Raw genomic sequence first — 144,179 nt, 5'->3', positions numbered from 1 at the left:
TATTCTTCATTCATATTGCCAACAGAAGTAATTTAATTTCTTACTGATGGATAATATTAATTGGTTAATGGATTAATCTAACTAATAATCTTTCATTAAATATTCTGGTTACTTAGCTTTTCCATTTTCAAAGCAATCAGACCACAATACTAACGCATTCCTTTTTGGTAAATTCATTTTAACATTATTCTGAGTCTCCTTAAATCTAGAGGTGTGTGCAATGGAAAACACAAAAAATTCCATTTTGATATTAATTAAGTTTTAAAAAACATATTTCTAAACTGTTTTAAGAATTGATTTCAAATGTGCAGTCTAAAATTGAAATGAATTTCCTTCTAAGGTAAATTTTATTAACCAGATGAAAGGATTGTTATATATTTCTAATTTATCATAGGTTCATAGGTTCATAGGTTGGTACTAGGCTATCGGCCCTAGGGCCAAAACAAGCCTAGCCATAACAATTCCCTGGATATTTCTTCCCACAATATTTACTTCCCTGGACCCCTGTCTAGCAGGGTGACTGACGTGATCCCTGGGGTGAATTTCCTATCTCCCATCCAATTGTCAAGTTTCCTTTTGAAGTAGGCCAAGGAGGCGCTCTGCTTGACATGTATGGGCAGTCTATTCTAGAGTATGCGGAGTCTCTGGGTCAGGAACCTATCCCTCCAGCATTTTCGCTCATTGTGATGACAAGATTTAGATCCCTGGAGCGTTTGGCTCTGAGAGATTGGGATTTCTTTAAGTGGAGCATGTCCAACAGCTCAGGGTTTGACATGGCCTTGTATGTTAAGCAGAGATTGCCTCTGAGTAGACAATATGCCACAGACTATAGCTGGAGTTTGTTTAGATGGTCAGCATAGGACATCTGCATTAGGCCTGTGATTCATTTAGTGAGGTATTTCTGTGGCCTTTCCAGCTGTTGCAGCTGTCTTGTGAGGTACATACCAAATGGGGCGCTGTGCTCTATAATGGGTCTAATGAGGGATGAGTGCAGTGGGACAATGACCTCCTTTTTTCTGGATGAAAAGCCCTTAGTGATGAGGTGTGCCACACAGAAGGATTTCCTGACTGTTGTGGAGATGTACTTATCAAAGGTGAGACCACTGTCTACCTGTGTCCCTAAGTCTCTCATTACACTTTTGGTGTTTAGTGTACTGCCACCTATGTGCTAATTCATGGGTACATGTTTTTTTCCCAAAGGGGATAACTATACATTTCTTGGCATTAAGCTTGAGCCCATGGCTCTGGCACCAAGCATCTGTTACTAAAAGGACCTTTTGTAGAATATTCACATCATTTGAGGATGCAATAATCGCTCCCAGTTTGCAGTTATCTGCAAACTTTGTTAGCCAGAGTTCCTTAGTGTTGGCCTGTACTTCAGAGAAGTAGATGCCAAACAAGAGCGGTCCCAGGACTGAACCCTGAGGTACTCCACTTGTCACTTGGCTGGAGTTAGATTTGGAGTCGGCTACTTTTACAGTCTGGGTTCTGTCAGTAAGCAAGTTCACAACCCATCAAGTGATGTAGGGATTTATGCCCAGCTTAATAAGTTTATCTATGATTCCAGAGTGGGGGATGGTGTCAAAGGCCTTGGTGAGGTCCAGATAGGCTGTGTGGACTGCCTTACCCTTGTCCACAGCTCTGGAAACTGATTTAAAAAAGTCAATCAGGTTCAGGAGACAAGATCGGCCCTTCATGAACCCAAACTGGGTGCAGTCCAGTGTTTGAAGGTTGCCAATGTCTTTGTTTATAAGTTCCGTGATAATGCGTTCCATGGTCTTGCAGATCAGGCTCGTCAGACTGATGGGATGGTAGTTCCCAGGATCCAAGGTGGATTGTGGAGTGGGATAACTGCAGCTGTGCACCACTCAGTGGGCATGAAGCCTGAGGTGAGGCTCTGATTAAACGGTTACCTATCAAAAGATCGAGCATGTGAAATATCGAACACCATATGGTCGAGACCATATGGTCGATATTTCACATGATCGATCTATGTAATGTAATAAAAAAAAAGAAACAACAAACATGCTACATCAACAATACAGCACGGAATGGGAATTATTCCTATTCCCTGCTGTAGCGCAATCTCTGAGTTGGTATATTTAAGTGGGGGGATGGGGGGTGCAGGGGGGCTTGCCCCCCTGCAATAACGTCTTTGTGTTTGCTGTTTCTTTTTTCTTTTTTATTAGTTTACATTGATCGATCATGTGAAATATCGACCATATGGTGTTCGATATTTCACATGCTCGACCTTTTGATAGGTAACTGATTAAACATGACACTTAGGTGAGGTGCCAGTTCATTTTGTAGTTCATGTAGTACACAGCCCAGGATGTCATCTGGTCCCATGGATGCTGTATACTTAGCTTTGGACAATGCAGTTTCTACCTGTGTGGCCATGATTACTGGAATTTGACAATCTTTTGGTATTGAGATGGGCCTTTTGGGGGTGAGAGGGGGGTGAAGTTGGCACTAAATCGATCTGCCAGGATATTGGCAATATCCTTGGGATCAGTATATTTAATGCATTCTGTTGTAGCTCAGAGCATATTTGAGCATTGCCATTTAGATTCTTGACATAACTATAGAATGCCTTGTGGTTGTCTTTGGAATCTTTAGCAATTTTATTTTTGTAACTAGCTTTGGAGGATTTTATGAGGGATCTCAGCTTCTTACTGAGGCTGGTAAGGGAGTTTTTTGCATCCTGGGATTTTCCTCTTTTCTGCAACAGTTTCTTTCTTCTGTTGTACAGTTTGTTTATGGCAGGGGAGCACCAGACTAGCTTCCTTTTTTGGAGGAGAGCATCTTGGTTCTATTTAGGATGGCACGATTCATGCACGAGTGGATGTGCTCGTATAGTGCCTTAGTGTAGGATTCAGCAGTTGAACTTTCAATTCCGTCTGCATAGGTATCATGAAGTTTGTCACTTCTGACTTGAGTAGCATGAAGTTGGCTTTGAAGAAGTTTTTTATGAAGGTGTCCTTACTGGGGGTGGGGGTGGGATGTGGATGTCAAGGGTGATTTGCTTATGGTCAGACCTGGCCAATGTGGGGGTGACCACTGGTGTAGAGCATCTATCTCCCATGTTGGTAATGACCAGGTGTGGGATATTGGAGCCCCTGGTGAGACAATGGATTAGTTGATCAAGGGCATTGGAATTTATGAATTCCAAGAACCAATGGGAAAAGGTGTTGGTACCCAAGTAGTTTTCCCAGTTAATAGCAGGGTAGTTGAGATCACCCAGTATTAGGGTGTTTGGTCCAACCATATACTCCTCATAGAACACTTAGATCTACCCACCAAAACCTAATCACAATCCACAAACCCAAGCGCCCAGCTGGTCAACTTCTGCTTTCCTTCACCTTATCCAAAAAATGGAATGCTCTTCCCTCCACTCTTAGGACCTGCGATAACCTCGAAAACTTTAAAACAATTTTTCATTCCCACCTTTACTCAAACAGGAAATGCAACTGTACTCTTCACCCTATACCTCTCAAGGTCTCCTCCACTTTTACTCCTGGCTAACCTCACACCTAGCTAACCTTGCTCATTTGTATTATGTATAAATAACTATACTGTAAAATCTAGAATCAAGGCCATTTGCCTGTCTTTTATACCTTAACTAAACTGTAATTGTTTGTTTCTTTATGAATGCTACCTGTTTATTTGTCAGTAATGCAAACTTTCTTAGTAATTATTCATGTAGCTATGTATTGTTGGAGCTTTTCTCCCCAGGCCTCCACTGAAAATGGGCTTCCCAAGCCCAGTGGACCTCCCCGGTCATCAAACTGGAATAAATAAATAAATAAATAATATAATAAATCTTAATATTTTCCAGTATGTTTAGAAAGGTGCAGTGAGAATCTTGGGGCATGGTGTGGGATCTGTAGCAAGCTACAATTTGGATTGCAGTCTTACCTAGTGTTAGTTGCACCTGGAAAATTTCAGATGCATTGTGTTGGGCAACTAGCCTGGAAGTGTGAATATCCTTGGTGAATATGGACACTCCTCCACCTTTAGTGTTTCGGTCTTGGTTTGATGGCCGAAAAGTGTGGTAAGAGTTGTAGCCTGGTATTGCAGGGTTGCTCTCTGGTGCCTTGAACCAGGTCTCAGTTACTGCACAGATATCAATGTTCTCCATTTTTAGGAGTGCCTCGAGAGTGCATTTTGAGGTTTAGACTTCTAGCATTGAGTAGCATTACCTTCAGATTTTGCATGCTTGTATCTGTTACGGTGGTGGTTTTGTTCTTTAAACCTTGCCTAAAAAAGCACTATAGGGGTGGCAAGAACTTTAGCCAGTAACCTGAATCACAGGGGTGACAGGTGCAGACCAACTCTGGCATTATGGTCTGTCAATCAAGATACTGGATCCCCTTTGAATGACACCAGAAGCTTAGCCAATTGTTGAAGTCAATCATGTTGTCCTTATACTTTGGTATCATTCTGGCCGAAGGCAGGATGCTACTCAGGACAAGGGTCATACCTGCCTGGGCCACATGATCTGAGAGCTCTTCCATGTCTCTTTTCATGTAGTCCAGGGAGGTACGTCTCAAGTCATTCACTCCAACATGGACAATAACAGAGTCATATTTGTACTTGTTGTGGAGTGACTTGAGTGCATCTGTTATGTAGTGGATCCTGGCACCCGAAAGGCAGCTGACTGTAATTTTCTCCTTGTTCAGCCTGGTGAGTGGGACATCAGTGTGTCTGACTATAGAGTCACCTATAACTAAAGTGTTGGGTACGTTGTCTTGCCTTAGGGGCTGTTGTTGGGTGGCACACTGGTGTTATGAGCTATGTGTCACTTTCGTTGTGACTGGTGTTTGTTTGCGTTTCAGCTTCGGAGGTCCTTGTTGCTTGGGCAGGTTAATGTTAAGGGCCTCCGCATATGTGGGTTTAGTGTTGCTATGTGTGGGTGTTGATGGTGTGGGTTTTGAAGGGCTATGTGTTGCTTGAGGTGTAGTGCAGGTGTTAACCTTCTCCTCTTGACTGTCTAGCACAATCTTGGCTGGAGAGAGCTTTGCTTCCACTTTGGCTATGTAAGTGCATCTCTCGCAGTTTGTAGAGTTGGGTGGTAGGAGGAGAGGGTTGTCTGTGTACATGAGGTAGTTGCTGCATTGCCCCAGTATGCCCAGATTCACCAGGTTGACAGGAGAAATCAACGGAAGTGACCCTTGGCCATGCCTGTATAGGTGCTTTTTTGTAAAGTACAAGAGCTGTTTTCCCTTACCTTTGCAAGGTACTTTGTAATTATAGGCTGTTTAGTGCCTATGATTAATTTCTCCTTATTAACAAGGAGAGTTGAATGCTTGTATCAGTTTAAGGCATCCTAGTGCTTTCCAGCAGGTTCTAGAACAAGTGCTAGTCACAGGGGTTCAGATTTTAGTGCTACTACTTTGAAACCAGCTAGTTCTAAGGGAAAATTTGAAGAGCAGCCTTTCTGGCACCCGGAATAGTTTAACCGTAGCCCTGTCGTGCTGCTCCTGAATGGTTTCCCATTGACTGGCGTAAGGTGAGTCTATCCAGAGTATAACAGAATTAAAATTTGCAGCAATTAAACAAGGGTCTACATCTAGGAAGCTAATACCACAATACTCCCATAATCTTATATAATTTCTATAAGCAATTCTTGTCTTTTTGGAATACCATACAAACGAAATTAACATTTTTCCATTTTCTTTAAAAATCATTAATTCCATTTTAATAAGAAGTAACACTTCTTCAATTATTTTTTAAAAATTATTATTAATAATCTTACTCATATCTTGATAGATTTTTATTTGTAAATATTTTAGTTCTTTTCCATCCCAATTATATTTATATTTCTCTTTAAACTTACTATCTAGTAATCGATTTAAAACTAAAGTTTCAGTTTTATTATTATTAAGTTTCACCAGTGATACTTCTTGTAACTTTTCTATTTCCTCATCTGTTTCTTTGATTGAATAACTTAAATTTCCTATAGTTAGTAAAATATCACCTTCAAAAAGCTGTATTTTAGATTGACAATCATTGACGTTTTGACATGGCATATAATAACTTTTATTGAAACTTTTCTTAACCAGAACTTTATTGAACAGCATTCTTAGTTTTATTAATCACAGTATGAACATCCATGTAACAATTTAACAGGACAGCATATTCTGCTCGCTCTGCTCCAAAATAAGCAGTGTTACCTCAACCGTTCACTTACTCTCACTTATCAGAAGCAGAGTACCACGACTCACTTTCATCTCCACCTCTCATCCTTGCCACCCAACATCCAACATGAGAAGGAGAACAGAAGAGGGACAAGCTTGCCTCTTTTTTCCATCCACAAGCCTGACACAGGCTGTCCCCCTCTTACTGCAACCCTTTCACCAAACTTTCCAAAAACAAAGCCAAGTACACATTAAATAAATCCAACCTAATTTTCTCACGTGCACTACATCCTCCCTAAACCAAACTGGGTACCTATCATCAAAGTCCCTATGCCCTATTGTAGGCATACTGGAATTCCACAAATGTCTTGACAACGTAAAATGAACAAACTCACAGGCCCACTCAATACCTATAAAACCGCTCGCATTCTTCCAAAACAAATGTGGTACTATTCCGACCATAAAACACTCATGCCCAGAAATATCCTCTTTAAAGTAGCTAAATCCTCCAATATCCTAAATGCCAACTGCCTTTTTGGAATTACTACCAAATCATTACCTGTCAAATGAACCACTAAAACTTGTGGAATTCCCAGTCCATAACTGTATGTCCGCAAATTCCTCCAGTAGTTGATGCCGTCTTAAGCTTCTGATACCATGCCATAGGATTGTCCACCTGAAATGATGTAAACCCAGCTCACTGCCATCCGGACTAACTGCTGCCTGCTTTGCTACTCAATAAATACATGGATGACCCAGGATGGCAACCTCTTTTCCTAAAACAAAAAATATATATATATATATATATTACTAGAAACCAAATTAACCAGTTATCTTATATAAGACAAAAAGGCATTTGAAGACCAATAACTTACCCTCTTGATAACCTCCACTGAACTACCTTCTCTCACCATATCAGAAGTCCTTCCAATGTGAAATGAGTGAGTAGAAAACCTCTATCCTGAAAATCTAAGACACTAAAAACCCCTTCTCATCACACCCACAAAATAATTTCCCATTATTACCTTATCCCCCTTTTTGACTAAAAAAACAAATATTGTGGACTTCCAGCATAAAGCAGCTGTAACCTACTGGCCCATCCCACTAGGCACATCAACTCATCTCAGTACTTTGCTAGAACAATCTGAACACCCCACCCCATTTGGTCTATCTTAGATCTAAGCAGTCATATTGCTACAGATGCTGAAAATACAGTCACATCCTGCCAAACCATCAACCCTAAACACTCCATGATACATCCACAGGGACAAAGTCACCCATAAACTATTATCTGCTGAGTCATCATTCAGTAACTCTAAGCCATACAACAAAACCTGAAGATCCAGTCATATCATAGGCCATTGTCTATCTGCCCTACCCCTGGCAAATCTACCACACAATTTCAACATACAAGCAACTGTCCAAGATACCATCAAGTCCTGTAATGCCGCCACTCACACAAATATGCTAATGGCAGCCAAATCCACCTTATTTGTCTGAACATCCTTCCCTTGCACCCAAGTCCAAGCTAAATATTGCAATAACAATTTCTCTGACCAAAATTCCTTTTCAGCAGGTAACTGCAAAGCAGATCCATCAAAGTCATGTGCAACAAAGTCTAGAAAATTTAGTGCTTTTGCATGAAAGTGTTTGCATTGCTATTTTTATACCCCAAGCAGACTGCAAAGAAAATTTTCTGCAAGCAAATGGCAAATGGTGGAGGTGTGATGGAGAAGAAAGAGGTAACTTGAAATACATAATTTAGGAGTACAGAGTACGCTGTCAGAAATATTGTGTAAGCAAATAAGTAACTTTGTAAATTATTTTTTGAGCTGGGATAGTGGATATGAATTGCTTACACATGGTAAGGCCTCGTTAAAGTTTAATTTTGGTGGCTGTCAAAAAAGCAATTACTAGAAAATGGAAATCAAAGTCTGAAACACTATTTAAAGTAATGAATATTGTAATGGTAATAAAAATGACTGGAAATGGGATCTTTAAAAAAGGGTAGGAGCAAATTACATAAAAAATGGAAATTGTGGGAACAGTGCATGCAGAATGATTTGGAGGAGGAGATTTAAGGGAAAGCAGGAAATGATAATTGCATAAAAGAATATATGTGATGCAATAATGTTTGTAACTGTGAACACATTATCATGATAACTCAATAAAGCCCTACCATACACCTTCCTTGTAGAAACTGCCAAGACTGCTGCAGCAACCATTTTATTACATCAGTCCAATCTAGCACACCTCATTCGGCAACACAAATGGTTTGCCCCCTGCCTCTGGGACTAACTACTGATACCTGCGAAACTGAAAACGACACAAACTGTCAGAAATCCCATTCCTAGAACTTGCCAAATGCACAACTGCAAAAGAAAAGTCTGTCAACAAACATTCCAAAACCAATTTTCGTAACACTAGGAAAGCAATCTGAATTTTGTTATCTTTGACTGTAACACCTGTACCGTGACAATATTGTCTGAATGAAAACTTACCCTCCTACCATGCAACTGCTCTTCCCAAAACACCACTGCTGCCCAGATAGGCATCAAATCCAAAAAGGCCACATCTTTCTTTCATTCATCCTTCCAGTCATCCGTCCATCAAGCTGCAAACTATTCACAAATAAAAAATGCTCCCATTCCAATATCTTCTGCTGCATCTGTAAAAAATTGCAACTGCTCTTGACCAACCCAATCCAGCTGCTAAAATAAAATGCCATTACATTGATCCAAAAAGATAACCACAATGCTAAATCTACATGGACAAACTTACCAATTCCCACCCAATGGGGTTTGCTGTTTCCCCTGTCAACAAAAATGCCATGGACTTACAAAATGTACTACCTGGATAAATTATCTGGGAAGCAAAATTCATTACCCTAATAGCTCTATAACATCCCTAATTCACATCATGTCCTTGCCCCTCACCAAATAATCTTTTCCTTCAAATGTTCTATCTACTCAAGAGCATTGCCAGCCGTAGGCATAGGCCAACTAGGTGGCTGCCTAGGGTGCTGCTCTAGTAGGGGCACTTTTCTAGTATTTATTTGATGTAGGTAGACCAGGACAGGGGCACCGGGTGGTGTGGTGGGGGGTGCCATAGAGCCCTTTTGCCTAGGGCACCAGCTGACCTAAGGCCACTCCTGCTCAAGATGGAGGCAAAATCACCTCCTCCCTGCATCCACTGACAATTCCAAAAAAACACAATGCCTTGGCAGGGCCCTCCAACATCTATGCCACCAATGGGCCACCCAGCTCCTTGCACATTGCCAGGAATGCCCATATACCCTAAAGGACTCCTACAAACCCCTCACCTACCAACAAAAAAATCATCCAAATAATGCACAGCCTTCTGAGTGCCCACTCTCTGTTGCTAAATCCAGTGAAGTGCAGTCCTAAACTTCTCAAAAGTGGAACAAGCCACTGAACACCCCATTGGCATGACCTTATCAAAATAAAATTTGTTGTTGACCACCATGCCCAACAGAGGCCACACTTCCTCCCATACCATTTGTAATCGAAAAATGGATTCAGTGTCTACCTTTACCAACCATGGATCTGTAAATCCCCTGATGATTTCTAGAGTATCATGCAATGAAGAATACCTAACCTTTGCATCCTTTTCAGAAATAAAATCATTAAACAAATTCCCTTCAGGACATGACAAATGATGACTCAACCAAAACTCACTGGGTGACTCTTTAGGGATGAAACCAATGGTGACACCTTAAAAACGCCAAAGGGAGGATAATCAAGTTGGCCCAATAACCTGCCTCCATGCCACTCATTCTCCACCAAACCTCTCAAAATGTCATCTCTTCCCTGTACCACATGTAAATTCTTACAAACTGAACCATCTCCTTGAACCCCTGACTTAACAGAAAACCTGATGGAAAGCTCCTATGTAACTCCTCATGCACCCACTAAATCTGGAAAAACCCGAGTATGTGTTTCAGTGCCCATACTTTAATAGGTGAATGGGACATCCAGACTTGCTCTCTGACCCTGAAAGGACAATCTTCATCTTTGTCCTCGAACTTTCCATTTCAAAAAGTAATTCACCACATCCCTTTTTTGTAAATGCTAATTGTACCACATACAAGCATTTCCTGTCCTTAACCTTTGCGCCTCATGAATTGTGAGAAAATAAGCCAACAATGGCAAGGCCAAAAATGATCCTTTTCCAACCAAACTGCCATATAATACACAAATCCTAGTACCAATTCTCCCACGTCCTAGCTTGAAATCACCCCATTCCCTTCTATTTGAATGAGGCTAAAGCTTTCAAAAGGTCCTTATTATTCACCTCCTCAGATTACAACAACCACTGCAGCCCTTCTGCATCAATTAATTTTAAAGACATTAATATACAAGCCCTTCAGATCTTGTCTTTAAACAAGACTGGAATAGGTGGGGTCAAAAAGATCTCCCATCCATACTGACTAATGCCTGTGTAGCTAACCAATCCTTGGGTTGCAGCCCAAATTCTGAATTTACTTCTTGCTGTAATGACTCAGCCCTATCCAGACTCGATGCCAAGCTCCCTAATAAGGTCCCCATGCCAACACCCCCATCCACTATCTCCCGCTGTGCCTGCTCCATCTCCACAAAAAGCTCATGATCCACCAAGCTGCCTGTACTAACCCTCATCCTTCACACACCAACCCCCATGCCCCATTAACCCGACACTACCTCCATCTCCCAACAGTATATCATTACCTGAAGTAGCAGCAGAAACTGTTCCACCATTCAGAACTTCTGCTGTGGCAGTGTTTGATGCCTTCTTAGCTCATTTCCCCTGTGCCACTGAAGTGGTACTTGTTTTCTGAGCTTGCCTTTTCTTTCTGGAGGTACTGACCTCATCCACCATAGGGGACTCCACTGGCAGCAAATCCTGGATCAGTTCCTCTGCTTGTGATGCAATAACTGCCCACCTCTGTCTCAAGCTACAAGCTCCAGCCATCTGTCAAAAGAAATCAGAAAGAAAGCAGAATATTACCATCATGAAAGAGACAGAGAAAGAAAAAACATTATGTTCTAAAATACATTCTGTCACATCAGAAATCTAATGGAAAAAGCTTAGGATTAAAATGTACACAAGGACTGAACGTGAAATTCATGTGGGTGCTCCCTGCCTCCTGCATTCCAGCATGCTGGCCTGTGATGTCAGCAAAACCTCTCAACCTCTTAGAGCAAGAAACCTGACAAAGCCATAACATTATATGGGATAAAGGCCCAACACAGGGCAACTTTAAGAGGGTCTATATTATAACATTGAAGTCTAACAACTTTGAATGTTATAATATCAAACCCAGTAGAGCGAACACTGGAAATAGCGAAGCTGCAGAACACCAAATACTTTCCTAGGAAAAGTATTTGGTGGGCCGTTTCTGCAGCTTTGCTATTTCCTCAACTGTGGAGTGAAGGTTACAGACCGGGTTAAGGTAAGTGTGCGAACCGAAGGTTACAGACCAGGTTAAGGTAAGTGTGCGAACAAAGGTGAGTGTGCGATTGGGCACAGGTTAGGTGAGTTAGGGTTAGGGCACGAGTCAGGTAAGTGTGCGATTGTGTGGACATGAGGGTTAGGGTGGGGTAGGTGAGTTAGGGTTAGGGAGCAGGTAAGGTGAGTGTGCGATAGTGACGGACCTTAGGGTTACGGTTGGGTTAAGGTAAGTGGATAGCTAGTGGTGTATGTATGGTTTAGTGTAGGGTTTTGTGAAGTGCGTGTGTGTGTGGATAATTTATTTTGGTGTGCTTGTGTTGTGTGTATGTTTGTCGGAACAGCAAATTTTTTCCCTGAGAAAAAATTCGCTATTCTGACTGTTCGGTTTTCTGGTGTTTCTCTCTACTGGGTTTGATATTATAACATTCAAAGTTGTAAGACTTCGATATTATAATATAGACCTCTTTAAAATATTGCTCCTACAAACTTAGACTTGAATAGAATACAGGTTTTGCATTAGCCTGAATATTCCGAATTTCAAATGCCTAGCCTTATTCTCTGAGTTTGTTCCTCCATAATTTGTCAGTTATGTGCCAAAAAAAATGCAATTAACTGAAAAACATACCAAAAATGTGAGGCCAAAATAAGGACATTCTGTGAAAATCTCCACAGATAAGCAGATTATAGAAAGAAGAATTATAAACTAAACAGTTAATACATCCAGAAACCACCCATTAGCTTGACTAACAATTTCAGAGTGTCACAGACCAGAAAGTGAAAGAGTAAAAAGTCATATCAGAAGAACAAACATACAATTCACGGTATAGACTTGAGTACATTTGCATTAATTAACACATTTCAGTCTCGTGTTTCATAGTAATTTAACAATTCTTAGTATTTCTTCATGTGAAAACCCTATTATAGTCACTGTCCTGGTAAACTATAATGTATTGCCACCCACAAAGGGATTATCTGGATACCCCCGCAGATAAAATGTTTCTGCGCATGTGCGGAAACATTAAACTGAAAAAAAACCTTTGAGCATGGACAACCATTACTTGCAACACATGAGGTAAAAGCACTGTCCCAGCACCACAAACTCTACCAAAACCTGCCGGACTCAGCTCCATCCCCTCAACGGTTTGATCCACACCCCGCACCACCAACACCAACTCACAAAGACAAAAGTGAACCATGCAACACAGCGTTCATATATTCACCATACTAGACCAACAAAAAAATGCTCTTCAGCACAAAGAAACACTCCCCAATCACCAGGTACCACAATTTCCTTCAAGCTCTCAGCACTAACGAACAATAAACAGGCCGAGGGGATGCCCCAATTAAGATGTGATGGTTGCAACTGCTCCTCCCCCATAATGGTTAAACATTACTCACAGGTGCATTGCAGCCTGAAAACAACCACAGACCATCAATGTTTCAAAAACACAGTTTTACCAACAAAATGACAATCCAGCAGTGTAGACCACGGGGTACTTCAGCCTTAACACCAAACAATAATCAAGCCGACAAAACACGCTAAGGAAGATTAAGAGGGAGCTATCACACACCACCAACTCTTCCAGGACCTAACAAAAAGAAAATTACTCTAAGCTCATGCTCAGTCCAGAAACCCACGTAATTAAATACATGCCCATTGACAAGAGATCATCCGCCCATACGTTGCAAGCCATTTGTCCTGTAATGATGCTATGCTTATGAGGAAACACACCCAGCTGTAACATAAGCCTCATAGCCCTACACATAAAGAAGTGAAGAGAAGAAGGATAAAAAAAAAAAAAAGGGCAGCCATTGGCCCATTTCCTTGCTACTTACCAATATTAACCCGAGACCTACCTGTTCTCTCTAGTACCTCCAAGTTGTCTTGGGCATAATCCTTGTAGCACCAAGTTCACACCTAAATCTGAACTCCCAGCTCAACTACACTATCATAAAACCATCTTAACCCCTCCTTACACTTACCTCACATCCTCCCCAGCACTCGTCCATCCAAGCTTATCCTTTCCTTGCCTACTATACTACCTAAACTCTTTCCCCTTCCCATTCAACCCTAACATCTCCCCCAAACCTTTAGACATCCTTTAGCTACCCTTCCCCTAACACACTGACTACTTAAAGTTTCTCTGGACAAATTGGTTTGTTTCCAAATCTTGTTTAATTGAGAAGCCATCATTTTTTTTCATTGCTTCTTATACTATTAGCTAAGGGTTTGGTAACTAATGCAAATAATAAAGGGGAGAAGGGACACCCTTGCTTTGTGCCTTTGTTTAAAGTGAATCTTTGAGAAATGTAAGATCTAGTTTTAACATATACTTTGGAGTCTCTATATAGTTTTTTTTTTTAATATTCCAGTAAAATATTCTGGAAATGCAAACACTTCTAAAGATTTAAACAAGTACTTCTAATCTACAGAATCAGAAGTTCTCGATATCTAAGATAATTAAAGACAATTTCTTGTTAATTCCTTTTGCTAAATCTAAGATAGTTACCACCCTTTTTATATTTTCATACATTAATTTATTCACTGTAAATACTGTTTGATCTTTATAAATTAATTTATCTACTGTATGTCAATCTTGTAGTGAAGATAGAAGTAAATATTTTATAGTCCGCATTTAATAATGAAATAAGTCTACATGGGGAAACTAGTGTATTATCCTTTCTTTAAGTAAAGGTGAAATTACAGAAAATTTACATGAGGGATGAATTATTTTGTCACTCTGAATTATCCTGAAAATGTAACTCAGTAATTCTAAAGTATTTAATGGAAGCAAACTTTGTAATTCCATACTTAAAGTATTTTACCCTGGGGCTTTACTATGTTTCCCTTTTTTAAAGCCTCTTTAACTTCTATTAAGGTGATAGGGTTATTTAACAGAAATATTTATTGATCTTTAAGTTTAATAGTAACATTTTTCTTTATGTGTTTGTCAATTATGTTATCATAAGAATTATTATTTTTATCTTTAGTAAGATCCTCATGGAATTGTTTTCCTGTATGTCTAAAGTAAGCTTATTAAAACGAGGATTTCAGATGTCATTGATGTGTGCCTTTTTGCTTAACATCCTACTTCTATTAGATAATCTATGTAGATTTTTTGAAGTAATCGCAGCACTGTGCAATTTTATTTTTTCTAAAGCTATCTCTGCTTTATGCATTAAAACCATTTGATATTTTGTCATTAAATTTTTAATGACTTCAGTATTATCTAATTTCTTTGCTTGTTGTTCAAACCTCTCTTTGTGTATTTCATCTAGCATTTCTAACCACTCTTTATTCTACTGTTTCATTTTATTACAATCTCATCTTCCCATTCTATATTTAATATGCATTTAAGGAGTCCAACAATGTGACTTTACTAACCTGACCATTATCATTCAAAGATAAAGAATTCTCAGTTTGTTCCTTAATATAACTCTTGAATTCTTTTAATGTCATCATAATTTCATTATATATACTGGGTTTTTGTAAATAATCTGAAATTTCCTTATATCCATTAATATATTAATACTTAGTGCATCATGATCAGATAAAGGACAGGGAATGGTTTTAAAATAATTCACTTTATTAAGTGAATCTGTAGAGGCATAAATCCTATCAGTTCTACTCTGCATCCCATATGTACAAGAATAATGAGTGAAGAACAGTTACTTATCTTCTGCTTCTACTATTAAATCAACTAAATTATTATTACTAATCCATATGCTTAGTGCTTTAGCTGATGCCAGAATTTTAGCTTTCTTCTGCTTACTTATGCTTTCAGTACTAGATATACATTTTAAATCCCCTGCTGAAATTAAATTACCCTTCCAGTCACTTTGTAGTAAGTTTAAGTGAGCTTTAGCCAGTCTTGCATCTATTACAGAGTTCCTGTAAAACTTAGCTAGTGTATACAGTATGCCATTATATTTAAGTATTACAAATGTATACATTCCAACCCGCAGTGGTGGTGCTGTGGTAGCTTTGTCGCCTCACAGTAAGACTCTGTCCGGTTCGATTCTCAGCTAGAGCGTCTTCTGCGTGGAGACATGCATGAATGGGCGTACCTTCGTTGAAGGTTGTGCATCTGGCTTGGCAAGCCGGTACGTAAAAATCAACTGCCAATCATTAGCGGACCGGAGTTCAGCTGTGGCGACCCCTAACCGGGAAAAGCCGAAAGACACAAACAAACAAACAAATGTATACATTCCTTTGGGATCACTGATGAATTCTATGACCTTAGGTATTTCAGCAGATTTTCTCCAAAGTATAGCTGTTCCTCTATTATTTTTGTTAAAAGAAACAGATGATAACATTTTGTAACGTAAGTAATTTTACATATCTGATTAATGATTTTCCTTTTACCACTATTTAATCTATTCACATTAACAGATAATAGATTAAAATTATCCATACAGTGCATTTAAAAAGATTTCTTTGAAAGATAATCTGACAAATCTATCCACCATATTAATTTAATTATATATAAGACTCTGATACTTTCCTCTAACACTATCGTAACATTCCACATTTTTGACTTCTTTCTTTCTACAAACTAAACTACTAAAACTTCTAAATAAAAAAAGCCTGCAACTGTATATATTGCTAATAAAACACAACCAACCATGGATACTAAATCTCCTAGTTTTCCTGTTGAATAGACAAACTACTACACTATCTCTCCACCTACCAATATCTAAAAATTCATCAAGAAAATAACCAAAAACTATCATCACTTAAAAATAATTAATATAATATTATATATGTTAAAAATAATAAGAGACTATTCATTTATGTATTTTGCCATTTTAAAACAGTTCTCCCATTACTACATAAAAGTTTAATAATCCTCTAATATTAATCATGAATATTAAATAATCCAATAAATAGTGTACTATATACCTATTTATGTAATAGTAGCATAAATTATCCATTAAATATCCCTAAATTATTCACTCATTCAATGTTATTGCAAGTAAATCTCTAAATATATCTAAATATATAAGTAAAACAGCATGACCTGAAGAGAAAAAAATATCTGTAAACTATTATATGAAAGGAAAATCAATGCACATATATATTTATCATGCTAAAAGATATATACATATATGCTAAAAAAAGCTCTGAATTAATTTAAAAGTACAAGTGTCTATGTCTTAAACTTGTGTAACACTTTTACTATAATAAACATAAAAATATTTAAAATCCTTTAGCTTATTAAACTAATTCATAAAAATATGTACATTGCTGAGGTCAAAAGGAATGTCTTGCTATTTCTATGGAATAAAAAAAATAACATTTGCAGTCTATATTGTATTAATAAGTTACAATGGGTCTAATTCAAATCTCATTCTCCCTTCCTGGGTTCAAACATATTAAAAATCTACTTTACTTTCTATCAAATTGGATGTACTGATTCCTTCAAATTTCAGCCCTGACTTAAAAAATTAATTATTTTAGGTAGCATTAATGAATATAATAACATACAACATGCTAAAAGCTTCAAAGTTCGCATGTCCAAGCTTCAAATTTCAGCTTTTGGGATATTTTCAAATATTTCTACATGATTTTCTATGCAAATTAAATGAGATCTTGTACATTCACATTTCTGTTGTATGCAGGTATATATAATATGTTTCTTTCTTATAAGCAGTTTGTTTTCTGTCTGACTTATCTGTCTTATTTACCTATTAATATTTCACCTTGCTCTATATAACTTGTATTTTTAAAGCCTCTTATCAGAGATTTTTAATAATCAGCTCTCTATTAGAGATTACAGTATATGTATATATTTCTTAACTTACAGATGCTGTTTTTTTATTAATCTTGCATAGTAGATATTTCATTCCTTGTGCATTGCATATTATTTGTAAGATATTTACTCTTCTTGTTAATTCTAGTATTACAAGCAGTCTTGACCACATATAAAACAGTTCCTGCTTGTTTAATTTGAATGCATGTTCCATTGTGAACTGCTGTTCTGATCTAAGCTTCACATCCTGACAATATAATTTAATTACAGCATGTGAAAATGACAACTCACAGCATACAGTGGCTGCTGATTTCCTCTGTAAGTTTTTCATTCTCAATGCTTTTAAATTGTTCCTATTAGTCACAAACATCTTTACTTCTTTCCATTAATATGTACAGTTAGCTTATGCTGTCATGTTATTAACTCTATCAACATTAAGCAAAATGTAAGCAAATTATGTCAGCAGCAGCTCAATATAAAACATTGCTATAGCTTTTGTTTTAACAATTCTTCACTTCTAAATAAATATTTAAAAATATGTCATTTTAAGCAGATTTCTCACATATATACTTGAAAAAAAAAAGAAACTCCTTCCTGTTTTCACAGATATCAGTGATGAACTGTGACCTAAATTTTCTTCCAAATATCTCAAGGAGCAGGTGGGAAGCAGCTAGGCAAACAACAATCAAGCATTTTCATACAGCTGGAACACTGTTTTGTTCTTGAGCTTTTTAAAGTGTCAATTGCCTCATAAATGGCCTTTGAAAGGAATGTGTTACACAGGAAAAAAGGAAACAAAATCACCATCACTTTAACACCTCTAATTATTACATTACTTAGTTCTGACATTCATTTAACCCAGCAATGCACATACTATGCAAAGTTAAACAATAAAATGGAAATTCTTAACCTATATAGCCTTAAAGTTGCCAGTTATATTCCCTATCATTTAACAACATCCTCTTACAGGAAGTATTTATTTAACATTTAGAAATACATTTATAAGTTTAGTTAAATGAAATATATTAAGTCTTTTACTGTAAATGTAGCAAAACAGCAACACTACCCATTTATATTCCTTATCATGAAAAATGTTTTAGCTTAAAATGTAAATACATATTTGCATATGATTTAAAGCTTAAAGTCCAATACACACCTTCTAATTAAAGGGTAAAGCTATTGTTTCAGAAAATTAAAGCCCTGTAATCAGAGAGCAAAAGTCACTTGTTTTTAAGTTTTTCAGTTTTTAGAAGCAATTTTCCAGGTATTCAGCTCACTCTGTCTCTTGAGGGATATACTATTCCAATCCATGTCTTCAGTATTATTAAGGATTTTATTTTTGTTAATAAAACTGGATGCCTCCTCCAGTGTGTCAAATATTTTAGTTCCTTCAGAAAAAAAAATAATCTGATCTTTGCAGGAAACACCAAAGTGACTTTAGTTTTGTTCTTTTTAAATTCTTTAATCAGTGGTAAGCAGGGTTTTCATTTACGTGTCACTTTACTAGAATAATCATTGTCAAATCCAACTACATGTTCACCTATTTTATTAGGTGGGCAGGACCATGCTGTTTTTAATATTTGAACTATAATTGAGCATGGTGGTGAGTTTCCCCTTCTTTAAAGGTGCTCTCAGAGGACCTATGTGCCCTTTCAATTCCAAAACATAAAGTTTCAGGTAGATTTGTTTTATGTAGCCAGGTTTTTAACAAGTTTATAACATTGTCTCCTTCATACTTTTCAGGTATACCATAAATGTCAATGTTATTTCATGTCAGTCTACTTTCTAAACTATCAACTTTATCTATGAGCCATGTTTTTTTAAAAGAAATTCAGCCTGAGACTCATCTTCAGTTATTCTCCCTTCATGATTATTTAAAGCTTCTTCTCTACTATTGATTTGTGCACTTTGTTGTTTCATGAGAATCATTGAAACTGTCTGTTTTGGTATCCAGTTTGTCCATTTTAAGTAATGCATCTGATATACTAGATATTATTGACCAGATGTCTTTTTTTAGCACAAGAATCCTGAGTAACATTTCTTGAGTGGTTCATGTTGAAGTCTCTTCTATCCTAAACAAGTAGTTGAAATGCTGGCAGGAAAATGACAGCTTTTGAAAAAAACTGAAGCTATAAATCTTTTCTCTGATTATTATTGAATAAAATTGAATAACAAGTATTTCCAAATTTTATTTTTTATCATAGTTTCTGTCAGAGTAAAGTTTTCAGTCACATGGGCTTTCACCAGCTGCAGCTCTCAGTTAGCCATTTTGGCCAGACCCCTCCCCCAAGAATCTAACAATTTTTAAAGCTGCTCTTGATTCTACTACTGTTCTGTGGTAGCTTTCACTGACCACTGTAATACTCTTGTATTGAAATAGAACTCAATAGCATTTAGAACACCTAACAACTTAGTAAGCACCTTCTTGATGAATCAGAAAGATGCATAAAAAACCTGTCTTTTTCTTACTTTAAGATCATAATTATGGTGGTCTATGACTACATATAAATCATTTTTCTATCTAACATATAAAGTGAGCACTTCATTGGCATATCTATAGAGTACTATGTAAAAGGATTTGGTAGCAACCATGTATCTTGCATATGTGTTCTTGAATGTGAATACGTACCTGTTTTAATTAGCGAAAACAAATTATTTCCTACTGTAATGTCCTTTATTGTTAACAAGGTAAATATGTACCCTGTGGTGGTTGGTGTTTCAAAGCCCAGTGATGCTTAAATCAAGTTCTCTGTTTTATATCTAGTGTTTTACCTCCTTATTTATAGACACTTTCAAAGATGTTATAATTCTGTATAACCACAAAGTCAGTGACCACAACAAATTGTGTAAAAGCCGTTTATTCTCTCTGACGTCTCGAGACCAATGCCTTCAAGGAGTATAATACATTCAAAAACCCTAACCCTTAGTTGTTGTGGTCACTGACTTTGTGGTTATACATTAGATTGTTTTCTAATGTGGTATACATCTTTTTGTCATGGCCAGTGACCCCCATGTGGATATTCCCAGACATTTTCAGGACTCACAGGCAGACCTGCAGCAATGGTCATTGGATGGCTATTTGCCTCATACAAATGAACATTTACATTCTTCCAAGGTTGATGGTGGACCAAGCATGGGCCAGAGAGAGCAGATTTCCACAGTTTGGGAGAAATGGAAGGAGGATCATAACAATTGTTTACAGAACCTGTTTTCTAACATTGACAGAAGACATTTGGCTTCCATGAGTTCGGAGAACAAGGTACTATGTCATTCATTAGAAAAATTAATGTGGAAAGAAACTGCTGTCTTTCTTAATGTACAAAGCCTGGTCAAGTACATAGAACTTGATATAACCCATCGAGGGTTGAGAGCATATAAAGATCCTGCTACTCCATTTGATTTGTAGGATGAAAATGATAACATTTTTCATAAATGATGGGTTCTTGGTGCACATAAATGTACTTTGGAATGGGTTTCCATTCTAACAGAAAGGGACAGGGTAAAACAGAAGGAGCTACAAAGTCAAATTAGCTCCACTTGTGCAAATTTGCTTTCTAAATCTGGTCCTGAATTTCTAAAGTGCTTAAAAATATCAATGTTAAATTAAAAAAGCATGAGGATGAAATTACGGAAAGAACAAAGAAAAAGTTATTGCGTGATACTTGTGATTATGATAATAGTAGCACCTTCTCTGGAAGAGCCAATAGGAGAAGGGCTACATGTCATGTGCGTTTTCAGGAAGAAGGCAACAGAGCTGAACAGCATTCCTTTTCTTCCACATGCAATTCATTTGAAACTGTTTCCTCTGTTGAAGAGGATTATTTAGGTAGTAATGAATATTAAAGCTCAAAATACAGTACAATATCAGCAGACTTTCCGAAATGGGTCCAGTTTTCATCAGCAAGAACACCAAGGTAGAAAACAACAACATGAAGGACAAAATGCTCACTTATGGGACCAACAAGCACAACATCTTCAATATAATAAGAAAGCAAATGGAAACTGTGAGTCTTATATTGTAATTTTATCAGGATATAATTTGAACGATTTTGAAAAGTCTGTTCTTGAATGTGGTCTGAAGTTTATGTCCACAGTAATTCTACGTGATATAAAGTGTGATATTTTTAGATTTACAAGGAAATTGCAATTGAAATACTATTTTTTTAATCATTCTAATGCTGCTTGTATTGATTATAAAGGAAGTGATGAAACAGAATCTGTTTCAGATGACAACATTTTTTATTCTTGTAATTCAAATGAAGATATTAATGCATATTATATGTTTGACACTAGTGTAGTTGAAACTAAGTGTAAATTTATTCCAGTGTTTAATAATGAAGGTGTGATGCAATTTTATAAGATGTTGAATTATTCAGTTGAGAAAGAATTACTAAATTTCCGAAAGGGCTCTAATAACATTCTCTATAATCTTACAAAAAATGAATGGTCAGCCTTGTTGGCATTAAGAGAGAGGAATGACCTTGTATTTAAACCTGCTGACAAAGGTAACAAACTTGTTATTTTACATATTTATCAGTACCTTGATATGTGTTATGAACATCTACGTGATATTAATGTATATGAAAAAGTTTCATTTTCTGCTTATCTTGTAGCCATAAAAGAATATGATGAACTGTTGAACAAAGGTGTTAGATTAGGGTATTTATCTCATGATGATGTTAAAAAGAAATTTAATGTGACAAATACTAGTATTGCATATTTTTACTGTTTACCCAAAATCCATAAATGCTTGCAGTGACCTCATGGTCGTCCCATTGATTCAGGTAGAAATTATTTCTTATATAATTTGGGGCATTTATTGCAATAATTATTAATTCCTAAAGTTATTTTATTACCTGCATATATAAAAGATGTTTTCGATTTTATAAATAAAATCGAGAATATACAGTGGAATGAGAAAATGTCTTGGATCATAACGGATGTGAAAAGTTTGTACCCAAGTATTGAACACACTTTTGAACTGGAATCTATAAGGTTCTTTTTAGGTGATTGTCCACCTACTGAATATGTTATTGAATTGATTTATTTTTGCTTAACAAAAAACTTTTTGAGTTTAATAGAGAAATTTTTCACCAGAAACAAGGGATGGCTATGGGGGGCAGCTTTTGACCCTCATATGCAAACTTAAGTATGAGTTTATTTGAATTGGAATACATTTATATATATGAATGTTATTGTCGGCATGTTATAAGATACTTCAGATTCATTGATGACCTCATTTTTTTGTGAGGGAGGTAAAAATGAAGTAAATAAGTTTATTGATGGTTTGCAAGCAAATAGATTTAACTTAAAATTTGAAGAAATTCACATAGGTTAAAAAGTTTTATTTTTAGATGCTGATCTAGACACTTCAAGTCGAATTTGAGGGTAATATATAATATCTAAGAGCATCAAGTTGCCATCCCCCTCACACCATAGAGGCTTTGCCTTATGGTGAATTTGTTCGATTACACAGATTATGTAGTGAGGGGAATGATCTTCAGGAAGAGATTATTAGAACTTGTGCTATGTTTGAGTCCAGGGGGTATGATAAAAAGTTACTAAATAATATGTGACAAAAATTAATAAAAGAATGAACAAGAGAAATAGGGTAACATATAGGTCAGTAACTTTTATAAATAGGGGCAACATATCTGATATATATTTTGTCACTACCTATAGTTGTTTTAGTGATACAGTGGTAAATCTAGATAAATAATATTGGGGCTTTCTCAATTCTCTAAAAGATGCTAAAGAGTGGATGCCTGGAAAGCTTCAAATATCTTATAAAGTTGGCAGGAATATAAAAAACTTTTTAGTTAAAGAAAGATTCATTATGCCCCCCATTAATCTAAACACTATAGTTCATCAATAAGGTCCCAATACATGTGGTAGATGCAAGGCTTGCAAACATATCACATCAAGTTTTGATAGAATTAATGGTCACATGTTTAATGTAAAAGGACATTAAAAATGTGATACTGAGGGCATTAGGGCATTATTTATGCCCTGAAGTGCCCTTGTAACAAGTTTTACATTGGTGAGTTTAAAAGAGCATTTAAAATCAGGCTTTAGAACACATTCAAGATATTGATAAGGGAAAAGAACAGAGTTCAGTGGCTGAACATTTTCATAAAGTACATCATGGTCAATCTGGAGGGCTACAAGCATCGATTTTGGAAAAAATAGATCATTTTTATACAGATGAAAACATTAAAAATAACCTTCTGTATAAAGAAGCTTTGTATATACTTAAATTTGATACAATGGTACCTAAGGGAATAAATGCAGAGCTCTATTGGTGGGTTTTACTTTAAATACTGATGTAATTGATTTAACTGTTTTACTTGATTGTGTTTAATTGTACCTGTTATAAAAGGGTTAGGGTTTTTGAATGTATTATACTCCTTGAAGGCATTGGTGCCGAGACGTCAGAGAGAATAAATGACTTTTACACAATTTGTTGTGGTCATTGACTTTATGGTTATACATTAGATTGTTTTCTAGTGTGGTATACATGTTATAATTCAGTACCTGAACAATGACTGTGTGCTTCTGAATGTGGCCAAGCACCTGATGAAGTTGAATGCAATGCGTGGTCACATACAGGCCTTATAATGTAAAAAAATCATAAAGAAAGGCCTTGTGCATCTGTAGGTGATTGTATAGAAGCAGTATGCTCCTCACTTTGGATTCCTTTTCTCACCATACAGGCCTTATAATGTAAACAAATCGTAAAGAAAGGCCTTGTGCATCTGTAGGTGATTTTATAGAAGCAGTATGCTCCTCACTTTGGATTCCTTTTCTCACCATACAGGCCTTATAATGTAAACAAATCATAAAGAAAGGCCTTGTGCATCTGTAGGTGATTGTATAGAAGCAGTATGCTCCTCACTTTGGATTCCTTTTCTCACCATACAGGCCTTATAATGTAAACAAATCGTAAAGAAAGGCCTTGTGCATCTGTAGGTGATTGTATAGAAGCAGTACGCTCCTCACTTTGGATTCCTTTGCTCACCATTTTTGTTGCTGCACTTATAGTGTTCTGTGTGCTTACAACTCTGTGGAAGAGTACTCAAGGCTTTGAATCATTGGCAGTTTGTTTAAGCACTTGGATATATTTTCTTTATTTGCCAAGTTTGAAATACATATCCTCTTCTTTTTTCTTCAGTGTGAGTTTCCGTTTTTGTTTGAAAGTAGTCTCAGTTAATGAGATGGGGAAATACACTGAAAACATAATATAATTTATTAATAATCCATGACTGGGTGTAGGTATCTCTAAATGTGTCCACAGTTGGTGTGGTTTGATCATGAGGGCAAAGCCCGAGTGATTAAACAAAGCTAACCATGGGTAAATCCTGAAATACCCCCAAACAGGATATTATACAATGACATTGTTAAAAAATAAATTGCTTACTTTTTTTTAAATAATTTCAGTGTATAAACAGGCTTCTTTCTACACTGGTAAAGCATGTACTGCACGTGTTCTGCATATATGTGCAGATGCTTGCACAGTACATGTTTCTAATAGCTGTTTCTGTTACTTTTATTTTGAACTTTTGTCAGGATGCAATACTTTTGGAAATGTTTCAGCTTAAGACATCCTTACCATATGATTAAATTGTCAAGATTTTCATAGAATGTGTAGAATTTTGCCTCATTTATTTCATATGTGGTTTTCTGACAAATGAGTTACTAAACAATAACAGACATTTGAGTGTCAGACATCATATTTGTTTGAAAATGCATGATAACACAAAATCTAATAATCTAGCTACTTTAAACGTTTGTACCATGATTTTGGCTTTGACCAGATTTTTTTAAAATATGATTTAAAACATGTCTGTGTGTGTGTGTGTGTGTGTGTGTGTGTGTGTGTGTGTGTGTGTGTGTGTGTGTGTGTGTGTGTGTGTGTGTGTGTGTGCGCACGCACGTGTGTATTTTATCTGAATCAGACAAGTATGCCTGCAGTGTCCTTTGCTGCCCAGACTTTTGTTTGGCAGCTTGTATTCATAGTGGCAAGGCATACTTTAGAGCAGTTGCAATCTCTAAGTTTGGTAGCTGTGCAAAAAAAGTAAATATCCCTGCAGCATGTATACTGCTCTTTTCTGTGTGAGTGGCTGGATTTACAACAAGCATGCTGGTTGGGCTGTACAGTCAGCTTGTACATTTTAGAATAATTTAAATCCTTTATTTTGTAATAGCTGTTAATATGTGTAGCATGGGAAGCACGTTGTGCATCTCTTTCTCCTCCCTCATGTTCATTTGTGCAGTAGATTTCACCTTGCAAGTGTGCATCATAATATAACAAAGGAGGAGTGACTGCTACTGCTGAGATCTAGCAATGGATAATAGATGTATATAGGAGTTTTGTGGTGCAGCTGGAACAATGGTACAATGTAAAAGTGACAGGGATGTAGGTAATGTTTCCTGGATGACTCAGTCTTGGGCTTTGTTTGGGGGATGTAGAAGAACTTTACATAAAGGGGAAAATGAATGAATACTTATCCAGTGTGTACAACCCTGAAGGATAAGAAGGACCTGTACACTTAACATTATTTTCTTATTTCCAACAACTGCCAGCCCACATCCCCACACTTGAAAAGAGGCTGCCAGATTCTCATACCTACAGTGACCACCTCACTTTTCACAACACAGCTTGTCATGGCCCTAAAGGCTTGGCTACAAAATGTTGCAAACTCATTCATAGGTTCGTAGGTGTGTACTAGGCTAATGGCCCTGGAGCCTTTACAAGCCTAGCCCATAGGATTACCCTAGCATTGTGCCACAGGACCTTAGTTCCTAGTGCCTCTGTCAAGTAGAGCCAGTGGAGTGATCCCCAGAGTGAATTTTCTGTTTCCCCTCCACTCATCAAGATTTCTCTTGAAGAGGGCCAGTGAGGTGCTCTGCTTGACATGTATGGGAAGTCTATCCCATAGCATGGGCAGTCTCTGGGTTATGAACCTGTCCTTCCAGCATGTTCTGTTGATTGTGGTAATGAGGTTGAGGTCTGTGGATCATGTGGTGCGGAGAGATTGGGATTTCATTAGATGTAGCATTTCTAACAGAGCTGGGTCAGGCATGGCTTTGTAAGTCAAGCAGGGATCACCTCTAAGTAGGCGATATAAGGCAGCGAATAGTTGGAGTTTTTTGAGTCTGTCCACATAGGACAAGTGTTTAAGGCCTAGGATCCTCTTTCTGAGGTACTTTTGTGGCCTCTCCAGTTGTTGCAGGTGTCTAGTGAGGTACAAGCCAAATGGGGCATTGTACTCAATGATTGCCCTAATAAGGGAAGAGTAGAGGGAGACAATGACCTCTTTCTTCCTGGATGCAAAACTTTTAGTATTGAGATGTGCCACATAGAAGGACTTTCTGACCACAGTGGAAATGTGGTGGTCAAAAGAGAGGTTGCTGTCAACCTGTGTTCCTAGATCTCTTATAAGGCCTTCTATGTTCAGTGGACTACCATCGATGTGGTAATTCCCAAGGGGGGGACAACACATTTTTTGGCATTGAGCTTAAGGCCATGGTTCTGACACCAGTCGTTGGTCTCTATTAAATTATTCTGACTCCCACTTTTACTCATTTCTTAACCTCCTAATAGCTAACTTTCATTGTCATTACTTTCACGAGTTTCAGACCAACAGTGTTTTACTAAAATATTATCTGTTATAATTCTCCCATATCTTTAACTACAATTAGGTCAATATACTCTCTTACTTCAACATTACCTTGCCCTTTTGCCGTAACAAGTTTTCACCTTGAAGAACATAGAAAATCTTTATTCATACCTAATTAACAATATTATTGTATTTTCCCACATCCTCTTCTTGTTCTTTTACATCAGCTAAACTCAGTTATATAATACCATTCTCTCTTATCACTCTCTCATGTTACCTGTTTTTCCTACACCAAACTCCTGCTTTCTTTCTTTCTTTCTCCATTATGTCTTACAGTATTATCTATTTAAATTTAAATATAAACAGAATTACTCTAGAAAACCACTTTTTTCCCCAAAACTGGTCTATATTCTCATGGATTAACACTCTGCCTTGGAATGTGATGATTCTCCAGGACCCCCCTACCCTTTGAAGGAGCACTACATTGTCATCTGGGAACTTATAATGGCCTCCTCCCACTCATCTGAAAAATTAGGCAAGAGCTGATATTCTTACTAAAACAACCGTATAAGATGTAGTGTTTTAGTTTAACTGAAGCATTACTCAGCTGTCTTTTGGTGATTTTCATAATATGCAATAACAACAGTATATAGGCTTTGATAAAGGTGTAACTGCATTCTGACATGGTAGTTAGAGCTCCTCAGCAGTGTTCAGTAAAATCATAATATTTTGGCAATTATAAAGTGGGACTTTGGTTGCATCATAACTCATAGTACTTCAGCTTCCCCCCAACAGACACACACATTATGTTCTATCTGTCTAGAAATTTTAAACATTGTCTTAAAACATTGTGCTAATTGATGATGGTTTAACACAATCTGTTGCCCCCTTGGTCTTTACATACAGTTCCAAAATGAATCAAACTTTCAACAGAACTGAGATAGTTGGGGAATGTCTCTGTGGAAGAAGGCTTAGGAGTAAGCACATGGGGGAAAACAACACAGAAGGAAAAAGGGAAAAAGATTCATGAGACGGAGACAATCAAAAAAGTTTAGGAGCGGAGGGCTGTGGTAAATCATACCAAGGACAAAAGAAAGCTGTATGGGTCGGCCATGAAGATTACTTTTGCTGTGCACCACTTCCATAAATAACAAGGATAGACTAATTGCTAGATTACAGACATGTCATGGTGGTTGGGGTGACACAAAGGAAGAAGTAAATGCTAAAATGCATGCAGTAATTTTGCATAGCAAAGTTTCTGTTCAATAAATTGTATGAAGATGAAATTGCTATTAAAGGGTAGAAATAATGTTAGCTTGTAAAAAATATTAGTTAGCTCAATAGCAACCTAGCTACAGATGAAAGAATGGTGTCTTGTGCGTATATGTATATATATATATATATATATATATATATATATATATATATATATATATATATATATATATATATATATATATATATATATATATATATATATATATACATATAGTTCCACTTTATAATCTTGAAATACTGAAATCTTGAATTTCAGTATCTCGAGACCATAAAGTGGAATTTTTAAAATCCCGAAACTCCATAAGCGAGAATATGAAAATGTCGAATTTGCGGTTATGGTGTTCCGGTATTTGATGGTGGATTTATCGTGTAGTGTGTGCATTTAGCTGGGATGTAAGGTAAATGGGCATTTTGTTGGGTTTTAGGTATGTATTTGAGTGTATGTGAGTGTGTTTGGAAGTTTTATGTGTGGGTTAAGGTAAGCAGGTAAAAGTATGTGTTTAAGTGTTGAAAGTGGTGGTGTTCATATTTTTGTGATGTGTGTGCAAGGGTATTGTAGAGTGTGTAATGGTGAGTTTGCTGCCTTTTTCAGTTTGGTGCGATCTCGGAGTTAGTATATATAAGTAGGGGGTTGGGGGGTGCAGGCCCCCCACATTGGGGGTGCAGGGGTGCTTGTCCCCATGCTTATATGCAGTGTAGGTTTGCTGGTTTGTGTTTTTGTGTTTGTGTGTGTTTTGTTTGTTGGTTTGTTGTAGTGTGGGTTGGATGATGTATGTGTTGTGTGGTGTATGGTGTGTTTATGTTCGTGATTTTGTGTTTCGCGGTTTTGGGTTTTCTGGATTTGGAACTTTCGACTTTATGGTCTCGGGATGCTGAAATTCAAGATTATAAAGTGGAACTGTATATTTATAGATATATATATATATATATATATATATATATATATATATATATATATATATATATATATATATATACATGTATATGATAACAGTAGTAGGGAATGGTATCCTCTATCTCAAGTTGAAGTTCAGTGCCCTGTCCTTTGTTTCTAATTATTTAACTTATGTATAATATAATGATCTCACTAATTATGCTCCAAAATCAGCAAAGTATAAGCTTGTCATGCCCCTTCTGATCTATGAACCTTGCTATAACAAGCTTGTTACAGCAAAACTCATATATCACAACCTTGTTAATATTCAGGCTTACATTGCCATATAGACATCATCCATCACTGAGCTACACTGAAAAAATTTTGATAGCTTTATAAGTTAAACGATGCTTTACACTGCCACTACCCTCAAAAAAAAAAACAATATCGTTTAATGCTATATGGCCTTCTGGCATTGTCTGTGTGGTATTACTAGGGGTGTTACAATTTTCAAAGCTGTGAAACACTTCACACTCCCACACTTTTTGTTTACTTTGGTTTATCTTTAAGTAGCAGTAAATTAGGGTAGGTGAAACTTTCCCTCCATGTTTTATAAATAATTATCATTGGGTTACCATCCACAATTCCAATGTGTTATAATTCTCAAAATGGATTCAAGATTTATCCCTCATGCTTTTCTCTTTAGATTTCCCAGTGAATTTCTTGGAGTTCATTTCTGGAGTACATAAGAAACTCATTATGATCAGTGACATAATCACTCTGTTATGGGTGTTCCCATCAGGAGCTCATTTTTCATGCTATGTATGCTAACGATATAAAGTTGTGAAAATGATTACCAGTGAAAGTGGCAAGATTATTTTAGAAAAAAAAAATCTAAATATACTTTGTGAGTGAGCCAATGATAACAACTTATGATTTAATATCAGTAAAACTAATCACTGGCATATGACAAATGCAATTGTAACAATGCATACACTAATAGCTGCCACTATATTTAAAGATGTTCTAGAACATATAGGCTAAGAAGTAGTGGGTACATCTCTGTGTTTCACAATCACAGAATACAGTGGGATATAAAACCATTGGCTATATGTTTTATCTTATATCATGGAGTGTAAGGATTATCCTTTGTCTTGTTTTAAATCTGTGCAGATTTAAAATAGGATACAGAAACACTCTTTGGCCACCCTCTAAAAGGACTTTTGTGCAAATCAAATGATTGTAAACAAGGAAAGATGGCAATATTCACAATACAACTGAGATGTGTCAATGACTGTGGACGTTGCTAACTAGTAAATTAACAATATAATGAGGTTGTGCTGTTTTGAAAGGCTATAAATGAATATATTGGTTTTCACTAAGTTACAGAAGGAGCAATGGTGTTGTTATAAATGTTTTTATTCAGTTGTATGCTAATAAATGGGATACATAAACCAGGCTCTAGGAAGTGTGAGCATATAGTAAGTAGGAATAATGCAAAACCATACAGTGGTGGGAGGTGCAATTTGCTCCCAGTAGTGATCAGAAACAATAGCAACTTGAGTCCTTCAGGATAAACATATGCATCTATTAATAAGCAAATAAAATGCTCTAGTTTGAATGAATTAAAAAAATAACTAAGCATTTGTATATGTGATAGAAAATACAAACATGGACTAGGGACATTTAAGTTTCTTCATAGGCCCTAAACTTGGTCACATACTGTGAACACTTATGATGAAGCTATGAAGGAACTAAATAATTTACACACCAGTACACTGCATACTTGTAACACTAGTTCAGTATGATTCCAGTGAGAAATTAAGGTGTTATGCAACATTCAAAAATTAATTAAGAAAGCATTATTTTGCAGTAATTGTGCTTACTACTTGGTATAAATATAGCTAAAGATGGAGGATCTTTCGCTTCTTTAAAATGTTCACAAGGAGAAAGAAAGTTATCACTGTGAATGACAAGAAAGTTTAATGAACATGAGTAACGAGTAAACAATTAGGGTCAGAAGAACAGACAGGATTTTAAGAACTGTATACCAATCACTGGAATGCCACCTCATTCTCCTATATAGCTCCCGAGCATTACATGTTTCTGGTCAGTACAACTTTTTATTGCTGTAAAGTTAAAAAAATGTGAAAAGATGGGCTTAAACAAAGCATCAACTTAGCCAACCAGGCATTCTGAAAAAAGTGCCATTTAAAAATATATAAGAATAAATCATGCAACTATGCTATTATTTAACAAATATAAACTATGTCACATTTCATTGCACAAAATAAATAAAATTACATTTTAAAATGGCATGGCATGGCATATATGACTTATGTAAAATAAAACTTGCTGGATACACACGGCACGTAACTCTTTATTTAGAAAAAAATGTGAGTGCTTTCGCAGAGTCCTCTCTGCTTCATCAGACAAATTATAGCAGTTAAAACTTCATTTAAATAGTGATGCATCATGCTATCAACCAATCAATTCCATGTTAAAATCAATACACCAAATAATAATACTTAAGGTATAAAAAAATATATATATATATATATATATATATATATATATATATATATATATATATAAATACATATAAAAACACATAGAGACTGTATAGAATGTGGGGTACATTTCTAAAATTTTCTAGTTAAAATATTAGAAGCTATATAAAAAAACATAAAAAATACTAAATAACTAGAGAATCAGTGCTTCAAGGCTCTGTTTCTAAGAAATGGTTTTAAAGAAACCTTGGAGTTTAGACTAGGTGGTCTGTCTGCTTGGAACTTAATTCATAGGCTCATAGGAGGGTACTAGGCTATTGGCCCTAGGGCCTATATAAGCCTAGCCAAAATTGTACCCTGGCTTTCGCCACCCAAGAATATTATTTTCCTGTGCCCTTGTCGAGTAGAGCCACAGAAGTGATGCCTTGGGTGAATTTCCTATCTCCCATCCAATTACCAAGATTTTTCTTGAAGAGTGCTAATGAGGAGTTGTGTTTGACATAGATAGGTAGTTTGTTCCAGAGTATGGGAAGTCTCTGGGACAGGAATCTATCCCTCCAGCATGTTCTGTTTATTGTGGTAATAAGGTTTAGGTCCTTAGAGCGTGTAGCTCGGAGGACTTGGGATTTCTTTAAGTGGAGCATGTCCAACAGCTCTGGGTTTGACATAGCTTTGTATGTTAGGCAGAGATCGCCTCTGAGTAGGTGATATGCGACTGAGTAAAGCTGGAGTTTTTTGAGATGGTCTGAGTAGGGCATCTGTTTGAGGCCCATAATTCTCTTTGTGAGGTATTTCTGTGGCCTTTCCAGTTGTTGTAGATGTCTTGTGAGGTACATACCAAAAGGAGCGTTGTACTCTATAGTGGGTCTAATGAGTGATGAGTAGAGGGGAACAATGACCTCTTTTTTTTCTGGATGAAAAACCTGTTGTGATGAGGTGAGCCATGTAGAAGGATTTCCTGACCACTGGGGTGATGTGATTATCAAAGGAGAGACTACTGTCCACCTGTGTCCCAAGGTCTCTTATCACATTTTCAGCGTTAAGTAGACTACCAGCTATGTGGTAGTTCATGGGTACAGAGTTTTTACCAAAGGGGATGACAATACACTTTTTGGCGTTGAGCTTCAGGCCATGGCTTTGACACCAGGCATCTGTCTCAGTGAGGCCCTTTTGTAGCATGTCCACATCATTAGGAGTTTTGATTATGGCTCCTAGTTTGCAGTCTTCTGCAAACTTTGTTAGCCAAAGACCTTCTGTGTTAGCCTGTACTTCAGAGAAGTAGATACCAAACAGGAGAGGACACAAGACTGAACCCTGTGGTACTCCACTTGTCACTGGTCTGAAGTCGGATTTGGAGTCTGCTACTTTCACAGTGTGGGTTCTGTCCATGAGACAGTTGGCAACCCATCTTGTGACATAGGGATTTATACCTAGTTTAGTGAGCTTATCTATAATTCCAGAGTGGGGGATGGTGTTGAAAGCCTTGGCGAGATCTAGATAAGCTGTGTGAACCACCTTACCCTCATATATGGCTTTGGTGACTGCTTCAAAGAAGTCAATCAGGTTTAGGAGACATGATCTGCCTTTTACAAATCCAAACTGGGTAGGGTCCAGAGTTTGGAGATTACCAATGTCCTTGTTTATGAGTTCCATGATGATACGTCCCATGGCCTTGCAGACCAGGCTCATCAGGCTAATGGGGCGGTAGTTCCCGGGGTCCGTCATGGCTCCCCCTTTGTGGAGTGGGCTAACTGTCGTGGTGCGCCATTCAGTGGGCATAAATCCTGAGGTGAGGCTATGACTGAACATGGCACTTAGGTAGGGTGCCAGTTCATTCTGTAGTTCATGTAGAACGCAGCCTGGGATATTGTCAGGTCCCATGGATGCTGTGTTCTTGGCTTTGCAGAGTGTGTTTTTACCTGTGCAGCCATGATTACAGGAACTTTGCATTCTTCCGGTATAGAGATGGGCCCTCTAGGGGGTGAGAGGGGGTAAAGTTAGCACTGAACCTATCTGCCAGGATGTTGGCAATATCAGTTGGTTCTGTATATTTAGTGCCATTGTGCTGTAACTCAGAGCAGATCTGAGTGTTGCCATTGAGATTCTTGACATAGCTATAGAATGCTTTGTGGTTGTCTTTAGAGTCAGTGGCAATTTTGTTTTCGTAACTAGCTTTGGAGGATTTTATGAGGGATCTCAGCTTCTTACTGAGATTGACCAGGGCGTTCCTCCAGTCATGGGATTTTACTCTTTTTTGCAACAGTTTCTTTCTTCTGTTGTAGAGTTTGTTTATGGCAGAGGACCACCAGATCGGCTTCCTTTTTTTGGAGGATAGCGTCTTGATTCTATTAGGGATAGCATGATCCATGCACTCGTGTAAGTGATTATAAAGTGCATTTGTGTAGGATTCAGCAGTCGTAACTCTATTGTCTGTCTGCATGGGTGTCATGAAGTTTGCCACTTCTGTCTTAAGAAGTGTGAAGTTGGCTTTGGAGAAGATTTTTATGGTGGTTTCCCTAATTGGGGGTGGGGGCAGGATGTAGATGACTAGGGTGACTAGCTTGTGGTCAGATCTGACCAACGAGGAATTAACCTCTGGTGTGGAACACCAGTTGCCCATGTTGGTAATGACCAGGTCTAGGATATTACTGCCCCTGGTGGGGGTGTGAATAAGTTGATCAAAGGCGTTGGAATTTATGAATTCCAGAAAACATTGAGCAAAAGAGTTGGTACATGAGTAGTTTTCCCAGTTAATGGTGAGGTAGTTGAAATCACCCATTATTAGGGTGTTAGGTTGTACCCCAATACTTTCCAGTGTATCAAGAAATGAGGAGTGGGAATCCTGGGGCATGGTGGGGGGTCTGTAGCAAGCTACAATTTGGATTGTGGTCTTGCCCAGAGTTAGTTGCACTTGGATAATCTCGGATGCATTATGCTGTTCAGCTAGCCTGGAGGTGTGGATATCCTTAATGAATAATCCATTCTTGTTCCAAAGCTTCAGTAGTGTTAGTAATATTTCCACCTCTTTTATTTCTATGGACAATATGGAGAACCAGGAACTTAAAAGTGTGTGTGTTCCCTTCTTGCATCACATGCATTGCTAATGCATTGCTTTCTTTTTGGTTTCTGATATCTCTCATGTGTTCTAAAGTTCTGTCCTTCAATTGATTCGTTTTACCTATATAATAGGCAGGACATTTCGTGCAGAAACTAAAGTATACTATATTTGCAGTGTGACAGTCAGCATAGAAGTGTGTATCAATGGAGAAACCTCTGATAGAGTGTTTATACTGTCCCCCACCAAAAATGAATGGGCATGCTGTGCATCTCCTGCGGGCAAACGTGCCCATCCTATCAGACTTTACATACTTTGGCTCATCTATTGTTTTGTAGCATAATTGTCTTTTAAGGGACTTATTATTTTTAAAGGAGAAGGATGGTGTTTCTCCTATTATTCCATCGAGTTCTTTCACACTCGATAGGATATCCCAGTTGTTTCTGACTATGTCACAAACTATATTAATGTTACTCGCAAAAGTCAGTGGTACTCGCAGCATATTATTCTCTACATTTCTTGCTGTGCCTGAAGTTATTATAGTATTCACATTTTCCATGGGTAAAACATTTGCATGTTTTCTTCTAGCATTATAATAAGGTTGGCATTTCCCTTCCCTTTCAATCTGACTCTCAATATCTTTCATTTTGTATCCCCTTTCACTAAATTCATGCTTAAGAAGAGTCAGTGCTTCACATAAATTTGCATCATCATTGGGCGACTGAGCCACTATCGATTTATATTGAAAAAAAACATGCATCCTATTTTAAATGAATGTACAACTGTTTTATTAGATACTAAGGAATTTTTAAATGACTAAAGTATACACCTTGAAGCGCTAGATGACCTATGTTGGCTAGTGACACTTGATATAGTCATTGTTCACAGTGATCCCCCATACATGGGGGATAGAAAATGTTAGAGAATTACTAGTCAGGAAAGGTACTGAAGGCAATAAGATAAGACTAATTTGTGCATTATTGGAGATAGTCCTAGAAAACAACATATTTATGTTTGGAGATAGTTATTTCATACAGAAAGTTGACGTGGCTATGGGCACAGCTTGTGCAAATAGCTACACCAAACTATATCTGGTGCAGTGGGAAACTGATAACATCCTCACAGGAAATGTTTTTGCTAAATCTATTATTTGGTATAAATGCTTTGTGGATGATATTTTTTTGCTGTGGCATGATGATGAGCTTCATCTTAAACAATTCTTGGAGCACATTAACACTAGTACTCCATTCTTAAAATTTACCTTTAAGTATTCTGACAAACAGATTGACGTCTTAGATGTGAAAGTTAAAAGAGACACCCCTGAACTAATTTCTCCTTCATTGTATAGGAAGCCTATCAGGAAAAATAATGTTTTACACAACAGTAGTATGCATCCTGGTTTTACAAAAGCAAATGTTTTGTAAGGACAGATAGTTTGTTGTATGCGGCTACACAATGATGATACAACTTTATGTGAAGCACTGACTCTTCTTAAGCATGAATTTAGTGAAAGGGGATACAAAATGAAAGATATTGAGAGGCAGATTGATTTAGCATGGAAAGAAAGGGAAGGGAAATGCCAACCTTATTATAATGTAACATTAATATAGATTGTGACATAGAAACAACTGGGATATTCTATTGAGTGTGAAAGAACTCGATGGAATAACAGGAGAGACACCATCCTTCTCCTTTAAAAATAATAAGTCACTTAAAAGACAATTATGCTACAAAAAATAGATGAGCCAAAGTATGTAAAGTCTGATAGGATGGACACGTTTGCCTGCAGGAGATGTGGGGACAGTATAAACACCCTATCAGAGGTTTCTCCATTGATACACACTTCTAAGTTGACTGTCACACTGCAAATATAGTATACTTTAGTTTCTGCACAAAATGTCCTGCCTATTATATAGGTAAAACGAATCGACTATTGAAGGACAGAATTTTAGAACATATGAGAGATATCAGAAACCAAAAAGAAAGCAATGCATGTGACGCAAGAAGGGAACACACACAGTTCCTGGTTCGCCATATTGTCCATAGAAATAAAAAAGGTGGAAATATTACTAACAATACTGAAGCTTTGGAACAAGAATGGATTATTAGGTTCCAAGCAGACTGACTACCTGGCCTAAACTCCAAGGTTTCTTTAAAACCATTTCTTAAAAACAGAGCCTTGAAGCACTGATGCTCTAGTTATTTAGTATTTTTCATGCTTTTTTTTTATATAGCTTTTAATATTTTAACTAGAAAATTTTTGAAATGTACCCCACATTCTATACAGCCTCTGTGTTTTTTATATGTGTTTTTATATATATATATATATATATATATATATATATATATATATATATATATTTTTTTTTTATATATATACCTTAAGTATTATTATTTGGTGTATAGATTTTAACATGGAATTGATTGGTTGACACCATGATGCATCACTATTTAAATGAAGTTTTAACTGTTATAATTTGTCTGATGAAGCAGAGGACTCTGCGAAAGCGCTCACATTTTTTCTAAATAAAGAGTTACGTTCCGTGTGTATCCAGCAAGTTTTATTTTACTTATTGCTTCTTCTTTATCATCGCTGGTTACTTCATCCAGAGTCGAGAACTTTATTTCTGCATATATGACTTATGCCTGGCTACACTCATGAAAGAGGTTAAGCATAATAATTTCAAAGTCAGTGAGTTCTCCATGGCTATGTAAATGGTTATCATATTCAGGCTATTTTTTCTGACATTGTGTCCTATATTTCTTTAAATGTATAGTTTCAAACAATTAATGTTATCAGTTTTATTACTGGCATGAGAATTTATAATATATAGCATACATGAAAAAAATGAAAGTAACTAATCTCTTTCTCTCTCTCTTCCTCGTATCTCTCATACTATCTCTCAGGGTTCTTACTGGATTTTTTCAGTTGAATATTTTGTTCCAAACTCTAGAAATCCCTCCAGCCAGCATCCCTCCTTTCTGCAAGCCTACAGATTCCATAGCATTACAGAAGCACCATATCCTCGGTGATTGAGCAAAGGGGGTAAACATCAGCCCACTTATCCTAATATTTCTCCATACCTAGAATGATATGGTATGCATGCCATTCTGGCAAACTAATGCTATGCATGCTAAAGCTTGTGGGATTCGTACACATGTTGCTCTGCTTTACTTCAGGTTCTGACAATGGTAAGCACTGTTCCACGGGAAACACATCTGCACAGAATGACAAAGATTTATCTGTACTCACCTCTAGGGCTTCTCTCACTGTAGGGGAAATTGGTGGATTAGTCATATTGATGGAATGATTCAGTCTACATTTACCAACCTATAGAAATACTGCATGCTATGAAATGTACGCTTCTGTCTGTATCCAAGATGTATGTGTCATGTCAGAAATAATGACAGTAAATTGATACCATATTCAATATATTTTTCCAGGTATGAGTCATGTGTTTTCAACTAGTGCTAATCTGGTGTGAATCAAGATGTCATTTCAGCTGTGAATCATATGTTATGATATAGTGCAGAGCAGGTTGGTGAGAAGTTTAAATTCTAAATTTCATATACTGTGACATCCTAAGGAATGCAAGCATGAGGCTTAAGTGTTTTTTTTCCTCTGTATAAAATAGAGAAGATGGTCTTAAGGCATTCTTTTTTTCATTTGGGGAAGAAAATCTGTCTTTGCACAATTCTACACATGCTAGTTTGCTCAGTGGGAGTTTTTTTATGTTGAACTTATGCTGTTACTTACATAGCTGTGACTTGGATTGCTTAACAAAGTCATTTGCAAAATAGCAGGCTTCTGACTGATTCAAACTCCTGAACATTTGTTATGCTGTATCCACATAAATTATTTGAAGCAACTAACCCTGGAGACTTATGTAGTACCACTGATTAAAAATAGCAATGCATTGCTTTGTGATGGAGCTCACACATTAAACACAGTCATTTAAAAGCAATCAGCAGAAGTTATTCTATGGAAAGTCTGCTGATTTAATTTAAATTCTATGTACACTTGAAAGAATATGCAGTTTGTGCCTCTATAAATAGCTGCTCAACATAACTGCAAATCTCTGTATTTATGGAAGTTTTCTCTAGTATTAGAGACTACTAAAATATAAGGTAGTTTTCTTCATTATAAAACTGTGCAACCCAAGCTCATTTCAGAAAATTATCTTTGAAAATTGCTTTATAGTACATGTAAAATGCATTATATGAAAGCCCCCCCACCCAAACACACACACACAACAAACACAGTTATCTAAATCCTAGTTACATTTCTAACAATGCTGGAATTAGATTGACCTGCATATTTACATACAACAAAGAATAGATGTATCACTTGCATTGTGTGATGAATAAAAAGTGCGGAAAAAATATGACAAAATGCAATACACTTGGAATGTAAAATGAAGTACTAAGGGAAGTTAAAACAAAGAACCTGAACAATGTAAAGTTGCGTTTAATGCAATTCCTTGTGGTAACAGGGATGTTTCCTATCTGCACATCACTCACATTTGTAATTAATTGGGGCTCAGTAACCAAACTCCATAGGATAATTTTCAGGGGAAAGCTGCTATTCTGTAGAAAAATGGCATATGTTGCAAGCTTTGGGTATAGACAGAGGAATGAATCAGAGATTGCTTTAATAGTTAGTTCATAACAGTTTTCAAGCACTAGAATTCACATATCATCCTAAAGGGTAATTCTAATGTGTGTGTGTGTATATATATATATATATATATATATATATATATATATATATATATATACATATATACATACATACATATATATATATATACATATCTATATGATAAAGGATAATGAGGGAAACATACTCACAAGTGAGGAGCGTGTGTTGAGCAGATGGAAAGAGTACTTTGAGGGGCTGATGAATGAAGAGAATGAGAGAGAAAGAAGGTTGGATGATGTGCGGATAGTGAATCATGAAGTGCAGTGGATTAGCAAAGAGGAAGTAAGGATAGCTATGAAGAGGATGAAAAATGGAAAGGCTGTTGGTCCAGATGACATACCTGTAGAAGCATAGAGGTGTTTAGGTGAAATGGCAGTGGAGTTTTTAACTAGATTGTTAATGAAATCTTGGAAAGTGAGAGGATACCTGAGGAATAGAGAAAAAGTGTTTTGGTACCGATTTTTAAGAATAAGGGTGATGTGCAGAGCTGTAGTAACTACAGAGGGATATAATTGATCAGTCACAGTATGAAGTTATGGGAAAGAGTAGGGGAAGCTAGGTTAAGAAGGGACGTGATGATTAGTGATCAGCAAGCAGTATGGTTTCATGCCAGGAAAGAGCACTACAGATGCGATGTTTACTCTGAGAGTGTTGATGGAGAAGTACAGAGAAGGTTAGAAGGAGTTGCATTGTGTCTCTGTGGATTTAGAGAAAGCATATGACAGGGTGCCTAGAGAGGAGTTGTGGTATTGTATAAGGAAGTGGGGAGTTTCAGAAAAGTATCTAAGAGTGGTACAGGATATGTACGAGGGTAGTGTGACAGCGGTGAGGTCTGTGGTGGGAGTGATAGATGCTTTTAAGGTGGCGATGGGATTACACCAAGGATCAGCTCTGAGCCCTTTCTTATTTGCAATAGTGATAGACAGGTTGACAGACGAGATCAGACAGGAGTCCCCATGGACTATGATGTTTGCAGATGACATTGTGATCTGTAGTGAGAGTAGGGAACACGTGGAGTAGACCCTGGAGAGGTGGAGATATGCTCTAGAGAGAAGAGGAATGAAGGTCAGCAGGACTAAGACAGAATATATGTGTGTGAATGAGATGGAGGATAGAGGAATGGTGAGGATGCAAGGAGTAGAGGTGGTGAAGGTGGATGAGTTTAAATACTTGGGATCAATAGTTCAGAGTAATGGTGAGTGTGGAAGAGAGGTGATGAATAGAGCACAGGCAGGATGGAGTGGGTGGAGAAGGGTATCAGGAGTGATTTGTGACAGATGAGTACCAGTAAGAGTGAAAGGGAAGGTCTACAAGAGGGTAGTGAGACCAGCTATGTTATATGGGTTGTAGACAGTGGCACTGACGAAAAGGCAGGAGTCAGAGCTTGACGTGGCAGAGTTGAAGATGTTAAGATTTGCACTGGCTGTGACGAGGATGGACAGGATTAAGAATAAGTATATTAGAGGGCCAGCCCAGGTTGGAAGGTTTGGTGACAAAGCCAGAGAGGCAAGATTACATTGGTTTGGACATGTGCTGAGGAGGGATGCAGAGTATATTGGGAAAAAGATGCTAAGGATGAAGCTGCCAGGTAACAGGAAAAGAGGAAGGCCTAAGATAAGGTTTATGGATGTGGTGAGAGAGGACATGCAGGTGGTTAGTGTGACAGAGCAAGATGCAGAAGACAGGAAGAAATGGAAACAGTTGATCTGCTGTGGTGATCCCTAACAGGAGCAGCCGAAAGAAGAAGATATATATATATATATATATATATATATATATATATATATATATATATATATATATATATATATATATATATATACACACACACACACACACATATATATATATATATATATATATATATATATATATATATAAATGTGTGTGTGTGTGTGTGTGTGTGTGTATTGAAGTGACTATAACAGAAATACCAGGAATCTATGCCAATTAGTTGAACAAAAGAGACTGACAATGCAAACATTAACAGTAACTGCAATGAGCCATTAGCCACTTGAAATACAATACCTAAACCAGATATGTTATTATGCATTAAAACAGTGAATCTTCATCATGGTGGCAATTTTCTCACTTATCCAAGCAAAATCTCTGGTTCTTAAGGGGAATTTGGCAAAAAAACAGAAACAATGTCTGCAAAAGTTATCTTTTTGTGTTGTGACTAGCTAGTGTAAGTACCAACATTTCTTGACTTAGCTGGATTTTGTAGTACAATTATTTAGTACATTTTATCTTACTAATCAGTAGAAAACTAACTTTATGATCATAGAAAATAAATTCATATAGTATTGTGACCCTATGAAAACTATATAATCATCTTTAAATTTTACCAGAAACCTGGCAACACAGGAAATGAATGATGAATATGTAACTGAAATTAAATAAAGAGATAATGAATTAAAAGTTTAGTGAGTCACATGCTATGTTACATAGAGACAGAACTGTATACATTGTAAACATGATACAAGGAGAAAAAAATATACTGAATGCTAGATAAAGCTGTGAATGTAGGGTGGCACAGTGGTGCAGTGGATAGGGTTGTCACCTCACAGCAAAGGTTCCTCTGTTCAATCCTTGGCGGTGGTCCCTTCTGTGTGAAGTCTGCATGTCCTTCCTGTGTTCACATGGGTTTCCTTCAGGTGCTTCGATTTCCTCCCATATCCCAAAGACATGTAGTAGGTGGATTGGACACTCTAAATTGGGCATAGGTTAGAGTGCTTGGGCAAGTGTGTGTTGTGAATAAACTACAGCGGCAGGGCTAGCCACCTGTCAGTGTAAACCTTGGCTCTAGATGATTGTCATTGTTGAAGTGACACCCAACCCCATGTGCAAAAATGGAAAAAGTTGTGGATGGATGGATGGATGGATGGATGGATGGATGGATGGATGGATGGATGGATGGATGGATAAAACTATGAATGTATGCAGACTAAGCATGTTCACAATTACACAAATGGGAGAGCTCTCAGAGAAGTTAATTTGTGTGTAAGATTAAACTTTAGAAGGAAGGTAGAGGTAAAATAAAGGCAAAAGAGACTGTAGGTACTTATAATTACAGGAAACTATACACAAATTATAAGGGAGTAAGAAGGTGTGACAGGAAGCTGGGCCATGACTGAACATTAAAAAAATAAGAGGTTGTCAGTTAAACAGATGCTGTGTTGCTTAACCTGTGATTATAGGCAATACTGCATTGAATAAATAGTGTAGAAACAATGGTTTGCTTAATCATTTTCTAATAAGTAATGTACCAGTACCGATTTCAAGCTTGACACTGTTGAATAGTATTTCTTTTATTTCATCTGCTAGGAAGCGCTGATTGTAAATAGTTGGGCATGAAGAAGTATGTACGCAGTGTGCAGATGAAGGCTTATGGGCCAAGGGACAGTATGCAATCAGTGATGGTAAACATTCATATATTCATGGAGCCAAGCATTCATACATCATACAAAATGTGATCCACTTGTTCATATAAATAAACATCCACATAATCATGTGGGCCATGCTTCACATGTTCAGCCAGAATATGGTTTGCATGTTCCTACAATTAATAGCTCACACAGTCATGTAGAACAGTCTTAATGTAATTCAATACAAAATATTAATGATTTGGTAAGAAACATAGTATACAAAGCCATGACAAAGGATGATATGACAAAGATACGTTGTTAGAAGAAAAGAATATTTTTTAAGAGCTATCTTGATAAATTCAATAGTCTTAGCTGCACTTTTGGTTCAATAAAGCATTAAGATAAATCTACAACCAGAGGCTTCACCAGGTGTACATGTACTGAGGAGAGTTTCCCTGCTATTAAGACAAAGAACTGAAAAATAATTGCAGTGTATGCAAAATAAATACTGCAGTAGTAAAACAAACATCTCTCACTACATGGTGGGACAGTATGCTTATCCTGTTTAAACCAGATAAGATTATAATTTAATTAGATCCACAAGATCTCAGCAAAACAATTCTAAATGACCTCTATCCACTCAATATTGTTGAAGAAATTGTGTCCATAATGCCAAGAGTTAAATAGTTAAAATATTCTTTAGTTGTTTGATCCTAATGTGGAAATTCAAAGCTGAGTACACTCAGCATGCCAGTGGGAAGATGCAGATTCTTGAGAATGGAATTTCATATTTCTTCAGCAGCTCCTGAGGTCCTTTAGAGAGTTGTTGACCAATATGTAAGTAATGTAAACATAATTTATTGCATACTATTTTGTGAGTGGAACCAAACTGGAACTTGATGAGAAACTGAAGAAGTTGCTGGGAAAGCTGAATCATAATTATCTCCAATTGCAAGAATGTCAGAGTATATGTGACTCATGAAATATATGGGAACATGTCTTAGTAGATAGGGGCATGCAGCATAATCTAGAGAAGCTAAGAACAGTAGTTCAAATATAAAGACTATTAGGAAAACAAAGAATGCTAAGACTTCTTGACGTGCATTCAGTATTTCTCAGAAATGTCTATTCTATTGAGAAGATTACTTGAGAGAAACATAGAGCTGCATTTAGAGAAGGAACAAAATAAACACTTAACAGGGATAAATAAATTGATGAACAAAATTCTATTATGTGTTCTTACAATGTGACAAAACACGTTACTTTGTAAGTAGCTGCCAGTCAGTCTGGCACAGGAACAGCGCAGCTGTAAAGGTGGCAACCAGTTTTCTGTGGTTCTATAACATTCACTGAAGCATATACAGGGTATATTCAAATTGAAAAAGAGTTTCTAGCTATTGTGTATGGTTGTGAAATGCTCAGCAGCTATGAGTATTCCAGACAAGTCTGTGTGTAGACAGATGATAAGCCATCAGCTGCCACATAAAGCACTACTATCACTTATAAGAATGATGGCTGATTCTTCAAAACTATGATTTGAAAGCCTGGCTCTGAGGCTGAGATGGATGGTGCATAGGTTCATAGGCAAGTACTAGGCTAGCTGTCCTTGTAGGTTAAGCTCAAATTAACCTATCCCACTTGGTTAGAGAGTAGCCTTACCCATCCTATAGTCGATAATTATATATTATCCCTAATGAGAATAACTGAGATCATACTATATGTAATTTGAAGGGACCTGTGCATGGAATAAAGCATTTAGAAGCTGCCTTTGTCCATTAGTAGTGCAGTGGGCTGTCTTGGAGTAAAGTTTTCTGTTTCCTATCCATAGATCCAAATTGTTTTATGTGGATGGTATGCTTGACTGTAACCCCTGTGATCCAGGTCACTGAGGATTAATTAGTAGGCCCAACACTGGGAAACCAGACAGGAAGGTGGGATACTGATGCTACTGTACAAGGCCCATTCACCTCTACCTGGGTTTGGGGAGAGTTGTGGGCATTCAAGGCACACAACGTGGTGTCATTTTCCCAGTAAAGACCAGACAAACCACTGTCAGGTACATCAGGAGATGGGTGGAGCTGTTTGGAGGAACACCCCTTGGAAAAGTGAAAGTATGTTCTCCCTGACCCCCCCCCCCCCCCCCACCATTGCACAACTCATCCCCAGTGCTTCTCTGGATGCATTCAAGAATTTTAGGACTTGTATCAGAAAAGCTCAAACCACCTGGATAGGTGTCTATATGATGGACTTTACCAGGTGACCCTCATCCTGCTGAAGGGAAACAAATGGGTCAATTGGCCAAGATAGGGCTGATGATCAGCACATAGTGGGAGCAAAAATGGCAAAAAAGTATTTTTTGAAAACTGTGTATAAATCAGGAAGACAGGTGCATATTGCAGAGGCACTGAGCAGAGAGTATTTGAAAGAAAGTAAGGAAGACTTGCAGAATCATGACTTAGAAGTGATGCCTATAATGTTCTGCCTGCAAGTATCAAAAGAAAGGCTGTAGAAGTTTATGTAGTACACATAAACTGATACAGAAATGTAATTGCTGAGAGGAACAGTAATGTCATGATGACCAGATGAAAAGAAAAACAGTACCAGTGCCAGCAGAAATGTACTTCATTTATTGTGATGGCATTAATTATGTTCAAGATACCTACTGCTCAGATCTGACAGAGTAGCATTCAAAGCCAAAGACTGCACAAGTGTGCAGGCAGAATATGCAAACAGCATCACTCTGCAGAATATATATCTAGTATGTTCAAATGAAGCCGCACTGATTTTTGTGTGCAGCTTATGATGATCCACCCACCCATCCATAACATTTACTAAGTAAGCAAAAATGTGTGGCTTTGGGCAAATATTTCAAGACCTTCTGAGAGATGTTGCACGTACTTTGACATAGCAGCTATGGTATTTGGATAAATCCAATATATTAGCAGCCTTAACATGAAGGTGGAAAGGAGTAGACAGGAAAGTCAGAAAATGGGGGAAGCAAAAATAAGGGAGCAATAGAATCATGACATACAGAAATAAGCAAGAGGAAGTAGAAGATGAGGGCATATCTTTTTTTGGTAGGAATAGAATCCAGGTGTGTACTCTATATGAAGGAAAAAGGGGGAAGGTTTAATGACAGCAAGAGTACAGGTGATAATTAGGGATGGTCTAAGGTTTGAGACAACAAACATAACAAAACAGTTAGATGGGGTGAATCAATGCAAAATAGGGAGGCCTCACAAAGGGAGGAGATGACAGACAAGTGGTGATGAGGGAGAATGTGGGAAAATGAACAGGTGTGCTTATGACAAAATAGCGTGGGTACACAGATCACGGTGAGTAAGAGGAGGCTCAGGGAAAGGTGTTAGATAATAAGACATTCAAAATATCATAACAATAGGTGCATGCTCAAGTTGGCATAGAGACTAGTCACCAGACTCCTACCCAGGGGTATGATGGCAAGCAGTGCCTGATGTTGGAGAGCTAGACTTAGGTGACTCAGTGATCAGAGCCTGCTAGTTCACTGAGACATGAACTCAAGGCAGGAGATGCTGATACAAGTCACACTGCCTCTCCATCACACTCTTCAGTGCAGCTTCAATCTCTGCCTGCAGCTGGGGCTCCTCAGGTAATGGTGTATTTCCCAGGATATGCACAGAAGAAGATCCTCCACCTCTATCAAATCAGGAAGTCCTGGGTTGTACAGCAATGGGTGATTCGCCTTGAACTGTAACAATGGTAGGCAGTAGAAGAGGTGCCCTAGGCTGTTCGGAACCTGCAGAGGGACAAACATTGGAAGAAAGTAAACATTAAATTTAATACAAATGATAAAAAATGTGAAATATAATTTGAAAGCTGAGGAATGAAAGGACAGATAATTATCAGGTCAGGGAGCCAGGTGCACCAACATGCACTTGTTGGTTTCAATTCCATGATGGGAAAAAAAAGGCATTATTAGCATAGCAGAGACATTGTCAGTACATAATAAAATGAACAGTATGTTAAAGTATGTAAATGCCTTGTCACAGCTACAAGTCTGTCAACTAACACAATGCTATGGACCACCTCCTGAAATGTAATCCATAGCAGTACGCCCACAAACAAAGGAGCATAGGGTCATAGGATATACCAGACAGGTTTGATCAGAGGCTTTGCATCCCTTGCTTGCACCCACCCTCAAGCTCTATTGCCCTTTGCAAGAAAGATAGACTGTGTAAGTCCAAGGACAAATTTAAGGGCACATCCAGCTGTCCATGATATGTTTGAAGGATGGCAAGGAATCCCATTACTTAACAGTGCAGGCAGTGAGTTCCAGAGCAAGGTGAGGCAGTGTGTGATAAACATATATCTTTACTTAGTGTTATTTATTCCCAGATGAAGGTTGACACCTCTGGTTTTGGCATGGGCTGCACAATTTGATGTGGTGAGGAAAAGGACATTGAGAAGAAGAGGATCCCTAAGACCATGGTGAGATAAGCACAGGTGTCCTATCAGGAGTCTGTACAATACTGAATACAATGACTAGGACCACAGTCACTCCTTGTAGCTAAGGTTTTTAAGACCAGATATTTTTTTTTGTTTGGAATTTCTACAGTTTTGTGTATTTTTTTTATTTTGCCTGGACAAATATATGCTGGAGAGTATGTTATCTTCTGTAATAGGTCTGACTAGGGCAGAATTTAGAGGAATAATGACTTCCTTGTTTTTGGGAGAGCTGCCTTTGGCAATTAGTTGTGAAATGTAGAAGAATGTCCTAAGTACAATTGCCACATAATGGCCAAAGCAAAGGGAGCAATCAATCCAAATAACCAGATGTATGATGAGATGACCGATTTATATGGTAATGGAATATTTATAATTCAGCAGGATGCAGAATGTTTCTATTTCCCAAAATGAATTATGCTACATTTCCTGGGATTGAGTTTGAGCCTTTTTTTGAAGCACAAGGAATTGATTTTAGTAAGTTCTTTATGGAACTTATATGTATCCAGACGTTATTTGGCAACCACACCCAGTTTGCTGTCTTCAGCAAACTTTGTTAACCAGAGATCACTATTAACAGTTTGAAATAACAAGAAATAGATGGTAAACAAGAAAGGGACCAGTGTAGATCCCTGGAAACACCAGTGCTCACCTTCCCTCTATTTGAGGAGGCATTCTCCACCCAGACAATGTGGGTTCTATCCTTAAGCCATTTGGCTATCAATCTTATTACTTAGGCATGTATGCTTGCACCAACTACATTTTATACTTTTTGCAGCAGGCTTAGCATCAAAAACCCTGTAGTTCCCATTAAGCTTTCTGGCCAGTAGTGGCAGTATAATTGTACAGTGCAGCTGTTTGTAGATGCCTCACTACATGTCTGTTATGGGTCAGCATTGACTTGAGAAATGGACATACATGGAGCTTCAGCTATGGACACATATCCTGCTTTATACATAACCTTGCATAGTGATACATCTCAGAAAAAAATATGGATTAAAATAATGACTAGTTGAAAAGGAACATCAAATTAAATTCAATTGCAGTGCAATCTATATAAGCAGCCACAACATGAACCAGTAGCAATAGGGCAGAATGTGTACTCAGTTACATAGTGTGAAGTTGAGAAGAGAGCTGCAGCAAGTGAGAAAGACAGCTATCTTATAAATATGGAAATGTAGTACTGACAGCAAAGGTAATGAAGGACTCTGGACATGTGCTGTGAAATATGGCCACCCACTGGGCAGTATTCTGTGGTTACCTTCTCTTCAAGTCACCGTACTTGTGTCTACATTGCTCTCCTGACCTGGGAATAACAGTGGTCTGGCTTAGTTCATCAGCTAGGTTAGTTCAAATGCATGTTTTTACATGGCCCACTCTGAGAACTCTGTAATATTTCCCTAAAGCTATTTATTTAACGGTATAGGATGATTTTTACTTCCTTCTGGCAACAGCTGACACTCTGCCCTGAGCTTTAACTGAGGTTCTGTCCTGTCCAAAGTCAAGAAGCAAAATGGTGTCATTTTTCTGAAAGTGAGACTTATTAGGTGGGAATCATGGATACAATGTGACAGCAAGCAGCTTGGGTATTTGCACTGTTTTATGTTGCTGCATGAAACACAGACATTTGCATGTCCAAGTCAAAATGAAGTGTGATATTACACTTGATAGCATTCATCCATACACATATGAAGCTTAGTGAAATCGTAGAGCTGTGTGCATGGGAGCAATGCTGTATTTCATAGACCATTCTTACGGAAAGCCTCAATTAATTACAAACATCACAAACTGATGTAAATCAAGAGAGACAGCAAACATGTCACTGTTTTCTACACTGGTGTTTACCATGTTTCTGCAAATTTCATTGGAAAGACAAAGTAAATGCAAGAAATATATTAAAAGTGTAAATAGAGCAGATAAAGGTGAACATATGTGGAACTTTTCCTGAAAGAGGGGGAAGGGCACAAAGGACATCCACATCACTGCTAAGATATATGTTATTAGTGTTTCAACATGTCATTTGTTTATCGATGTGAACTTATACACCTAGGATTATTTCTTTTATTTGCTCCAAACAGCACCTGGCAATAGAAGTATACATACTGTGCTGCTCTGAGCTACAGTAATTTAGCACACTGCACTGTTCAGACACAGGAAGACACAGAGATAAGCCGGCAGGCAGGCACGTACACACACACACACACACACACACACACACACACACACACACACACACACACACACACACACACAAACAGACAATTAGTGCTGTCGCCTCACAGTAATACGTTATCCCTTTCGATTCTCAGCTAAAGCGTCTTCTGTCTGGAGACATACGTGAATGGGCATACCTTCATTGAAGGTTGTGCATCAGGGCTGGCAACTCGGCACGTAAAAATCTACTGCCAATCATTAGCGGAGCGGAGTTCCGCTGTGGCGACCCCTAACCGGGAAAAGCCGAAAGACACAACAACTCAAAGTGGACAGAGTCACATAATACTGGTATGCACAGCCAGGCAGAGTGGGATATGAATTGTATTCCAAGTGTTTTGGGGCAGTTCCACAACTACTAATACCCAGTGGCTTACTCCTATGGCTACAGAAGCAGGTAACAAGGCACAGGTATGATACTTTCACACCTAAGGAAAAACAAAGTTTCATGGAGGCACTTAGGACATACAGTCGATGCATCATTGGTGAAATGGATCCTAGACAGGCAGAACATCCTAAAGTGTGGAACCAAGTGCTGCCAAACCCAAATGCCATTAGAAGATAGGAACCAGACACTGGCACAGAGTAGAAAGAAAGCAAATTACATGGTCTCTTATGCAAGGAATAAAGTCTGACAGAATGCCATTCCTGGTAATGCCACTGGTGAGGGTACATCACCAGGGCAAAGCCTAGCACCTGATGAGGATGATTTGTGGTGATGATTTTGATGGTTATGCGGATTGCATAGGGGTTGGTACTGGCAGTTTGGACCACCCAGTATGTGTGTCCACAGCTGTTAGAGCAAGTCACTAGCACTGTAACCTGCTTTGTGTCCATATAGCAGTACTACATACCTCTGTAAAAGTCTGTCCAGCAGACACATCAGAATTATCACTGGTCATTGAGTATATATTAACATCACATAGTTTGTATCACACCCTGCATTTTCATTGAATTTGCTTGCACTGCTAAATGTACAGGTACATACATACACCCATATGCATGGGTATTGTGGCACACAATAGTAAATGGTTTGTCATTTGTTCACAGGCTTTTCAACACCAGTAGTATAGCACAGAGCAAGCAGCAGGTTGAGGGAAACAGTCATGTGGTAGTTGATGATGATGCCATTATTTTCATACATACAACATCGCCTGAGGACAGTGGCACAGAGTTACAAAGTGTACTGGTATTGACTTCACCCTTATGGCTAGGTGATTACTTCACCAGGACAAATGCTGGCCCAGAAGTACTGCACCATGGCTACCTGTCAGAACCATGTTTAGAACCACCTCTGGTGGAGGATGGGACAGTGTCTGAGGTTGGAATATCCACTGTATCGCTTGTTCACAGGGTTTTCCCACAAACTCCATGAAAACAGGTGCTTCCTGAAACACATAAGGAATTGTCTGTGCAGCAGCAGATGGGTTAAAATATTGTCCGGGAACAGGCTTCTGTTAGAGAGAGGCAGGTAGAGACAGTGAGAGTATTACAAGGTATAACATGAGGATATTTATCAGTGTATGGAAATGGTGGACGTGAGGGACAATACCAAGATGATTGTCCTGTGGAACATGATTACTCACACTGCATCCATTTCCGCCTCTGTCTACACACTTGTGAGGAACTACCAGACACACATAGCTGACACAGCTCAGTGAGGCAGAAGTAGAGTCTGCATGTGTGGAAGCCATACTGGACATGCAGCACAGGTGACCCAGATAGATCTAGCATCCTTTGATACAATAACCTTCAGGTGTCAGCGTGTTGGATGTTACTGGGCTTCCACATCACAATGAAAGACCTCACAGTGTAGGTCCCAGTCATGCAATTCCAGCACGACTTTATCAAGGAACTTAGTAGCACCATGTAATTACACCACTAAGGGAACTCAAGCACTTCTGACAGAACCCCGTCCTGTTTCTCTGGTAGTTCCCCAACCCTATCATTTCAGAAAATTATGTATAACACAGTCCAGACATGGGATACACAAAGTAAGTCCCCAAAAGAGAGCCCAAGCTCCAAACTTCCAATAAAATGTAATGGAGACCAGAAGCACCAGCATAACTAACAGCCAAACAAAAACTTTTACTCAATCAGTATCACAAATGCAGAATATTAAATGCCTAAGTTTACCACCACATTTTTTTGCTCAGTGTGGAACTTCAACAGACAAATAACATACAGCAATCTCATCACTCCATTATATATGTTTATGTCATTAACAATTAACCTATCCTTATTCATTAAATTAGAGCGACGTGTCCCTAAAACATCTTCAAACCCACTTTAATACATAAATATGCATGTATGTTATACCTTGCTTAAAAACACATTGAATCACATAAAAAACACAGAAAAAATACATAAAAAGTATTTTCCTTTACATAAAAAAAATTTTAATCTATGTGCTTAAAATAAAACACTGAATAGAAAATCTGATGTACATCATACGATGGACAATTAAGAATAAATAGAATAAATACTGGTGACCTAATAATAAATATTTATTATCTACATGTAAAACATATGACCAAAAATGAATGTAAAATAATATATAAAGGGACGGATTCACTAAGGCTTAAACGGAGTCTAAGAATAGAGTAAGACTCCATGCAGCCAACATGTCCGCCGAGCGATCCAGGAACAGCCGGTAGGGGCGTGCAACAGAGCTCTCAAAACTAGTCCTACATGGACAGGGCTTCGATATGCAAATTACCTCAATTGCAGGTGAAAGCTATGCAAATGAGGTAAATTTGCGATCCAGGAAACCCAAACCTGTCCGAGTAGGAGTAGTGTTATTTGCAGAAATGTACTCAGTTGACAACTGAGTAGGGTTTACAAATAGCAAAATGGAGCCGTGACAGCTTCAAAAAAGGATGGATTTACAGGAGGAAGCATGCCAATGGCCAAAAATACAGCCATTGGCAATGTGAAGTGATGCAAAATAAAAATAAAATAACTTTTTTTTTCATCTAATCTCCGGGGTTTAAGCATAGTGCAGCGCCGCGCAAATGCGCTGCACCCTAGAAACCAGAAAATCAATAATTAAGATCCACGAATGTGAATTTTATTGCTGATATGAATTTACAATGCAAGTGAATGGCAGGCTGAAGACAACATGGCCACCGAGTAGAGGTTGCTAATGGGAGAAGCTCAGTCTAAGAGATGTAACCAAGCATTAGTAGGCAATCCTATGCATATGAGGGTTAGGATAGTGAATCACAAGTTTACATAGCAAATGAGCACAGTCAGTGGAGTGTAGTAGTAGGATAAGGGGAGTAACAGAGTAGAGGATAGGTGACATCACGAAGGGGGTATGAATGAAAGAAGTGAAGCTCATTGGAGCAGAGTGGCATGTGTCAGCTGACATTTACATATCATTGAAATAGGTGTGTTAACAGGTAGGCTAGGTAAAGTAAAGAAATTGAAGGTGTATGCCGTGGATAACACCAAAGTTTCTTGCTGACCGTGCATGCGTGCGTGTGTGCGCCAGTAAACCCAAGTAAGACAATGTGCGCGCGTGTAAGCGTGTGTACATGCGTGTAAGCTGGAGTAAGCATATGTAAGGCTGTGTAAACAGTTGTAAGTGCGTTTGCGCCGGTGTGCGCACGTTTTAACAAGAATAAGCAAGTTTTAGTCCATGTAAGCATGTGTGCGCGCGTGTTAGCTGCTGTGCACATGTTTGCATTTGTGTGCGCGGCGCTCCCCCTGAGGAAACAGAAAGGAAAAAGGAAGCACACCAAATAGTAGGAAGTTACCAGGGAGTACTAGCAGAGCTAGCAGGTGAAAACAATCAGAATCAGGCAATTACACAGGCAGTACACTAGCCCAGCCCAGCACTTAAAACTCTACAAACAACAGTCCATGATGTTTCTCTCAAGAGACACTGCAACACTGCAGTAAGCTAATAGAAGTGAAAACTGAAAAAGCTTTACTGAGACAAAAAAATGTTAGGGGCTGCCATTGCTGTTATAAGCCGACATATGCAACATGCTGAGGGTGGTGATATTGCAAATGCTGCTGGACAACCCACAGTGAGGAGACGGAGAAGAGAGTACAGGCCCAGGGTAACCTTCCAGGGGCTACATGAGCTGGAGATAGTGGAGTGCTGTAGAGTGGACAGAGACCTCTTGCAGCAAATTGTTGAGCTGTGCAGGCCACGCCTCACACACAGTACCAACTGAGGGGAACCCACCCCCAGTGGAAACCAAGGTATGTGCTGGCCTAAGAATATTAGCAACAGGTACCTTCCAGAGACCAACTGGTGATATGATGGGGATATCACAGGCATCAGCATCCAGGGTACTGCACCAGTTCCTGGATGCCATGTCAGCACATGTCGGTGATCATGTATATTTCCCCAATTCCCATGAGGTATTGGCCGGCAATATGCATCTCTTCCAGCAAATAGCAGAATACCCTGAGGTAGTGGGTGCAATAGACTTCATGCACATATGCATCAAAGCACCAGCCAGTGAGCTGGGTAGGGTCTACTTCAACCGCAAGTGCTTCCTCTCCATCAACTGCTAGGTCGTGTGTGATGCCCCGGGCATAATACTGAATGTGTGTGCTAGCTGCCCTGGAAGCTACCATGATTCCCATATCTGGCATCTGATGCAGTTGTACCAGACATTTGCCAACGGGGACATCCCACATGGTCACCTAGTGGGGGATGCTGGCTATGCACTGGAGCCGTGGCTGATGACACCCATCAAAAACGCACACACACCTGAACAGGAATGCCATAATGAGGCACATACACAAACACAAAATGTAATTGAATGTGTGTTTGGGCTGCTCAAGTCACGGTTCAGGTGCCTGGACACATCTGGTGGAGCCTTGCAGTACTCACCAACTACATGTACCCAAATTGTCATGGTATGTGCTATGCTACATAATATGATCCTGTGAAAATAGCTGTAGCAGGACCAGCATAGGCCTGGGCCAAACAGCCCCCACCATTGCCAAGGCCATCACAGGCAGAGCATGACTCGGAGGAGGAACAACCTAAGCCTGCCCCAGTAGGCAGAAGGAAGTGTGCCCAGTATGCTTTGGCCTTGGCAAAGAGGCAATGTATAGCACATACACTGGCTCAGTAGGAACTCTGGAAATTATACCTCTCTCTGACTCACACATATAGTAAAAGGGATGCCTAAGTTGACACTACCTCCTTTCAAACATGTATAGGGAGTGTAGTATGTGCATCTGACATAGCCAGCCCTGCAGCACCACCTGAGGCATGATTGCCATGTGTTAAGCAATATAAAGCAGTGCTAAACAGCATTTACCACCATGTAGTATATGTAAAGAAAATCGCACACACCAACTAGCACAACTGCGGTCAATGTTGAGTAATATTGGCCAACGTCCAGCAATGTTGGTTAATATTGAGCAATGTTGGACAAGCTGGGTCTAAGTAGGGCATAGCTGAACAAAAGCCAACATGCTCATATTTGCTCTACTGGCCCTTAAGCAGTCTGGTCTGCTCAGTATGAAAATATAAAGCAGTGATGAGCCTCAAACCCAGGATACTGTGCACTATAGTCATAGTACTGAACCACTAAACCATGACAGTATTGCAGTGGTCAGTCTGTATGAAGAAATGTTGATAAGTCTATGCAAAGTATTCCATGGAAACCCTGCAGGCACAGCATAATCCCTGTCGAGTTATGACACAAAGGTGAGTCCCGCACTAAGAATAGAACTTAACGTTCGACACAAACAGTAGAAATGTTAATATTGGACATGTACACATACATCAACAAATGTAGTGGACCTCAGACAGCAACATACTGAAATGTCACACTGGGCATGCTCACACATTTAATAAATGAGACAAATGTCAGGTAACAGAACACTGACAGTCTGAACTGGGCATGCTCACACACTTAGGCCATGTCGGAGTACAGCAGTGGGCCACACATATCAGGCAGTTGCATGTGTTAACCCAGGAACCTCTCACTATCCAGCAATCTGCCCTGTGCACACAGTTATATGACAACAGACACATATATAATATAGTGGGACCCTGTCATAATCAGATATGTTCTGCACATATCCCGCCCCCACCCCCAGCCAAGGAAACCACGGTGAAGGACTTCTCAAAAGCAAACTTCATACTTCTCAAAACCGAGGTGGAATCCTTCAAAGCCCCCGGGCCAGTGGAAAATATGGCCCAAACTGCAGAATCCTTTACAAATGCATTCTATGGACACCTACAGGAATGCATGGATCGTGCTATACCAAATAAAGCCAAGACTCACTCCTCCAAAGGCAGGAGACTTGTCTGGTGGACCCCAGCCATAAATAAGCTATATAACAGAAGGAGGAAGCTACTACATAATAAAGCAAACTCCCAAAAAGGGAAGGCATCTCTGATCAGTACTAGCAAGAAACTACGATCCCTCATAAAATTATCTTCAAAAGCTTCAAAAGAAAAATTGCATAAGACGCTAAAGATAATCACAAGGCCTTCTTTAGTTATGTCAGGAACCTGGGTGGCAACTCCCAGATATGCTCTGAGTTAGTGCAAAATGACAAAAAATACACTGAACCCACAGACATTGCCAACATCCTGGCAGACAGGTTCAGTGCAAACTTCTCCCCCCCTTCCCCCCCAAAAGAGCAAATGTCTGTCCCAACAGAGTGTAGCCTCCCTGACATCACAGATGCACAGTTGAGAGCTGCCCTCTCCAAAGCAAAAAACATAGCATCAATGGGACCAAACTGTGTCCCGGGCTGCGTCTTACATGAGCTCCAAGAAGAACTGAACCCTCACATAAAGTCACTGTATACAGAGGCACAGTCAACTAATCTAAAAGGGTGGTGAAAGCCAAACACACTCTGGCTAGGCTTATAAATGCCCTAGGGCAGATAGCCTAGTATCAACCTATGAACCTAGATACCTAAGTTGTTCATAGAAAGTGGGAAAGCAAAGATGATAAAACCTGCAAACAGTATCAGCAATAAACATTGTGTATCCTGAACATTATCATAGGTTCAGAGGTTGATACTAGGCTATCTGCCCTAGGGCATGTACCAACCTAGCCAGAGTGTGTTTGGCTTTCACAACCCTGTCAAAGTAGAACACTGTGCTTGTGAATAGTAGGTCACACAAGATAGCCCATTTATGTTTAGTGTATTGTGCCTCTGTCTAGCAGGGACCCAGAAGATATCCCATGGGTAAACATACGATCACCCACCCACTTGTCAAGATGTCTCCTGTAGGTGGTCAGTGGGTGGCTCTGCCCATGCGAAACTGGGATTACAATCCGGAGTGAGTGGAGCCTCTGGGATAAGAATCTGTCCCTCCAGCATGTCCTATTAACATCTGTGCTGAGGTATATGTCCCTGGAGTGTGTAGCTCCAAGGGAGTCGGATATCCTGAGGTGGAGCATGTCCTTTAATTCTGGGTCGGATATTTCCTTAAACTACAGGCACACAACACATCCGAGTAGGTGGTAAGCAACTGAGTAGAGCTGGAGTTACTGTATCTGAACTGTGCAGGGCATCCATGTGAGTCCCTACATCTGCTTGTTGAGGAACATTTGTGGCCATTACAGTTGCTGCAGGTGTCGGGTAAGGTACATCCCAAATGTGGCATTGTAACCAAGCATGGTCGTGATGAGTATAGGGGCACAATGACCTCACTTGATCAACTTGTGAAACCATATGGGATAAGGTGGGCTATATAGAAGTTCTGTCTAACCACTTTGGCAATGTGATTGTCAAAGGCGAGAGTACGAACAAGTCATGTCCCGAAACCCCTAACAACTACTACCGTATGTAATGGATTACTACCTATGTGGTAATGTGTGGGCATGTTGTTATTCCCAAAGTGGATGACTATGCAACTAATGGCATTTAGCTGTAGGCCATGGCTCAGGCACCAGTCATCCTATCTCTGTGAGACCCTGTTTGAGTATGCATGTGCCAGCTGGACAGTTGATTATGGTACCCAGTTTGCAGTCATCTGTGAACATAGTCAGCCATATTCCTCCTGTGTTAGCCTGTACGTCACACAAATATATACTGAACAAGAGAGGTCCCAGGACTGAGCCTTGTGGGATGCCATGTGTAACAGATGTATAGTCAGACATGGCACCTGCAATATTGAGCATGTGGGTGCTATCCCTGATCCAGGTAGCAATCCATCATGTGAAATATGTGTCGATATCAACACTGGTGAGCCTATGCATAATGGCCGAGTGGGGTATTGTGTTGAAGGGTTGTGCAAGGTCCAGGCAGGCTGTGTGGACAACCGTCCCTACACTGATGGACCTGGTAACTGTTTACAGAATACGAACAGGTCCAAGAGGCAAGGTCTGCCCACAACAATGCTGAAATATGTAGGACCCAGTGTCTGTAGGTTCCCAATGTCTATGTGCATGAGTCCCATTACAATACGCTCCATAGCTGTACAGAACAGGCTAGTTAGCCTTATAGACCAATATTGTCTGTGGTCCATTGTTGCAGCAACTTTGTGGAGTGGGACCACTATCGCTGTATGCCATTCCGTGGGTACATATCCTGCAGTAACTCTGATATTGAACAGTGACGTAATGTGAGGGTTATATCTGTCATGAAGCCCGTGTAAGACGCAGACCGGGACACCATCTGGTCCTATTGATGCTGTGTTGTCCGCTGTGGGGAGGGCAGCACTCACCTGTTTGTTTGTGATGTCAAGGAGGTTACACTCTGTTGGGATGGACAGTAGCTCCTTAGGGAGGATGGGGGGGGTGACATCTGCACTGAACTTGTTTGCCAGGATGTTGGCAATGTCTGTGGGTTCAGGGTATGTTTAGTCAGTATGCAGTAACTCACAGCATATCAGTGAGTGTCCACCCAGGTACCTGAATTAACTGAAGAAGGCCTTGTGAGTGTCCTACGTGTCTGGTGCAATTGTCCGTTAGAAGCGGGCCTGACATAAATACATGAGTGATTGTAGCTGTCTGCTAGTACAGATCACAGATGCCTTCCCTGTATGGGATTGTGCTCTATCATGTAGTAGCGTCCTCCTTTCATTGTATAGCTTATTAATGGCCGGGGTCTACCAGACAGGTCCCCTGCCATTGGAGGAGTGAGTCCAGTTGTTATTTGGGATAGCACAATCCATGCAGTCCACTAGGTGTCCATAGAATGTGTATGTAAAGGATTCAGCAGTCTGAGCCATACTTAAAACTGTCCCAGGGTCCCTGAAGGATACCACCTTGGTTTGGAGAAGTGTGACGTTTGCTTTTGAGAAGTTCACCAAGATTACCCAGGATGGGTGTGGGGACGGGATATGGATGTCCAGTGAGATAAATGTATGTTCTGACCTTACCAATGAGGGGTATATCTCAGGTGTGGAACATAGAGTCCCCATGCTGGTGATGATCATGTCCAATATGTTGTCCCCCTTGTGGGTGTGGTGACCGGTTGTGCCATAGCATATGAGTTTACAAATAGTAGCAACTGTTGGGTGAGGGTGTTGGGGCCTGAGTACTATCCCCAGTCAATGTGTGAGTATTTGAAGTCACCCAATACAATGGTGTTTGGGGAGACCTTCATATTGTACAGTATTCCCAGGAAAGCCGAGTGTGGTTCCTGAGTTTGGGAGGGTGGTCTGTAGCAGGCAACACACCAAAAGGCAGATTTGCACAATGTTAGGTGCATATGTATGGTCTGTGATGCTTTGTGCAGTGCTACCAACCCAGAGGTATGTGTATCTGTGATGTATATGGATACTCCCCCTATTTGTGTTGGCCATTCCAAGTTTTGTGGTCAGAAAGCATGATATGAAATATAATCTGGTGGTGCTGGTGTGCATTTGGGAGCCTGACCCAGGTGTCTGTTAGTGCACAGAGATCGCTATTGTCCATACTGAGGAGATTCCTGAGTGGGCGCAATTTGAGGGTAACACATCTGGTGTTGGGCAGCATTACCCTCAGTGTCATGTACTCTGTAATGTCTATGGAGGTGGGTTTGTCTTTTGAGCCCCGCTTAAAAAAGGTAGTATGGTGGTAGCAAGTGCCTTAGCCAGTATTCAAAAGTCCAAGGGTGACAGGTGCATGCTGTCCATAGGGGATGTTACATGGCATGTCGAGCATGTCACCCCAGGCTGACAGACACTGTATCCCCTTTGAATGACACCAATATGTTAGCCAACTGTTAAACGTGATCACTTTGTTCATATACTGTGACGTCATACTTGTTGAGTGTAAGATGCTAGACAAGGTCAGGGTCATACTGGCCTTGGCCACATGATCAGAGAGTTCCACTATGTATCATGTCATATGGTCCAGGGAGGAAAGTCTGAGGTTGTATGCACCAGCATGGACAATGATGGAGCCAGTCCTGTACTTGCTTTGGAGTGACCTGAGTGCATGTGTTATGTTGCGGATCCTGGCATCCGAGAAACAGCTCAAAGTGACTATTACCTTGTTTGGCCTGGTGAGTGGGATGTCAGTGTGTCTGACAATAAGTGTCACCTATTACAAGTGTATTAGGTGTGTTGTTTAGCCCAAAGGGCAGTGACTGTGTGGCACACTGACATTGTGAACTATGTGATATGTGGGTATTGTAGTGGGGTAGCAGTTGTTTGTGTGTCTACTTTGGAGGTCTCTGCTGCTTAGGCAGGGTATACCATGTTATGTAGAGCCTCTGAGTATGTTTATGTGTGATAATGTGGTTTGATTGCTGTCACTATAGGTTTATGTGAGACTGATATGTGGTGTGTGTGGTTACCTTCACTACCCGATAGACTATGCCAGTCATGGGTCGAGAGAGCTCAGCCTCTTGTATGTCAATATTGTTGCATCTCTCACATATATCTGAGTTTGTTGGGAGGAGGAGAGGGTTGTCTGTGTACATGAAGCAGATGTGACATTGTGTCAAAACCACAATATTCACTAGTTGGACAGGAGAGTACACATGAAACCGACCCCTGGAAATGCCAGGATATTATGATGACATACTCCGTAGTCTGATCACAAAGGATCAGTAGGGTGTTAAGTGTGTAAAAGAGTATAACAGGGATTAGTGCTCAGATTTGTTGGTGTTTTGTAAAGAGTAGCTGAGAAGGAGTCCAGACTGAATCATGACACCTCCTTCAGCTATGTCATAAATAGCAATGTACACTCATATATGTCCTGAGTCAGGGCCAACTGTACCTGACTGACAATGCCGATATCCTGTCAGACAGGCCCATATATAGATACCCACCTCTCACTGACGATAGTCCCTGTCATCATACCAGGAGATATCACATGTAGAATGGCTGAACAGCTCCCCCCAAAGCCAAAAGCATGGCAGCAACTGGATGACATTGTTTCCCAATATGTGTCATGCATGAACTACAGAACAAACAGACCTTGCACCTGAACAGTCTGTTGAGCCTCACCCTCTCCACAGGATCTGGAACCGTTGAATGTGTTACAGCAACATATGGCACTCCCCACAAGTGTTGGTGCACAACACATCATGGGAAGTATAGTCCAGTAAGCCTATGAAGTCTGACCTGCAAGGCCATGGAGTCCATCATGGCTGAAGTCATAAACACAGCTATTGGAAGCTGACAAACACACAACCCTACCAACTGTGGTATGTTCATGTGCAGACCATGGTTCCCAAACATGCTAGACAGTTTGCAAGGTAGCCACCCAGGACATACATCACTGAACAGAGCTACACATGTCCTACATAGACTTTGAATAGCCCTTTATCACCATCCCAGACACATGTCGTATCCATAAAACCAACAATCTGTGCATAAATATGTGTTGACATTTGAAGGAATGTCAATGTGTCCACAGATAGATCACACAAGGTAAGAATTATGGGGTCCTGTTCAAGCTGTTGACACCTGCCGACCCATATGGCTCATTCCTGGGACTGCATAAAACAAAGTGTACACACATTACCATGTCCAGTCTGATGATGTCAGCATCCTACAAATAAAGCAGGAGAATCAAAACCACCAGGTAAAACATATATCACACCGTGTTAATGCGTATCTCTCTAGTATCATAACATAGGTAGGGGTTTGCATCCTGCAAACGCTGATAGTGTGTGCATTTGTGTGTAATTTCCTATGAAAGGAGTGCCCTTTTTGGGGACTGGGAAAACACATTAAAAGAGGTACATTCCTCTTTGGAAAGTCTGATGAAGTCAGCATCCTACAAATATAGCAGGAGAATCAAAACCACCCAGTAAAACATATATCGTGCTGTGTTAATGCGTATCTCTCTAGTATCATAACATAGGTAGGGGTTTGAATCCTGCAAACGCTGACAGTGTGTGTGAATGTGTGTGATTTCCTATGAAAGGAGTGCCCTTTTTGGAGACTGGGAAAACACATTAAAAGAGGTACATTCCTCTTTGGAAAGTCTGATGATGTCAGCATCCTACAAATATAGCAGGAGAATCAAAACCACCCAGTAAAACATATATTGCGCCGTGTTAATGCATATCTCTCTAGTATCATAACATAGGTAGGGGTTTGAATCCTGCAAATGCTGACAGTGTGTGCATTTGTGTGTGATTTCCTATGAAAGGAGTGCCCTTTTTGGAGACTGGGAAAACACATTAAAAGAGGTACATTCCTCTTTGGAAAGTCTGATGATGTCAGCATCCTACAAATATAGCAGGAGAATCAAAACCACACAGTAAAACATATATCACGCCGTGTTAATGCATATCTCTCTAGTATCATAACATAGGTAGGGGTTTGAATCCTGCAAACGCTGACAGTGTGTGTGAATGTGTGTGATTTCCTATGAAAGGAGTGCCCTTTTTGGAGACTGGGAAAACACATTAAAAGAGGTACATTCCTCTTTGGAAAGTCTGATGATGTCAGCATCCTACAAATATAGCAGGTGAATCAAAACCAACCAGTAAAACATATATTGCACCGTGTTAATGCGTATCTCTCTAGTATCGTCAGAGCCACAAGGGTGGGAGACTTAAACCTCGACACGGCTATTAATAGGACGTGCTGGAGGGATAGATTCATCACTCAAAGACTCCCTATGCTGTGGAATAAAATCCCGGTATATGTGAGGCAAAGCACCTCGCTGGCCTTGTTCAAGAGAAATCTTGACCAATGGATGGGAGATCGCAGATATACCCCAGGGATTACCTCAGTGTCACTGCTCGACAGAGGCACAGCAAAATAATGGGGATAGTTCCCCATACTAAAGGGGTGGCGTAAGCCACAAAACTATGGGCTAGGCTTGTAAATGCCCTCGGGCAGATAGCCTAGTATGAACCTATGAACCTATGAACCTATCATAACATAGGTAGGAGTTTGAATCCTGCAAACGCTGGCAATGTGTGTGAATGTCTGTGATTTCCTATGAAAGGAGTGCCCTTTTTGGAGACTGGGAAAACACGTTAAAAGAGGTACATTCCTCTTTGGAAAGTCTGATGATGTCAACATCCTAAAAATATAGCAGGAGAATCAAAACCACACACTAAAACATATATCATGCCGTGTTAATGCGTATCTCTCTAGTATCATAACATAGGTAGGGGTTTGAATCCTGCAAACGCTGACAGTGTGTGTGAATGTGTGTGATTTCCTATGAAAGGAGTGCCCTTTTTGGAGACTGGGAAAACACATTAAAAGAGGTACATTCCTCTTTGGAAAGTCTGATGATGTCAGCATCCTACAAATATAGCAGGAGAATCAAAACCACCCAGTAAAACATATATCGCACTGTGTTAATGCGTATCTCTCTAGTATCATAACATAGGTAGGAGTTTGAATCCTGCAAACGCTGGCAATGTGTGTGAATGTCTGTGATTTCCTATGAAAGGAGTGCCCTTTTTGGAGACTGGGAAAACACATTAAAAGAGGTACATTCCTCTTTGGAAAGTCTGATGATGTCAGCATCCTGCAAATATAGCAGGAGAATCAAAACCACCCAGTAAAACATATATCGCGCTGTGTTAATGCGTATCTCTCTAGTATCATAACATAGGTAGGGGTTTGAATCCTGCAAACGCTGACAGTATGTGTGAATGTGTGTGATTTCCTATGAAAGGAGTGCCCTTTTTGGAGACTGGGAAAACACATTAAAAGAGGTACATTCCTCTTTGGAAGGTCTGATGATGTCAGCATCCTACAAATATTCATTGGTTCATAGGTTCATAGATTAGTACTAAGCTAACTGCCCTTGCGAGCCATTTTAAGCCTAGCCAATTATCCCCTGTGAGATTCAAACCCTGTACCTTGCATTTGTAAGGCAAACATCTTAACCATTAGGCCACCCTCCCACATAGCAGGAGAATCAAAATCACCCAGTAAAACATATATTGCACCGTGTTAATGCGTATCTCTCTAGTATTATAACATAGGTAGGGGTTTGAATCCTGCAAACGCTGACAGTGTGTGTGAATGTGTGTGATTTCCTATGAAAGGAGTGCCCTTTTTGGAGACTGGGAAAACACATTAAAAGAGGTACAATTCTCTTTGGAAAGTCTGATGATGTCAGCATCCTACAAATATAGCAGGAGAATCAAAACCACCCAGTAAAACATATATTGCGCCGTGTTAATGCGTATCTCTCTAGTATCATAACATAGGTAGGGGTTTGAATCCTGCAAACGGTGACAGTGTGTGTGAATGTGTGTGATTTCCTATGAAAGGGGTGCCCTTTTTGGAGACTGGGAAAACACATTAAAAGAGGTACATTCCTCTTTGGAAAGTCTGATGATGTCAGCATCCTACAAATATAGCAGGAGAATCAAAACCACCCAGTAAAACATATATCGTGCCGTGTTACTGCGTATCTCTCTAATATCATAACATAGGTAGGAGTTTGAATCCTGCAAACGCTGGCAGTGTGTGTGTGAATGTCTGTGATTTCCTATGAAAGGAGTGCCCTTTTTGGAGACTGGGAAAATACATTAAAAGAGGTACATTCCTCTTTGGAAAGTCTGATGATGTCAGCATCCTAAAAATATAGCAGGAGAATCAAAACCACACAGTAAAACATATATCATGCCGTGTTAATGCGTATCTCTCTAGTATCATAACATAGGTAGGGGTTTGAATCCTGCAAACGCTGACAGTGTGTGTGAATGTGTGTGATTTCCTATGAAAGGAGTGCCTTTTTTGGAGACTGGGAAAACACATTAAAAGAGGCACATTCCTCTTTGGAAAGTCTGATGATGATGTCAGCATCCTACAAATATAGCAGGAGAATCAAAACCACCCAGTAAAACATATATCGCGCTGTGTTAATGCATATCTCTCTAGTATCATAACATAGGTAGGGGTTTGAATCCTGCAAACACTGACAGTGTGTGTGAATGTGTGTGATTTCCTATGAAAGGAGTGCCCTTTTTGGAGACTGGGAAAACACATGAAAAGAGGTACATTCCTCTTTGGAAAGTCTGATGATGTTAGCATCCTACAAATATAGCAGGAGAATCAAAACCACCCAGAAAAACATATATTGTGCCGTGTTAATGTGTATCTCTCTAGTATCATAACATAGGTAGGGGTTTGAATCCTGCAAACGCTGACAGTGTGTGTGAATGTGTGTGATTTCCTATGAAAGGAGTGCCTTTTTTGGAGACTGGGAAAACACATTAAAAGAGGCACATTCCTCTTTGGAAAGTCTGATGATGATGTCAGCATCCTACAAATATAGCAGGAGAATCAAAACCACCCAGTAAAACATATATCGCGCTGTGTTAATGCATATCTCTCTAGTATCATAACATAGGTAGGGGTTTGAATCCTGCAAACACTGACAGTGTGTGTGAATGTGTGTGATTTCCTATGAAAGGAGTGCCCTTTTTGGAGACTGGGAAAACACATTAAAAGAGGTACATTCCTCTTTGGAAAGTCTGATGATGTTAGCATCCTACAAATATAGCAGGAGAATCAAAACCACCCAGTAAAACATATATCGTGCCGTGTTAATGTGTATCTCTCTAGTATCATAACATAGGTAGGGGTTTGAATCCTGCAAACGCTAACAGTGTGTGCATTTCTGTGTGATTTCCTATGAGAGGAGTGCCCTTTTTGGAGATTGGGAAAACACATTAAAAGAGGTACTTTCCTCTTTGGAAAGTCTGATGATGTCAGCATCCTACAAATATAGCAGGAAAATCAAAACCACACAGTAAAACATATATTGCGCAGTGTTAATGCGTATCTCTCTAGTATCATAACATAGGTAGGGGTTTGAATCCTGCAAACGCTGACAGTGTGTGTGAATGTGTGTGATTTCCTATGAAAGGAGTGCCCTTTTTGTAGACTGGGAAAACACATTAAAAGAGGTACATTCCTCTTTGGAAAGTCTGATGATGTCAGCATCCTACAAATATAGAAGGAGAATCAAAACCACCCAGTAAAACATATATCGCACCGTGTTAATGCGTATCTCTCTAGTATCATAACATAGGTAGGGGTTTGAATCCTGCAAATGCTGACAGTGTGTGTGAATGTGTGTGATTTCCTATGAAAGTAGTGCCCTTTTTGGTGACTGGGAAAACACATTAAAAGAGGTACATTCCTCTTTGGAAAGTCTAATGATGACAGCATCCTACAAATATAGCAGGAGAAGAGAAACCACCCAGCAAAGCATATAGCGTACCATGTTAATGCGTATCTCTCTAGTATCATAACATAGGTAGGGGTTTGAATCCTGCAATTGCTGAGTGTGTGTGTGTGTGTGTGTGTGTGTGTGTGTGTGTGTGTGTGTGTGTGTGTGTGTGACATAATTGGTCAATGCAGTGTGGGTTTTGCTTTTACTATGGTATGACATATCATGATTAAAACAGTATGTGTATTGCACACATCAGGTATCTGCGTGGCAAATAAATATGTGTACATGTGACCTCAATCAGTACATAGGTGTGAAGCCTGCATACTACATGAATACATTTGTTTCCTTTGACAGATTGTGCCACTGCTTTTCAGATCGTAGGTCACATATGTATGTATGTGACAAGCCCGGCCAATGTAGTGATCTGTGGCCAAGGTCATCTGTGCCACCACACCCATGACAGTTACTATAGAGTACTGTGAGTGAGGGTACATGCCTGGGGTATATGTCAGACATGTTCATACACAACAACAACTAGCAATAATGGACAGTCATTATAGGTATACAACAGCCCTGTGGATATGCATTCAGTCCTCTAATGTCTTATGTGACACACCGAGGGACTCCACAATACCTATGGATATGTGGATACCAAGGGACAGATGACATAACACATGGCTGTATGTACACATTGGTACCCAACATACATGTTGAGGGGTACCACCTATGTGGTACTGTCGGGATAGTATGTATAGTAAATATGGATGACTATGCCATAGTCGTCTTACTGCTATACAGCATGAATTGGACAACAGGTATCTGTCTGTATGATACCCTTGTGTAGGATATGCGTCCCATCCAGGGAATGCATTGTAGGCTAATGCATGCATTTCCAGATGTGGATGAACATATCCCTAGTGTATTTGCATGTACCTAAGAGGGCTATATGCCAAACAGGTGTGGACACAGGAATACACGGCGGTCGATACCACTGGTTACTGTTATAATATAGTACCAGAAGGATCCAACTGTAATTGACTTCCCTACAACTGTGTGTCATATGTCAGGACATCATCTAATGATTGGTTATAGTCATGCTGTTCATAGGTTCATAGGTTCATACTAGGCTATCTGCCCTAGGGCATTTATAAGCCTAGCCAGAGTGTGTTTGGCTTTCACCATCCATTTTAAATTAATTTTGCTATGCCCTTTTTCGAGGTTAGTATACTGTGCCTCTGTCTAACAGTGACACAGAAGTGATACCCAGGGTAAACCTACGATCTCCCATCCACTCATCCGGATTCCTCTTGAAGAGAGTCAATGAGGGACTCTGCCTAACCTGGACTGGGATTTTATTCCAGAGTGAAGGGAGCCTCTGGGTTATGCATCTGTCCCTCCAGCATGTCCTATTTATTTCAGTGCTGAGGTTCAAGTCTCTCGAGCGCATAGCTCGATGGGATTTGGATTTTCTGAGGTGCAGCATGTCCATTAATTCCGGGTTGGACATGGCTTTATACATCAGGCACAGATTGCCTCTGAGCAGGTGGTATGCCACTGAGTAGAGCTGGAGTTTCTTTAACCGGGCTGCATATGGCATCTGTTTGAGCCCTTTGATCCTCTTGATGAGGTACTTTTGGGGTCTTTCCAGTTGCTGCAGGTGTCTGGTAAGGTACATCCCAAAAGGGGCATTGTACTCAATTATGGGCCTGATGAGGGATGAGTAAAGAGGCACGATAACCTCCCCTGATCTAGATGTGAATCCCATCATGATTAGGTGGGCTATATAAAATGTTCTTCTAACCACTTTGGCCACATGGTTGTCAAATGAGAGATTGCTATCAACTTGGTTCCCCAGGTCCCTAATTACTTCTTCTGTACTTAATGGATTACCACCTATGTGGTAATTTGTGGGCACTTTGTTTTTGCCAAAGGGGATGACTATACACTTTTTGGCGTTTAGCTTGAGGCCATGGCTCTGGCACCAGTTGTCTGTTTCTATGAGGCCTTTTTGAGGATGCTTGTGTCGGCTGGAGAGTCGATTATGGCGCCCAGTTTTCAGTCATCTGCAAACTTGGTCAGCCACAGTCTTTCCGTGTTGGCCTGTACCTCCGAGAAATATATACCGAACAAGAGAGGTCCCAGGACTGAGTCTTGTGGGACACCACTTGTAACTGGTTTGGAGTCTGACATGGCTCCAGCAATTCTAACCATGTGGGTTCTGTCCTTGAGCCAGTTTGCAACCCATCTAGTGACATAGGGGTTTATATTTAAGCTGGTGAGCTTATCTTTAATGCCCGAGTGGGGTATTGTATTGAAGGCTTTTGCGAGGTCCAGGTAGGCTGTGTGGACCACCTTCCCCTCGCCAATGGCCTTGGTGACTGTTTCAAAGAAATTGACCAGGTTTAAAGGCAGGATCTGCCCTTAACAAAGCCGAACTGGGTAGGATCCAGTGTCTGTAGGTCCCCAATATCTTTATTTATGAGGTCCATGATGATCCTTTCCATAGCTTTGCAGACCAAGCTAGTCAGGCTTATGGGGCGATAGTTTTCAGGATCCGTTGAGGCACCACCTTTGTGGAGAGGGACCACTGTTGCTGTACGCCACTCTTTGGGTACATATCCTGTAGTAAGGCTGAGATTGAACAGTAGTTTTATGTTTGGGTTTAGCTCTTCTTGGAGTTCATATAGGGGCAGCCGGGACACCGTCTGGTCCATTGATGCTGTGTTTTTGCTTTGGAGAGGGCGGCTCTTACCTGAGCATCTGAGATGTCAGGGGGGCAGCACTCTGCTGGGATAGATATTTGCCCTTTTGGTGGGGAGGGGCAGGGAGAAGTTTGTGCTGAACCTGTCAGCTAGGATGTTGGCAATGTCTGTGGGTTCGGTGTATTTTTTGTCATTTTGGACTAATTCTGAGCATATCTGGGAATTCCCACCCAGGTTCCTAACATAACTAAAGAAAGCCTTGTGATTATCCTTAGTATCCTGTGCAATTTTTCTCTCGAAGCTGGCCTTAGATGATTTTATGAGTGCCCGTAGTTTTTTGCTAATACTGATCAGAGATGCCTTCCCTTTTTGGGATTTTGCTCTATCATGTAGTAGCTTCCTCCTTCTATTGTATAGTTTGTTTATGGCTGGGGTCCACCAGACAGGACGTCTGCCTTTGGAGGATTGGGTCTTGGTTTTATTTGGGATTGCAAGATCCATGCATTCCTGAAGGTATTCATAGAATGCGTTTGTAAAGGATTCTGCAGTCAGGGCTGTATTTTCCACAGGCCCGGGGGCTTTGAAGGATTCCACCTCGGTTTTGAGGAGTGTGAAATTTGCTTTAGAGAAGTTTTTCACTGTGGTTTTCTGGGCAGGGGGTGGGGTTGGGATGTGAATATCCAGTGAGATTAGTTTATGGTCTGATCTTACCAGTGAGGGATACACTTCTGGTCTGGAGCATAGAGTCCCCATGTTGGTGATGATCAGGTCCAGTATGTTTTCCCCTCTTGTGGGAGTGGTAACAAGTTGTTCTATAGCATTTGAGTTTATAAATGCTAGGAACCTTTGGGCTAGGATGTTGGAGCTAGAGTAATGCTCCCAGTCTATGTTTGGGAAGTTGAAGTTGCCCAATATAATGGTGTTTGGAGAGACCTTCATATTTTCCAGTGTTCTCAGGAAGGCCAAGTGGGGTTCCTGGGTTTGGGAGGGTGGTCTGTAGCAGGCTATAAACTGGAAGGCAGTTTTTCCCACTGTTGGTTGCACATGGATAGTCTCTGATACTTTGTGCTGTGCCACCAACCTGGAGGTGTGGGTATCTTTGACAAATATTGATACTCCCCCTCTTTTTGTGGTTTGGTCCAAGTTTTGGGGCCGAAAAACATGGTATGAGGTATAACCTGGTAGTGCTGGGGTGCTCTCGGGAGCCTTGAACCAGGTTTCTGTTACTGCACAGATATCGATGTTCTCCATGCTAAGGAGAGTTTCAAGTGCGTGCATCTTGAGGTTTAGACTTCTGGCGTTGAGTAGCATTACTCTTAGTTTCTTATCCCTTGTGATACCTATGGAGATGGGTTTGTCTTTTGAGCCTTGCCTAAAAAAGGCACTATGGGGGTAGCAAGAGCCTTTGCCAATATCCGAAAGCCCAGGGGTGACAGGTGCAAGCCATCCCTAGTGAAGCATCGTGGCTTGTCGAGCATGTCATCCCAGGCTGACAGGCATTGGATCCCCTTTGAATGACACCAATACTTAAGCCAATTGTTGAAATTGATCATCTTGTCTACATATTGTGGCATCATTCTTGGTGAGGGTAAGATGCTACTCAAGGTCAGGGTCATACCGGCCTGGGCTACATGCTCAGAGAGCTCCTCTATGTCTCTTTTCATGTAGTCCAGGGAGGTACGTCTCAGATCATTCACACCAGCATGGACAATGACCGAGTCATATTTGTACTTGCCTTGGAGTGACCTGAGTGCTTGTGTTATGTGGCGGATCCTAGCACCCGACAGGCAGCTCACCGTGACCTTCTCCTTGTTCAGTCTGGTGAGCAGGACGTCAGTGTGCCTGATGATAGAGTCACCTATTACAAGTGTATCAGGTGGGTTGTTTAGCCTTAAGGGCTGTGACTGTTTGGCACACTGGCTTTGTGAGCTATGTGTTGCACATGTTTTATTTTGGGGTAGCGGTTGCCTGGGTGTCTGCTTTGGAGGTCTCTGCTGCTTAGGCAGATTTTTATTTAGAGCCTCCGAGTATGTTTTTGTGTGTTTATGTGTTTGGTTTGCTGTCGTGGTAGGTCTATGTGAGACTGGAATTGTAGTGAGTGTGGTTTCCTTCTCCTCCTGACTGGTTACGCCAGTGCTGAGTTGAGAGTGCTTAGCCTCCAGTTTGGCTATATGGTTGCATCTCTCACATGTGTTGGAATTTGTTGAGAGGAGGAGAGGGTTGTCTGTGTACATGAGGCAGTTGTAACATTGCCTCAAGATTCCCAGATTCACCAGCTGGACCGGAGAGGAGATTGACAACTGACCTTTGGACATGCTAGAATACTATTGGGAATTCCTTTATAATTGAAAAAAAGAGCCAATGGGGAACAAGGTACTCAAGGGGGGTTTGTGAGGGTGTAGTGCTTTTAATTTTTTAGTGCTGACTTAGTGAGCAAGTGCCAGGTAACTTAAATGCAATGTGTTACAGGTAACTTAAATGTAACAATGACAAACAGTAACTTTCTTTCAAGTGAAACAAGGAAATGTACAGTAAGTAATGCAGGTATCACTAGGGATCCACAGAAGCACTGAAAAGCTGCATTTTAGGTGAAATTAGCATTTCAGGGAAATAAGCAAACAAACAACAAGCATACAAACAAAGCTAAATTCAGTAGGCCTGGATCTAGTCTATGCTACAGCAAACAAGGTGTACCAACTTCAGTAAGAAACAGTTCAAATATGCAGGCACTATAAGCTTGTATCCAGAAATTCCCAGCTCAGAAGGGCAGAGTCCAGCCTCTCCTCCCACAAGAGTGCAGACCACAAACCTTCTTAATGTAGTGTTAGTTTTGAGGTTGTGTATACTACCATACTGCAATTCATTGACAGATATTAACAGTATCACCCACAGCATAGTGCCAACCCATGTCATACACACATGTGTACCCATGTTAGTACATATCTGTAGTAGAATGCATACTGGCCATCGAAAGATACTATGAGATGTTAAAAATGTGTACAACAGGGTATGTCACATGTCCCATGTGTCCACTATGCACGTACATGCAGACAGTGCGCACCCACCATGTTCACAGATGTACACCTGCTAATCTATAATGCACACATCACACATGTACTGTCCACTCACTAACACATGCTGGCAGCACTGTACACTTCAGCCAAGTGGCACATGGGTGGACAATACATACTCAGACCTAACACTGGTGTAAACAATGCTACATTGACAATCAGAGCTGTGATGCATAATGCCTGTTCAGATATACCTACAAGGATATCATTACACTTTCCTGCTGACAACTTGCTAATATTGCTACACTGCTATAATGTCACCCTGTGCATCAGAACCATGTTAGCCTGTTCCTGCATCAATGTTACAGATGACAGGAGGTGGCACAGGTGTCATCATATGCACAGGGTGTGTTGTTGGTTTGCCAGAGCCCAACATTGACCCATCCAATCGACATGTCTGTGTGTGTGTGTGTGTGTGTGTGTGTGTGTGTGTGTGTGAGGGACAACAGTACAGCATGGGGCAATGTTGATGTAATGTGTGTGTGTATGTGTGAGCCCTAGTTTTTTGGTTAATGTGTGTGTCTGCATGCACACAGCTCCACCATGTGGCTGCCATATACGGGAGGTTGTGGGACAGCCACAGACTGTACCTGCTAGGCTGTACAGATCACTGTCTCTGGCTACAGACATGGTACCTGTGCCTGGCAGAGGCGCTACGGGCAGTATCGGGTACCAACCCTGACTGCGTACTATCATCAGAGGCAGAGGTATGATGACTGGACCCATGTCCCTGCTGGGACTGGCCAGAGCCACATGCATGTGCTCTACTAGGACGGTCAATGGACAGGCCAGCCTCAGCATTGCTGGGGCTGGTACTACCACTACGGGAGCAGCTGTGATCTGTGTGCTGTCAGCTGTTGTGGTTGCTGGCATGCATCCGCGTCAACGTCTCAACCATCCCGCACGGTCCTGGCTCATGGAAAACACATTGTGGAGGGCATCTAATGTCTCCCCCCAATGTCTTTCAATGTCCTTGGTGTAATTCCGGATGGCACTGGCAAGGTCACGGATGCTGTCATTGATAGTGGTGTAATGGGCCTTCTGCACCCTTAGTCCCTGTCTGGTGTACCGTTCCATACGTGCCTGTGCCTGTATTACTGCCCGGAACATACTGGAGGTTGTAATACCTCTGGGGGCACATCTGCCAGGGGCAATACAACCAGTGGTGCTCCCCCGAGAACCCCTGGACATCCGCCTATGTCGTGCCATTCCAGGAATCTGGCTATGGTTGCTGTGAAGGGATGCAAGTGCCATGGGTACCACACTCTCCTGGTCAATGCCAACTGTATGCTGTCCCTCGGCTAAGGCCATTGGTGATGAGGGATGTATTGGCAGTATGAGTGTGTGCATAGATGGGGTTGAACACTGTATACTGTCGATTGGCGGACCAATGACAGACCCTGTCAAACCTTCCTGTGCCAGAATACATGTCTCATCATCTCCACTATTAGTGGCAGTGACTTCAGGTTCCCTGTTGCTTTCAGCCACCCCAAACTCAGCACCTGTGAGAGGAAGACAGGAAACACACATGCACACATGAACACATGAACACATGCACATATGAACACATGCACACATGCACACTTGCACACATGCACACAAATACAATCCTCACTACAGCACGTACACACACACCAGCAATCCAACACATACTCAATAGTGGGTGAAGGTGGGTGACAGTATCACAAGGCAAACAGTCACCTCACATGTGTCAGCATGCAGAATATGTGTTACTCAAGACCATGCAGTGCAAGTGTAGACGGCCCTATTTAATGACGTTATACATGGCTTTGATGCATGTGTGTAGTTGTTCAGTGATTGGCTACACCCCTAAACACAATGTGTACATGGACACAACATTGCTGTGTATGTATTATCAGCTCTGCAATGTCCTGTGCACCATCACTCACAGGTATGCATACCATGGCTGCATGTGTTATCTGTGTGACACATAGATTGCCATGTGTGATTACAGTGTCTGTGTCCATAGCAGATAATAGTGAGCACAGGTGTAGCACATGCATGCTATGTACACACACGGGATGAGTGGTGCATGTAGACGTGAAGGAATCCCAATGCTCAACATGGCCATTGTACAGTGTTTATGGTGAGTGTGGGGCATATTGCAGATATGTCAGTGCCAGCCATGACATGGCATGTTACATGAATGCAACATTAAACACCACACATACCCAATGTGTGTCATGTGACCTATATACCCAATAACATTCCAGGACATATATGTGACACTTTGTACAGATGGCGACTGCTGTGCATATTGTGTATACTGGCATATGTAAGCACACACACAACATGCTATGCATATTGTGTATAGGTGCATATGTTTGCACACACACAACATTCAGGTGCAAAGCAATGACTGCTATGTGTAGTACTGTGGTCACTGTATCTGGATGGGGTGTAGTACCATGTGCCATCATCATCATGCATCATGTGGTCACTCATGGCTACTAATGTGTGACAGACCACCGCCTAGCATGCTGTACCTGAACTGCAGTGCCGTGGCTACGTTCACAATTACACAGCCACTTTGTACATGGGTGTGTGAGGTGCTCAATAGGGAGCATTGCCTAGCATGACTGTGTTATGTGTTGAAGAGTGTTAAACAGCCCCATGATAGGCCTCTACCCCTGAGGTACATCATGTGTGTGTGGATGACATGTGGGATACTGAAGTGTGACCTTACAGTGGGTGTGTAGTAACGCCATATGTAGCATGTTTTTGTGTACTGCGTATGATAAACATGTTATGTTGTGTACAGCTTTAGCAACTATTCCATTCCAATGTGCAGTACGGTGTTGCCACAACTGTGTCTGATGCTCTGTGTATTGCATGTCATTGAGGCAGCTACTGACATTACTGATCAGTGCAACGTCTTACAGCAAACATGCACGGCATGCATTATGCGTAGGTGTGTTACGTGTACATGGCCTACACCTCACCTATGACATGCACATTTCATTACCAACATTGCAGTTATACCACACTCACCAGCATGGATCGTCTGCCCTGCTGTCACATCAGAGGGACTTACGAGAATATGACAGAGTTCATCAGTGGCCACAACTGTGGCATTGCTACAGTGGGTATGCTAAACTACAGTAGAACAACAGTCAACAGTCACAGGTGTAGAGATAATATTCCAAATATCAGTATTGCACAACACTAGGCAGCACAACTGCTAAACACACAGTACACATCTCACGTAGACATAATCTAACAATACAGTTAACTGTAGTCTACAGATAGGGCATGTTACCTGCTCGCGCCATGTGAACATGCTGGGTGGCTCCGGCCTCCATGGCAACACATGTCAGAGGTTGTTGCTGTTGTTGTCCAGGAGCCACCACGCTTAGGAGCAGCTCCTCCACTCTGGTGAGGGGGGGATGAATGGCCACCCCACCACCTGTGGCAAGCTGTTGTCTTTGGATATCAGATGCACGCTGCCGGACATGTCTAATTAAATCACTGCAGTGATGGTGTACCTGCTCATATGTCTGGTTATGCATGCCTATGTCATTTACCCGACGAACAAGATCCTGCCACAGTGCAGTCCGCTCCTGCTGGTGCTGGCTGCTTCGGGAAAACAGCATTGTGTACTGCTGCACCAGGTTTTGCAAAATCTCATCTTCCTCCGCTGCTGTGTACGATGGGTTGCGTTGGTGGGCCATCTGGCTGAAAAAGATATGAACAATATGTGTGAGAGAGTCCTGTGGCACACTTTAAACCTTTAACCACAGATATCACTTTACTGACATATATACCATCCATTTGTCTGTCAGAGGTTACACACGTTCAATACCACTTATTGGTTCTCAGGCCACAACTGACTAACAGGGCCTGGCACACTCTATATATCACACCACTATACAACAGTACCCGGCACACTGTTTGTGACACAATGTGCAACCTCGACACAGGGGTATATATATCATGCCAATGCACGAACAGAGATGTCATCCATTGCAATGCATGTAAAGTACAGTTACAGTACTACCAGTCAACCACCCTAGTCATTGATGCCATAGCCCTGCCTAACATATGTGTACAGTTGTTACTATAGGTGGCATACTGCTGTAACAGAGTATATATGTTGCTGGATACACACGTATACCCTGTAACACACATATGATTGCAGCCACGGTACAGGCATAATTACACACACATCAGACAAACATACAACGCACCACTGTATGCCAACACAGATGAGCATTACCTGTGTACCATACAGTACTGTGTGCCACTACTTACCAACCATTATGTCTGAGTTTTGTCCTCTGTGCAGACTACAGGAAACACACAAGACAGTGTTTCCAAGCAATGTGAACACACACCATACTGTGCTGTTTAGGCCTACAGCTTCAGGTAGTACCACAGTTCATATGGGAGTTGGATTCACCAGCTTTACCATTCACTAAGCATATATGTATTGCTTTAGCCTACAATGAGACACCACGGTCATCAACAAGGAACTACGTCACATCGTATGCCATACTACTATGTCTGCCTAACAGTACAATACACATCTTTTGCTGGCATCACAGCTAGGATAGACACTACCATGTCAGATACAACTTCACACTAACCTATCACACCTTTACAGACCTTGCACACATTCAGCGTTACACTTATTCAACCTCACATAGCAGGTATTGCATTGAGTACATGTATGAGTGCATAGTGTCATAGGTAGGTAATATGCTATAGGCCCTAGGGCCTACAGCAGCCTAGCCATATGCTACCCTGGCCTTTGACACACATGTACTTTGATTTCACTTGCCCCTGCCAACCAGAACCACAGGGGGGGTTCCTGGGGTGTATTACCAATCTCCCAAACAATCATCAGGGGTATTTATGACAACTGCTAATGAGGAGCCTTGTTTGCTATTGCTAGGTGGTCTATTCCAGTGGATGGCATATTTCTGAGATAGGAACCTATCCCTCCAGCATGTGCTGTTTAGTGAGCTGATGAGGTTTAGGGCCCTAGAATGTGTATCCCGGAGGGATTGTGATATGTTGCCATGGTGGTTGTCACCCAGCTATGGGTGTGACATACCTCTGTATGTACAACAGAGGTCACCTCTGTATGGCCAGTATGCAATACAGTCTAGATGTGGTTTTGTGAGTCAGTCTGCATATGACATCTCTTTGCAGACAGTATTACCCTTTGTGAGGTATGTCTGTGGCCTTTCCACCTGCTGTAGTTGTCGTGTGAGGTACATACCACACAGAGCATTGTGATGAGTAGAGGGGAACACTGCCCTATATTTCCCTAGATGACATACCTGTTGTCATGACACATACCACACAGAGAGATTACAGGTCTAGTGTGGTACTGTCTTTATCAAAGAGTTGGCTACTGTCCACCTGTGTCCCATGTTCCCTTATCACACCTTCGGTGTTGGGTACATCTCTACCTATGTGGTAGTTAATGGGTACAGTGTTTTGGAAAGGAGGAATGGCACTGCAGTATCAACACATGTCTACAGTCCATGCCTTGGTCACCACACACCTGTTGCAGTACATATGGACCCATGTCTCTCTCTCTATCTACTACATGCCAACACATACATATGAGTTACATACCTTACCTTTGTATTTCCCTGCTCTGTCTGTTACAGTTTTGTAGGTTTTTTTTTTCTGGTTGTTTGCTTTGGGTTTTCTCCCACTGTTTCTGTTTCTGTCTCTGTTTCTCTCTCTGATGTCTGTGTCTCTGTCTGTGTCTCTCTCTCGCTCTTGCTCTCTGTCTCCCTGTACCTGCAATTATATTATTGCATGTGTGGACAGCAGGTACAGCCTGCTTTTCTAGGTATCTGCACTTGTGCATGTGACAGCCTCTGCACCAATTGCTGCCCACCATTCAGTAATTGCATGCAGCCTGCTGTGTGGTGATTGCATTACTCACTGTGATTGCAACTTACTGCTATAAAATGCTAGGTTAGGTAGGTGTATCCCTTTCAGCTTTCCAAGGTGGGGCCCATGCTTGTTTGCTCTGGACACCGTTGTGTCAGTCAGAAGGTTGGTATATGTCTCTTATCTGAAGCTAGGGTTGTAGCCAGTGATATGCATGTTGTACTCAAACCTGAATGTTGCTGCTTTCAGTACACACTTCTCAGTGTATACATGTACTCACCACTCCAAATGCTAATACAGGATACATGGGAGTATGTACTTTCTTTCTGAATTAGACATTTAACTGCCATACAAATGTGGTTATTGCACTGCATTCCTGTGGCACATGCAGTGTTTGTGAACTGCTATACTGTAATTATTATGTTACTCAATTCTGAACAGTTTGTGTTGACATTAGCACAGGCTGCTCAACACAACTGGATATATTTCAGTACTGACTATGCCTACCTACACCCTGGTTTTTGCCTGAATACACAGGTGTGTTGTACCTTTTGGTAGGGGTGCAGAACTGCAATGAGCATTTTTTATTATCATGTGAGGTTTATCTTGCTGAACATACAGGGTTGCTGTGTACCTGTTAGTCTATCAAGACAAATAGTCTGTCTGCGTAGCTCCCACCTGTGGACATATCCAGATGGCAACTAGAGATTAGCCTATCATACTTTGTCTGTGCACCACACCAGTCTTTTTAGCACTGGCACACTGGCATTGTCACAGTTGGTTGCTAGCAGTACATGGCTACATCCTGTGATATTTCTGTGTTGTACTTCTACATAAGGGCATGCTTGTGGAACTCCTTACAAAGCTATTTGCAGAGTGTGTAACAGCAGTAATGCTGATATGCCTGTGTGTTTCTGCCTCTGCCATGCCTCAGATACTCTCAGGTATATATTTGAACGGCCTCAGTGAAAGGTACATATACGTGAGATACACCTGCAATATATTACAAACATATTGCAGTTGAGACTTTCTTGGGAATCAGAGTATATGTATACCTACACCTTTTCTGACGTGCAAGCAGTGTCTACTCTCACCTATTGACATTATTCATTATGTGTGATTCCACACTTGTCTGCCTAAAGTTAGTACTTTCCAGAGTGATTCAGTGGGGCACAGCTAACATTTGTTTACAAATCAGGGACATCCCTGTAAAGCAGTCACAGTTGGGGTGTCTGGCCTCTGCCCTATTCAACTTTGCCAGTATTTATCCTGGTCTGATGCTGTGTGGTGTTTGTAAGGTGCTACTGTAACATTATTCACTGCTTGGATAGCTGGTTCTCTTTTCACAGTCATGTCATGCAATTTCACAACTGCTGGTAAAGACCCACAGAACAGAATTTGTGTTATACCATTCCTAATTTCCATTTACATTCCCTCATTGTAATGCATGATATATTTATTTCAGCACCAAGTTATTTCTATATTTGCCGTGACTTAGTGGTAATTCATGCAGTCTATTGTGTCAAAGGTCTGGGGTTCGAGACTGGCAGAGGTCTTTTCTTTTGCTGCTGAGCAGAATAAGGGCCCTTCCATAGAGTGACTAAGGCACTTTTAAGCGGGTTTGCACGACACTTAGCTAAGCGCACACATGTGCACACTCGCTTAAACCCGCTTACTGCTGCTTAAAAGTGCTTACTCCCACTAACCCCCACACTAATTTCTTTTAAAAAAAGGAAAATGGGGAGATAGGAAAGTGGTGAAAAAGGGGGCACAAAAAGGGACAGACAGTAGGTAAACAAGCTCAGGATGTGCAGGATGGGTGTAGGGAAGGTCCATAGCTGCCCATTTCTTTACCAGCAACAGCTGTGCATATGCAATAAATTTGGAGTGAAATTTGAAACCATCTACTCCTGGGAGAGGGGTGAGGACAACAAAGTATGTTGTACTGCCAATTATAATTATCAGTTTACGTGTCCAATGGACATGTGTGCGAAATGGGCAGCTATGTATGGGGCGTAATTTTTTTGTGGGTACAGATTTCCCCTTTTTTTTTTTCAGGTGAGAGTGGAAAGTGAGGTAGAGGAAGTAGGTATGTTCGGGGAGGTAGGTTGGGGAGGTAAACAGACAAAACAGACAAGATGCATACAGGGGCGGTGTATGACACATGGGGTGGGTAAACACAATTGATGGGGTCGGATGTTTGGAAATAGCAAGCCCATGAGCCCACAGATGGTAACAGTGGAACTGAGATCCCACCCATGGGCAATCACCACTGCACCTTCATAGCCCCGAGGGTGGCTGTGCTGGAGGCTGTGCAGGATGGGCAGGCTCACTCATGAGATGCGACCCTCTTGCTTCGAGCTGGCATAGGGGATCAGTGACTGAACGGTGGATCTCCCTATGCACCACAGCCCAGACCCTTCGAAGGGTGACAGGTGGCCTTTCTCTGCCCACGCTTACATGGGGGAGACGAGCCCCATCCCCTGCAGTGCTTCCACCCAAAGGTGGCACAGGACCAATGGAGGAGGCAAGCCCGGGCTGTGCACTGGACCTGCTGGTGCCAGGTGCACTTGCCAGCTAAAGAGGGACAGGTGGGTCCGCTGGGACTGGCCTTAGGTTCATAGAACTTTTTTGCTTTTTTTTATAGGTTCATAGGTTCATCCTTCCTTCATTCATTCCTTGAGGCCTTCCCATACGTTGTGTGATTAGGTGTGTTGAATTACAATATAAACAACAGCATTCCAGATGAGTTGTAACAGCAAGCATAACACATGCATATATTGAACGACAGAGGATATTCCAACAGCATACAGGGATGTTTGGTAGCAGCAGGCCACCATGATTGTGGTGTTTGAACAGGACATATGCATCAACGTGAATGCAAATATTTATAGAACAATAGGACATATGTCCCAACAAATATTTAAGATTACACATACCCACTGAGGTGTGGAATTGCATGGTTTATGCACATACAGTAGGGTGTAGAAAAAAACCTCGATTAACATCTTAGGTTCATAGGTTCATACTAGGCTATCTGCCCAAGGGCATTTATAAGCCTAGCCCATAGTTATGTGGCTTTCGCCACCCCTTTAGTTTGAATAAAACTATGCCTATTATTTTGCTGTGCCTCTGTCAAGCAGTGACACTGAAGTAAACCCTGGGGTATATCTGCGATCTCCCATCCATTGGTCAAGATTCCTCTTGAACAAGGCCAGCGAGGTGCTCTGCCTCACATGTACCGGGATTTTGTTCCACAGCATAGGGAGTCTCTGGGTGATGAATCTGTCCCTCCAGCACGTTCTATTAATAACCGTGTCAAGGTTTAAGTCTCCCGCCCTTGTGGTTCTGAGGGATCTAGATTTTTTGAGGTGAAGCATATTCATCAAATCTGGGTTTGACATGGCCTTATATGTCAGGCACAGGTCACCTCTGAGCAATCTTATAATTACTTTTAGTCTACACTACATTCCTAGTGACTGCAAGTGTATATCCCCTACATGTATTATTACACTTGCCACCATGCATTAGGTTGTATAATGGGTTTGGCTAGTTCAATATATGCCTGACCTATATCTGACATACTAACTGTCCAAGATGCAGATGTTACTGCTACATATTCCTTGATTGCATTTATATTTCTTTATCTACATATCTGAATGTTTTCACATGACATTTTCACTTCAATTTGTACAGAACCTTCATTTCTTGACACACACTCACATTTCTGGGGAACAAATTAACATGCTACTCGTGTGCCAGATTTACTTACTCATGCCAGCCAGTAACTGACTATTGAGGACTATATATATGCTTCACGGCTACTAGCACTTCCATCACCCACTTTATATGGGACTGCACAACTCTGGGTTGCCAGCACTTTTTAAAACAGTACTATTTGTATAATGCAAGGGTACAACAACATTTCAAACTAAGTGACACAGACACACTCCGGGTTTTAGACCTTTATTAATGACATTACACACTTTTCCACAGGCTCACTCCTTTATTTGTTATAACAGTGCATATGGAAGACATATTCAAGACATATTATACCTTTATTAATAGGTTAGAACACTCTTTTTTCAGACTCACTCACTTATTTTATATGACAGTACCTGCAGAGATATTATTCTGGAGATATGTTACCTTTCTTAATGGGTTACTACACTCTTTTTCTGGCTCTCTGACTTTTTTATCTGACAGTACATGCAGAGGACTTATTCAGGCCATTTTATGGCTGTACTATTGGACTACAACACTTTATTTCATGCTCTCTCCCCTATTTTATATAACAATACATGCAAAATAATCACTAACCTGACTGGTGGGGCAGCCTTAGCAGCCTATCTGCATAGGCTTGCTGATTCGCAGCACAGTCACCTGCAGCTGTAAAGTAAATAAAGGGATATTGAGACATACCTATCCATTATACAGAATCAGTTATCAATTCTTACATACTGCATTCCATGGCTACCTACTCAGTTGTGGGGCATCCTGCATCCCACGGGCCACCTGTATCCATTGGTTCAGGCGGTCCTGCTTCCGTCTCTTCAGGTCTGCATGGTGGTGATGAACCTGTTCACCAGTCCGAGGAATGCCTGTGACACTGGTGAGGTCATGAGCTAACTGGTTCCAAGCCTCTGCCTTGTACTCCATCCCTTGGAACTGGCCCTGCAGGAGTCTTGACTTATGACAGTGGACAAGGAGCCAAACCATGTATTTCGACTCCTCGATGCCCCAAAGTTGCACACGAAAGCATGTACCCTCTCCAGCACCAGCCATTCTAACTGCAGATGTGAGCTACAATCAGTTATGGCCCCACCTATGGGGCTTAAATATGCTGCATTTTCCACACTTTTTTGTGATTGGCCGTTTTTGAAAATTCACGGGTGACTGCAGACCTGCTTAGTAATGGTTAATCTACGATTACTAAGTATATGTATGTTAACAGTGGCTGTTTCTCCTAAGTTCTCATGGCTTAGTGGTTCTGTACTTTGATTATGATGCACAGAGTCCTGGGTTTAAACCTTGTTATTCATTTTATTTTCATACTGTCCAGACATGCTAGGGGGTGTGGCTGCATTTAAGCAACTTTGCTCTACGTTGCTCCATGGTGCCCTACAATGCCCTGGTTGGTGCAGCGCGCACATCCGCGTAAACACATTGCGCTGGTTAAAGCACTATTTCACTATGGGTACCTCTGTTGCGCTGGTTAAAGCGCTATTAAACTATGGGCAACTCTGTTGCGCTGGGTAAAGCGCTGCTTAACTGCAAGCAATTATATATCAGGATTCTTTAAAAATATATATTTTGTTCACTGATACATTGGCCATTTCACTGCTTTTTACTATTATTTTAATCATATTTGTCAGGTATTATTCCATATATTGATTTAAAGCATAAATAAGAAGGGGAGTGGTGGGACTCGAACCATGAATGCCTCTTCTTTGTGCGAACGCTCTACCATTACGCTATTGCTATTTGGTGTGATTTGCATAAACATTCTTTCTTATGCTCTTCCATGTCGGAATTGCTAACTACAGCTAAGCAATGGGCACACCCGCAAACACACGCGCAAATACGGGCAGCTATTTCGGGAATTTAAAAAAAATAAAATTAATGTTTAACTTTTTATAACTGTGATGGGGGTTTACAATGTCAGGGAGTGTAGTGTTGGGTGCAAGGACATTTGAGTGGACTTGCTCTTGTGTAATTTCATTTTACTTTCCCAAACCTTGCAGGGGCATGGATATTTAGACTGCTCGGCAGTCGGACACGCCCCCTGCTTTCCTACACAGTCTGTAAAAGACTTACGGTTGAGTCAGCGTGCCCTCATGAATATTCATGGCACGCTGATGTCATACTGTTCAACTGCAGCCTCTGAGTAAGACTTATTAAGTCTTACATAGAGGATTTGTGAATCCGGGGGAAAATGTATAAAATGATAAAAAGTAGCACCTGTGGAACCTTGGATTTGAAAGCCTTATACGGGATGTATAATATAGTGTAACTTGGATCTCATATAAACATGGCTGCAATAACATATCATTACTAATTACAGCCTTGTGTCCCTTAATTTTAGGACTGCGACCAAAGAAATATAGTCATTAAGCCCCAGCTCCTTACATGTTTCCAAAACTAGCTGCCAATACAATTCTCTAAATTCTATTCTAGCTTCCGATTCCCCACCTCAAATATCCTGCATTATTTCCTCTAACACAAAAAATAAACTTGGCTTCCTTACAAGTTTTGGTATGTCTAAATGGGGCATTATTTGAGTCCAGTTTCTTAATATCATACAAATGTTTATATAACCTTCTTTTGAGGGCTCTCTCTGTTTTCCCCACATAGAATGCAGTACAGCCTTTACATTCTGCTAAATATACTAATCCCTTACTATCACATTTAGAAAAACATTTTCTAGAAATAATCATGTATCTACTAAGCAAATAGACTTTATTAGCATTCTTAACGTTGGTACATTGTGTACACTTACCACATTTGTAAGTGCCCTTTCTTTTATTACTATTTTTGCGCATAGGAGGTTTATTTTCAAATATATTTTTAATGTTTTTGTTCCTTCTGTAAGTAAAAGTCAGTGGCTGTTTAAATATTGCATCAAGGTCAGAGAACTCTGTAAACATCTTCCAATTTCTAAGTATAACTTCTTTAATTAATGTAGCTTCACTATTATAGATAAGAATGAATGCCCCCCCAAAAAGTCTTTTCTTCACCTTTGTCCTCCTCTATTTGAACCACTATATTCCTATTATTTACATCTTTACCCAAAATCAGGGAAAACCTACCTCTTTTGTTTTTTGTCACTTCATTAAGGACTTCATCCACTATGTCTCCTGGGTATTTTTTTTCTACAAACATATTTTTAGCCTAATAACCTCCCTAAGAAATTCCTCATCACCCGTTGTCATTCGAGGTATTCTAATAAATTGCTACTTTACCAGGCGTCTTTTATGTTTATATGGATGTGAGCTAGTGAAGTATAGGTAGGAATTTGAAAATGTACTTTTTCTGAATATTTTAGATTTAAATACCCTATTTTGATAATCCTTATATATAGTAACATCCAAATAGTCCACTGCATCTTTAGACATCTCATTTGTAAACCTCAAAAATTCTGTGGTCCTGTTACTGTACTATAAAAATTCTTACAATTTATCCTCAGTGTCCTTTAAAAAAAACACAAATCATCCAAATACCTCCTATAGAGGCACCAACACTTCTCATACTCTGAGTTGTATAGATACTTTCTTTCCCATGTGCTTAATACTATATTAGCGTAGCCAGGGGCACAACAAGCACCCATAGCCACTCCCTGCACTTGGTTAAAAAGTTCGCCCTCAAACATCATAAAATTATTCTTAAGCACAATTTCCAGAAGTTCCATAACAACTCTGATATCTTTTACTGGAAATTTCTCTGACAATAATAGGGCTTCCTCACACCAATCTAAACCAACTGAATGCGGTATAACAGAAAATAGATCCGTAATATCAACTGTCACAAAAATAATATTTTCAAGAAACAAATTTTGATCACTAAATTTCAGAAAGTCCCAGGAATCCTTTAACAAGCCATTATACTCTAATCACACTTTTTAACTTTTTCCATCAATATACTTTTCTATGGAATAAGTTTTAGATCAATTTGCTAAAACTATAGGCCTTAAAGGGGAATTGCAATCCTTATGTACTTTGGCTATCTCAAAAATGGTGGGAATAGCAGGTTTCTCGACCCACAAATATTTATAGAATTCCCCCTCAATAATCCCAGCAAAGAACAGCTCTCTTAAATAAAAATCTATCTTAGAATAAGCGATATTTATTTCATTGCTGGACATTCTATTATACCTACTTTCGTCATTTAACAATTCCATCATCTTACTAAGAAACAACATGTTATCCATGATGACCATCGTCCCTCCTATATCTGGCTTAGACACCCTAACATTTTTGTTAAGACTTAATTCCTTGAGTAGTTTTCTTTCCCCAGAAGATAGGTTAGAATGAACTTTAGATTTGCTAAGCGTTCTTAATTCCTTTTCGAAAACCATCTCGAAATTTTTGAGCTGGGGGTGAACTGGGGGATTGAAAATACTTTTCTTCCTAAATTCACTACTTTTTTCTTTTTCACCATCCCTTCCTTCAAATATTAATTCTAAATTTTTCTTTCAAACAAATAGGTTTAGGTCTATTAGTACCTTACTGATATCATTTTTATTATTTGGTACAAATTTCAACCACTTCATAAACAAGTGAAAATAGTCCTCATTTATATCCAAACTACTATAATTAAAAATATTGTAATTTTGAAAGGTTAAGACATTACCTGTTTGTAAAAAAAACTCTTATTGGGACCACCATCAGTATCACCAACAATATACATTTGTATGCTATTAAGAAACTGGACTCAAATAATGTACTATTTAGACATACCAGAAGTTGCAAAGAAGCTTGCTTTGTATTTTTTGTGTTAGAGGAAATAATACAGGATATTAGAGGTGGGGAATGGGAAGTGAGAATAGAATTTAGAGAATTGTATTGGCAGCTAGTTTTGGAAGCATGTAAGGAGTTGGGGATTAATGACCATATTTCTTTGGCCCCAGTCCTAAAATTAAGGGCCACAAGGCTATAGTTAGTTAGTAATGATATGTTATTGCAGCCATGTTTATATGAGATCTAAGTTACACTATATTATACATCCCGTATAAGGCTTTCAAATCTAAGGTTCCACAGGTGTTACTTTTTATAATTTTATACATTAATTTATATATTATTTTACATTATTTTTTGGTCGTACATTTTAAATGCAGGTAAGAAATATTTATTATTTGGTCACCAGTATTTATTCTATTTATTCTCAATTGTCCATTGTATGATGTTCATCAGATTTTCTGTTCAGTGTTTAATTTTAAGCACATAGATGAAAATGTTTTTTATGTAAAAGAAAATACTTTTATGTATTTTTATGTGTATTTTTATGTGATTTTATGTGTTTTTTAAGCAAGATATAACATACATACATATTTATGTATTAAAGTGAGTTTGAAGATGATTTAGGGACACATCTCTTTAATTTAATTAATAAGGATAGGTTAATTGTTAATGACTTGAACATATATAAAGGGGTGATGGGATTGCTGTATATTATTTGTCTGCTGAAGTTCCACACTGAACAAAAAACACAGTGAAAAAGTTAAGCATTTAATATTTTGTATTTGTGATACTGATTGAATAAAAGTTTTCATTTGGCTGTTAGTTGCGTTGGTGCTTCTGGTGTCCATTACATTTTATTGGAAGTTTGGAACTTGGGCTCTCTTTTGGGCACTTACTTAATGTATATCTGTCATTTTGGTGACTTCTGAAGTTATAGAGACTAGCAACAGCCAGCTTCAAGTAGCAGGATCCCAGGACACTACCTCTGCATTGCAGAATGCAGTGGGTGAGCTCACAATGGTTGTACAACTGTTAAATAATAATTTAACGCAATGTTTGGACAGCAGTAAAGCATCTTCATTGCTTCATAACCAAGAGGGAGTGGCCTTGCCTAAAGCAATGGAAGTGAGGCTGGAGAGAGAAGGATGTGCCATTGGACAAGCAAGAGGTAGTGCAAATGGCATAAGGGAAAGTTCGGCATCTCCTGAAGGAATCCCTTGGATGTTTTGAACACCGAGTGAAAATGCTACTGTTTCAGCTGAATTATATCAGAAACAAGGAGCTAGAACTAAATAAAAATGAGATATTGGTTGTCGCTAATATATAGGTGACTGTGGTGATGGCAATAATGCCTAAAAAGTAAATGTGACTCTAAGAATGTGACTCTAAGAGACTTTAATTGGCAGGACTTGTTGCTTAATAATGATTTTAATGTTAATTGTGCAAATGATGTTGCATCTGATGTTAATAACACTTATAACCAGAATGTCAATGTTTTGCATGACTATATGCTCAAATATAAGATGTTAGATTTAGATAATAAGTATTTAAAACAGTGTCTACAGTTGGGTATTGTCCCTAAGTGACTGAGAGCGTATAAGTATCCGAACAATATTAGGGAAGATTCAGATAGTTATAAAGAGTTACTTAAAGTGTTTGATACATGTGGATTTTATGAGAATTATTATTAAGGACAATGAAATGGAAATGCAGGATTTATTTAAAAAAATTGAGGTGACCAATAATAAAATAATGAACGACCTTCTTTTTATTATGGAAGAGGAAAGAGCCAAATATGGTAATATTAGGAAAAACATAGATGATAAATGTATGCAGATAGTAAGGTGTACAAATAGATAGAGATAGGATGGAATATAAGGAAAATAGATGTTATCCCAAATCCAGGATGGGAGATAGAAATTTTCAAGAACGATACAAAGAAATTGATGAAGTTTCAAGAAAAAGTTATAAGCAGAAGTATTATTTCAGATCAAGGGACAATGCGGAAATTTATGAGGATGAAGTTAATAGAACGAATGCTAATGAGAATGACGAATTTCATTTGAATGTAAAGGTCCGAAAGGATAAGAAACACACCAGTGGTATAATATCAGTACAAGGGGATGAGGAAGTAGACAATGGTGATCCCAATAAGAGGTTTTACAAACAGGTAATGTCTTAACCTTTTAAAATTACAATATTTTTAATTATAGTAGTTTGGATATAAATGAAGACTATTTTCATTTATTTATGAAGGGGTTGAAATTTGGACCAAATAATAAAAATATATCAGTAAGGTATTAATAGACCTAAAACTGTTTGTTCAAAAGAAAAATTTAGAATTAATGTTTGAAAGAAGGGATGGTGAAAAAGAAAAAAAGTAGTGAATTTAGGAAGAAAAGTATTTTCAATCCCCCAGTTCATCCCCAGCTCAAAAATTTGAGATGGTTGTCGAAAATGAATTAAGAAGAACTCTTAGTAACTCTAAAGTTTATTCTAACCTATCTACTAGGGAAATAACACTACTCAAAGAATTAAGTCTTAAAAAAATGTTAGGGTATCTAAGCCAGATAATGGAGGGGGGGGTGGTCATCATGTATAACATCTTGTTTCTTAGTAAGATGATGGAATTGTTAAATAATGAAAGTAGGTATAATAGAGTGTCCAGCAACAAAATAAATATCACTTATTCTAAGACAGATTACTATTTAGGAGAGCTGTTCTTTGATGAGATGCTTGATGGGGAATTCTATAAATATTTGTGGGTTGAGAAACCTGCTATTCCCACCATTTTTGGGATAGCCAAAATGCATAAGGATCACAACAATCCCTCTTTAAGGACTATAGTTTCAGCAGACAGATCTAAAACTTATTCCATAGCAAAGTATATTGATGGAAAAATTAAAAAAAAAGTGTGGTTGGAGTATAATGGCTTGTTAAAGGATTCCTGGGACTTTCTGAAATTTATTGATCAAAATTTGTTTCTTGAAAATATTATTTTTGTGATAGTTGATATTACGGATCTATTTTCTGTTATACCACATTCAGTTGGTTTAGATTGGTGTGAGGAAGCCCTAGTCAGAGAAATTTCCAGTAAAAGATATCAGAGTTGTTATGGAACTTCTGGAAATTGTGCTTAAGAATAATTTTATGATGTTTGAGGGCAAACTTTTTAACCAAGTGCAGGGAGTGGCTATGGGTGCTTGTTGTGCCCCTGGCTATGCTAATATAGTATTAAGCACATGGGAAAGAAAGTATCTATACAACTCAGAGTATGAGAAGTGTTGGTGCCTCTATAGGAGGTATTTGGATGATTTGTGAGGTTTTTTGGATGGACACTGAGGATAAATTATAAGAATCTTTACAGTATATTAGCAGGACCACAGAATTTGTGAGGTTTACACATAAGATTACTAAAGATGCAGTGGACTAGCTGAATGTTACTATATATAAGGATTATCAAAATAGGGTATTTAAATCTAAAATATTCAGAAAAAAATACATTTTCAAATCCTTACCTACACTTCATCAGCTCACATCCATATAAACAAAAAAGACACCTAGAAAAGGGGCAATTTATTAGAATATCTTGAATGACGATGGATGATGAGGAATTTCTTAGGGAGGGAGTTAGGCTAAAAAATATGTTTGTAGAATGAAAATACTCAGGAGATATGGTAGATGAAGTCCTCAATGAAGTGACAGAAAATAGAAGAGGTAGGTTTTTCCTGATTTTGGGTAAAGCTGTAAATAATAGGAATATAGTGGTTCAAATAGAGGAGGACAAAGGTGAAGAAAATAATTTTTCTGGGGCATTCATTCTTATCTATAATAGTGAAGCTACATTAATTAATGAAGTTATACATAGAAATTGGAAGATGTTTGCAGAGTTCTCTGACCTTGATGCAATATTTAAACAGCCGTTGACTTTTACTTATAGAAGGGACAAAAACATTAAAAATATATTTGAAAATAAACCTCCTATGTGCAAAAATAGTAATAAAAGAAAGGGCACTTACAAATGTGGTAAGTATGCACAGTGTCCCTACATTAAGAATGCTGATAAAGTCTATTTGGTTACTAGATACATGATTATTTCTAGTAAATGTTTTTCTAAATGTGATAGTAAGGGATTAGTATATTTAACAGAATGTAAAGGCTGTACTGGATTCTATGTGAGGAAAACAGAGCGAGCCCTCATAAGGATATATGAACATTTGTATTATATTAAGAAACTGGACTCAAATAATGCACTATTTAGACATACCAGAAGTTGTAAGGAAGCCCGCTTTGTATTTTTTGTGTTAAAGGAAATAATACAGGATATTAGAGGTAGGGAATGGAAAGCGAGAATAGAATTTAGAGAATTGTATTGGTAGCTAGTTTAGGAAGCATGTAAGGAGCCGGGACTTAATGGCCATATTTCTTTGGCCCCAGTCCTAAAATTAAGGGCTTCAAAGCTATAGTTAGTAATGATATGCTACTGCAGCCATGTTTATATGAGATCTAGGTTACACTATATAATACATCCCGTATAATCCTTTCAAATCCAACGTTCCACAGTTGCTACTTTTTATCATTTTATACATTATTTTTATATATTATTTTACATAAATTTTTGGTCGCATGTTTTACATGTAGATAATAAATATTTATTATTTGGTCGCCAGTATTTATTCTATTTATTCTCAATTGTCCATCATATGATGTCCATCAGGTTTTCTCTTCAGTATTTAATTTTAAGCACATAGATGAAAATGTTTTTTATGTAAAGGAAAATACGTTTTATGTATTTTTGTGTATTTTTATGTGATTTTATGTGTTTTTAAGCAAGATATAGCATACATGCATATGCATATGTATGTATTAAAGTGGGTTTGAAGATGTTTTAGGGATACGTCTCTTTAATTTAAATAATAAGGATAGGTTAATTGTTAATGACTTGAATATATATAATGGGGTGATGGATTGCCGTATGTTATTTGTCTGATGAAGTTCCACATTGAAAGAAAAATGCGGTGAAAAAGTTAAGCGTTTAATATTTTGTATTTGTCATACTGATTGAATAAAGGTTTTCATTTGGCTGTTAGTTACGCTGGAGCTTCTGGTGTCCATTACATTTTATTGACAGTCCAGACATGAGTTGATCGCTCCATGTCTTACATTCTTTTATCTACCCTTCTCCAGGCAATAGCACCAGCAACAAAGTAGGGCACCTGTAGAGGTTAAAAAAATGAAATCCCTTTTGCAGAATGGTGGTGAGGAAAAATACTTACCTATGAGTGGGTTAAAAAATCTACTTGCTTATGGAGATAAAACATAAGAAACTCTATACACAACTGGTCAGCAGCAAAAGCAGACTTACTTATAAATTCTTTCCTTTTACATACAGAGGAAGGACAGAAAAAAATAAAACAACACAGCACATCTTCACATACAAATGCATAGTACCATCTTCATATACTTGGAGAGGGTGCTTTGCATGTATGGTCAATGTGTATAATGTCAAACATGTCCTGGTGCACAAAGTCATCAACAACTCAAACTCCACTGGTGTCCCTAGAACCATACCTCTCAACTGTACATATTTTCACAAAATGTCCAGGTTTTGACCTCATATTTCTGGTCTGTTTCTCATAATATTGTGGTTTTCAGGCACATCATTGGCAAATCATTCAGGGTTGAAGTCAGAAAATAATGACAGACATTTGAGTTTCAGATTTCATACCCTACCAAAAATTCATGCTAATGCAAAACCTGTTATTCTGTCAACTTTCTAAGTTTATATGAGCAATATTTAAAAGGTGTCCCTATTTTGAAGTCTCTGTCCCCCATTATTGATGGCTTTGTCCAGATTTCTTGCTCTAACAGGTTGAGTGGTGCACCTAGAACTGTGTGCCTTTGTCAAACAACCACTGTGAAAATGATGACTGTTGTGACCCTGTAAACTATACATTTCTGTATGGTGTGGGAGATGTCTGATGCACAGTGTCAGCTGACCATGCACTGAACAACATGCACCAAGTATTATTGCTCTATGTTCACCCTATCACATAGTGTACATCAAGGTTCATATCTGTGGTGTAGATGTTGCCTCTTTGCCTGAGCTGCCATGCATGAGACTGTCTGGGGGGGGGGTGCTGCTGCCATTGTCTGGCTGTCATTGCTGTCCTCACTGCTGCAGATTCTAGATGGCATGTAAGAGAGAGATGCATGACCATTTGCAGCATCTTCTGGCAAAGGAGATGGCACTGATAGAACACACCAGTACAGATACATATTGAGCAGTATGTAGCACACAGTAAACACATTATGCACATAGCAGCTGGGCTGTACTCAGGGCCCCCTCTACTGATTCATCCAGGCAACTGAAATGGACTTTAAGCAGATAAAATGCTCATTCAATGACTATGCAGGTCTGTGATAGTGTGGTATTGTAATGTTCCTCTGGAGTTCTCTGTGGGTTCTGTACTGATATAAGTCAAAATTCAAGTGTGTAGCCTGCATCATTTGAAAAACAAAAAGGGGGAGGGCACATGAAGACAGGGCGGTTATGCATTATACCTTTCTCACTTTTATAAAATTAACTATGGGGATATTTGCTGACATTTTGCACTTTCCTACTAGGTGTGCAGGCTTGCCATCAAAATGTCAGTCACCCTTCATTGACACCACTAATGTGAAAACTCAGAACTGTGACTGTTGATAATTCCAAAATGCAAAATCTCATCCCCTTTTAGACCCATGGTAGCACTTGTTTTGTGGTGTGGAGCAGTCAGAAATGACGAAGTTTGTTGTTTTTTTGCTATTTTGAGAAATTGGCATTATGGCTTTTGTGTAAAGGAGTCGCCAGTATGAATATTCGATGATGTGTGATCGAGATTTTGATAGTAAACCAGGAGTGCATGTGGTGTCTGTCTGTACATGAAGCAGAAGAAGGCTGATTATGTATGTCATATATGGGAATCAAGAGCTTTAACAGCATGACTTTCTGCTTTTCCCAGTTAGGGGTCGCCGCAGCAGAACTCCAGTCCGCTCATGATTGGCAGTGGATTTTTACGGTACCGAGTTGCCAGCCCGACGCCCAACCTTCAACGAAGACACGCCCATTCACACTCGCACCTACCTGCATGTAAAACGTTTTCAGTAAAGCTGCATGCATCATACTACCTGGCAGTTGATGGAATGGTAATCTTCCCAGTTATGACACCTTTCTCTCCGTGGGCCAGGTAGTGCTCTAATACCTCATGGGTGACATCTATCCCATCAAGCACCTTAGAGAAGCATGACAGATTGTAGAAAGCATGCATGGATGGAGCTCTCTCCTATGGTGTCAATGGAAAATTGATATTCTCATCCATGTGAGTAAAATAACTTGTAGGAACTCCATCAGTATCCTTGAGGCTAAAGCCTGTAAGATACCAAACATATCCCCGGTCTGTGTCTGAAAGTTCCCCATGAAAAACATAGTGAGGGCTATACATTCCCTAGTATCCTCGGGGTAAGCAGGCCATGCATTCTGCCAGTTACTGTTTGTGAACCATGAAAGCTCATTAAAGCCTGTATGATATCTGTATCCACTCAAACTGGTCAAGAACTTCCTGCTCTATATAACACACTCTAGTGTGTTACATATTGCTATGAATGCCTATGCCTTCGTTACCAATCGCTATGGGCTTCAGTGGGTATCATGACGGCAAGAGTCTCAGAGCTGGAAATTGCAAAGCTTGCTACTACTCTGAGCATCTTCACAGACTGCAAAATATGTGGAAATGATGATGCTTGCCTTTTTATAACCTATATGTGCAAAGATTACTTACATAGTGTTCTGCAATTTTGAATTGCAAAAGGTGGGAGAGCCAGTCCACTAGTGTATCACCAGCACATCATTTGCATTATTAATCTCCTTTACATGTCACTATGGACTCAATTACACATCTTTTCTTGCAATTTGGAGGCTTGTACACATGTGCTGAAGTGTACTCTTGAGTGTGTCTGCAACTTGTGCAAATTCTTGCTCTGCACATGTGTAAATGGATTGAATACCACCCTAACTCTGCAGCATATTGAGAAAATTACTAAAGAGCTCATGGTCCCGAGTTTGGAGGTAGGTTAGTTAAGTAAAGCAATACAAAACACCAGTAAATGTTTAATTGTATACTGCAAAAGGCTGATTGTGTGAAAAGTGCAGTAAAGTGGCAGAAACGTAAGTTAAAAAGTTGCTTACATGTATGGAAGCTTTATTACAGAAGCAGCGAGATTTAGAACGCAGACCACACATACAAATCTAGAGTCCTTGGGCTGAGGGAAGGACTGGAGAGGAAAGCAGCAGTGTGTTACGTAGAACAGTGGACATGGCACATAACTGAAGGAAGTGGTTAGAGAGAATGAGCACACAGCGCTGCAAAATCCCCTAGAAATGTCGGCATACTCAGATACTTGTGTGAAATACCATAGCTATAGTCTGAAGGACTGGATTGTTAAGACTACAGTAATCATCAAGGGCTTTGTAACAACTGGCTCTAGAATTAAAATAGCAGATGATTTTGTAACACACAGATTTAATTAAAATGTAAAGCAGCATGGCATTTAATACAAACAAGGGAAGCAGCATTTAATACCTGTCACACAACATTCAAAGTTATGTGGAAAGGAAATGTGTTGTGGGATGAAATGAAGCAGGGGCAATGCACATATACAAAGATGTGGGGGGGATTAGTGATGGATGGAAGAGGAGATTGCCTTGCAAATGCCTTAAATGCTTTATATTGTACAGCAGAAAAATGCCTGTTGATCTTACTGACCATGAGCAAGCAAAGGGGAGTGAAAGGGACCAGAAATTGTATCACCAGCAGAAAGGGGTAATAGACCGGAAAAAGAAGAGCAATAAACACTACAAAATTTTAACCAGTGTGAACACACAAACATGCCTGACATGAAGAAGCAGAATTACTGAAAGGGATTTAGATATGCTAACAGCTGTGACCCTAAAGAGTGATATAGGAGACCTTTGATAAAGGATTCTTTTTGTGATCGATCCTTTGAAAGAGACACCAGTAAACAGAAGACAGGAGAGAAGATAATGACTTAGATATTGCAAGATTAGAGAAAGAGGAACACAGAATGGGGACCAGAAGGAAACATTATGGAGAGATGTCACAATGAGGGAGGGAAAAGATAGACATTCTTACAGACAAGTTCAGGACAGAGGTCCCACGGTTCTGTGGATGAGAAGAATACTAGCTTGGGGAGGTAGAAATGATGGCAGAAAAGTATGGCATGTTAGTGTCTGAGTAAGCATTTTTAATAGTGAGAATGGTGTTCCAATAAGGTATTAAGGAATGCTGCACTAATTCTTTTTTTTGTCTTTGTTTATATTTTTATGATACTCAGCATGATGAGTACTCACACATAGTATGATGTAACATGGATGCCCAATCTTCATACATATATACATACAAATATTTCAGGCATGGGCTGAAACCCCAAGTCCATTACTGAGGTGATGGTGCTGGATCATATGTAATTAAAGGGTAAGAATTATATCAGGTACCTAATGGATTTACCTGATGTTTTCATTAGCTTAAAACCTATCTTTAAATGATAGCAATCAGAATATATTCTATCAAGATGAGGCAAATATGTGCAGGACAATGCCTGAGAGACTGTGGATCAGCATCCTAATATGTTCTATTGTATTCTTTTTAGCAACTTTCAAAACGGAGTTGGTAGAGCCAGCATACCTGAAAAGGTACAAGAGAGTAATGTATGTAAATATTTCCTGCTGCAATCAAAATACTTATTTTATTTATAGTAGGTATGAGTAGGCTGTCAGTATTTGAAAAGTTTCATGCTGTGCAATACTGAATTGTTATGGTGAATGCACTTTCACATAAAAGTTGTGTTAAACTAGCACAATACATGCTCTATCACTATTAGCAGTAGTAAACTGCTGGGCTTGTACTGTGAATGAGTGTGAATATGTATAGAGTAGAGGGAGTTCAGTGCTATCCCATGCAGGACAATCTCAAGGGACTGGTGGGGAAAGCTGTGAGGCACATGCCAGCTAGGATGGGGACATTAGCATAAAGATGAATAAACTCAAAAAGTAAGCTTCTGAAGCACCAGGTGAAGGGAGCTCCAAACTCATCAGCTACTAACCCTGGTGATAGCAATGGCCAGTGTGTTATCTTGCTGGAAGGAGTCTGGATTGGTACCTTACCAATCCCAAGGACTATGGGGATGATCACCAGAAGAGCAGCAGCTGAGTGTGCTTTAGAGTGAGTAATGGGTAGACAGGGTAAAAAAAGTAACATGTGGGTAATAACATGAAATTTTGCAGTAATTAACAATCTAATACAGAGTGAAAGAATGTTAATAAAAATGAAGAGACAAGAACTAGGTTTAATTTTTTTACAAGAGATTAAGTTCAAACCTCAAGAGTTAAAAAAGAAGAAATGGTTATAAACTGTTAGTTTCAAGTTGGAGAAAAGGAGACAGTAGAAGGGAATTGGGGATTTTTAATCACCTCCTCTGAACTATGGAAATCAGTGAAAGTAATTAAAGATGAGGAAGGCAGATATGTAGCAGGCAATTGGCTGACAGTGGTTATAGGATTGGTTCTGAGGTCTCTCTATGAGCCAAACATAGACAGACCCAAAGTTTTCAATGACTAGCTGAAGAATTTTCTGGTTCAAAAGAAAGATGAAGACATAGTAGTCATCCAGAATAACTTCACTGTGGTGTTAGACCTCAAAAGAAATAGGAAATTTAGAGCAGATGAATTTCACAGGTACAGTCAGAAAGCCCTAGTAGAAGGGATGTGACAGGATAGACTGTTTTATATATATATATATATATATATATATATATATATTTCATTTATTTAGCTGACATTTGTTGACCGGGAATGTCCGACTAGGACAGAAGCTATTTATAGGGGAGGTCTGGAGAGAAATGCTCCAAATGCATGTCTCTGGAATGTAGGAGGAAACCGGAGTACCCAGAGGAAACCCACTCAAACCCAGGGAGGACATGGAGACTTCATACAAAAGGCATCCCATCCGAGAATCAAATCAGAGAACCTCTTGCTGTGAGGTGGCAACATTAACCACAGCACCACTGTGCTCTCATATATGGTAAGAACTAAGACAAGGAGCGTCACGGTTTATATTTTTAAGGTGTGAAATGAAGTAAGCTAGTGGGGTGGTCAGATTATTGGTGGATGGGAAACCATTTGAAGAAATCACAGCTGTATATTGTGGAGAAAACAACTTATCAGATCATGCAACTGTTATGATGAGCTGGAAACTAGGAAACTGGATGGTAGATGGATGGAGATGGAATCATGGACAGTAGATGAGGAGAGAATGTCAAATGGACATGGGATATGCTTAACACGACAGTAACCCTGAATAAAAATGCCATTGGTACACTGGGAATTTGTGACTGGTATGGCGTGAAAGTTGCCTAGAGGGATAACAGTCTCACTAAAAGAGGGAAAATGAGAAAAGAAATGGTATTGGATGTGAGAGTTCTAGAGGATAAACTTGAGGATTTGCAATGCATCACAAAATGAGAAGTAAAAACACAGGACATAAACAAGGGAGAGCAAGTAGCCACACGGGACATAAACAGGGGAGGGCAAGTAGCCACACGGGACATAAACAGGGGAGAGCAAGTAGCCACACGGGACATAAACAGGGGAGAGCAAGTAGCCAGAAGGGACAAGCTGAAATAATATGATGAATCAAAGATAAAAGCAGAGTTGATGAGAAAGGGTGCAGAATGCTGGGTGAGGGGAGAGATACACATCACAAAGCTAATGCAGATGATCAAGAATCAGCGAAAGAAAGCTTGGATCAGTTTAATGGAAAATGAAAGGGGAGAAGAAAGCTGTGTGAGTAAATAACAGCACACTTTTGCTATTACACTGAGGTTTTAAAATAATAGACCCTCAAGTTACATTGGATTGTAGATGGTTTAGGATATGTCATGTGAGGAGAAGCAACAGAGAATAAATTTGCCAATAGAAAAGGGCAGGTGGTTAGGTTCATTAGGAATATGAAATACTGTAAAATGAATGGACCAGATGGATACCCCATTGATTTCTATAAAAGAACTGGCATTCATGTCAGGAGTACAATGAGAGATCTGTTTGATAACATTATGGAAGAGGCTACAGCAACACTATTGTATAAACACAAAGGGAAATAGATGGTGGATATCAAAAATGATTGCCCTATATCTTTATGCAATGTAGATAAGTTTTCTCACATTTTGAGAGAAAGATTGGAAAATATCTTCTGAGACTAATAGGGAATGAATAAGTTGGTTTTATTAAAGGCAGATCATTCACAGACCACCTGCGTGATTTTATAGATTTTGTGAAATGGTTGGGGAAAAAGGGCTAGGGAAAGGCAAGAATTGTGTTGTTGGACATTCAGATGATCTTTGACTGTGTCTCACAGGACTTTATGAAAGGTACCTTGATAGAGGCCATTGGGGATGGTAAGTGATTGAAGAAAGTGAAATCCCATTATATGGCCCAAATGCTTGGCTCTATATAAATGTTGGATTGACAGATCTACAGATCTAGTAGTACTGGAAGATAGTAGAGTTACCCTGATATCTTGTACTCTGTTTTTGTGATTGCTCTCTTCATCTGTTTGCCAGCCGGTCAGTATTCCTTCTTAGCCAGGTCATTTGTTTTTATTTCTAATTTTCCTGCATGCCTCCTTTCTTTCAATACTTTCCTGGGCTTCTGCATTCCACTGCCAGCTTTCCTTATGTACCTTATTTCCATACTTGGCTCAGCTGCATAGCTGTTTTTTTTTTTTATACCTGCTTTCACAGATAATCCAGGCAGGGCACCTGAGCACTTGCCAGCCAGTAAGTTACTGACCCAAGGCTGCTGAGATTTATGGCGGACACACACGTATGGGTAGATGCATTTGTCAAAAAGGAAAATGTCTTTGTCTTTCAAGCACAAGGTATAAGATTCATTCCTGTCCCAAGAACCTTGCCTTCATGGAGTTTGTATGTTCTTCCTTTGTCCTTGTGAGGTTCTTCCCACCTCCCAAAAACATGCTAAGAGTTTTCACCTGAGGGGTGAACTTCAGAGGTAGCCAGCAGACTGCATACAAAACTGAACAGAGTTGTGGGCAGCAGTACAGACTAGTGGTATCTTTCCAGGAAAGAGTTATATAGACCAGCTGCTTTAGGCATCAGTTGTGATGCATAGTATCCCCTAGACAGAAGTACATCAATCAAAGACTGCATGTGGAGTCAGGACTATGTACTCATTAGTGTAAAAACTGTTTCTAGGTGATTTGGCCATGTCGAGTAATGTCACCAAAAATGGCCATGGGTATTTGCTGATAATAATTGGGTTAAGACCTAACCTACAACAGGGATCATTGGTCAGAAGAGTCTGTGTGTCCTATTAGCTTTAATTTATCATACTCAATAGTATATTATTTTGTACCTGTTTTGAAACAGTGTGATTAAAAATGTGCAAAGTGGGGCAATACCAGAAGGAATGTATTCTTGATCAGGCCAAATTTGTAATACCCTGTTGTAACTGAGGTAACACAGAAAACAAACTGTGAATGCACTGAAATGTAAGAAGATCCCTTTGGACAGGAAGACTTGGATACTAGTTGAATCTTGATGGCTTATTAATAAACTTTTAAAAATCCTCAGACAACTCACTGAAGTCACTATTTGACCACCATGTAACAGGCAATTTCAGCAGATAAAATTCTGCATCTCTAAAATCTTAATAGCCATTTTCCCTTTTGGCTACCAAGTCTCTAACATGTATTTCAGTAAATACAGTTTTTTCTGAATGCAGAGAAGCATATGTGATGCTCAGTGTACTGTGTACACAGTCAGCATAAGATGTACTTATTTCCATTGCATAGGTGACACTGAATATTCCTACAGCCCTAGAGGATGACAGCAGTATTGTAGCATGCCATACAGAGTAAGAATGATTCCTACGAAAGCTTCAGTCATCATCTAGACCATTTACAAAATTACACATGCACACGCATATGCACAAGTGAATGTACACACACACACACACACACACACACACACACACACACACATATACATGAATGCACACACATACATATCCACATGCAGACAGACACAGACATGCAGACAGACACACACACACACACACACACACACACACACACACACACACACACACACACACATGCATATGCACATACAGACACACAAACACAAACCACACACACGCGCACACACACACACACACACACACACACACACACACACACACACACACACACACACACACACACACACACACACTCACTATGAAGGCGATGTTAAAACTGTAAGATGCACTGAATTATATGCACTAGGAAGTTGAAGTATGGGTGTATCTATCAGAAACACATAACTGAATTGCTGCTGATATAGCCTCTAGCACAAAAGTTCTATATGTATTTGGAAAAGAATTGTGTAGAGCTCTTTCCAAGCCACAACAGTAGGTAGTAGGTTCCACAGTTGAAGTACCTAGTGAACAAATGAAGTTAAAATCGAAGACTCAAGTCCAGTGTGCACAAACACTGTCACCACAAGGTGACCAGGTGCCGTGCTTGAGGAAGGCAGTAGGTACCAACACTAAAATCAGAAAACTAGGACAGCTTGTGCAGCATGGGATTAATCTACGAGAAATGATGAGTACCAGAAAGTAGTCATTCCACAAGGATCAGCTTTAACACTAACCAGCCCAAAGTAAAGGTCACTGTAGTCAAATAGGGAGAAGAAAATAAAACACCGATAACAGTACTCAGGTGTTTCAGAGGTTTCAAGAGTTTAATCCTAGCAATGTTTCTTAGATGAAAACAACATATTTTAATAGATGTCTGGTCCCTAACCCTGCACAATACAGATACAAATGCCACCACAAGGGATAAAATATGAGAGCAACATGGCAGCAGGATCCCTCCATGTGCCAGAAACAGCTACTGCTATACTTCTGGACATGCTTGTCTTCAGTTGATCATAAGTAAGGCAACAGTGAATGGCATCAAAATTGTCTGTGAAAGAATACACTGCATACCTCTCAACTGTCCAGATTTTCACAGAAACTCAGATTTTTGCTAATATTTTTAGTCATTTCCTCATAGAATTTGTGGTTTTCTGGCAAAGCATTGAGTACTGAAGTCACTAATTAATGCCACACATTTGGGTTTCAGACTTCATATCCTTTAGAAAATCAGTGATAACACAAAAGGTTTTATTTTAGCAACTTTCAAAAGTTTGTAAGAGCAATATTTAAAATTTGTACCTGATTTTGGGCCTTTGTCATACCGTTATTTTGGCTTTGTCTAAATTTCTTGTGCTTGGAGCTTGAGATGTATGTATTCATATGTTCCTGAGGGAGGAGAGGGGAAGCTAAATATCATCACTATATTAACAGTAAGACAACCCCGTCACTGTACTGAGATCTCTGAGAGTCAGCATAAACATAGGCCCATGACAGAATCCTCTGGTACTCCACACTTCAAAGGAAACTAATTAAACAAATTAGCACCTGGACCCACCATCTGCATACTGCCAGAAAGTTAGTAGGCAAATAGTTTAGCACAGTAGCTCAAGTCTCCAGAGTAACTACATAACTCTTCAGTAAAGACACTCTAATCCATAGCATCAAATGTATCAAATGCTGCGTGTGTGTGCGCGCATGTGTGCACGAATGCATGTGCATGCGTGTGCGTGCTCTTATGTGCACGTGTGTGTGTGTGTGTGTGTGTGTGTGTGTGTGTGTGTGTGTGTGTGTGTGTGTGTGTGTGTGTGTGTGTGTGTGTGTGTGTGTGCATGCATGCATGTGTTTCATGGTAGGTGTAAGCGTCCATTAGCAGATGTCTTGGCAAGTCTAGATAAGTATACAGCATTGTTCATTCAAACAGTACTTTGCCCCTCCACCATTATTTTTGATTTGTATTGAGCAAAGAAGTTGAAAGGTGTGGTCCATCCACATGCCCAGCCCAGCAATCTCATTCACCAGAGCTCCAGTCTCCAGAAGAGCTCAGTGAGGGCTTCACCTAGCATGCACGTAGCATGCACCATACATCAGAATAAAGGCACCCATTTTTCCTGCATGCACCATTAAGTGCCAGAGCCACAAATCAAACTCTTTTCCAGGGTCATACTCATGTCTTAATCCCTCTGTTCTACCACCATAGGTTTGTTTATTTATTTAGTTTGTTATTCAAATGTTGTTGACCAGCTTAGTCCCAATAAGCTTGTGGCCTATTTTCAGGAGGCACTTGAGGTAATATGCTGACATTTGGACAGGGCAACTTCCCCTACTCTTATTTGATAGTTACACAGGATCTGTTGCATCCACTTAAGCTACCACCTTCTCAGGTAGATGGGACCCCAGTTTGTAGTTTCATTTCATGCAAAGGACAGTACCTCAATTGTGCAGCACTTCCTGTCCGACCTTATGGTACACTTCAGTGTCAGTACTGGAAAATGAAGTAGCTGGTGTTCATCAAAGTTAGTAGTACTTGATAAGTCACGGAAACTACATGTTGTCACATATCTTACATATGCTGCACTGATGTGTGTGTTCTTGACACCTATTGTTGCTGGACAGAAATTGGGCAAATGATTCACACTTGGTATGTATGTATGTATAACACTGACAGCATGGGGTTTCTACAGTTAAACATTTCACTGTGCTGCACTGACAAGTACTGATATACCATACTGATATTGTTGATTTTGCCAAATGTACAAGTTAGCCTTTGAAAACATACAGAATTATATATAATAGCTGAGGGGTGTTGAGAGTCATAGCTTTGCAGAACAGTACAGTACAGTTTGCTGTTAAGCACAGAGTTTACATTTTAGTACATAGAATGGTATTCACATCAGACTATCAAACTCACATACATCATGACCAATAATTCTGATACATTAAATTCAGTAAGACAGTAAAACGTAATATCACAGAACACAAAGGGACTGTTTTTGCAGGGTCAAGTTCCCTGCACCCCCTTACTTAAATAGACTAACTCCATGTTTACATAACCATGGAGAAATGGCAAAAGATTAAACCTGGAAGGGAAAATCCATTTCTGCATCTTGTCTGCAGCACTTCTCCACCAAACACCATATACCAGATAGCAAGTGCAGTTATAGTCAAAACCTACACATCAGCTTCAGTGCCTCACCTCCACTGCTTCATTACCCACTCAACAACTGACACATCAAACATAAAGAAACCTGAATATGAACCAGTCAAAGCAAAGCGCACAATATTAATACGCCAGTACTACTGGCCTTTCTAAAAGTACACCAGATTAAATCACATACCCCCCATGTAGTTTTGTTCTTTGACATCCAAGCAATATAGTACTGCATTGCATGTAATCCCAACATTAGGCCTTGATATACCACAGCCAGAGATCAGGGCAGACAGGTATGTAACTGTGTGTAAAACCAGCGCTTCATGTAAGATTGCTACAGTAAGGATCTGCAGTAAGTACAAACAATCTGTTCTGGAATTTTATAGGACTAAACTGCAAAGCATGATTTTATTTATTTTTATTTGACATTTGTGTACCGGAATGGTCTGACTGGGTCTACAGAACCCATTTTTAGCAGAGTCCTGGGGACAAAAGCTCCACATACAGTACAATACAAATACAGTATAATACAATACAATAAAGATTACATTAGAAATACTATACAAAAAATAAGCTGAAAGAGCAAACTGCTACAAGATGCTGTAATATATTACTACACATCTAAACAGTTCTATACATTACATATAACAATAGTCACTCTCATTATCCATGATTTAGAAATAGCAGCCAGAAAGTTAGTGATGCAGACATATAGCGTGAGAGAGTTAAGAAGAATAGAAGCAATAAAGCCTGAACAGCAGCTTAAGGATATGGTATAGAAGCAGAGAAGGAGTTAGAAGAGCTTTAGGATCTTCCAATCTGTGAGGGATTGAAATGTGAGAGAAGAGGAAGACCTGAGCATTAGGCAGGCTTTATGCAGGAGCAGAGCCATGTATTTTTGAGAAGATTTTTTAAAAGAGGCTTTGAAATGCGTTAGGCCAGGAATAAACCTGGTAGCTAGAGGTAGTGAATTCCAATGTATAGAGACAGAGTATGAATACAGAGAGTGACCAAGTTTTCTTATGTATTTTGAGATAGCTAAGAGATTTTTGTCTTCTGATCATAGGGATCGATTTGGTGTATAAGGTGCGACTAGATTGACTAGGCAGACCAAGCAGTAGGCTTGAAAATAAGGTTGTGCAAGGTGGATAGGTGAATAAAAGCAAGTTTAATTCTAAGAGTGGTTTACAGTGGGGTGTGTGATATTTAAAGTTTGTGGCAAACTTTGCAACTTTGTTGTTGCACTGTTCCAACTTGCTTAGGGTAGAATTTTGTAAGTTAGTTAAGATAGGGGAACTATACAGAAGAGAGGGAAGTAAAAATGTTTTTGCAAGGGTAGTTTTGGTTGCTGCAGTAAAAAAATGTTTGTTTCTATATAAGAGTCCCAGTTTTTGATGAGTTTTCTTTATATTTTGCCGTATATGGGGGTCAAATGAAAGTTCATTGTCAATGATAACACCTAGAAGTTTGGTTTCCTGTACTATTTCTATGGCAGTGTTGTCAAATGCAAGGATGTTGGAATGATCAGTGACGAGGGAGGTGTTTTGGGGATGAAAGAGTACTAGTTTTGTCTTCTTTGGATTAAGAAAAAGTTGGCCATTTCTTAGCCAGGATTCAACTGCTGTAAAGGACTGTTGAGTTTTTGAGAGTAGTTCTGGTAGAGATTGAGCAGTGCAGATTATGGTGGAATCATCAGCATAATGAATGAGGGTCCCAGGGTGAGAGGCAGTGTGTAGGTTGTTTGTGAAAATGTTGAGGAGTAGGGGTCCTAGGATGGAGCCTTGGGGGACTCCTGTAGGGTGGTGGAGAAAGGGTGAAAGTTTGTTGGACCATTTCACTACTTGTTTATGATCCTTGAGGTAGCTCTGAAACCATTTTACTGTATTATGTGAGAACCCTAAGTTAGACAGTGTGTTCAGAAGTACTGGGTGAGACACTGTGTCAAAGGCCTTGGAGAGATCAAGGAATACTGAGGCTGTATAGCATCCTGCATCTCTGGCCTTGTTCACGGTATTTGTAAAAGATAGTAGGCTGTAGCTGTGTTGTGGCTCAGTCAGAAGCCATGTTGGGTTTTGGTTAAAAGATTGTTTTGTAATAGATATTGCATTACCTGCTCATGGATACCTCTCTCGAGAATTTTGGATATGGGTGACAAGATGGATATAGGAAGGAAATTGGATGGATCAAAAGAGTTACCTCCTTTGTGGATGGGAGTGGTGTGAGGTTGCTTCCATATGGTAGGTACTTCTGATTCAGATAAAGACCTGTTTATAAGGATACTGATTGGGTAGGTGACTGAGTTAGCAGCCAGTTTGAGGTAGTATGGAGGGTAGATTGTCAGCTGAAGTAGAGTAGGGTTTTAGTTTTTGTAGCAGTTTCTTAATGGTGTCAGTGGGTATGGGCTGAAATGAGAATGGGGTTTGTATGACATTTTGTTGAGTATGGGGATTAGTAATGACAGGGTTAGAAGTAGTTGATGGCCTGGGGTTGGTGTCTGAATAGGTTGAAGGGTGGGGGTCCAGCATTAGGGGTGTTAGTTAATAGGTTTGAAATTGATTTTTATAAAGTGCTTGTTAAAGTTTTTGGCTATTTGTGATGGAGGGGTATCAGGGGATAGGGGTGTGCTCTCCATTTCTTCCAGGGTTAAGTAGAGAAAATATGGAGTGCTAACATTTACTGGGGTTGATTTTATGCTGGAGTTGAAGCTGGGAATAATATGACTTCTTATCTCTGTTGATAAGTTTTGTCACTTTGTTACGTAGTGTTCTGAAATTAACATGATTTTGTTCATTTTTGTTTTGTTTCCAGGCTGACCAGGCTAGATCCCTTTGCTTCATCAGGTGTTTACATTCCTTAGAGAGCCATGGTGCTGAGTTCCATGGTGCTGAGTTCCATGGTGCTGAGTTCCATGGTGCTGAGTTCCATGGTGCTGAGTTCCATGGTGCTGAGTTGCTTTTGATTCTTTTCATACGAATGGGAGCTGGTGTGTTAAGTATGTGAAGGAAGGTGTTATTAAAGTATAGTACAGCATCATTACAGGGTAGTTGTTGAAGGGGTGTCCAGTCTATTTCCTGTAGGAGATTGCTGAATTTATGCTGACAAAAATGAATTGAATTCCTAACTGATTCTATAGTGTACACTCTTAGTTGTTGGGAGTTTGTTCTAAGGGAGTAAGCTGGTAGATGATCACTCTCAGGGAGCTAGGCAGTGTACCAGAATAGGGGTAATTAGCAGGGTGGGATACTAGAATCCAGTCTAGGGTGGATTGACAGGCAAGATCTTTGCTGTATCTTGCTGGACAATTGATAAGCCTAGAAAAAACATGCAGATTTATACTATTTGTGGGGAGTCAGAAGCTATGGTTTGCCAATCTATATTTACATCTCCTAAGATTATTGTTTCAAGGTTTATTGTTTGGGATGTCCAGGATAAAATATTTTCCAACACTGGTATATTGTTACCTGGTGGTATATATATATTACTATTATGCAAATTATTTTTGATATATTGAGGTTCATAAAGGAGATTAGTACCTCAGCACTACAAAATATGGGTATATTACTGGTATAGGGTGTGAGGTTGAGTGTAGAGGGATATAGAAGTGCTATCCCTCCCCCTTTTTTTTAGCTCTATCTCTTCTGGTTATTGCAAAGTTTGGTGATATTATTTCTGAGTCTTTTACATTGGTTTATGTAAAAGTACAGTATTGTAGTTGACCTGCACAATCCATTTAGTTATATTGTGTATGTATATATGGTTACCTATGAAAAGATCAAGCAGCTGAAATATCGAACACCATATGGTCGAGACCATATGGTGTTCGATATTTCAGCTGCTCGATCTTTTCATAGGTAACTATATATATATATATATATATATATATATTTAGTTCAGAAGCTCGAAATACTGAAATCTCGAATTTCAGTATCTCGAGCCCAAGAAGTGGAATAAACAAAACAATGAAAACTAAAAGCCGCGAAATTCAAAACCTTGAATATCGGAAGTTTTGAAATTTGCGGTTTTACTGCACACACACACACACACACACACACACACACACACACACACACACACACACACACACACACACACACACACACACACATCCACCACCCACCACACAAACACACACAATCACTCTACTACATGAAAGCAGGGGGGCAAGTCCCCCTGCTCCCCCAATGTGGGGGGGGGCTGCGCCTCCACACCCCCCTACTTAAATATTCTCACTCCGAGGTCACACTACATACAAACACACACAAAACACCACCACACAAGCTACTTTCTCTTCGCACACACACATCACAGCAACAAAAATCACTGACACAGACCACAGCCCCTACCCAAACCCCTTAACACACACACTTACCTGAATACATAACCATAGCGGAACTTTAAAAAAGCAAAATTCAAAACCTCTGGTATTTGAGGCTTTGAATTTCGTGCTTCTAAACTTTTGCTATTATGTGGATTCGGCTTCTTGGGCTCGAAATACTGAAATTCGAGATTTCAGTATTTCGAGCTTATGAACGGAACCCATATATATATATATATATATATATATATATATATATATATATATATATGTATATATGTGTGTATGTGTGTGTGTGTGTGTGTGTGTGTATGTACATATATATATGTGTGTGTATATGTACGTATGTGTAAATATATATATATATATATATATATATATATATATATATATATATATATATGGGTTCCGTTCAGAAGCTCGAAATACTGAAATCTTGAATTTCAATACTTCGAGCACAAGAAGCCGAATCCACATAATATATATGTATGTGTATATATATATATATATATATATATATATATATATATATATAGATATAGATATATATATATATATATATATATATAGATATATATAGATATATATATAGATATAGGTATATATGGGTCTACTTCAGTAAACCAAACTCTTACTTACCTGGCTCCCACTTGGCCAAGATGAAACCATTGACAACTTCAGAAGACCGACACCTGGAACACTGACTTTTCAAGCGAGGTAAGTAACCGCTTGGCCATCCTGTTGAACTTTTCCCCTTACCCCCCACGGTAGTGCAATTTCAGAGTTAGTATATTTACTTGGGGGGGTGTAGTTTTGTTTTATTTATTTTTTTGGGATGGCCAAGCGGTTACTTATCTCTCGTGAAAAGTCGGTGTTGTGGGTGTCGGTCTTCTGAAGTTGTCGGTGGTTTCATCTCGGCCAAGTGGGTGTTGGGCAAGTGAAATGTCGGTCTACTGAAGTAGACCCGTATATATATATATATATATATATATATATATATATATATATATATATATATATATATATCCATGCATACATGTATCTGTGCATGCATCCATGCATTTACCAAGCTACTTATTCTGCTAATGGCTGCAAATGTACCAAAATGAGTAGGGTTGACCAGACTTCTTCAGCAACAGTCTTCAGCTCATTATAAGGGATCCAGAAGCATGTTGTAAGGGATTCAGAGACATGTTCTAGAAGTTTGAAAGGTAAAATCTCTCCAAAATGCCCACTGGTTGCCATATGGTTTTCATTCAGTGGGTTGCACTTGGTATACTTCCAGTGGGAGGCACCTGGAGCATGGTCACATGGTGCCCAACCACCTCAACTAACTACTTTCAACCTAAAGATGGAGGTGAATGGGGAATTGACCAAGGTCCTATTAGTCTGAGATCCTCCAGGACTTTTAAGCTTGTCACTGTGCCATAAAGAATGAGCCAAACAACCATGTGAAGCAAACTGATTTAGTCTGTTTATATCTGTGTTATCATCTTTACAGATACTACCCAAGGCTCATGGCTATCTCTGAGGATGGAGACATAGTCTGGCAACTTGAAAGCTTTGTTCTAGGACTTAGTTCTTGCTTCCCCACCACTGTCCAGTACAACAGCTGTAGTTCTACTGTTGCTACATTCATCCACTGGTCAGTATTCCATTCCTCGCCAGAGTCACTCCAGAACATGACTTCAAGATTCCTAAACAGATTAAACAGAAATAGCTGCTGCCCCTTGGTTGCAGAGAATAATCTTGTCTTTTCCAAGGCACAGCCATTTGCCAGATTTGGTAGGTGTGGATTTTCATCCCATCTATTTTATGCTTAGCAGTGAATTGCTCCAATGCACCTGGTACTCATAGTCACTTGAAGCTAATTAAGCAACATCATCTGCAAAGTACCATTGTAGATGTTCATTTGATCCCTGCTATGGTAACCTTAGCTATATGGGTTATATCCTGTGAAGGATATAACAGATGGCCACCTTCCAATGCTTCAGAGCACTTTCCAAGTGCCCAACCTGTCAAGCAGCGTGAGCTGAGCTGACTAAAAGACAAGACTGGGTGTAAAGACCTTCAGAGCTTTCCTGCCATCAGAGACAGAAAGTCTGAAAGAACTATACTAGGAACAATAAAACATGAATGTCCATACCCTGACATAAAAAACACACCAGAAAACAAGGGGGATGGAGGGAGGGTGCAACTACTGCAGCAGTGATCATTCGAACATCTACTGTTATGGTAAGTTCAACTTACACAACTGTATTATGTTCATCATACTAATCATTTCTGCAGTAGCCTTAGCTATATGAGAAGATTACCACAGCTAACTATATTTGGAAGGTGAAAGAAGAAGAGTCCAGGAAACCCTGGAGAATGGTCCAGGCAAAACTTGATCTGGACCTGCAGGAGGAATCAAGCTTATAGTGCTTTGTAAAAGTATGTACAGAGGACCTAGAAGCAGCTTCTAGAATATTTCTAGAATCCCCCACTTCCCAAAAAGCATAGAGGAAGCCAAGGTCCTGATAGAGAGGGCCTTAACCCTGCATGGAATAGATTTGTTATGGTGAGTATAACAGAATGTAATAGTCTTAAACAGCCATTTGGAAATAGTTTGTTTTGAAACAGGTTGTCCCTTCTTCTTACCTTCACAAGAATTACATGATTCATCCAAAGATCTGAGAGATGTTGTTCTGTCAAGATAGTACCTGAGTTGTATGTGAACATCCAAGGTATGAAGTATTCTTTCTCCCTCATTTCAGATTCAGTAAAGAATATAAATAGTTTGGCTTAAAGTAAACTTGGATACCACTTTAGGCATAAAAGGATTAGTTTTCAAAGAAAACCTATCCCTATGGAAGATCAGATAGGGTTGAATCACCATAAGACCCTGCAAGTCAGATACCCTTCTTTCCAAGGACAGAGCAATCAGTAAAACTGTTTTCTATGTTAAGAACCTCAGGTCAGAGAAATTAGCTGGTTCAAATGAAGCAAGTAATAGTTTCTCTAACAGAAAATTAAGATCCCAAGGAGAGGTCACCAGTTTACTTGGTGTCCTGTTATGCAAATCCCCTTTCAAGAATTTTTTGACATGAAACTACCTTGAAAGAGGAGGCTCTATGGGCAGACAAATTGAAACAGCCAATAAATTAACCTTAACAGAGGAATAACAAAGTCCATAGGATAGTAACTCACACAAATATTGCAAAACCTGAGAACAATTAGCCCTGAATGGATGCTGATTATGTCATTGTCACCAGCTAGAAAACCCTTTCCATTTTCTCATATATGATTTTATAGTAGCAGGCTTTTCTGCCTGCATTAGCATCTACTGCATGTCCTCAGTAAACAGGCACTCTGGAACCAGAGAACACCTAGTCCTGAATGGGTGCTGGTTATGTTACTGCCACCAACTAGAAAACCTTTTCCATTTGCTAATATAGGATTTTCTAGTAGCAGGCTTTCTTGTCTCCATTAGTACCTACTGCACATCCTCGGAAAACAGGTGCCTGAAAGTAATTAAGACTCTATTGTTCAGGCAGTCAACTTAAGATGATTTATTTTGGAGTGTATCAAACACCCCCCTGTTCTTGTGTGGCTAGATCCAGTCTGTGAGGAAGCTTGTGGCAGTTGCCATGGCCATTGCTGAAGGAAAGGAGAACAGCAGTTGCAAGGCTAGAAGTGAGTCACCACAATGATCTTGGGGAATTCCTTCTGAATCTTCAGAAGTACCCTGTGTATTGGTGCAAAGAATGAGAAGCATACAGGAACATTCCTGTCCAAAGAAAAGTAAAGAAAAGGCATTTTCGTCTAAGCCTTCTTGCATACAGTCCTAGAAAGGAATCTTGTCACTTTATTGTCAAAGAGCAGGCAAAAGGGTCTACTTGAGTATCTCCCCACAGACTCCCTGATCTAGTTTCCATCCATGAAGGTCTGCCATAGGTCTTTTCAGCTTATCTGTCACACAATTTTGCTCTAAATGAATGTAGCATGTCTGTAGAGTGAGACTGCACTGTGAATCCCAAGCTAACATCGCTAGTCTGCAAAGGGGGATACTTCTTGGTTCCCCCTTACCTGTTGATGTACCACAAGACTGTGGCATTGTCTGAATCCACTTTGAAGAGGTACCAGAGGCCAAAGATGGTACATATAGTTGGGTGTTTTCATCAGGGCATGCATCTCCTAGATATTTATGTGCATGCATCTGTACTTGCTGTCCCACACCCCTGGTCTTTTATCCCTCCTAAACTGCTCCCCAAAGAAAGTCTGAAGCATCTGTGGTGACTGACTGCTTTGGAGCGCAGAGGCAAAAGGGGAGACATGGATCTAAGGATATCTCTTTCATCAAGAGATTTCTCTTCTGACAAACCCCAGCACTGGTATTTAAAAAGATAAAGGGTGTTGATGCTGGGACCCATATGATTTCATATATCACTGTATCTTTCCCATGTAAAAGACTTCCCATGTTTCCCTGGTACACCCCTCCCCAATCCCTGCGCAACTCTGAAAAACTCTTACTACAAGTCTATAAACCCAACAAGAACACAGGTAAAATACTCTATAAATACTCCATCTCCCTTACCTGGAACACTTTTCCACTCCATACTAGAAGTCATACCCCCCCTTCCTAACTTCAAACAAGACCTGGTAGTGTACCTCCATAACAACCCTTTATGTACCTGTTATTATCCTACTTAACCCCTCCCTCTCCACATACCCACTTCACCACTAAGTCTGATCTATAAGACCTTTTTCCTCTTTCTATAACTTACTTTATCCAACTCCTCTTCTTTCTGTACCCTCCCTCTAGTTCACTACATCCCTCCTCTACTACTATCTTCTTTTGCACCATTCTCTCTTCTGACCTACTGCCCTTTGTGCAGTCACCCCTCTCTACTTTTTACTCCCACTCTACTTTCCCTCATATCTGAAGCTCCTGCACTTATACGATTCTTCTTCTAGCCACTAATCTAATTATACCTTGCTTGTTTTCATTATATTACCTACAACCTTAACTTCCTTCCTGCTTACCTACTGGATTTATTGTTGTTTCTCCTGTTACAACCTATTACTACACTTTTTGTATATATAGCTATGTACTATTCCATTGAGTACATTATGTTTTTCTTATCCATTGTATTCATAAGATTGTTTTGCTCTGTAATATTGTTAATCTGTTTCTATTTGTATGTCTGTTTGGGGCTTTTCCCCTCGGGTCTCCACTGAAAAAGGGTAAAATGTTACCCAGCTGGACCATCCCGGTTAACAAATGCGAAAATAAATAAATAAATAAATAAATGTGGAGTATTGCCAGGGGTATCATGAGAATCATAGATGCCATGAGACCCAAAATCATGAGGTATTCTTTTACAGTGACCAAAGTCTGAGTGGAAAACCTTAAAAACAGAGCTAAACAAGGATCTATTTTTTCCTGTGAATGAAAACCTCCTTGAACTGAGGTGTCTAGCTGACATCCCATGGACACAATCCTGTGTGAGGGAGTTAAGAAAGACTTTTAATTGTTCTCTTGGAATCCCAGCTTGTCTAAGAGACCTCTCACGCAAAAAAAGAGATTCCTGACACTTTGAAAAAGACTCTGCAAAGATAAGTAAGTCATCTAAATATGGAAAAATGTGGATACCCTGTAGCCTGCAATGAGCCATAACTGAAGATAGACACTTTGTGAACACTTTTGGTGCAGTGGATAGTCCAAAGGGTAAGGCAGAAAACTGGTAATATAATCCAGACATATAAAACCCTAAGAAATGTCTGAAGTCTGGATGAATAGGGATATGGTGATCTTACAAGTCTAGTGTTACCACGAAACTTGAAAGAGGAAGATGAGGTAGCAGGTTGTGAAGTGGCATAATTTTGAATTAGGGCACTATCACAAACAGGTTTAGGAAAGAAAGATCCAGAACTGTCTTCAGGTATTTTCTTTCTTTGGCACTAGGAGCATCCTTCAATAAAAGCCCTTTCCCAGTTGGGAAGGACAAACTGGTTCTATCAGTCCTTGGAACAGCATGTGATGAACAGGTATAAACAACAGAGTATGATCTGTAGGATGAGGAATAACCCACTGGAAAGGGGGAATTTCCTCCCACTGCCATCTCTAATCTTGATGAGTGATATTCAGAATCCATTTGTCTGAAACAATATCTTGCCAAAGAGAAACATGGAGATTAAGACTTTGTGGAAGAAAAAGGGGGCCAGGGTGGGAGTGGGTCACAAGGTCTCTTGAATAGTCATTCAGACATATTGGACTGTCTTTGGTTTTGGGAGGTTAGAAACTCGTTTTGGAACTTCCTTGCCATTCCTTTTCAAACCTCTGTTTACCTAAATTGTCTTGAGACTGTTTTCTGCCAAAATGGGAAAAAGAGAAAGAAAATCACAATAATACACTACAAACAATGAGTAGTGACCTGGCAAAAGAAGAAACTAAGTTATTTAAAACATATTTTGTCCTCACAAGAAAGTGCAAAAAAAAAAAAAAATTCTCATTTTTTGTTTATCAGAACAAACTTTAACATACGAACATGACAATTCAAATTTATGAAAAAACAAAGTTGCAAAAATATACACTTTTCTCCCAATACCTATCAATAATTTTCCCATCCTTATCAGAAAAAGTAAGACTGGAATCAATTAAGTGCTTAGCTGCAGTAGGATCATCTAAAGCTATAGCTGTGGGTCAGGTCTGGGAATATTGCATAAAAATGTAAAAGACTGAGGAGTTTTATACATCCTAACTGCCTTTTTAGGGGCAGCTGACTATCAAGAAAATTTCAGGCATACCTGTCAACTGTCCAGATTTTCGCAGAAAGTCAAGATTTTTGGCTCATATTTTTGGTCTGTTCCTCATAAAATTTGTGGTTTTCTGGGAAATCACTGGGATAATCTGAGGGTTGACCTCACTAAATAATGACATACATTTGAGTTTCAGACTTCAAATCATTCAGAAAAATGTTTATATTAAAACAAATACTGTTACTCTAGCAACTTTCTAAGTTTATGAGAGTAATATTTAAAATATTTCCCTATTTTCTGGGCCTTTGTTCCCCCATTTTGTCAGGCTTTGTCCAGATTTCTTGCACTAAGAGGTTAAAAGGTATGATTGCAGGCAGTAACATACACATTGCAGTAACACACACATCCTCTAAAGCAGACAGAACAGGAAGAATTGGTGTAGCTTCTGGAAAATCCTTCTACAAAACTCATAGTATTTTCTGAAGGAATGAGAAACCTCAGTGTTCTCCAACTGAAAACACTGGCACATTCTATTAATATTCTCAGAGAAAAATAAATCCCCATAGGGAGAATCTGAAACTGAGCTCTCCTCTGAGTCTGAATCAGAAATCTGAGGAAAAATACTTGAATTTGTCTCTGCTTCTTCCTGTTCAGATTCAGAATCTTGAATCTCTTCTGGAAAACAGGGATCCCGCTTTTCTTTACCAGAAACTACTTTACAGGCAGGATCAATACCCTGGATTAAACCCTGAGCCAAACTCAGTGAATTAATCCTGGCTAAAGAAATGTGAAGAGGAATAGAGATTCGTGCTTGGTTTTCTGTTTCTTTGTAACTGGAAAAATTAAGTGAACCATGTTACTAATGGTAGCACCTGTTTCCCCAGGGATGAGCACAGTATTCTGGCACAACAGGGAAACATTCCCTGTTCCCTCTCCCTGGAAAGACAAGAATGGCTCTCTCATGTCTCCTGAGGGGAGTCCAACAGCCACAGAGGACATGGCTAACTCCTGGTCTATAGTGGCTGTAGGTGCTACACCAGTGGGATCCTGGGTAAAAGATGAGTTTTCTGAGATACAACAAATGGCCACAGCAAAATCACCCACCTGTGGCTGAGTCAAATAACTAACCTGCTATGGTGGCAAAGGCTGTTTGCTTAACTTTTAATTTTTGTGGCTGGAAGAAGGACTGATCATGGGACTGGTAGTCTGTTCCATGGTCTAGCTGAAAAGTGGGCCTCTTTCCCATGGGAGACAAGCAGCAAATGCTGATAACTACTAGTCTACAAACGTTACCTCTTTGACAGAAAAAACACAGTAAAAAGCACTATGCCATCCTCTCCAAAGAAAAATACACACAATGTCTGCACAGAAAATATGTTTTTATTTAGTTAACACTACTTTTAAACTGACAGAAAAAATGAGTGGGCCATTTAAAAGTACATTACAGTGTTAAAACATTTCATTAAAGCATAACACTCCTAACTTTAATATGACTTTCCTGAAGAGGAAAGTAATAAATCATCAACAAATTTAAGAAAATAGATTTTTTTCAGCAAAGGGTATTTATCTGTCCAGCAAAGGAAAGCACAAGCCAACTGTCAATGGTCAAAAGCCTCAGAGGGAGCATATTCTTCTGCAGCAGTAAACCTCTGAAAGGCTTTGCAACCAGACTTGTCTTTTGTCAGCTCAGCTCAAGCTGCTTGACAGTTTGGGTGCATGGAAGTTGCCCAAAAGCTTTGGAAGATGGCTAGCCATATATAACCCCATATAGCTAAGGCTACTGCAGCAGTGATCAATGTGATGAAAACCCAGAAAGATCCACCTTACACGTTCACAAACTGAATAATCTTCACTCATCCCTGAGTCCTCAGATCCTTATGGATAGAGGAAGCAAGTAATGAGAATTACAGTGGCTATGTTCTTAATGCTCTATTCAATTCATAGCCTAGTATACACCTATGAACTTAAGAATTCAAGGGAAAATGAAGCAAACAAAGAAGAAGACCAATAGTTCTGGGTATGCATTGCCATATGAAGGCAAGCATTTGATCCGCATCCCTCAAGGAACTATTTTATGGTGTATACAGACTTCCAGGTGAAACCATTGCCATTGTAGTCTTTTTAGGTGAAAGGCAGCATTTTCTACATCACATAAGATATTTCTAAAACTAGAGTCATCAGAAAGCACTGATGTCGAAGATGTAGTTTCTTGATTCAAGTTTATCTCTAACAGGGGATTCTGTGATTCTCCTGTTAGCCGAGACATCGTATAAATCTTGTTTTTTTTCTTTTATATTTGAATGAATATCAGCCGTGGACAGTGTAAGATTAGAACTACAATTCAAGGAAAAAACTATCTTACACGTGTTGAGGGTTTACCAGTGGAAAAATGAAGCAAACAAAGATAACAATCTGTAGAAGTCAATTGATTTTAAACCTTATTGGTTAGTTTTTAGTATAAATATTAAGCATTGCTATCAAAAGATAATGATCTGAAGATGGCTAAATAGCCAAAAGCGCTTATCATTTTATCACTATGGAATTTTAACGCTGTTTTTACTTTTTTCATTAAATTTGTTTGCCGTTTGATACAGGACTCTCTCGTGGTGGATTTTTGCTGTGGTGGAATACCAGAGGTCTTCTTCTTTGTATGAACTTAAGAACAACCAATTGGGATCACATCAGGGGATTTCAATAGGATATGAAGGTATGCCAAAAAGGTTTCAAGGACATTTCTCTTCTCAAAGAATCCCTGTACTTCTGCAAATAAAGGAAGGGCGCACATCTGTTGCACATGAAAATGATTCATCAGGTCCCTTATCACCAGAGAGGCACAAAAGTTTAGAAGGTTCTTTGTAATACGAAGTGCAATTCATGAAGACCAGTTCTGGACCCGTTACTTTTGAATGCATGTACCTCTGCTAGAGTGTTATGGATGGCACTCTCAAATCTCTTCTCTACATTAAAGAACAGCACACGTTTATGCTAACAAACGGCATGCAGGATCCCTGCCTGCAAATTCCCATTAGCCCATCACACAGGAAATACCTTTGCTTTTATGTTGCCATCTTCCACATTCTGTTAACAACCCCACTGTTTGTATTTTCCATAGACACACACACACACACACACACACACACACACACACACACACACACACACACACACACACACACACACACAGTCTTTACATAAAGTGCCTAACTCCATCACGTTTGCCCAACTAAAAACTATATCTTTGTACATTTTATCCTAATCTGGCTGATTGCTTATTGGTGACATCCCCTCAGCACCAAAGTTCTTGCCACCTGGCTACAGCCGAACTACACAAAACCTAATCTGTATCTTGTTGAGAGAATCAGCTATAGTGTCCCTACTGGTGTATTATACTGTAAAATACATCTTCCCTAGGAAAAGATTACAGAGGTAAGAAATTACTAGGTTCAGATTTATTGACCTCTAAGTGGAAAGGCTGGCTAGACAATTACTCATACAGCTGACATATCTGTTGTTTTGTATTTTAATGCTATCTTACAAAGATAGTACACAAATAAACCTCTATGATCAATGAAGAAGATGTAAAGTCTTAGTTTTTCTGCCTGAACAGACTAATTTCCTTTTTTGTAACAGCCTTATCATTTCCCAAGGAAATGTTCTTTGTGCCACTAATACCTTTTCCAGTCCGTACAACAGAAACCTTAGATTGTGATAGCTTATATCTGATCACTATTACACAGAGGAACTCAGTGCCTGATGAAGACACATAGTCTCATTTATATACGAGTCTCAAGAAAATGAAAACTGTGATTAGGACCCTCAAAGATTTTCCTAAAAACTTCAGTCCAAGATCCTTATAAATAAGTGCAGGAAACATAGTCATGTAGTACCTCTCAACAAACCAGGGGGATCCAAGAGCTGCCTACAGTGAAGAGAAGCAATTTCCATTGGGCAGTGGGCTGCACAACACAATGTTCACATGTTAACCTTTTAACTGCTTTGCATAGAGCATTCAGTATCACATATTCTAAGTGAGGCAATTGTCCCCGGATCAAGAATGGAAAATGGATACCACAGTTTTTCAAACAGTCAAGCATCTGGGAGGGCTTTTAATTTTGGACTTTTTTGCAGCATATCAGAGTAGTTAGATTTATAAATAATGATCCACGGTGGTGGTGTTGCGGTAACGTTGTCACGTCACAGTAAGATGCTGTCCTGTTCGATTCTCAGCTAGAGCGCCTTCTGTGTGGAGACATCCGTGAATGGGCGTACCTTCGTTAAAGGTTGTGCATCACGGCTGGTAACTCGGCACGTAAAAATCAACTACCAATCATTAGCGAACCGGAGTTCCACTGTGGCGACCCCTAACTAGGAAAAGCCGAAAGACACAATAACAACACATTATACAGATTTCCTCAAAGACTTACAGGAAAAAATGTCTTCTCTTTAACTTGGACTCATGAATCAATGTGTGCCATTCCATCAATTCTTTTGATAGAAAAAGTTACTTAAGATAGGCAAGACCATTTGCATCCACACTGCTGCAAGATGGACAAGCAGCCATTGTGTATTCTCTGACACCAATTGATTTTATCTATCTATAAAACCATCTATGAGTAGGTCTTTGATTTATGAAACAAGGAAACGGTCTTCATTCTTTATTTTATTTTAGCTTACTTATATTGTTTGTTTTACCAGGTTTGTCTAACTAGGTTTAATCAAAAAACACTTTTCAACAGAGGTTGAAGGAGAACATTTCCAACAAATATTTTTAAACAAACAGTCAGTATAAGCAGGAACAGACATTAAGTAATATATATTAACGCTTACATATACATTTGCTAATTAGATTACATTCGTATGAAAATAAAGGCAACTATTACAATATAAAAGGTACTTATGCCTTAGCAGATGTTGATCACTGAGCATATTCAGAGGTATATTAGTGGGCTCATCAAATAGATAATAGATCATGTGATTACTGCTTAGAAATTCAAAGAAATGGAGGAGAGCAAAGACGCTAGGTAGGGCAGAATATGTTAATACTGTAGTTAAGATGTTAGGGTATAAAGCTGATTCAGAGATAATAAAAAAAAATATATATATATATATATATATATATATATATATATATATATATATATATATATATATATATGTATATAGGGCCTATATCAGTTGAGCGAAAACCCCTTTACGCGAATACCTAAACATCGACCCTATACCTCGAACCGCGAAAATCCCGAACGTACTAAACGGCGAAAAATTAAATATCTAACTATCATAGTCGGCCAACCCCACCACTCGCTACTTAGTACCTACCCAAACAAAATAAATAAACCACATACATACACTAACCAAACCCTACAGGTATACACCCAAACAAAACAAATAATCCACATACATACATTTAACAAAACCCTACTTCCAACACTACACTAAACCCCACATACACAACTATCTATGCACTATCCTTAACCCCTCCCTAACCCTAAGCTCTGTAACTACTGCACACTTCCCCTACAGGCATACACCCAAACAAAATAAATAACACACATACATACACTTAAAAAAAACCCCTACATCTAACACTACACTAAATCTTACATACATTACCTATGTACTTACCTTAACCCAAATCCTAACCCTAAAGTCCTATCTATTGTACACTTACCTTACGGAGCTATACCACAGACAGGCCAACCAAAACAAATCAAAATTTCGGAATTCGCAGTTTTGGACGTTCGAGGTTTGCGTACTTCGCGCGATACGGTTCGACATATTTGTATTTGCATAATAGGGTTTTCGCTCAACTAATATAGACTTTATATATATATATATATATATATATATATATATATATATATATATATATATATATATATAGGACTATCATAAGGTTTATACTAAAGTATACTGGTGGGGAAGTGAGCGGTGTCATAAAACTGTGTTTCTAGCTGGGAGATTTAGCTAAACTTTGTGGGTATTGGTGAAAACCAGTTTTGGAGAATAAGATTCTGACTGAAGACAAATGGTTTGATGAAGATAAAAGTGGCATTCATCCTGGAGATGAACAGGAGCAGACCCACTGATTTGATAGGTGAAATTTTCATTGTGTTTTAAATGAGTTGACATTCTGAATGAATTTCAGTGGGATGTGGTTCCATAGCTTGGCTCCAATATTTGAATCTAGAGAGTGGCCTGCAGTTTTAGATTATTTGGTGACAGTGGTTAGTGCTTGTTCTTTTGAGTGTAAAATTTTATTGGAGGGAAAAGTGTTGTTTTAAATTGTTAAAGGATGGGGAATGTTCTGCTTTATAGGGAAGTCTGTGTATTGTAGTTAGCTGAAAAAGATCCAGGTGATGTGGTAATTCTAATCAGTTTAATTATCTGAGGGCTAGGCAGTGGTGTGTTTTATTGTTATAGTTTGCTCAAGTTTGGATAGTCATAAGACTTGAAGGTTAATGAAGTTTGAGGCAGCATAGAAGAGAGATGATGGTAAGACAGTAGAGGCTATACATCTTCTGGCTGTGTCAGTAAGGTAGGCTTTTACTCTGTATAATCTGCCTAGTTTTTGAAGAGTATTTTTAACCATGTGTGATACATGGTGGTCAAATTTCAACTAGGCATCTGGGATGACACCCAGTAATTCTGTGTGGTTTACTTGTTCTATCATGGTGTTATTGGCACAGGTGATAATGAATTGTGTTGTTTTGGAAGAGAACTGTTTTAAGGTAACAAGTGGTAATTTTATTTATTTATTTTTTGTTTTGTTTTGTTTTTTTTTTTTTTTTTTTTTTTTTTAGGATTTAGAAGTAGTTGTGAATTATTTAGTTATGTTGCAATCATTAAGAAGGATTGTTGTATAATGTCTTGAAATTTAGAGACAGAGATTTGGCAGAACAGATTGGAGTTGGTTCATCATAGTATTGAACTAGCATAGTATTTTTAATTTTTAATTCTAATTTCAAGTCACTGAAGATCTCATCCTCAAGACTAACTTGCTGATGCCATATAGTGGCATTTACTTACTAGAAGTACTTTAAATTTTGTGTGAGGATAAACAGTTTCCATAAGAAAATGTTATCTGCAGAAGTGGAATGGATTTTTATTTGGGCAAAGGAGAAAGGCATGCCCCTTTGTCTTATTCTTTCCCTAGACTTTTGGATTATTTGTATCACCTATTCAAGGCAATGTTTTCATATTTTACCAGTATTTCCTAAAATCTGTGCTAATCTTTCAAAGAAGAGTTTTGAGAGGACTTTTGTATGCTAGACCTCCAAAGAGAGCAAAGGGCCTCTATTTTTGGAGAGAAGTGCTTACAGTGGAATGCTTTGAGTCTGCAAACTCAGAAGACTTAAGAAGAATGCAGCAATATCTGTGATCCAGAGTATCGTTACCTGTTAATTCTTCATTTATGCCTAAACTGGTATATTTGTGGCTTGTGACACAATATTGTCCATGCATATTTATAAAATAACATCAAAATTATGCATAACAAAACTTTTTTTTAGTCATAGTTACATAACACTGGCCTAAACCCTTCCATGCGATTGGTAAGCCAGTAAGGACCACTTACTCCCATCCCCCCTTTTCCTTCCCTTTACGGTTTCTCCATGTCTGATGTCTTGCTACATGTAACCCTACGCACTTTCAGTTGTGATATTTCTGCAACTCCTTCTACTTTTGGCTAAGTGCACAGGATACCTAACTGCACACCCTTTTTGTAAGGGTGCTGCTACAATGCTGTTCTAAATAAAGGCCTAGCTATCCATCTTGGCATTCCATAGTCCGAAAACAGGACAGATCAGTGTGTATCTGCATATAGGGCTGCTGTGTTATGCAAGATGGTCCATATTAGTTATATCTTTGTATTTTGAAAGTGTGCTGAGTTGGAACTGAGTACTATACGACATGTATAAATACTTCTTGTGTAAAAGATATGCTCCTTACTAAACTGTACTTTGGGGCACAAATGGCATTACAATAATATACAGACCAGCTGCTATTAAAACATGTATATGAGTGCATGAAAAAATGTTTTTTCTTAAAACATCCATAGAACTGGATCACTGCTGACAAAGCAATACTTCTGGTATACTAGTGAGATTACGACCACACCCTATTAGGACTGCACAGATGACTCTTCACAAATATGAATGTAGTATGCTTACATTTTGTAGATGCTGCCCACGGCCCTGCACCAGAACCACGGTATAGTGCCATACCAGTATTAGGTGACTGTGGCAGGGCACTGTCTGGTGCTGCTCTTAGCTCTGTAGTTACCTCACCTATACAAGCTCACTGCATGGTGCCACAGCCATGCTGAGGATGGCATTTACCATATAGGGGCAGAAACAAAAACAGAGAGATAAGTGTAGTACCTTGTGTCTCAGCCAACATGGGGGGGGGGTATCATCTGTATCTGTAACTCACAGATTTGAGCCAACAGTATGGAGACTAGTTTACTGCATTGTGTCTTTCAGATATGTTAGCAGAAGCAGCCATGGTTGTAACCCAGAGTCCTTCACTAGAGATACCAGCACATGCTGTCTGACAAAGCTTCTGCATCCACATCACTGCATTCATACAAGCCCACTTCACTATATCTCTCTATCATGCTGAGGAACATCACAGTCTGCAATAAACCTGATGATATAGACACAGCATGTTCGATGTGATACTGTGCATGTATGATTACTTAGCAATGACAGATTCTGACACTCAGTCTGTTGATGTCAGCTGCAGTGAAAAATGCAATCCCCAGTATTAGAAACATCACTTTTTTGTCCGAGTTTGTTATGGTAAGGAATTTCACATATTTGACATCTACTGACCTTGGAACTAGAATCACAAAAAACAAGATTACACTTGGTGGAGCTCCCATTGGAGAGATGGTTTGTGGGGCTACCCCCAAAATAAAATGATTTTTTTATAAGTATATAGTTTGATGACAACTGACTATTATGTTTTGTGTGTAAGGGAGCTAGATATGGACAAATAGTTGCTCTTTCAGTGGTCATATATTTGTGATATCATACCAGATGCCAAACGGCCTGACAATGTGTGTGTATTGTTAATGTTCTTGGTATATGTACCATTCCTCATCTTGACTGATCTCATCTGAGGCACAGTGCAACAGACTGGATATCAGTTGTAGCCATGCAAGTCTTATTTACTATTTATTTATTTATTGCATTTGTTAACCGGGAAAGTCCACTGGGCCTAGAAGAGCCCATTTTCAGTGGAGGCCCAGGGAGAAAAGCTCCACAAAATTAAAATTAACATACAAAATATATACAAAAGATTTAAATACAATATTGATACATAGAAATTACGATAGAAGGTTGCAAATAAAAACACAGGTTTAACAGTGATATCATTTTGTTAATTACAAACAAAGGTCTTAATCTATGACAGAGAGAGAGAAAGAAAGAAAGAAAGAAAGAAAGAAAGAAAGAAAGATAGGCTAGTACATAGGATGATGTCATACGGGAAGTTACTATCACATGGGAGAAAGTGAATAGTAGAAATGGCAAACTGTATTAAATGTCAGCTGTAAACAGGAAAGAAGGTTGTAGAATATCTGAGTTAAAAACATGAGAATAGGTATGTACATTTGTAAGGTTCAAGCTGAAGAGTATGGTTATAGGGTGTAAAGCAGGCAGACAGAAATAGTGAGAGGTGAATAGGAGATAACAGACAGAGACAGGAACAGGTGACAGGAAGGTACAGAGAAGAACTGTGGTAAGTTTTTAAAGACTGATAGGTGTATAGCAGGTAACAGAAAAAGATAGGAAGTAGGTGACAGAAAGAGGCAGGAAAGTACAGAGAAAATAGTGGCTGTTTTTTAAAGAAGCGGGTGACATAAAGAGACAGGAAGAGAGAGGAGTAGTGGTACATTTTTAAAGATAGACAGAGATTTGTATTCCAGAGTGGGAAATCAGGTGTTGGCATTTTCCGGTTGGTGAGGTACAGAAGCAAAGCCACTGAGAGATAAAAATGTAATTTAAGTGATTTTGTAAAGGAGACAGTATTACTGATTGCTCTGAGTGATGGATGAAGATTATTCCATAGCTTGGAGACAGCATAGGAGTACAGCATTTGGCCAGCTGAGAGTTTGGGTTTCTCAATAGATATCATTTTGTTTTCGGATCTGAGGTGGCGATTATGGTGGTACATGGTCAGTAAGTCTTCTGTGAATGCATCGTGTACTCCATTTCTGTACTACCTTAGACCATCTGGCACAGTCTGCAGTGTAACAGTAACTTTGCATTACATGTGTAATAGAGTTGTCAGTCTGCAAAGGAAGGTTTGTGATTATTTCTGCCTGCAGGTGCACACAAAACAGCCGTGTAATTTGATGGTTGTGAAATGGACCTCCTGCATATCTGCAAAACAAACAGTACTAGAATTACCCATTCTAAAGTCTTAAACCTTGCCTGTGAGAAAAATAGGGCCTGCTGGATAGACAGGCTTGTATTCCAGAGACTACCCCTTCTCTGGAACAGGGTTCCCATCCATGTGAAGCAGTGTTCCTCCCCAATCCAATTCAAGTGTAACTTGGACAATTGGATGGGGAAGAGAAAATTCATCCCTGGTTTGGCACCTATTTCTCTAATGGACAGAGATAACCTGTAAATGGTTCATCTCCTTGGTCCCTGTTTGTAAATGTTTCATCTCCCAAGTCCCTGCTTGTAAATGTTTCATCTCCCAAGCCTCTGTTTATACTTATCAAGGGTACCAGAACTTGTCAGAGATTTGGGATGCATGGCTAAGTTTAAAAACACTAATGTGGTCATTAGCAAAATATATACTTATGAACCTATGAAAACTGTGTCTGACATGATATAAAGGCATTACTAGCAGCACACGCAGAGGGTGAAGCTGACAGAAGGACTGTATGTTGACTAATGGCTACAGACAAAATGCTAGCTGCACAGAAATCAGATGCCTGATGTAAAATGCTGTATTTTACAAATATATACAGTTTGAAAGGATCAAATACTGTAGTTCATTATTTCTATACTTTGCTCAGATAAGCACACTTGATTATAATCCCTAATTTACTGTTATTGCTATTTCAGCTTCACAAAAGTTGTGCTGAAACCTTAAATAATAGAAGTAAATTTCCTAATGATATTTGATCCTATTAATCATGCCTCTAAACAAAATTCTGCTGAAAAAGTAGCTTTCCAAACAGTAAAATTCAAAGCATACTAGAAAATAGCTGATTTCCTAGCATAAGATACATTGCTGTTTTATTAACTTATTTTCACTTAAATCTTAAAGCACTATTTGTTTATATATACATATAAATATATATATGTGTGTGTGTGTGTGTGTGTGTGTGTGTGTGTGTGTGTGTGTGTGTGTGTGTGTGTATGTATGTGGTGAATGATGTATGTCTGAAAAATTTACTTAACATACTTTTGCCAATTATGAATGAAATTTTACTTTTTCCAGTAAGTGCTGCATCGTTTTATGATATTATACATTGCTGGAACCACAGTTTGGAGCAAAGCATTTTAGACTTGACATCTAAATACAAATACTTGAGATCCAGTTTGGATGTGTCCACATGCTTTTCTAACATGATAATGTGACTTCCTGCTTACACCATAGCCTTATGGGTACTTATTAGGTGAGACTTATTCGTCATTATCAAAAAGATAGGATATATCTTTGTATAGTGTGATCAGAATAATGGTAGAGAACAAAAGCTCTTGTGTAGTGTGCCTGATGAATGCATCCAATAGGGAAACAGGTGCATGGTTATGATTCAGCAAGATCAAAGGAGCAATGGTTAAGCAAGGAAATATCCTCAAACTTATCACATTTTTTTAAATACAGTACCATTTTAATATATAAGAAATGGAAGTCTGATAGCATTGTTAACTGCTATGCTGCATGGAGTAATGTAGAAATATCTCATAGAGACTGAGGCATAAGGTCAGGGGCTAAGGTATCAGGACTAATAATGACCATATTAACTATATACCTATATCTGGAGCTACAGGCATGGCATAAAATCTACAGAATAAGTTTTGTATGAAATACATGACATGCGGCCCTGATTTTTTTTTTAATACTCATACCAGAACCTTTAATACTGTGGAAATAAAGGAGATGAACGTGAAAGAAAAGTAGCATAAAAAAGATAGCGCATCTCATCCAATTTATCCTAATATCCTAAACAGCATTATGCACTGTTTCCTCTAGCCATCGTGTTTAAATTAGTTAATAATTTGCAGCTATTATTTCCGTGATGTAAATTACAAACAATTACTTTTATCTTTTTCTTCCGTTTTGTGCATTACATAACCTGCTCATTCCAGGACTGCAGTTATCAGACTGTTCTGAGATATGAACATGTATTAATGCATTTCTGTACAGCAGAAAAGAATGATAGCAGCTGCAAGACCCAGGGAGCGTCTTTGAACTACAGAGCCAAACAATCAAGCTGCAGGGCAAAGACCATGCTTGAATAGAATTAAAACTGTTTTGTAAGGAATAAAAATGCTAGATAAAATTCAACTTCTACTAAAGATTAGTGTCTCTTGTGGTGATTATTAACTCAGAAGTTACATTCTCAGAATAGCTAATGAATCATGGTCTTAAACGATTAGGCATTCTTGGTTAAATAGGAACTAAGCATCGTGATTTGTTTCCATATTGCTGTGTTGAGAGGAAACCAATGCAAAGTTAAAATCTATACTATACTTTCTGAGCAAGTTTAACTGGCTGTGTGCCTGATATTTAATTCATATACCTGCATTTCAGTTGCTTGTGTGTCAGTCTGAGTCTTGTCTCCTTGGCGTATCTAAGTATTGATTATTTATTCAGTTGCAATATAACTTAGAATCAGCAATTGTCTACTTATAGAACACAGTTTCATGATCCCTACTTCCCAGTTATCTAATGAGCTTTGTTGCTCACCCTCTTTGAGTGTTTAACTCTTAATATACTTCTGCAAAGATTCTACTTGTTAAAAATGGAAGTTATAGCACTGTACCATTACAGGAAGAACAATGCTATGGTATGTAAACAGCTGTGGGAAATGATTCAGTGACTCAGCCAGTCATCTGATGCTTATTAAATTGATTAAGCCTAGGCACTGTACAGAACATTCATACAATGGTGTACTAGTCATAAACATGCAAGACATTTAGTGACCAATACAGCAAGTCTATACCAAAAGACTCATGTCTTTATGCACCTGAACAGATGTATATCTAAAGTCATAGATTAAATGTATGCAAATGCTCAATCTCTCCTGATGAAAAATCACTCCCTATCCCCGTGCTTATTGAAAGGTCAGAGTACAGCTTTTCTTCCTGTAACATATATTTCTTACAATGGAGAAGAAGTCTCATTTATTATAAGCTACTTTTGCTGATAAGATATAATAATGTACTTTTATGGCAAAGAAATATTAAGCTGCTGATAGCTTAGACAGACTTTGACCTCTTCAGGCCACATTTCACTGGCTGCACAGAATCTGTTTGTGATTAGCCTCCACTCACTCATGTGTGCAGTTTTCCACATCAGAGTCATGGGGATGCTGCGAGGAATATAAAATAGTAAATGCTTTCACTACTGGCTATGTTATTATTGTTTGCAACAATTTAGGATAAATGCAGATATCCTTACTACATTATCTGATATTCCAAATTAAATAAAAGGTAGTTTGTGGTTAGAGATTTCCTTTATTGAGTTATTTTCAGTTGCTTTTCTTCCAAAATGATCTGCAGTTATTGACTTCGTGCGCACAAAATATTATTAGAAAATTAATTATGTTATTTAATAGAACCCATGATGGACAAAGCCACTGTATCAGCATTTAAAAACTGAAAACTGGGAACAATTAAATAAAAGGTAATAAAAATAATCAGTTTTTGTCGGGGAGCATGCCTCCTGTACCCCACCATATAGAGTGCAAAGACCCAACACACACATACACATACACTCATGCTTATATATACTAACTGTATGGTCACACAACTATAGAGGAAATGTAAACACTTAAACCATTGCATTCATCCTTCCCTCCACTGCATTTGAAATATTCTACTAAAGTTAAAGCACATTAAAAGCTAACTGAAACAAAGGTTCAGCATCTCCATGACAAAACACTAAATATTTATTAATTTATTGATATTTGATTACCAGGAAAGTCTGACTGGGTAGGAGTCCATTTTCAGAGAGAGAGTTGGGAGGGTGGCCTAATGGTTGAGTTGTTTGCCTTACAAACACAAGGTGCAAGGCTTAAGTCTCACAAGGGATAATTGTCTAGACTTAAAATGGCTCACAAGGGCAGTTAGCCTAGTACTAATCTATGAATCTATGAGAAAACTTCCAAATTATTACAAAACTTTTTAAGAGCAATAATTTTACAGTCTTCAAAAATAAAACAACATATGCAGTTTAAATAATTATAACAAATTAAACATAATATAAAAACATTGGTTAAGAATCAGTATAAGTTATATAACAATCATTTAATTTTTAGAGAAATGTTAGATAGTATGTAGAGAAATTAAAGGCAAGTTCATCTAATACAAACAGGAATGGCAATCTAAAGTGAGGGGAAGAACAGGCTTATGGTATACTTAGAGAGAAAGTCAGGGAAGAGAATTTGATAGAAGTAAGGAAGTAAGTGAAGAAGGGAGAGTAAGGAGGTATATGGAATGAAAAGGTACTTCACATTTAGGGATATAGCTTATTCTGGTTTTGAGCAAAAAGAGAGCTAGATTTTAACTAGGAAGTTTTTCAGACTGGTTTTGAAAGATGGGAAGGAGGGTATTGACTGGATGGATACAGGTAAGGAGTTCCAGGCCTTAGCAACCTTGTATGAGTACAGACAATCTTCTTCTTCTTTTGGCTTTTTCCCGGTTAGGGGTTGCCACAGCGGATCATCTGTCCACTCATGATTGGTAGTGGAGTTTTACAGTGTCGAGTTGACACAATACCTAACAGATCTGATAGATTTACAGACAGACAGGAGTTTTTGGTCACTGGATCGCTGTGTAGAATGTTTTTTCACTGCTGGACAGGCAGAAAGATGTTGGATAATTTTATAGGTGGTAAGAAGTTGTGTATACATTAGTTGATGAGGCAGTTCAAACCAATTTCTGAAAGGGTTATTTGCTGCAAATTTAACAACTTTGTTATATCATTGTTCAAGTTTTAATTTTTGTGAAACCAGGAGGTTAGTGAGGATTAGGTTTATAGGTTAGTACCTAACTGCCCTTGTGAGCCATTTTAAGCCTAGCTAATTATCCCCTGTGAGATTCAAACCCAGTACCTTGTCTTTGTAAGGCAAACACCTTAACTATTAGGCCACCCTCCCAACTAATTAGACTGCCATAAAGAAGTGTGGGGAAGAGATAAGTAGTGGCAAGTATAGTTTTAGTTGTGTTGGTGAGAATGTTTTGGCTCTGTAAAGCATTCCTAGTTTTTGATGAGTTTTTATTATGCGATTTTATATATGCAGGTTGAATCTAAGATTATCATCAACTATCATCCCTAATAATTTGCTATGAGAAGTGACTTCAATGGTTGTATTATCTAGCAAGAGGACTTTATAAATTTTGTTTTTTCATGTGAGAAGGATTTGGGGAAAAAAGTAGTAGTTTGGTCTTTTTTGAGTTATGGAGCCATGTTTCAGTGACTGTTAAAGCTTGCTGAGTAATTTTTGAGAGGTGTACCATATTGTCAGACATACAAATAAGAACAGAATCATCTACGTATTGTATTAAGGTGGCCTGTTATGTGGTTGCATAGAGGGCATTGGTGAAAATGTTAAAGAGGAAGGGACCAAGGATAGATCCTTATGGTACATTGTTGGTGAATGGGAGATAAGTAGAGACTGTGGCATGCCATTTTATTGCCATATCTGTTGGATCACTATAGCTAGCTTTTGGACCCCAGAAGGTTGGGGGGGGCTGAGAGAGACCTAGTGAGGACATTTGAAGTAGACGTTTGCTGTGACAAACTGTGTTGAAGGCTTTAGACAAGTCTAGAAATAAGGAAGAGACTAGTTTGCCATTATCTCTAGCTTTATTGACAGTATCTACATAGGTTAGAAGGGCAGTGCTAGTACTATGGGAAGGACAGAAGCCATGTTGTGTAGGGGATAGGAGTTCTTCCTGCAGGAGATAGACTATCAATTGTTTTTGAATATATTTTCAAGTATTTTGGAGAGGGGAGATATGATTGTCATAGGTCTAAAGTTATAAAAGTCTGTTGAATTTCCTCCTTTGTGCAGAGGGATAATGTGTTACTTAGTTGTTTGCATAATCAAGTCTTGAATACTGTGGGGCAACAGCTCTTCTAATTCTTAATAAATTCAGCATTCGTATGCAATATTTTATTGTATTTATGCATCTATTTAAAAACGTATCTCACCATCTGAGATATGGCTATAACTTATTCCTGGGAATTCACCCACAAATTCTAATTGCTATTTTGGGTCAGCATCTAATCTGACCATCTGCATGCATAGGTGAAAACAAGACTAATTTAACCAGCATTCTCTGTATCATCTGATTTTCTATGAAAATACTTTTGAAAGTTTTTGTTCTGGAAAATCTGGTAAACCTTTTTAATAGGTTCTTTTTCCTCTCGAGCCTGCTGACCATCAGGTCCTCTCCCATCATTCCCCCCATAATAGATAGAGAACAGGCATGAGAGAAAATGGGAGGGGTCATGAAGGAGTGGGGGTGGTTTATGTACTCCATGCAAATTATTAGGGCATTTTCTGTTGGCTCTAACTGAACTCATGGGTGGTTGATGTGGACAATCACATCACCATGAGGAACTATCATGCCCTCCTGTGCAAATCCATGCTTTCACACACTTGATACTGAGGGCTTCAATCACTGACCTGTAGATTAAATCCCACATTCACCAGTCCTATGCCTTTCTTTTGCCTTCAGTTCTTCACCTGTCAATGGCAGAAAGCAACACTTTAGCCACTACAGGATGGACAAGCCAGCATCAGCCACTCCCTCCAATCCTCCTTTATCCAGGCAGTGCCACTGCTGGACCACTACTCAGACTGGAGTCATCTGGGACATAATCAGGGCCTTAGTCTTCCATTCCATAACCAAAAGTCTGGGGAATTTTCTACTCGTGTGAGTTCTGTTTTATTTTATTTTATTTTATTTTATTTTTGCTATAGGCATGACCTTTGATCACTTACATTGCTACAAACATGATATTTGAGCATTTGCATTGCAACATGCATGGCATTTGATCACTTACATTGCTACAAGCATGACATTTGATCACTTACATTGCTACAAGAATGACATTTGAGCACTTGCATTGTAACATGCATTACACTTGATCACTTACATTGCTACACGCATGACATTTGAGCACTTGCATTGTAACATGCATGACACTTGATCACTTACATTGCTACAAGCTTGACATTTGATCACTTACATTGCTACAAGCATGACATTTGAGCACTTGCATTGTAACATGCATGACATTTGATCACTTACATTGCTACAAGCATGACACTTGAGCACTTACATTGTAACATGCATGATATTTGATCACTTACATTGCTTCAAGCATGATATTTGATCACTTGCATTGCTACAGGCATGACATTTGATCACTTACATTTCTATGGCTGTACTTCTTTATGTTAAACATATCACAATACTGACATTTGATCACTTACATTGCTACAAGCATGACATTTGACCACTTGCATTGCTATAGGCATGACATTTGATCACTTACATTGCTTTTCTATGGCTGTACTTCCTTATGTTAAGGACATCACAATACTGGGGTCATCTGGGTCATAGTCAGCACCTTAGTCTTCCATTCCATAACCAAAAGTCTGGGGAATTTTCTACTCATATGTGAGTTCTGTTATATTTGTTTATTTGTTTGTTTGTTTGTTTGTTTTGCTACAGGCATGACATTTGATCACTTGCATTGCTTCAGATATGACATTTGATCACTTGCATTGCTTCGGGCATGACATTTGATCACTTGCATTGCTTCGGGCATGACATTTGATCACTTGCATTGCTTCAGGCATGACATTTAATCACTTATATTGCTTTTCTATGTCTGTACTTCTTTATGTTAAAGACATCACAATACTGGAAACTTCATTTATTTTCACCATTTTGGCATGATTCAGTGCTTAATTTGCTCTATTTGTTTTAAGTATGCACTGCACTTCCTGGAGAGCAGTTGAAAATCATTTTGAAGATTATTCTTTAATCCTGCATGCTCAACTGGCAATCAGCTAAAAATACAATCACCAGATCACTAAACAGTTTTTGGGCGATGGTCTAACAAATGTCTTTTGGGAACGCACTTTATATCACAAATACGGGTGTCCATTGTACCACACCTGTTATCACCCCCTCCTTGGTCAGATCCGACGACAAACTGATAACCCTGGACATCCTCACTCCTCCACCTCCCCCAATCAAAGAAACCATAGTCAAAAACCTTTTCAAAGCAAACTTCAAACTACTTGCATCCGAAGTGGAAAGCTTCACTATTCCCTTGCAGAAGGATAATGATATCCAGGATGCGGAATCCTACACCAAGGCACTCTGTATGCATCTTCAGGATTGCATGGACTGTACTATCCCAAATAAAACCAAGACTCCTTCCTCAAGCAAGAAGAAACCAGTCTGGTGGACCCCGGCCATAAGCAAACTTTACAATAAAAGGAGGAGACTTATACAAAAAAAGGCCAAATTTCAAGTAGAAAAATCATCCCTGATCAGCATTAGTAAGAAATTGAGGGCCCTCATCAAGTCAACTAAAGCTAATTTTGAAAAGAAAGTTGCCAGAGATGCCAAGGATAACCATAAGGCCTTCTATGGCTACGTCAAAAACCTAAATGGCAAAGCTCAGGTCTGTTCTGAGCTAGTACAAAATGGAACAAAATACACTGACCCTTCTGACATTGCCAACATCTTGGCTGACAGGTTCAGTGCAAATCCCCCCCCCTCACCACCTACAGGGCCTATTACCATTCTAGGGGATTGTGTAAGTCCAATTATTACCAATACATTGGTTAACAAGGCTCTATCTAAAGCTGAAAACACTGCCTCCATGGGACCAGATGGTGTCCCAGGCTGTGTCATACGAGAGCTCCAAAAGGAATTAACCCCGCATTTTAATACCCTGTTCAGTCTCAGCCTCTCCACAGGATATGTGCCCATAGAATGGTGCACGGCAATGGTGGTCCCGCTACACAAGGGTGGGGCCACAACTGACCCTGGGAACTACCGACCAATAAGCCTGACCAGTCTGATCTGTAAGGCTATGGAGCAAATCATTATGGAACTCATAAATGGAGAGATTGGGAACCTCCAGTCACTGGACCCCACACAGTTCGGCTTCCTCAAGGGCAGATCATGCCTCCTGAACCTGGTGGATTTCTTTGAGACAGTTACTCAGGCTATAGATAAGGAAAAGGAGGTACACATGGCTTACCTTGACCTTGCTAAAGCATTTGCCACCATTCCCCATTCTGGTATTATTGATAAGCTCACCAGCCTGGGCATAAACCCTTATGTCACAAGATGGATCGCAAACTGGCTCTCAGATAGATCCCATAAAGTGAGAGTAGCAGGATCTATGTCTGAATCCAGACCATTAATGAGTGGTGTGCCTCAGGGCTCTGTCCTGAGGCCCCTCCTGTTTGGCATATACTTCTCAGAAGTACAGGCAAGCATGGAAGGGCTGTGGCTGACTAAGTTTGCGGATGACTGCAAACTGGGTGCTATAATAGAGCCTCCAGCTGACATGGAGATCCTCCAGAAGGGCCTAAATGAGACTGATGCATGGTGTCAAAGCCATGGTCTCAAGCTAAATGCAAAAAAATGTGTAGTAATCCCCTTTGGAAAAAACAGAGTACCCACAAACTACAACATAGGAGGTAATCCCCTGAAATCTGAAGAAGAAATAAGGGATCTAGGAACCCAAGTAGATAGTCAGCTTTCCTTTGATAACCATGTTGCCAAAGTGGTTAGAAAATCCTTCTATGTGACCCATCTGTTCACAAAAGGGTTTTCATCAAGATCTAAAGATGTAATGGTGCCCCTCTACTCTTCCCTCATCAGACCCATTATTGAGTACAATACACCAATTGGAATGTACCTGGCTAGACATCTCCAGCAGCTGGAGAGACCACAAAGGTACCTAACCAAGAGGATTACTGGCCTCAAACAGTTGCCTTATGCAGCACGATTAAAAAAGCTAAGGCTGTTCTCTGTTGCATACCGCTTTCTCAGAGGCGATCTCTGTCTAACGTGCAGAGCCATGTCCAACCCAGAATTGTTAAACATGCTCCATCTTAGCAAAACCAAATCTACTCGAGCTACACACTCTAGGGATATAAACCTTAACACAACAATGAATAGAACATGCTGGAGGGATAGATTCCCTTCGCAGAGACTTCCCTTACTATGGAACAGGGTCCCGATCTACATAAGACAGAGCCCCTCACTATCACTCTTCAAGAGGAACCTTGATGAGTGGATGGGTAACAGAAAGTTCACACCGGGGATCACACCAACAGCATTACTAGATAGGGGCCAAGGGTACTAGCTGCTAGTACAAGGGTCTATGGAACTACTAAAGGGGTGGTGAATACTGCACAACGTGGCTGGGCTAATATATGCCTTCAGGCAGATAGCCCAGTACCAACCTATGAATAGGGTTGCCACCTTTTCAAATGGCCAAAGTGGGACATTTTTGGTACAAACATAGGATTCTACAGGCCAACACATACCCACAGTCAGTACAAAGGTTAGAACTTAACTTTTTTGCCTAAATAAAAACGTATTCTTGTAGCATTTTAGTTGCTTATTCTGTTTCTTATAACATTTAGGTATTTTAGATACAGAATAACTGTTTTTATGCAACTATTACATAAAATATAGGAAATAATTTTGTCCTAAAATCTCAGGACATTTGCCATTTTTACAATTTTTTGTCAGGACACAACTGCCCAAAGAGGGACTGTCCCTCGCAAAGTGGGACAGGTGGTAACCCTACCTATGAACCTATATCTACCTTGTTTTTGATGTGCTTTAGTATGTCACTCCATTTTAACAGCACCCTAACTCAATACTCATGACGTACCAGTTATTGACTTTCACTCCCACGTACGAGGTAGGAGAAAACATTGATTTTTACTATATAAGTTACTGGTTACTTTTTTTTGCTTGAATGTTTTGTTGCTGGCTCTGTGTACTATACTGTTCTGTTAAGAAAGGTAAGAGGTGGGAGTAAGTGGTTGTCATGCTTTCTGGATGAGATACATTATGCTGATATAGTTACGGTCTACTCCAAACACAAATGTGTTGAAAGTGAAGCTGCTAGTTCCAAATTTCTACAACCATTGTTCAGTCAAATGAACGTAAGCTAAGTGTATCAGGAAATGAAATCATTAATTCTAATTTAAACTTCTTAACAGTCTACCAACCAGAAATTATCTAACAAGCTAATATTCATAAATAAGTACACTTTGAAACCTGTAATGCCATTTTTACTTTTTTTGATGTAGGAGCACCCTTCATTGTTTCCTTAGCAATTAGTATCATGTGTATTTGAAACCTAATAAAACTGCTGTCATTTCTTAGAAATATAGCAATAGCAATGTCCACCCCACCATGCATACTTCAACATTGTTTTTGAAATAACAAAACATATTGCAGACACAGGAAAGCATATTAAACAATGATAGTACGCTATCCATAAAAACAGCAAATTTGACTTGTTAACTATTTTAATAATCCTAGTCCCTGTCTTTTGTAATTTCAGTTGGTCTTACCTGCTACTTTTTATTAAATATCTTACCTTCATCTTCCATCATTCAGTTTATTTATTTTCATGTACAGTCTTAGGATACTGTCTGCCTTCAGGATTCTCACTAGATAACATTATATATAACATTATCTGGAGCTAAAATGAATTAACTACCGCATGTCAGCATTTCTGAAAAAAACATCCAAGAATGAAGCTTCATTAATGCTGTACTCACCTGATATCCAATGAGTATCAGAAGCTTAGTTTAATTCTTCCATTGTCAACCAAGAAGTTAATGTCTCTATCACACCTTATTGAAATGTGATTGTTTCCTTCTTTAATTAAAGGACTCTCACTAGGCCTTAAAACTTTACTTTTCAAATCCCTGTTTCAAAGACTTCAGAAAGCTGTTTTTATCCATGTTTTATTCCAGTGAAGAAAGAAACTGGCAACTAGGTTTTCCTGCCTCAAACACCTGTGACCTCAGACATCCTAACTAACTTACCTCAAAGATAGTGCAAACTATCAAGCATAAGTTAAATTAATGGATGTTGCTAGCACTGACTTTGCTAACTCACAGGATTCACCAAGCAAGAACTACCGAAATAAAAAAGGACCACCTTCAATGCATTTAATTACCCACAAGAACTGGAAAGAGATCATTCTGGAAGACTTTGCTGGTAGTTACTCTTAGCAATTCTAGACCCTCAAGAGACTCCAACTGGGGAGTTACTGCTTAGGATCTTTGTCTCGCAGTTCTACATGCCATGACTCAAGGTTCATTCTTGACCTTATAACTGTCTGCACGGTGCGTTCATGTTAACCCTGTGTCTGTCTCAATGAGTTATATCTGGGTACTCTGGTTTTCAAAGACACAGAGACACACACACACACACACACACACACACACACACACACACACACACACACACACACACACAAAACACACACAGACACACACACACAAACACACACACAGACACACACACAGACACACACACACACACACACACACACACACACACACACACACACACACACACACACACACACACACACACACACACACACACACACACACACAAAGGACCCAACGTATTGGGAGCTAATAACTAGAGAGACAAACATAATAGAATGGGATGAGGCCAAGAAGATATTTGGAATGCTTGCAAGACATTGCCTTTCCTACCAGAGATTGATATTGAGTATAGGAAAGGAGAAAGGGATGGGAAAATCCTAAGGGAAATACCGTTTCTGGTAGAGTTTTAGTTTAATATCGAACAGAAGCTGCTATTTAAAAAGGGCTAATTAATAGCACATATAAAATATTGCATGATAAGTACAAGAATCGATCAAAAAGGTTAGAAAAGGTTGAGAAGAGAGACTGGTTAAGCACTTTGCAAGAGAACAATGGGAGGACATATGTATGGCTCCCTAGTATGCAGCAAAGTCTAGATGGTTTAGAATATTTCCTTGTAAGTATTTGCCTAGGTAATGTAATACCCAAAGCAGACTCCAAAGAATTTTGCCTCAGGTATCAGTAACTGGGAGCATATGTTCTGGGAGTGTAATGAGTTGGCAGACTTTTAAAATTCTCTACAAAGTACTCTGTCAGAAATGGCAGGTAAACAAATGGGTGTAACTATGGAAATGATTCTTTTGAGATGAGACATACGCTCTGATTTACCTAGACATAGTAAAACCTTTTTAAGTTTAATTTTAGTGACTGCTGAAACAAACAATTACTAGAAAATGTAAATCAAATTTAAAATCAGCTCTATTTGAAGACTGAATATGGTATAAAAGAACTGGCAATGGGATATTTTGAAGATGGAAGAAGCAAATTATGAAGAAATAAATGGATGTTGTGGGAATAATAGCTGCAGAATAATGTTCAGGAAGAGGAGGAGGACCAAGGTTTAAGAAAAGGCAAAAACTGAGTGATTTATGTAATGTTGGACTGATGATATTAAAATGACATGTGTGATATATACAGTATATAACTAGAAACATGTTAACATGATTTCTTTTATCGATCTAAACACCCCAAAGCATGTACAAATAATTCAGTATGAATCCCACAGGCAATACAATACAATTAGTTAGTTAGTTAGTTAGTGCTTCATCAGACTATCTGATGAAGCAATAACTAACTTATTGTGAAAGCACTTGCCATTTATTGTGAATAAACTCTTACTTGATTTTTGACCGTGCTGTTTCCTCTAACTGTGGGATTTATACTGAATGATTTATTTTATATATGTATGTTTGCCTATATCTTAAGTGATAATTTAATAAAGGGTTAAAGCATTCTACATAAAACTCAGTTTAGAAGAAAGACTTTCCCCATAGGGGGCTTATCTACCCAGCTGGAAGATCATAGCCAAATGCCTCCTTGGACTCTATCACCCATCTTACCAAACTTGATGTAGGGGAATCTTGTCCTTTTTGGTTTCACATTTTGTCTGAACTCCCTCCATAATACTTGCAGATTTGGCCTGTTACCATTTTGAACCCTAGCCTTTTGCTTTAACTCTTCCAAGTTTGAGTGGGATTCATCTCCCCATGATTGAGGCAAGCAATTTAGACGTTCTTCTCCTAGCACAGACATTTCTGTGGCCAATAGGTATTAATTCCAGGACTTAAAAAGCTCATCATATTCTTCCTTTATAAACTATTTCTTAAGTTGAAAAAGTAGGTTTGTTAATACAAAATCATCCAGATGTGGGCTTCCCTCAATTTCCCAAATATCAAAAAGGGTCTAATTTTCCATATTCTGTGTTCCTTTGTACAATGTTTGTTTCCAAGCTGGTATTGGGACCTTGCCAAGTATAAATTATTCTTTTTTTTTAACTGGCCAACTTTTTCCCATCCCAGGTAACGCACAAGTACTCTAGCCCAGACAAACTCAATGGGCCATTTATTCAACACTGACAATAATTCCATGTGGGTGGCATAAAAAAGCCTTCCCCAACATATGTGACTTGTGGCAGTATAAGTATCTTTACCATTGCTTCTGCTGAGCAAAGTCTAGCTTTAGTTGCTTCAACTTTCAAATTACCCAGTTTTCAGTGACTCTGTGATAGATAATTTCTTTAGAAGCCTGCATAGTGCCTGCCACTCAAATTCTGAGGCAATTTAACTTATTAGAGCCCCTAAAAGCATATACACTTCACATAATTTAACCTTTGGGCTCTAATTTATCAAAAATGATTCAGTTTTTGTTGCATTGATCTTCTACTCCAAAAATGTACTAAACTTTTCTAGGATTTCAAAAATGCATTTTAGATCGTCATTAGGTTCTGACAGGTCTATATCAGTTCATTGAAAGAGCACATCATTGAATACAACAACCTCAAACTTCTAACCACAAAATCTAAAAAAATCAAAATTTCAGAACAGCGAATTTTTTCCCTGGGAAAAAATTCACTGTTCCGAGAAACACACACACAAACAACTAGTAACCAAAAGGAAAAATCCACGAATACACAGTTACGTTCCGGCACTATAAAGGCTGCCCCTTCTGTTCCGCTTCCTTTTTACTGCACCTCGATACTAAATGCCAGCATGAACCACGACCAGGCGGAAAATGTTAAACACTTTAATTCAAAACAACAAAATAAACGTACCAAAAACAGAAACAGAACTTAGATTTAGCGCTTTCATCTCCTAAGCGGAGACTTCATCAGCATCAACTTGAAGTATGTCTCAACAGTCTTTTATACATACATAATTCCCAATAGTAGCTACATTAATTGAATAATTGATTGATACAATGTTAAAATTTAAAAGGGCCATTCATATAGATGTTCATATTATTCCACATTAAATACTTATAAGGCTGCTCTAAAGTGTATTGTATCTAAAATAATGAATAGTAAACAATTAATAAATAAATAATTGAATATATTGAGCAGATAACCACATACTTCCATACAATAATAAATAAGATATAAATATATATTGAATGTGTAATTAATAATATAATAATAAATACTAATAATATATTTAAAAATGTACTTTGTAAATATTTAAAACCTCTGTATGTGAAAATATATATATATAAATAAATATGCTTAGTACTGCTTAATAAATAAATAAATAAACTATTGATCAAATAGATGAATTAATAATTATACATGTCATAGTATTGAATATTGAACATTACATATTTCTCATTACTTGATTTTCATAACCATATAGTGAACATGTTCCAAAACTTGTGATAACCATTATTTTACTTTAGAGCGTGTTCAAAAGACTTTCTAGGAGACATTCCAAAAAACCTTTTCAGAAACTTTTCTAAAAAACATTATGGAAAACATTGTAAAATATATTATAAAAACATTATAAAAATCACTATAAAAACATTATGAAAATCACTATAAAAAACATTATAAGAACATTATAATACATCCCTCATACTTTTTTCACTTTTGGGTCACTGGCTAAAATTTTTAATGCAGGGGTGATAGATATATGGTCATTCAGACCCCAGTTACCACAGGCATCTAGCCTGAGTTGCCATATCATCTCCCTATATTCGACTTTGGTTTCCCAATCACCCCCTCGTTCCATATGTTCTACCATTTCCAGTACCCAAAATTTGTAATCAGCATTTTTACACTCTATTGCATGTCGATATAAGGCATTATTCTCATTGTGCCTATTTATATCTCTTATGTGCTCATATATTCTATTTCTAAGGTGTCTTTCAGTTTTTCCAATATAATATCTTTGACATGCTTTACACATGACTAAATAAATGACGCCTTTAGAATAACAAGTACAATATTTCTTTGCCCTTAAAGTCAGGGATAAATTGGGTATTGTTAATTCTTTTGTTTCTGCAATATATGGGCATTGAGCACATCTGCCACATTTGAAAGTCCCATGCTTTTTACTAGTCCCTTCCTTCTCTATTTTCTTTTTCTCCAAAGTGTTTTTAATGTTCTTATTTCTTCTAAAACTGAGTTTAAGTTCACTTTTGAAAACATCAGTTTTAACTGCCATGTTTTTGAACATGTTCCATACTTCATAGATACTCTTCTTCAACCATCCAATATCCTTATAATAGGTAATAGTGAGATATGGTGTAAAATTATTATCAATAACATCACATACATTACTATTATCAATGTTAGTATTGTTATTATTTAACCCATTATCATCTGTAGTATTATTAATCTTATATAACAGTGGTTTGTATCTAAATTGCCTCTCCTGTATTACATATTGTTTTATTGGTGTTATAAGTTCCCTTGGGTATCCTCTTTCAATAAACATTGCCTCAACATGTTCCATTTCTTTCAAAAAATCGTCTTCCTCTGATATCATTCTCGCCATCCTAATCATTTGTCCCTTGACAACATTTTTCTTTAATTGATATGGATGGTCACTACAAAAATGGAGGTAAGCATTTGAAAAATGTTCCTTCCTAAATACATTAGATATGTAGCATTTTCTCACTCTATCTTTACTCAACTTAATATCTAGGAAGTGTATTTCATCCTTTTCTACCTGGTGTACAAATCTCAAAAAGGAGGTAGTCTGATTAATATACTCTAAAAATTCCATTATATATTCCTTATTTCCATTCCATAGAACAAAGATATCATCCAAAAACCTAAAGTACTTAACAATATATTGGTTGTACACAGATTTAAAGACATATTGTTTTTCCCAGTGGAACATAATTATATTAGCGTATACCAGAGCACAGGCAGAGCCCATCGCAACTCCCTCTTTTTGGTGATAATAATCACCCTCAAAATATACGAAATTATATTTCAATACCAATTCCATACATTCTACGACAATTCTATACTGGATAGGTGTAAGAAATTTCATTTCTGTTAAAACTTCCTCAAACCATTCCATACCAATGGTTTGTGGAATGACTGAAAATAAATCTTTGACATCAATTGTTATAAAATACATTTCATCACTATAAGCACTATCATTTATTTTAGTCAGGAAGTCCCATGAATCCTTAATTATATGATCGTGTCTTACATAAAATTCCTTGATCATATTATCTACGTAAATTGCCATAGTCTGGGTTTTGGATCCTTGAGAAGCAACTATGGGTCTCATGGGGGGGTCCACCACTGATTTGTGCGTTTTCGGTATACCAAAAATTGCAGGTATAACCGGTTTAGGTACTGTTAAAAACTTATGTAACTCGAGATCAATCATACCACAAAATAAATTATCATCTAAAATCAAGTCTATCTTTCTATATAAAATGTTGATCTCATTTTTAGTAATCAAACAATATTGGTGGTCCTTGTCTAGAATATCTTTCATTCTCTTCGTATAGTCCCACTTGTCCATAAGGACTATACCTCCCCCCTTATCTGGCTTCATTACACGTATTTTATTATTGTTGCTCAATTCATGTAATAATTTCTTTTCCTTTTTGTCCAAATTACTTTGCACCCTATCCCTCATTTTATATTCATCCCTAATTTTATTAGTTATACATCTTTCGAAATTCAAAATTTCATAATGTAAAGGTGGGTTGTATGTGCTACTTCTAGTTAGTGGATTCATCTTATTGTGTTCAATTTTATCGTTGAATATATGTCTAAAATTCAATTTACGGGTAAATAATTTAATGTCCAAAATAAAATTATCAATACTAGGTTTGACCACTGGAACAAAGGTGAAACCTTTTGTAAACAGCTCAAAGAAACTTTTATCAACATTAATATCAGTGTAATTAAAAATGTTAAAATTATTGTAAGTGTTTAAAATCCCATTAAAAGTATTGGTGTTATCATCAATATCAATAATATATTCAATATCTAAGTTGTGTTGTAATTCAGGGGCAGGGGTCAGTGAAAATTTTGCTCACGATAACCCCTCCCCAAACCTGTGTTATTCCCTGATGTAGCTTGTGCATAAGAAGCTTGCTGATTCCTATTTCTCAACCTTTCTGATCTCCTAACCTCTTCTGTTTCTAAGGGTGCATTGTTATCAACCATACTACCAGCCCCTTCAAGGTTCGGAAATTCATCATAGTAGGATCGGTTATTCCTATCTATTCCACCATGTTCCCAGCGTCTTTCTCTAAAAACCCCTCTTTGTTGGGAATACTTGTTATTCCCATACTGAAAAGAAGGTTTAACAAAATTGGTAGACTTCTGGTTAAAGGTGGGTTTTCCCATGTTGTATGCATTACCCTTTTCATACACTAAAATGTCCCTATCCAACTTCTTTAGTTTACGGTTGATATTAGTATTTGCAGCCATATCTGCATCATGTAGCGTTCTATAATACACAACCTTATATTCTTCTAAGGAATGTAATAAATCGTTGTTAATGTCAACATGAATCTTGTCTATGTCCTTTTTCAAAATCTCCATAGCTTCAGTATTATGCTGTATCATTGCCCTTAAAATTAACAATCCACAATCATTTAAAATGTCACACATTTTTTTAAAAAACACACACACAACACAAGCACACCAAAAAAACAGCAATCCACACGCATACACTTAAAATCCTACATCTAACCCTACACTAAACTGTACATACAGTTCTATCTATCCACTATTCTTAACCCAAACCCCTAACCCTAAGGTACGTCACTATCACACACTCACCTCACCCACGCCCTAACCCTAACTCACATTCCCCACCCTAACCTTAAAGTCTATCACTATCGCACACTCACCTCACCCGTGCCCTAACCCTAACTCACATACCCCACCCTAACCCTAATGGCCACACAATCATACACTTATCTAAACCCAACCTGTAACTTTCCACCACAGTGCTGAAAACAGCGAAGCCACAGAAATGGACAACCAAATTCTTTCCCTAGGAAAAAATTTGGCTATCTGCAGCTTCGCTATTTTCAGCGTCCGCTGTTTTCGGGTCGATATTAGACCATTTGAAGTATTAACACTTCGATGATCTAATATAGACCCAGTTCTGACAGGATTAGTACAGTGGCGGCTGGTGACTTCAAATCAAAGGGGGGCTGCAGGAGACAGCTGAATGGGTGGAGCCAATGAGAAAGGAGTGTGACCAACTAG

This window comes from Protopterus annectens, chromosome 2.part1, assembly GCF_019279795.1.
Source record: "Protopterus annectens isolate FY-2018-M chromosome 2.part1, PAN1.0, whole genome shotgun sequence".
NCBI lineage: Eukaryota > Metazoa > Chordata > Ceratodontiformes > Protopteridae > Protopterus > Protopterus annectens.
Note: the sequence above shows the minus strand (reverse complement) of the source record.